Source organism: Crinia signifera, chromosome 8, assembly GCF_055691185.1.
Source record: "Crinia signifera chromosome 8, ASM5569118v1, whole genome shotgun sequence".
NCBI classification, from domain to species: Eukaryota; Metazoa; Chordata; class Amphibia; order Anura; family Myobatrachidae; genus Crinia; species Crinia signifera.
This window is the reverse complement of record NC_139224.1, coordinates 157,408,773-157,519,277: the sequence shown is the minus strand read 5'-3', so window position 1 is coordinate 157,519,277 and position 110,505 is coordinate 157,408,773. Positions and strand designations below refer to the sequence as shown.

Below are 110,505 nucleotides of genomic sequence, written 5' to 3'. Positions count from 1 at the left end.
TGTATGATCGGGCATATCATTATAGATCTGCGGGAACGTCCATCGTTAATGATACAGTGGGGTACACAACGATACCGTTACTGTGAATATGGCAGGCTTGCCTACCCTCTCGGAATGGCCGTGAGTCTCCCGAAAATCGGGTCCCCCTCCCGGCCCCCCGGGATGGTGGGCAAGTCTCCCGCAATTTCCTCGGAGACCTGGCACCCCCCTTCCCCGCAACTACAACTGCTGGAATTTGGGCTGTACAGGGGAGGGGAGGGGCTAAAATGTCGTAAATCGTGTCATTTCGCACCATTTAAGCCCCGCCCCTCTTCGCGGACCCGTGAATCACATCGTTTTGTGGAATGGGGCGGGGCTACATGACATCAGTCTCCCCATGCATCCCCCACCATGTGCTTCTCCTGGAAAGGAAAAGCAAAAGGTAGGCAACTATGGCATATGGTGCCTGCAGGTTGCATAGAGTGTGCCCAGCATTACGCACATATCAGGAACACGGTACATTCTTCAATCGTTACGTGTTTTGGTAAAACTCAGAGCAATATATCTAGAACAATATTCACATCCCACATACCTCGTACAGATGTCTAAATGTGATTACAATGTCCATTAGTAACCATGGGAACAAATCTAGCCAAGTAGTAATCATACGACCCGTGACTGATGATTACTACTCCGTTTGATTGATTGACTGACATTGGTACTTGACTTTGAAGTCTGCTTGAGATATTTCAGCCTTCATGCAGTTAATAAATGAATACATTTCCTAAGCAGACCCAGCTCTGTCCACCGCACATATTCTGCAATGTCTTATACATTCTAAAGGAGATTGGCCATAAATATAGAAATCCCAATTGAATTCCTCCCTTTTTGAATTTTGTTTGCGAATCAACCAGAATAAGGACCACTATGCGGATCTGGGCTGGGAAGAAGGGAAACAATTTCTAAGACATCCTGTTACTCTTGTAACAAGGTTGTGGAAGGTTTTTGTTCTCACAGATCCCCAGCCTATGCCCCATTTGTACATACGGTGAAGATGTGACATATAAAGGACATGGACATGCCTATCTACAAGTTATTATATTTCCAGAGTGGTAGAAAATATAATATTCAACGTGTGTCAAAAAAAAAAAGTTGCTAGAATGTAAAATCTCAGTATAAGAAATCACCAGCAGGAGGACACCTACTCCATCATTTACAGGAGTGAACACACAATAGAATGAATTTAAACTAGAGATGGGCAAAACAGGTCACTAACGAAAGCTGGGAACCAGCAGATCAGTCTGTGAAAAGTTCCAGATCTTTTTTGCACGGATCTTTGGTTCACTTTGAAAGAAGGGGTAATTTGATAATAATGAAGCATAATTTGTTTTACAATCATTTTTTGCCATTTGTTTTTATATATAAAATAAGAACATACATGACCAAGTAAAACACTGATCAATGGCTGGATGCAGATTCGCCATCGATAGCAACCATCGATTGCGTCTGCACCGATAGCCATCCCTAGCAGCAGCAGCCTTGTTATTCTTTCTTTTACTTGCAGTCGCAGCACTGAACTACTCAGTCTCCAGAGTTTTTACATCTCAGCTGCCACAGATGGCAGTGCTGAGCTCAGGCAAATGCATTGTAATTAAAATTAAACTGAAAGTAAAAGAACAACGGTTCACCTTTTTGGGATCGGCGGCTCCCTCAGTCTTTTATGGGATCCGTCCAAAAGACCCGCTTCGTTTGCGAACGACCCATCTCTTATTTAAACAGTGTATAGCATAGCAGGGTATTCTGGGACTTGTAGCTACATCGCATGCGATCCCATTCCCCCGCATCCGGGAGGGGGACCATTCTGGGGGTCAGACAGGCAGCAGGTCCGACCTCGGGACTGCGCATAAGATCTGATCAGATGTCATACACATGCGATTTGGACTGAATTTACTCGATTTCTCGGCATGATTCTAATCACTAGTGTCAGTAGCTCAGCACTTTGCAGTGCTGAGCTACTGACACTAGTGGGCGCTCTCTCCCACTAATCCCAAGCTTATTTCCCCTTCAATTTCCATTGATTTCCAGCAGTCATGGATTTTTTTTTTCATCCCAGAAGTTTCCTACCCCAAGGAAAGAGTAATGAAAAAAATAAACTGCCCCTCACCAGCACCACCTTGTTTTCTTTCCATGGATTCCCTAATGGGATCACTGGTCTGTTGTGTTAATGATGAATACACAAACAAAGCCTTTGGCTTATAGAGGGCAGCACACAAACAGCCATTTCAACACAGTACCCTACAAACACTCTGGGACAAAGGCTCACTCTGCAGCTATTTGCTTTGTAATGATCATCTTGTCATACGGAAACACTGATGACAAACCACAACTCGATAGTGTGCACAGAGGTGCATCTGCTGTCGCCTGATTTACTCCGGAACAAGGTTATTCTGGGTACGCATCAGAGTGATTTTGGCTCAGTTCCCCTCCATTTCGACGCGTCGTACGACCGATTGGATGTAGAAAGTGCAGAATCGTACCTGTTATCAGTACAATTCAGATCCGATGCGCACCCCCGCCGGTCGTTTGACGCATTGGAGATTTTACCTGCTGCACTAAAGATTCGTCATCTACATTGGCTTGGGTACTGATTGTGTGCAGATCGGGCGACCATCGTGCGATTTCAAAGGAAATCGTTTCACAATCGTCGCATAATCATGGTCGTTCTGGTGTGTACCTGCTGCCCGATCGTGGTCGTTCTGGTGTGTACAGATGTGTCTTTATGCAGATGTGTCCTTATTCAGACATTGGCCCTTATTCAGATCTGATCGCAGTACAAATTTGGCCCGGCGCCGACGGGGGAGGGGGGGAGGACGGCGTTGCATAGTGCAGCGCTATGCAAAGCCATCCTGAAAGCCGCTCATCTGCTGGTATTACCAGCAGATGAACGGCTTTCCCGGCGATGTTGCAAGCACGGAGCAGCGCTCACCGCTCATCGTCCGGGCATACACACCGGGCAGCTTTGCGCTGAAAGCCGCTCAAACCTACTGCTTTGAGCGACTTTCAGCTCAAAGACGCCCAGTGTGTATGGGCCTTTAGATTTGGGTGGGGTGTGTTGAAACTGAAATCTAAATTGCAGTGTAAAAATAATGCAGCCAGTATTTACCCTGCACAGAAACAAAATAACTCACCCAAATCGAACTCTCTCTATACATGTTACATCTGCCCCACCTGCAGTGCACATGGTTTTGCCCATTTTGAGGACAAATTTTTACTGCGATCAGATCGGAATAAGGGCCATTGTTTCTGTGCTACACAGTATGGCATAACCTGGATCCTCTGTAACTCTTATCTCTCTTACCTGTACCTGCTGTGCCGTCTGGGGAGCTGGCAGGGGGGTCCGTGCCGGCGTCGGACAGGAGCGCGCAGGGGTGTCTCTCTGTGCCGCGGGGGTACCTGCGGCACTGTGTATAAAGCTGGCGGCAGCGGCGGCGTCCCTGCAGTGATTAAAAAAATAACTAGCGCTATCCGCCGGGCTATGCGGCGGCCTGGGAAGCGCTTCTGATTTTGAAAACACTGGCCACACGCTGATTGGCTGAACCTCAGCCACTCAGCGTGAGGCAAGTGTTTTCAAACCCAGCAGTGCTTCCTGCGCCGCCGCATAGCGCTAGTTATTTCCTATTCACTGCAGGGACCCCGCCGCCGCCAGCTTTATACACAGCGCCGCAGGTACCGTCGTGGCACGGACACCCCTGCCCGATCCAGCACCTACACTCACCTCCATGCGGGGGGCGAGGGGCGAACTGTCGCCCTCCAGTGGCCGGCGCCCTAGGCAAATGCCTAGAGCTGCCTGGTGGTGGCGCCAGCCCTGCCTTTGCACAGAATTATCACAAACAATGAAGAATGTTGCTGGAATCCATTGCCCTTTACAACTGGGAACAGAACAGTTATAAAACAAGACTGGGTAATGCCACACAGACAAAGAGCTAAAAGTATACTTACCTACCCTCCCGGAAGCTGCAGGAGACTCACAATGTTTAATCTAGTCCCCCGCAGCCCCGGAAGGGTATGTGGCTTTCCCGTAAGGTAAGATGAGGATAAAATCATTGAAACGGCAGAGATGATGCAAAGAAGGTGGAGCTAAAAAAGATGCAAATTACATCATTTAGCCCCACCTCTACACACAGACCCACAAGCATTTTCTTGTCTTGGGGGCAGGGCTTGATGACATTACAGTTGAGGCCCCGCCTTGATCCCCACCCCCTACTTGTAAACTTACCATCTACAGGAAATACATGCAAATAGCGCCTTACGTGTTCATTTTGGACAACCAACCAGATCTGATCAACCACCAGCATCTTTAGTATAGAGATAGATATGGAGAAACACATATCTCACGTTCAGACCATTTTCACTCTTGCTAGATCTCACCAGTGTACATTTGGACCATTGCCTTGTGTTGCACAGGGCTTACAGAGTGTCCCAAAATGAAAGGGCTCTAAATCCACCGTACCCTAATGAAACTAAAGAAGGAAGACTGGTAATGCTGCTGCAAGGTCCTGACTTAATCTAGGCATATATACGTATGCATCATACTTGCTGACTTATTAATACTCCCCTCTGGAAGTGCTCTAGAAGTGGGTGTAGGTTTGGTACAAATCCAGTTATTAAGGCCCATCTTCATCTGCGTAATCCATTTGTGCTAGGATAATAGCCAAGTATGATATATATATCCCAACCACAGGTATATGACCTTAGAATAAGTCAGTTATGCAGATACCATTGACAGGAATGTATACGTAACATATGTCAGCATTAGTCGTGTGGTGTAAAAGTATGGATAATACAGGGCTCCTTCGGGACCTTGTGCAACGTTCACTATGATAAAGGTGCTGATATCACCAATACACACATATAAATAAACAGTACAAAATGCATTCTGGTATTTACATGGTACGTGTGTAACTACTTAAACCGCAAGTGGTAAACACACTTGTTGGCAGTAATGTGATATTCAAGGGACTTGTGACCTCACTGCACAAACAAGAGGCCGATGACATCATCACACACTCTTAGGCAGAATATCTTTATTCAGGCATCTATCCAGGCGCTGCCAAGAGACTGCAGGGTGCTGCCTGAGCTGTGCTACATGCATTCGTCAGAAGCAGCCTTGGTTTGGTTGTACACAATTGCCGTGCATGATGAGGTAGAGTAGTCTGGTATATGGTTTCGCTGCTGAAAAGTGTGTTAACAGTTGCATAACTATGGTGTGGCAGCCCCAGCTGTGGCTTGGGGGAGCCAGCGGTCTCGGGGCGCACTGAAAAATGCGTGCTGTCCTGTATGAATACACAGTTTGCTGTCACTCAGTAGTAGTGGGCGGCGGTGGCTGTGTACTGTAGCTGCGTACCGTAGGTGACAGTCTCCCCCCCCCCCCCCCCCATTTCCAGTCTCCTCACCTCCTCTGTGCCTATGGGAGGCCAGTGTCATTACTCGCACACACTCCCGCTAGTATCCCTGGTCGGTCCTTGGAAGCTGAGGTTGGTGACGGAAGGCTACAGTATGCCAGCGGACGGGATGTCCTCCCTGTTATGCGCAGGTCTCTTCGGGTGACACATGGCGGTGCACAGTAGCCCAGATAACCAGTTTACACCATTGTCATGTTTTACTAAATAAGTTTTTGGCAGGGGGGAGCTAAATTTATCGTTACGCCACTGTGTGTTAATCCAACCAAATTATACAGTAAACCAATATTCATCCTCTCAATTCCCAGCGATCACCAATGAGGCATAAATGTACTTGCTGGGGGGTGTTCTCCTGAATTCTGGTTCAGTCCACAATATGGCTCCCTCCACAGTTTGTAGGCCACCATGTCACTAAACATAAAGATAGGTGATTTAAAGTTCTGAGGAATCAGGCTTCAATGTCTGTATTTTGAGTTGCTTACATCATACTCGCTGACACACCCTGACGGTCAGAGAGACTCCCGTAAATAGTGCTGATCTCCTCATCTCTCCAGTTCACAATGGAGTGTACAGTGTGGAGAGGAAGGAGGATGTGTGTTTGAACATAATTACCACCCCTCTCCATCTCACTGATGGCTGTGTCCCAGCATGGCAGACTTACCTCCTTGGGATGCCCATCAATGGCTACCCATTGGTAGTGTGAACCCATCTGCAAGGGCACACTTGCTTTACAATACAGAAGGTTGTGGGCCCAATAAGACCTGGGGGCGGAGTTTCACAGCAGTGTCGGGATGGAGCGAAGCTCTACGTCCTATTACTTTCAAAATAACAAAAATGATTCGCTTCTGCAGCATTGATGGTGGAAAACGATTTGGTTCTCCACTATCGATGGCAAAAGTATTCAACATTGGTCATAGACCATCAATGATTTTTAATCATGGCAACAATGCATCCCCATGGCAACCTATGGGACAAGTGGCTGCGAGTGGGGCAGGAGGGATCTTAATATTTGTGGCAAACCCCCGAAAATGGGTGTTTTCAGGGAATTAGCCACAATTATTCAATAGTAAATGGGCCCCTTAAACTGTTAGTAAACGTTAGGCTCACATTCTCTCTCTTGTGCGTGGATTAAAGGGGGAACCAAGTGACTGGTCAAAGGTCACCTATCTACTGAATCAGTCTCTTCCCTTGCATTTGAGTATAATGCTTGTGGCTGAGGAGATTGAGCAGAGAGATATAAGGACTGGATAAGTCAGTATTTGGCTTCACTCATGGTGACAGTTGTAATAAAAGGTAATCACGCTGCTTTTGTGTATAAAGTGACACGCTGTGTGGAGCAGCTACGTTTGAATTGGAATGCATGACAGCGGCTCAGCAGCCCACCCTAGCCTGCGGCAAGGCTGCCACCATCTAGGAACAACAAATCCACCTGCAGACAGGTAAATGACACTTGACGGACAGGTGTCTGTTTGAGCGCATGGTGTGGCCAAGGGCTGAGAGGTGCAATCAGCAGGAGCACTGTAAAGGCCCCCATACACTAGGGCGACTTGTCCTTAGGACAAGTCGCCCCCGACTTCCCCCTGAGCTTCCCCGGCTGCTCCCCGGGGGAGCTTGATTAGATTGGCACTTTATGTGCCGTTTTTTACATGTGATAAATCGCCTCGATTTATCACATGTAAAAAACCCGGGGAGCAGGGGGGGGGGGGGGGGGGGGGGGGCTACAGAGCAGGGCTGCTGGTGGGAGCAGGGGGGGCTGGGGACGCTGCGGGGAACACAGGCGGCATAGAGCCGGGCAGAGGGAGCCGGGAGCTGTCAGTGCTAGAAAAAAAAAGATATACAATGAATGGGCAGCCTGTGATTGGCTGAGCGCTCTCTCAGCCAATTGCTGACTGGCTGAGAGAGCGCTCAGCCAATCACAGGCCGCCCATTCATTGTATTGGCTTTTTTTTTTTATTCAGTACTGACAGCTCCCGACTCCCCCTGCCCGGCTCTATGCCGCCTGTGTCCCCCACAGCGTCCCCAGCCCCCTCTGCTCCCTCCACCGCCGCGCCGCCCCACTAAGTCCCAAGTCGGGTGGTCGGACGTGCAGCAGGTCCGACCACCCGATGCAGATCCGATGCGCACGGGACCGCGCATCTGATCTGAGGGGACATCAAAACTAGCCGATTTTGGTCCGATTTCCGACTGATCTGGCCGAAATCTGACCAAAATCGGCTAGTGTATGGGGGCCTTAATGTATCAGTCCATGGTACATTTGGATCTCATCTGCTCCTGACAATGGACTTTTACGTAAAGCAGGGGTCGAAAAGCATTAGGTTGACACCGCTAGGTCGACATGCAGGAAGGTCGACATGGGGTTAGGTCGACAGGGACATTAGGTCGACATGGGGAAGGTCAACAGTCAAAAGGGCGACATGGGGTTTTTCACTTTTTTTTCGGTCCCTGATGTCTACACAGTCAACATGGACACTACAAAAGTGCACAGCTGCGCTTGCTACGCTCGGCACACTATTTTATTCTCCCATCATGCCCTAGTGGGTAGTGTACGGTAGGGCATGAAATACCGCCTGTCGGCACATGTCGGCTAAAAAAATATTAATGAAAAAGCCCATGTCGACTTTTTAACTGTCGACCTAATGACCCTGTCTACCTAACCCCATGTCGACCTTCAGTCATGTCGATCTAGTGGTGTTTACCTAATGCTTGTGGACCTTGTTGTTGTAGACCAAGTGACCGTATCCCGTAAAGCAGGAACTGGGTCTCCCACAACTGACAGTCTCTTTTCCAGTTTATCCTGTTTTCCCTTGCAGTGCTGGCACTACCCCTGGCTCGTGCACTTTAATCGTAACTCCAGCGCTATAAATCTACCGTGTGGAAAGTGGAAGTCATTAACCATGTACTGCAGCCCAGATCACATCATCCCCTATTGCAACATTGAGCATCGACTGGTATTTATAAATGATGCATACAGGTTTATCCATCTTCAGTGTGAGTCACTCAGCGATCCGTAACTGATCTGATGGTAGATTTTCCATAGCAAGCAAAGCTCATTCTAACATTTATCAAACCTTCTCAAGAGAGGAAAAAGTGTAGCGGATCTACAATCTGCCCCATGCTGGCCCCAACCAGCAACCACCAAACACTGTACTGTCATGTCATGTCAAGGGGTGGAGCTGTCCGGATCAGGAAGAAGTAGGGATTGGCCAATAGTGTGGCTGCATCAATGGCAGCATGGCAAGTGGTCATCAATGGCAGCTACTATGTAACGGATGACCATAATGCAGCCTGTATTTACCCTGCACAGAAACAAAATCACTCACCCAAATCTAACTCTCTCTGCACATGTTACATCTGCCCCACCTGAAGTGCAGCGTGGTTTTGTCCATTTTGAGAACAAATTTGTACTGCGGTCAGATCTGAATAAGGGCCATTGTGTAAGCAATTATTTGCCCCTCTATTGTCGATGACTTGGAAGATTATGCCAGACTGGGATGCAGACAGTTCTCATGCATGCAGCAGTCATAGAACCAAAGCAAACATGCACCAACTGATACGTGTGTCATGCATGTCTGGATTCACACGGCCGATCTGATAACCCGGCTATGACCTGACGTTTTATAAACAAAGCCGCATTCCAGTGGGAAGTATTGTATTATACATGTTCCTGTACCGGGCCCTATCTTGCAGACACACTGCTTAGACATAACTAAAACCATTTCTGAACATGATTGTACAAGACTTGTTAGCGATCTGTTACGGAGCCGCCGCGGACACAGATGAAAACAATTTTCCACTACATAAAGTGTCCAGACATCGCACCAGGTTGTGGGACACGTGTTCTGCATGTGTGACGTCCCAGCTGAAGTTCCCGCAAAGAGGCTGTAACACAGAACCTTTACACGGACAGCAGACACAGTCCCCGTCTTGTGAGTTAGATCATCCCAGTCCTAATGTCTGTTGTGCAACAGTGGTCGGGACCCGTAAAGTGTGGCCAGAATTACTCGCACTCGTGAGATCGACGCGTGGAATGGGATTGACCCCTTATGGGCCATACACACAGGGCGATTGTAAGCGATTTGTCTAGACGGCTTAGAAATGAAGCAGGGATCGCTCCGTGTGTATGGCCCCCAGTGACCGTGATGCGTGGTCCCATATGAGGCCATCACCTGATTGGATTTATACTGCATTCAGTATAAATCTAGTCATCGCCAGTGTTCTCTCAGTTGAGAACACTGACCATGACAGATCGCTCAGCAAACATCACTGGTGCATAACTGCGTGTTGGGCAATCTGTGATGAGCGATCTTTGATTAACTAGATCGCTCAGCCCCCTGCCCATGTGTACGGGGCATTAGTGTATATAGGGCAGTAATAGATGAGACAGGTGCTGTAGGAGGAGGTTGTTACTGATTGAATGATGTCAGAGAGTTCTATGGGGCAATCTCTGTGACACTGGTTTCAGTCAATATTGAGGACATGTACTAAGCCATGGAGAGTGATAGTGTGGAGAGCGATACAGTTCTAATCAGCTTCTATCTGGCAGGTTACAGCTATGTTTGAAAGGGTTTAGTATGATTTGTGGATGGTCAGGATTCAGGCGGTCGATATTCCAATGTCGGCATTCTGAATGCTGGCAATGTTAACAGGGTAACAGGAGGAGGAGGGAGGTAAACCCCCCCAGCCTAACCCTAACCTCCCTCCTCCCACGGCCTATCCCTTAAACCCCCCCCCCCCCCCAGTATGTCACTAACCAGGATTCTGGCATGGGGACTTTGGACAGTGTCGTAATCCTGACCGTCTGGACTTTAACGGCACCCCCTTTGAAAAATGACAGTTATGAACTGATTGGTTGTAGTTTACCTCTCTCCACTTTATCACTCTGCCCCAATAAATATGTTCTGCCCTTTCTCCTAGGTCATGCGTCACAGTCTATAGTTTCCTCGCACTTCCCCTTGCCCAGAGATAATACAGTTTTTGTCACAACAAAGAGTCTCTTAAATCCATTGCCCAAGATTGTTCTTCTGTTCTATGCATTTCTTTAGATAAAACCAGGTTGTTTCTTCCCGAAGCATCCAGCAGTCCGCCCCCTCCTCCCTGTATAATATTATTATAGATGATCCTGGCAGTAGTGAAGATCTGTAGAATGGGAACATGACAGACCTATGAATATTTGGTGAGGACGCAATGGGAAAATGGCTCTTTTGTGACGCACTTTGAGTCCTTTGGTCCCTGGGGAATGTAATTGGGACAACTTTGGTTGATGCAAGATTAAAGAGAATAAAAATAAAAATGAAACAAAAGCTCTTTTAACCGCGTATTATCCCTGAAATATGTCATTGGACTCATCTTGCCCGTGACATAGTTACAGCTAGTTCTGGATGACTGGAGGCCGGATCCTGCTCTGGAAGCCAAGAAATCTTCAACCTATTAAGATGTGCAACATATTTATAGCGGAGTCATGGAGTGTTCTCCACTGGCAGGCCCAGAGGTGCAAACGCCCAACAGCGGGGGAGAGATGCCTAAATAGATGTGCCTGCTGGCTAAGAAGCAGCTATCTGGATGTGTGCACTGATCTGTATATACCCATAGTGTGCACTGCTCTGTACATACCTATAGTGTGCACTGCTCTGTACATACCCATAGTGTGCACTGCTCTGTACATACCTAGAGTGTGCACTGCTCTGTACATACCAATATGGTGTGCACTGCTCTGTACATACCCATAGTGTGCACTGCTCTGTACATATCCATAGTGTGCACTGCTCTGTGCATACCCATAGTGTGCACTGCTCTGTGCATACCCATAGTGTGCACTGCTCTGTACATACCCATAGTGTGCACTGCTCTGTACATACCCACAGTGCGCACTGCTCTGTACATGCTACATACCCATAGTGTGCACTGCTCTGTACATACTCATAAGGTCCATACACACTGTGTATGGACAGCGATGATGTCAATCACCTCTGCGGGGAAAGCCGCTCAGTGCATACACACCGAGCGGGTTTTCCCCTGCCCGGCGCCGACGGAGGGGGGTGGCTTTGCATAGCGGAGCGCTATGCAAAGCCGTCCTCATCGCCGCTCATCTGCTGGTATAACCAGCAGATGAACAGCTTTCCCGGCGATGATGCGGGAGCGCACAGCAGCACTCACCGCTCATCGCTGGGCCATACACACTGGGCTGCTTTGAGCTGAAAGGCTTTCAGCTTAATGTCGCCCAGTGTGTATGGGCCTATAGTGTGCACTGACCTGTACATACCCATTGGCCCTTATTCAGATCTGATTGCAGCAGTGGCGTAGCCACCGTGAGGTAGACCCCGCGGCTGCTTGGAGGAGCAAGAGCCAGCGGGGTCTGCGGAGTCTGTGGGAAGGCCAGTTCCAGGAGCTGGAGGCAGTGTTCACCTCTCCCTCCTGCATGGATCGGAGTCAGAGGGCGCGACGGATGCGGCGCTTCACAGCCAGCAGCTGCTGACAGCGAGTGGCTAAAGAACTGTGAGTGAATGCCACAATTACTAAAAAATAAAGTTTTTTTTATTTTTAAGTGTTATGGTAAGCAACCACTGCTCTGTACATGCTACATACCCATAGTGTGCACTGCTCTGTACATACCCATAGTGTGCACTGCTCTGTACATCAGGCTTGCCTACCCTTCTGGAATTGCCGTGAGGCTCCCAAAAATTGGGTCCCCTCCCGGACCCCCGGGAAGGTCGGCAATCCTCCCGCTTTTTTTCTGGCAGCCCCCGCACCCCCCCTTCCTTATCGCACTAATTACCGGTTTTTCACGGGTCAGCGGCAAGGGGCGGGACCAAAATGGCGCAAATCGCGTCATTTCGCATCATTTTAGCCCCGCCCCCTACTCGCGGACCCGCAAATCACAGCATTTGCCTATATTGGGGGGCGGGGCTTTCAGTCATCAACCCCGACTCCATAGTGTGCACCGCTCTGTATATATACCTATAGCGTGCAATGATCTGTACATACCTATAGCGTGCACTGATCTGTACATACCTATAGCGTGCACTGATCTGTATATACCTATAGCGTGCACTGATCTGTACATACCTATAGCGTGCACTGATCTGTATATACCTATAGCGTGCACTGATCTGTATATACCTATAGTGTGCACTGATCTGTACATACCTATAGCGTGCACTGATCTGTATATAGTTATAGCGTGCACTGATCTGTATGTACCTATAGCGTGCACTGATCTGTATGTACCTATAGCGTGCACTGATCTGTATCTACTTATAGCATGCACTGATCTGTATATACCGATAGCATGCACTGATCTGTATATACCTATAGCGTGCACTGATCTATATATACCTATAGCGTGCACTGATCTGTATCTACCTATAGTGTGCACGCACTGATCTGTATCTACCTATAGCGTGCACTGATCTGTATATACCTATAGCGTGCACTGATCTGTATCTACCTATAGCGTGCACTGATCTGTACATACCTATAGCGTGCACTGATCTGTATATACCTATAGCGTGCACTGATCTGTATATACTTAATGGGTGCACTGATCTGTATCTACCTATAGCGTGCACTGATCTGTACATACCTATAGCGTGCACTGATCTGTATATACTTAATGGGTGCACTGATCTGTATCTACCTAAAGCGTTCACTGACCTGTATATACCTATAGCGTGCACTGATCTGTACATACCTATAGCGTGCACTGATCTGTATATACCTATAGTGTGCACTGATCTGTACATACCTATAGCATGCACTGATCTCTATATAGTTATAGCGTGCACTGATCTGTATATACCTATAGCGTGCACTGATCTGTATATACTTATAGCGTGCACTGATCTGTATATAGTTATAGCGTGCACTGATCTGTATATACCTATAGCGTGCACTGATCTGCACATACCTATAGCGTGCACTGATCTGTATATACCTATAGCGTGCACTGATCTGTACATACCTATAGCATGCACTGATCTGTATATACCTATAGCGTGCACTGATCTGTATATACCTATAGCATGCACTGATCTGTACATACCTATAGCGTGCACTGATCTGTATATAGTTATAGCGTGCACTGATCTGTATATACTTATAGCGTGCACCGATCTGTACATACCAAAAGGGTGCACTGATCTGTATATACCTATAGTGTGCACTGATCTGTATATACCTATAGCATGCACTGATCTGTATATACCTATAGTGTGCACTGATCTGTACATACCTATAGCGTGCACTGATCTGTATATACCTATAGTGTGCACTGATCTGTACATACCTATAGCGTGCACTGATCTGTATATAGTTATAGCGTGCACTGATCTGTATGTACCTATAGCGTGCACTGATCTGTATGTACCTATAGCGTGCACTGATCTGTATCTACCTATAGCATGCACTGATCTGTATATACCGATAGCGTGCACTGATCTATATATACCTATAGCGTGCACTGATCTGTATCTACCTATAGTGTGCACGCACTGATCTGTATCTACCTATAGCGTGCACTGATCTGTATATACCTATAGCGTGCACTGATCTGTATCTACCTATAGCGTGCACTGATCTGTACATACCTATAGCGTGCACTGATCTGTATATACCTATAGCGTGCACTGATCTGTATATACTTAATGGGTGCACTGATCTGTATCTACCTATAGCGTGCACTGATCTGTACATACCTATAGCGTGCACTGATCTGTATATACCTATAGCGTGCACTGATCTGTATATACTTAATGGGTGCACTGATCTGTATCTACCTATAGCAAGCACTGACCTGTATATACCTATAGTGTGCACTGATCTGTACATACCTATAGCATGCACTGATCTCTATATAGTTATAGCGTGCACTGATCTGTATATACCTATAGCGCGCACTGATCTGTATATACTTATAGCGTGCACTGATCTGTATATAGTTATAGCGTGCACTGATCTGTATATACCTATAGCGTGCACTGATCTGTACATACCTATAGCGTGAACTGATCTGTATATAGTTATAGCGTGCACTGATCTGTATATAGTTATAGCGTGCACTAATCTGTATATACCTATAGCGTGCACTGATCTGTACATACCTATAGCGTGCACTGATCTGTATATACCTATAGCGTGCACTGATCTGTATATACTTATAGCGTGCACTGATCTGTATATAGTTATAGCGTGCACTGATCTGTATATACCTATAGCGTGCACTGATCTGTATATACTTATAGCGTGCACTGATCTGTATATACTTATAGCGTGCACTGATCTGTATATACCTATAGCGTGCACTGATCTGTATATACCTATAGCGTGCACTGATCTGTATATAGTTATAGTGTGCACTGATCTGTATATACTTATAGCGTGCACTGATCTGTACATACCTAAAGGGTGCACTGATCTGTATATACCTATAGTGTGCACTGATCTGTATATACCTATAGTGTGCACTGATCTGTATATACCTATAGTGTGCACTGATCTGTATATACCGATAGCATGCACTGATCTGTATATACCTATAGCATGCACTGATCTGTATATACCTATAGCGTGCACTGATCTGTATATACCTATAGCATGCACTGATCTGTACATACCTATAGCGTGCACTGATCTGTATATAGTTATAGTGTGCACTGATCTGTATATACTTATAGCGTGCACTGATCTGTACATACCTAAAGGGTGCACTGATCTGTATATACCTATAGTGTGCACTGATCTGTATATACCTATAGTGTGCACTGATCTGTATATACCTATAGCGTGCACTGATCTGTACATACCTATAGCGTGCACTGATCTGTATGTACCTATAGCGTGCACTGATCTGTATCTACCTATAGCATGCACTGATCTGTATATACCGATAGCGTGCACTGATCTGTATATACCTATAGCGTGCACTGATCTGCATATACCTATAGCGTGCACTGATCTATATATTCCTATAGCGTGCACTGATCTGTATCTACCTATAGTGTGCACGCACTGATCTGTATCTACCTATAGCGTGCACTGATCTGTATATACCTATAGCGTGCACTGATCAGTACATACCTATAGCATGCACTGATCTGTATATAGTTATAGCGTGCACTGATCTGTATCTACCTATAGCGTGCACTGATCTGTATATACCTATAGCGTGCACTGATCTGTATCTACCTATAGCGTGCACTGATCTGTATCTACCTATAGCGTGCACTGATCTGTATATACCTATAGTGTGCACTGATCTGTATATACTTAATGGGTGCACTGATCTGTATCTACCTATAGCGTGCACTGCTCTGTACATACCCATAGAGTGCACTGATCTGTACATACCTATAGCGTGCACTGATCTGTATATACCTATAGCGTGCACTGATCAGTACATACCTATAGCATGCACTGATCTGTATATAGTTATAGCGTGCACTGATCTGTATATACCTATAGCGTGCACTGATCTGTATATACCTATAGTGTGCACTGATCTGTATATACCTATAGCGTGCACTGATCTGTATATACCTATAGTGTGCACTGATCTGTATATACTTATAGCGTGCAATGATCTGTATATAGTTATAGCGTGCACTGATCTGTATATACCTATAGTGTGCACGCACTGATCTGTATATACTTATAGCGTGCACTGATCTGTACATACCTATAGCGTGCACTGATCTGTACATACCTATAGCGTGCACTGATCTGTATATACCTATAGCGTGCACTGATCTGTACATACCTATAGCGTGCACTGATCTGTATATACCGATAGCATGCACTGATCTGTATATACCTATAGCGTGCACTGATCTATATATACCTATAGCGTGCACTGATCTATATATACCTATAGCGTGCACTGATCTGTATCTACCTATAGTGTGCACTGATCTGTACATACCTATAGCGTGCACTGATCTGTATATACCTATAGCGTGCACTGATCAGTACATACCTATAGCATGCACTGATCTGTATATAGTTATAGCGTGCACTGATCTGTATATACCTATAGCGTGCACTGATCTGTATATACCTATAGTGTGCACTGATCTGTATATACCTATAGCGTGCACTGATCTGTATATACCTATAGTGTGCACTGATCTGTATATACTTATAGCGTGCACTGATCTGTATATAGTTATAGCGTGCACTGATCTGTATATACCTATAGCATGCACTAATCTGTATATACCTATAGCGTGCACTGATCTGTATATAGTTATAGCGTGCACTGATCTGTATATACCTATAGCATGCACTAATCTGTATATACCTATAGTGTGCATGCACTGATCTGTATATACTTATAGCGTGCACTGATCTGTACATACCTATAGCGTGCACTGATCTGTATATACCTATAGTGTGCACGCACTGATCTGTATATACTTATAGCGTGCACTGATCTGTACATACCTATAGCGTGCACTGATCTGTACATACCTATAGCGTGCACTGATCTGTATATACCTATAGCGTGCACTGATCTGTACATACCTATAGCGTGCACTGATCTGTATATACCGATAGCATGCACTGATCTGTATATACCTATAGCGTGCACTGATCTATATATACCTATAGCGTGCACTGATCTATATATACCTATAGCGTGCACTGATCTGTATCTACCTATAGTGTGCACTGATCTGTACATACCTATAGCGTGCACTGATCTGTATATACCTATAGCGTGCACTGATCTGTACATACCTATAGTGTGCACTGATCTGTATATACCTATAGTGTGCACTGATCTGTATATACCTATAGTGTGCACTGATCTGTATATACCTATAGTGTGCATTGATCTGTATATACTTATAGCGTGCACTGATCTGTATCTACCTATAGCGTGCACTGATCTGTATCTACCTATAGCGTGCACTGATCTGTATATAGTTATAGCGTGCACTGATCTGTATATACCTAAAGGGTGCACTGATCTGTATATACCTATAGCGTGCACTGATCTATACATACCTATAGTGTGCACTGATCTGTATATACCTATAGTGTGCACTGATCTGTATCTACCATAACGTGTTCTGCTCGGGCACCGCGTATTCTTAGCCCAGCCTACCGTATAGATCGCTCACGCTGTCCGAATGCGGTAAGACGCCGAGCGAATGGACCGGGAGTGGATGTTTCATGTGAACACCTCCCCCATCTGTGGAAACCTCCCCATTCTCCGATGGTCGCCGACCATTGAATGATGGACCGAGCAATCAGACAGCTCAGAGTGCTCCAGACCACTCGGACATTTCTCCGTATGAAAGCAGGGATATGGGCGGCCAGCTGATATCTGGCTATGTCAGCTGTCCGCCCCCCCCACACGTGCGTCACGGCCGCATTACAATACGTTCGCCCAGGGGTTTCATGGGAATGCCCATGAAACGCGGGGCGTACGCATATGGTAATGAGCCCAAACAGCCCTTCACGCCCCTTGACACCCCCGCTCGGATGGTTCGAACCAATCGATTTCTGCATGGAATTCACGCCATGTTCGGACGTGCAAGGCGTTCGCACATGCGCAAAAACGCCTCTGCACATGCGCAAACACAAAACATCGGCTGGCCGTCAGCATACGCAGCCGTCCAACTCAATCAGAATAAGGGCCATAGTGTGGACTGATGTGTATTTACCCATAGGCCGGTTTCACACACTCCGGCTCCTGCCGGATGGTGAAATCCCGCACGGCCAGGGAGCCGCGCCGCACATAGTAGATTATCATGAAGGGGATGGCCACAGCCCGGAAGCCATCCCTTCCAGTGGCAGATCCGGCTGCAACCGTGCGGCCAGGCCGTGGCTGTCCCGTGTGAATGAACACAATAGTGTCCATTCACAACTAATGTGTGTGGCACGGCTCCCTGGCCGTGCGGGATTTCACCGTCCGGCAGGAGCCGGAGTGTGTGAAACCGGCCATAGTGCTCACTAATCCGTATATACTCATAGTTGTCTACTCTGTACACCGAGCCCTATATTATCCTTATAGCACAGAGAACAGAGCCCTGCATGACTAGCACTGAGTACACTGAGCAAGATATCACCAGCACAGAGAACACTGAGCCCTGTATAACTAGCACTGAGTACACTGAGCCTTGCATTTATTTATTAACAGTTTCTTATATAGCGCAGCATATTCCGTTGCGCTTTACAATAGCAGACAGTAATACAACAAAACAGGGTATTTACAGACAGTCAAAATGTAGGAGGGCCCTGCTCGACTAGCACTGAGTACACTGAGACATATATTACCAGCACAGAGAACACTGAGCCCTGCATGACTAGCACAGAGTACACTGAGCCCTACATGACTAGCACAGAGTACACTGAGCCCTGCATGACTAGCACAGAGTACACTGAGCTCTGTATCACCAGCAGTGAGTATACACTCACTGACTGACCTGTGGGGTTTGACAGCTGCTGAGTCTCACATTCCTCCCCGGCTTCCTGGCCTTTCTTGTCACCGTCCAATCAACAGCCTCCTCTCCTGCGCGCACCCGTGTTGCGGCCAATCAGAGGTCATTTCCCTTGCGCGATCCCGGTGAGGGGCCAATCAGGCGGCGGCAGTTTGGCCTGTGTCGGCGGCGCGCTGCGCGGTCTCGATGCCCAGTCAGTCTCAGTCAGAGAGTGCAGAGCGGAGGACATGGCGGAGGGTGAGAGATCTCCGCCGCCACCGCTCCCGCAACCCCCGGCCAAGCGGCTGTGCTCCCGGCCCCCTCCACCCGCACAGCAATGTCACCAGCAGCGGGGGCCCTCCGCCCGCCCCCAGTACCAGCCGGAGACCCTGCTGGACTGCGCCGCCAAGGCAGTGGCAGAGAAATGGGCCTTTGAACGGGTGGAAGAACGGTTCGAGCGGATCCCGGAGCCGGTACAGCGCCGCATAGTCTACTGGTCCTTCCCCCGCAACGAGCGAGAGATCTGCATGTACTCGTCCTTTCAGTACCGGAATGAGGATCCCGTGGTGCCAGCCGGGGTCACCATTGGGGGAGCCCTGGGGCCTGGACAGAGCTCTGCCATCACCGGCATCGGGGGGCCCGGGGCCCCGGTTACTGGAGGAGGCGAGGGGCTGCCGTTCCGCCGAGGGATACGGCTCCTTGAGAGCGGATGTGTAGAGAACGTTCTGCAAGTCGGTGAGTGACCCTGGGAGTGTGCGGGTCCCAATGCCTGGGGTCATCTGTGTCCGGGAGAGTGATGCATGATGTGAGCGGTGGTGGGGCCAGGAACTGTGATGAGTGGTGGGACCAGGCTAGGACCAGGGACTGGGGTAAGTGATGAGACCAGGCTAGGACCAGGGACCCGGGTGAGTGGTAGGACTGTGGTGAGTGGTGGAACCAGGGTAGTACCAGGGACTGGGTGAGTGGTGGAACCATGGTAGTACCAGGGACTGGGTGAGTGGAAGGACAAGGCTAGGACCTGAGCAGTGGGACCAGGAACTGGGGTAAGTGGTGAGACCAGTCGAGGACCAGGGAGCCAGATGAGTGGTAGGACCGGGGACTGCAGTGAACAGTGGGATCAGGCTAGTGCCAAGGACTGGTGTGAGTGGTGGGACCAGGCTAGGGCCAAGGACTGGGGTGAGTGGTGGGACCAGACTAGGGCCAAGGACTGGGGTGAGTGGTGGGACCAGACTAGGGGCAAGGACTGGGGTGAGTGGTGGGACCAGACTAGGGCCTAGGACTGGGGTGAGTGGTGGGATCAGACTAGGGCCAAGGAGTGGGGTGAGTGGTGGGACCAGACTAGGGCCAAGGACTGGGGTGAGTGGTGGGACCGGACTAGGGCCAAGGACTGGGGTGAGTGGTGGGACCGGACTAGGGCCAAGGACTGGGGTGAGTGGTGGGACCAGACTAGGGCCAAGGACTGGGGTGAGTGGTGGGACCAGACTAGGGCCAAGGACTGGGGTGAGTGGTGGGACCAGACTAGGGCCAAGGACTGGGGTGAGTGGTGGGACCAGACTAGGGCCAAGGACTGGGGTGAGTGGTGGGACCAGACTAGGGCCAAGGACTGGGGTGAGTGGTGGGACCAGACTAGGGCCAAGGACTGGGGTGAGTGTGGTGGGACCAGACTAGGGCCAAGGACTGGGGTGAGTGTGGTGGGACCAGACTAGGGCCAAGGACTGGGGTGAGTGGTGGGACCAGACTAGGGCCAAGGACTGGGGTGAGTGGTGGGACCAGACTTAGGGCCAAGGTCTGGGGTGAGTGGTGGGACCAGACTTAGGGCCAAGGACTGGGGTGAGTGGTGGGACCAGACTTAGGGCCAAGGACTGGGGTGAGTGGTGGGACCAGACTAGGGCCAAGGACTGGGGTGAGTGGTATGGCCAGGTCAGGAATAGGGATGATTGGTGGTGGGACCAGGAGTGAGTTTTGAGACAAGGTCTCGACCTGAGGTAAGTTACTAAACCATATTTGTACCAGAACTATGTGATTGGACTAGGTTTTAGACAATGGCTGAGTGATAGGATGAGACCAGTACCATGGATGAGAGATAGTACTGCAGTTGAATGTGATATAAGGAGGTCAAGACCATAGACTAGGGTCAAATTTGCACCAGAATTGAGTGATTGTGCCGGCCAGATTAATACCATGGGTGAGTGATGGGACTAATACAGATTATTGCTATCAGTGAGTGATGGGACATAGCTGAATGATTGTAACACACATCTTCCAGGGAAGAGTGATGGGACTAGCTTAGGGCCATGGATGGAGAGATGGCACCGGAGCAGGACCATTAATGATTTATGGGAATACGTAATTTCCAGGGATGTGTAATGGGATCAGATCAGGAACACGGATGACTTCTGGGACCAGTATTGGGTGATGGGAACAGATCAGGACCATATTTAGGACAATGAATGCAAGTTATGGTACCAAAACTAGATTACGATTGAGCAACGGAACTGATCAAGTGATCATTGGACCAGATCAACACTGTGAATGACTGGTGATGGGCCAGTTTTAACTATGAATGAGAGTGTTGATGTATGTAAATAAGAACTGCGCATGATTATTTGGTAATGACTGGTGCACCAGTTTAGGACAATGACCTTAGGAGAAGCTGGTGAGCATTCTACCATGGATAAGCAATAATAGTGCGAGGGCTGCCTACTGACTGATCGTTAAACCAGTTTGCAAGTCATTTTCATGAACGCACTGTGCCTGCAATAAGGCTGATGACTGAACAAATCATCTCCCGTCCTGTTAGCGCACCCTATTTCCTGTAAGAGCTGTATCTGATTCCGTACCACCAAAACCTCCCCTCACGTCTCCTCTGCTCACTTGCATGACATTGTTTTGTTTTTTTATATTGTTCCTGCTATATGATTTGGTGCAACTTTTGTAATGGTCATACTACAAGATATACTGACCGTGTAGCTTAATGTTTCCTCTGTAACCTTTTCTTTCTTCATTTGGACATTGAATATATTATTAATGCTAGAAAGCGACAGAACAATGACTTTACACTGATGGGTTCTGTCGCTGATCCAAAGGTTGCCGTTCCCTGAACCACTATTGGTGCTCAACACCTTATTCCTTCCAGTTGTGCTGTCTTGATTGTGTATGTGATTTTATAAATCTCTCCTACCCCTGAGAGGACCGTTATGGATCACTGGATATTCATTAGTCGTGGCTCAGTAGCCCCCAGTTCTGGCAGCTAGAATGTTTATTATCCTTTTATGTAGAGCATTTAGTATTATATGTGACTGTATACTCGTGGTTCATCAGCTAGAACCCTTTAACTGCAGAGTAAGCAGATATAAAGCCTGTGAGCATTCTGTAATTATGTTTGTTACAAAGGAAGCTTTGCTAATAAGTGACATTCTCCAGACAAGGGGGGGTGGCAGATTATACCTCTATACCCACCCAGCCGCCCATCCTCTTATCAGCAGTGGATTGAGTCTAACAGGCTTTGTAGGGTAAAATCCCTAGGCCAGACAATCACACGGCTGTCAGCCTGAAAGCAGGGGCTGCGCTTCCTGCAGTGTCAAGGGGCAAGGTATTTCTATCTGGCCCTTTTCGCTTTTCCTGGGGGTGGGGGGCAGAATTCTAATTTAAGTAGTGTTCTTTTTTTTTTTTTTTCACTGATGAATACCTGCTGTTCGTCTCCGCCCAGTGCAGCATTTCCAGGTTATCGGATGTTCGGCTGCAAATCAAAATGAAAACAACGCACAAGTATAGTACGATTGAAATCATCAAATTATTTATTACCAGTTTCTTATATAGCGCACACATATTCCGCAGCGCTGTACAGAGGATAGTTGAACATTCGCATCAGTCCCTGCCCCACTGGAGCTTACAATCTATATTCCCTACCACATGTACACGCACACACAGACAATCTAGGGTTAATCTTGTTAGGAGCCAATTAACCTACCAGTATGTTTTGTATTGTGGGAGGAAACTGGAGTACCCGGTGGAAACCCCACGCAAGCACAGGGAGAATGTACAAACTCTGCACAGTGACGTCAGTGCTGCGAGGCAGCCGCCCATGTTATGTAGGTTGGTCTATCAGCTCCTGTCCTATATGTAGGATAACGTACATTAGGTCGACCACTAAAGGTCAACACAGCTTAGATCGACGTGACTAAAGGTGCCGACACACGTCCCGATACTGCCGTACTTTTTGTGCTGATATAGCATAGCATTGCATGCGATGTGGATGCGATGCAATAAAAGTATGTGCAGCACAAACTTTTTGTACTTTGCGATGAGATGCCGCGAGAGCGCGCATCTCAAAGCACACATCGCATCGGCAGTATCGGGACGTGTATGGGCACCTTTAGGGCTGGAAGGTCGACACAAACTTTAGGTCAACAGTCAAAAGGTAGACATGAATTTTTCACCTTTATTTTTTTATCCCGAATTTCGATTGAAATCCACATGGACGCCGTATCAATGTACCGCGCTCAGCACACTATTATATTCTCCCTCCGGCCTTCCGTCCCTATCAACCGTAGCCATGTCGACTGTGATAGTTAGGCAGTACGGATGGTGTAATGGTTAGCATTACTGCCGCACAGCACTGAGGTCATGGGTTCGATTCCCGCCATGGCTCTAACTGTGCGGGGTTTGTATATTCTTCCCGTACTTGCGTGGGTTTACTCCGGGTACTCCGGTTTTCTCCCACAATCCAAAAATATACAGGGAGGCTAATTGGCTCCAAACAAATAAACTCTAGAATGTCTGTGTGCACGTGTACATGTGGTAGGGAATATAGATTGTAAACTCCACTGGGGCAGGGACTGATGTGAAGGTTTAAATGTTCTCTGTACAGCGCTGCGGAATACGTGTGCGCTATATAAGAAGCTGTTAATAAAGAAATATGGTGTGGACCTAGGTACCGTGTCCCGAATCACACTACTCAGCCTCCTGCCAGTCAGTGGGACACCTAGTGATACAATATCTCAGCCTGTAGATTGCAGCTTAGGCCACAGGACAATGCTTGGTGTCTTCAGGGACGGCCCCAGGTCCCAGCTTTGGCTCTTATCAGCAATATTTATCATTCGCGATACCTTTTATGTGCTTTTAGGCAGGGGGCAGAGCAGATAATTAAATACTTAATTTGACTAATAATAGATAAAAACACCCAGCAGCCACACTGCAATCCCGTCCAAAGCATCAGGACGTTCCAGCCAGTCCCTTTGTAGTAGTATGTGCGAGGCTTCCGTCATTGTGATGCACAGTGAGGTGCTGCTCTCAGCCAGCATTTGTGTTAATATCTGATAGACAATATATTCCACTTGTCATGGACAGGACACCCCCTCTCATGTGATTCCCAACACCCCAGCGCCGCAGCCATGAAAGGGCTGCTTGTTTGTAAGCAGACACCCTTTGTAAAACAGGATATTTTTTTTTTCCAGGGTGATGGAATTAAGTTAACTTCTTCCAAAAGCCCCTAAAACACAACATTTGGCATGCAAGTTTCCAGGGGGGGGGGGGGCATAGCGAAGCTCCAGAGCCTTCCTCCAGCTGCTGAAAACTTTTAAATGCAGTTTCTTTCATCCCTCAAAGAGGATTTTTTTTTAATTCCCAGTACTAAATTCAAAGGGATTTAATTAGGCATTTCGGGAAAAAAAAAGAAGAAAAAAAAAAAGAACAAAGACGCCCAGAAAGAGGCCATCAGTGTTTGTAGTGTGCGGGGCATGCGTTTCCATTCTGCTTGGGTATTTTCCTGTAAATGATAGCGGACACTGTAAAAGTATCAACCTTTCACCTCCTGGGGTGGATCTGTCTCACAAGTTGGCCACAGACACACACGCGCGCGCACACACACATGCAGATATGGTTGGCCACTATGTGGACGTTTTGGATTCACAGTGTTTTCTGTGACTTGAAAAGAGCAGAACCAGAAGACTGTTTATGCCTGCAGGGGTGAGAGGCCATCAGCCGGCATCAGAGTTGTATTTCTCCATCAGAGCCTGTGGGATTTTGCTTATCAGTTGTCTTTGTACATTACAGGTAATAGCTGTAGTACAGTGATTGCTAACCTTGACACTCCAGTTGTTGTTGAACTACACATCCCAGCATGCCCTGCTACAGTTTTACTATTTGGCCATGCTAAAACTGATGCAGGGCATGCTGGGATTTGTATTTCAACAGCTGGAGTGTCAAGGTTAGACACCAGCGCTATAGTATAACTTCCCCAGCCCCCCCCCCCCCCCCCGATAATCTCTGATCTTTCAGTTATCATTTAGCAGGCCAAGTATAGATTTGTGGTTCCCAAACACAGTCCTCGAATCACCCCCAACAGCCCAGGTTTAAGGATATCCTGCCTAGGCACAGGTGGCTTAATTATCATCTCGGTCAGTTGGATTATACCACGCCTGCACAGATAGGGATATCCCTGAATATGTGAGCGCTATATGTGTGCCTAGAGGTTGTGCGCTATATAAGAAACCGGTAATAAAGAAATAATTGTGCCAATGCTGGGTATACACCAGAACCCTATGGCCTCAATCCAGTCAATTTCGATGCAATTTCGACGGTTTGTATGTAAATTGGGCAATTCAATCCGGTGTGCGTCGTTTTAGAGCTCCTACCTGCTGTAGTCAGGCTTTGTAACTGGGTACAGATGGTGATCGGATTGTGTGCTCCAACAGGCTATCGTACGATGTGATCATGACCATTCTGGTGTGTACCTATAGTTAGACGATACAGCTATTCAGCTCCAAATAACAATGCAGATTTTATCCCCCCCCCCTTCATCTGATTCCGATGCATTGGCAGAGAAATCGGATAAAAATTGTCAATGTGTTTTAGCTCCAATTCCGATCCGATGCACACAGGACTGCCAGAGATTGCAAGGGCTGCCATCAACATTTACTGGCTTCCATGCTGAGATCGCAGTGATACATTGTATGCAAAAGAACGGCATACAATGTATCGTATGCGATCCGGACACTGATGCATGGGGTGAGACAAAACTCCACAGTCGGGTCCCTGGTGACAGGCAGACCCATGACTCCAGTCCTGTGACGTGCAATCATAGCTGTAAAGAGGCCTACACACGGGGAGATGGTGTAGTGCGCTGAGCACAGATCGCTCAGCACACAGTGATGCACCAGGGATGTGTGCTGAACGATCTGCCAGTACCCTTGTCATTAATAGAGAGAACACGGACTAGATTTATACTGTACGCATTATAAATCTAGTCCGGCGATGGCGTCATTGCCGGGGAACATACACACACAGCCAGATCGCTTAGAAAAGTCACCCCGTGTGTAGGCCCCATAACCCACTCTGTCATTGTAACTGTGACATGGCATTGTCACATTTCACCCGCACAGCAGGTAGCGCTACTCTGTCTCCATCACTCTGGAATCGACAGGTGATGTCTGCAGCTCTGCTCAGGAGAGCCAAGGAGTGAAGTGAGGACCCCTGTGCAGAGCCTACAGGACTCCTCATCCGCATAACCTAATGCAAGCGTGGCTTTACGTTCACCGTCCTTAGCAATGCAGTGGGGCTGCTGTCCCACAAACGGTTGCCTTGGGCCCCTATAGCTCCAGAGCACATTGTTAAGGATCTCGAGATTGAATTGGAGGAATTCAGGAGTATATGCTTTAACAAGATCCCTAATGGAACCCAGTAGTCAGAATATGAGCCAATCAAATACCTGGGCACCGTTGTAAACACAAATACCCTCTCCTCTTTTACCGCTACCCCTTTTGGTATATAGTAGCAATTCTCGGTGGGTGGAAGCTGTCTGTACCAATTGCATCCAGCTCTGTGTGAGATTAATAATATATCAGACATATTATCGTCAGGAATGTTTTTGGTGTGTTAAGTAAACATCATCTCTGCGGGTTTCTGTTTTGATACAGCCTGTGTTTGTTTATATTTTTAATATCCGTATTCAATTAAGAAAATCAAATCTAATTGTTGCCTCAAGCCCCTCATTGTAGCCGCCATGCACGGCGAACTGCAGAAAGACCAAGTCTGTTGCTGATTTGCGTTATGTGCCACATATCTGGCTGTTTTAGGAGCAGCCCCAACAAACGGATAGTGTGCCAGACGTTTCCCTCCCCTGCTTATTCTGTCATCTGCCAATAGGATGTCTCACCCTGACCAATTCCCTGGCAATACGCGCTGACCAGATTGGCAGATGAAATTGTCGCCTTTTTGGCAAGAGTTAACTGGTTTTTGGAACTGAATGTTAACTCGGCAAGTTACTGAGCGTTACACCATGTGCAAGGATGGCGGCCTGGTCAGAAAGCAGAGCAGGTGATCTTGTGGTGTTCTGCAGGAGATCTGATGGGCTATTACACATACAGTATACAATAGACATACAATGTGAAATGAGTTAACGTTATCTTACATGTTGAGGTATGTTTTGGACACAGTTGCTCTTCGATGAAAGGATTGCTTTTAAATGTGGCTGTTGCAAGCCCCTAGGGACTGTAGCTTCTCACCTCTCCTCCAAAGGAGGACACACTGTTTATTTAAGCTGCTAGAACACGCTTGGAGTGCATACTTTTCATAACTGAAACCCTGTGCTGCCCCAAGCTGAGTGGGGCAGTAACATTTCCTGTACTTAATGTTAATTGCACATGTTGGGGTTTAGGCCATAGATCTCTCTCAATCTCCTCTTTCTGTTCCTTTCTCTCACCTCTGTTCCTATCTGTCTACCCCCTCTCCCTCACCCCTTCTATACCCTCTCTCTCAACATTTATTTCTTTCAATTCTATCCCTATCTCCTTGTCTCCTCTCTTATACATCCCCTATGTCCCCCTCTCCCCCTTCTGTCCCCCCCCCCCTTTTGTGTCTCCCCTTCTCTCCTCTCCTCTCTCTTCTCCCCCCTTGCCTCTCTTCTCCCCCCTTGCCTCTCTTCTCCCCCCTTGCCTCTCTTCTCCCCCCTTGCCTCTCTTTTCCCCCCTTGCCTCTCTTTTCCCCCCTTGCCTCTCTTCTCCCCCCTTGCCTCTCTTCTTCCCCTTCCTCCCCCCTTGCCTCTCTTCTTCCCCTTGCCTCTCTTCTTCCCCTTCTCCCCCTTGCCTCTCTTCTTCCCCTTCTACCCCTTCTCTCTTCGACCCCTTCTCCCCCTTCTCTCTCTCTTCTACCTTCTCCCCCTTCTCTCTCTCTTCTACCTTCTCCCCCTTCTCTCTCTTCTACCCCTTCTTTCCCTTTTTTTCTCACCCTTTTCCTTCCCATTCTTCTCTCCCCTCTAGCTCCTTATCTTTTTCCCCCCTTAATTTGTCACTCTCTCTATTTCTCTCTCCCCCTTTCTCTCTGTCTCTGTGTGTCTCTGTCTCTGTGTGTCTCTGTCTCTGTGTCTCTCTCTGTCTCTGTGTGTCTCTCTCTCCATATGAATCTGCCGCCACAGAATAAACATAGATTTTCTTATTATTCTGTTCCTAAAATACACACCTTTTATCTCCTAACAAGCAGTTTCATTGCTGCATATGGCTAAGGATTAGGAGAGCTTCCTTCATATTTCTTTGTGGTCTAAAATAAGAAACATATTTTATATCCTGGTTGCCACATTTCTGGTTATTGACTGTAATGTGTAACATATGAGCCCCTCTCAGTACTGCGCAGATATACATTTTATTAATAGCCCACCACCGCTGCTGTTCCGTATGTCTGTCCTGCACCATGTTCTTAGCGTCTCTCCTGGTCACTGTATTCTTTCCTTTTCATATCTGCATGCACTAAATGCACCTTCCTCACACGGCCCCGCCTCTCGCCGGGTGACTTATGCCTCCTCAGTGATGTCACTGGCTCCTAGCGAATGAATGGCTACGGCCCAGTAGATGGCCACTTAGAATGCACAAGCAGTTTCTTATGCAGTGCTACTGCCCACAACCCTTATTTATGTGACCATGTTTTCTCGCAGAAGATGAGTGCATGGCGCAAGCCAGACTTTTACTCCTCCAGGCCAATATTTTACAGAACACACTTGCAGCCTTGTTACTGTGATGTATATAGAGTATTATAGTGTTCAGAATGAGCCGTGTTCTATAGACAGGCCTGTGTTTAGCTGAAAAGCCACAGAATTTGCAGCAGATTGGTCAAGGACAGCGAGCCACAGAGCACATTAATAAGCGCACGGACACGTTTACATAGTCAGCAACCTTGAATTAAAAATAAATGTGTGGTGCATCACCCCAGCACTTGAGAGTTCATTTTGTAGCACAATAAAATAGTCAATGACAAATAATGCATCATATCAACGTTCAAGGTTTTCCTGTCCCGGTTGGTAGTTTGTACTAAGCATAGCCGTATTGTCACAAACAGTGGCTGAGATGTCGCGGATGATCTGAAACTGGTATCGCCTCCTGTTATAAGTGGAAATTGTGACGCAGTGGCTACACGCGTGTGTGTGTGTGTGTGGGGGGGGGGGGATAACCGAAACCGGTCCTCGTCCCACACAAGTCAGCTTGAGAAGCTCAGTAAGTCCCCTCCTTCAGAGGAGACCCAGCGCTCCCACACAGGTATCGGTGTCCTATGCCAGCCGGATTTCGGTTTCTGGTAGAGCAGGCATGTCAGAACTATGGCCCTCCCGCTGTTGTGAAACTACAAGTCCCATCATGCCTTGCCATGGTATTGCTCTCAGGTTATGCTAAAAATGTGGCAAGGCATGCTGGGATGTGTAGTTTCACAACAGCTGGAGGGCCATAGCTTGGACAGGCCTTGTGGTAGAGGGCCGGGGTACTGCTTTTGGTTTGTTATGTTTGTATCTCTTCGCATGAATAGACCTCAGCAGGAAATGAGCATAAGAGCCCAATTAGGGCATTAAAAAGTCCGACTCCAAATGCACCCAACAATTATTTTTGTTAATTTAATGTATTTAGTAATTCCTTTTCAACTAATTAGTTTCTGAGCCGCGTCTATTAGGAGATTAACCCCTTTCATGCAGCATCAGTTTGGCAAGATGTCCCTTTTATCTGCATGGATGATTAGGTGGGGCAATGCCATACGGCAGATGTACGGCTTACCCTGACGCTGCATTCAAAAGGTCCGCCTGTGATTTTCACCTTTCCGCATGGAACAGACAATGCCGCCCTCATCTGCTGCAAATCATCTGTGGCACAGGGGTTGGCATCGCAGATTTATGCCAGTCAGGGTTCTGTCTGTGAGGAGTTTGTATCGTCTCTCTCTGATTCCTCCTAGAAACCAAAAAAAAACAACACACTGGTAGGATAATGTTTCTGCGTGGTTGAGAGTTTAGAATGTAAGCTCCACTGGACAGGGACTGATGTGACTGATTACATGTAATATATTGGCACCAGAGAGAATAGATAAAAGTTAATAATAGTAATGAGAAAGCGTGTCATTAGACGGTGCTCTGGCTGCCTGCTTGGCAGAAGATGGGTAATATATATTACGATATATAACCACACATAGGAAAGACAACCAAAAAAATCCCAAGCCAGCAAAGGAGAATTGATTTGTAATAGGGCTCACAAGTCCGGGTGGGTAAGCGAGCAATCTCCATCTACTACTATAGTTATAATCTGCAATCACGCAGGGTCTATAGAGATTGTATTGTCATTGTTCTGTATTATTGCTGTTTAAGGCAGTGTCATATTTTGCACACTGTACAGAGACTACTAATAATTAAACAATAGTCCCCACACCATTGTAGGGATGGCCCATCGTCATCGATGATTCAAAGTCATCAGTGGTTTATGACTGATGTTAAATACTTTTGCCATCGATGGGAAGAACCAGATGGTTTTCCCCCATCGATGGCACAGCAAAACCGATGTGTTGGGATTATTTTATTTTAAGGTGACAACCCTGAAGCCCCACCCACCCCACGAGCCTGTCAGTCAAAGAAAATGGATGACCATCAATAGGTAAAACTATCGCGGCTGGTTGCAGTATCACCATTGATGGCAACCATCGATGGTGGCTGCACGATGGTGATCCCTACACCATTGTTGCCCGCCATCTAAATTCCCCACCACACAAAAGAACATGGGGTCCATTTCCTGTAAAACCAGTTACCCCACCAGTGTGTTCTTAAACTCCGTGGTGCTCCAGCACCAGGAGAGACTTGTAAGCAAAAAAGAGAACATATAAACCCAACACAGATCCTGGACTGGGCCACAAGCTGCCTGTTACACAGTTTTTACAGTTAAATTGAGGCATAGTGAGTCTTTAACACCCCCTCCCCCCTCTAATGCCACTACCCAGTGAGTGCTATTCTCTTATTTTGCACTAAACCATAGAAACCAATCCGGCATTTGCTTGCTTCATTTGACTTGTTCCCGACAGATGGAAGCTAATTGCTGATTGGTTTGTATGGTTTAGCCCAGATTTGCAGATAAATGCCATGGTAACCCTCAGTGCCCACTCTGTGCATGTAATTGCTGTGTACACTCTCTACTGTGCACTTAGTTACAAGGCTATGGACAGAATAGACGCTCCCACCCAGAGCTAGACTAGCCGCTGCCATCTTTTTTCTTTACAGACTACTAGAATTCCAGATTAATCTGCTCATTTGTATCTAATAATGCTGCGATTTGTCCATCTCCCATCTGTCTTGTCTCATTCATTTTTTTTTTTCATCTGCTTTTTTTTTATACGTACATCCGCAGGATTTGCACACTAGCAATATACAATTTAATACCTAAAAGTAAGATTTTCCAATGGCCACGTCATAATGAAGTAACGGGACCTTCAGAGGGCGACACATAAATAAGTTCTCTTTAATTATCATAGACCATAACCGCATTGTTAGAAGGCCGACTTCCTGACGTACATCGTAGGAGATTGATGCACCAACACAGAACCAGATTATTACCGATAAAGGTGTTTTACAGGTAGTCCTTAAACATGGTTCCGAATAATGATGTAATATCTGCTATATTGAGGCCTTATATTGTCCGAAAAAAAAAAAAAAAAATATATATATATATATATATATATATATATATATATATATATATATATATATATATACACATACATACATACATACACATATATATATATATATATACATGCATACATACATACATACATACATACATGGGCCTACCCACGTAGAGATTTTGCTAGATCATCTGTCAGGGCCAGTGTTCTCCGGTGAGAACACTGGCCCAGACCAGCGATCTAGTTAGATTTAACCAGCACGCTGGATCTTAATCGCCGGATGATAGCGGCTTGTGTGACCACGCATCGCTATGGCCTCTATGCACGGAGCGATGTAGGGGCATTTTCTATGCGGTTTAGTCAAATTAAGTCAGATCACTTAGTAAATGCCCTGATATCGCCCCGTGTGTAGTTTAGTCAGTGATATAGATTACCTACGGTTTTCAAATTTTAGTAATATATGGGGTAAGGGGGAGGGGTTTACGACTCTTCTCTACGAATAAATCTTCATATTCCACAATGCTCTGATTGGTCACTTTTGAGGTGCGTTAGCCTGTTGCTGACAACTTGCCTAGAACTCTTTCCTTCCCACAGCCTGCTTACAACATAGCATTTGCTATTGAGGTGTATATCGCTGTTGGCTTGCTGAGAGCAGTACATGGGAACACTCTCTACGGAGCCCCGCCCACAGCCCCCTGACAACCAATCCTGATGACACTAAAACCTGCCTGGGTAAATGACATATACAGTGGTGAAAACTGCATTGCAATTGGTTCACTGGTTTTAGGGATTAAAGCAATCGGAGACGATATAGACATTCTCATTTATAAGCTGTATAGATTTGTCTCCTACGTATTTGATCATTTTCTCCCATATATGTGTCGCCATCTGTCAGGGACGTGACGTTATCAGCAGCAGGAATGTACAGTGCACGTTACTGCTGGGAACCACTAATACATGTGACTTCCATCTGTCCTGCAATGTCAGACTCTGCTGACTCAGAGCTGCCATGTTAATCTCTATCAAAGCGCTGTATGTACTAAGATTATGCCCATTGTGTATTGAGCAGAAAACGTACCAACCGTCTGCGTTATCACACATTCTGTATTTACTGTGATGTCTAGAAACAGAAACCAAAAAATGCGTTTTCGGCGTGCCGCGCAGTCAGACAGTGCATTACAGTCCTACAGGAAGGTTACATTACTCAGTTATAGAAGGACTTCTCTTGGTAGCAAAATTAATGTAATTATTTAGAACAAGCAAAACCTGCAACATCTGCATATTCCGGCACATGCACAGAGGCACGCACAGCTCCAGGTTCGTCGGCAGCACATGCTACTAGTTACATGTCATGCGTGTGCATTTAAGCATCCTAACAGGTGCATCTGCTCATAGCTGCTTTTCTGCATTAGGAACCTTTGTATGACTATGCCCTTACTGAAATGGGGCTATGTGAGAACGCCCCCATTCTGGCCCTGTTACAGCACTGGACTATTCGTGCACCTCTGTCTCCAGCAATAAGGCAGTATAGGCGTCAGATGCGGGCAAGTCTGCAATACATAAATACGTGTGTTTGCTTCCTGCACATGTGTGTGTAAAGTCTGCTGAATAAAATGTACATTTGTTTGCTCAACTGCTAGGTTGAAATGACATGTTATATTAGTGAGGGCAGGTGTGTGACAGGCACCTGGGATTATATTAGTGAGGGCAGGTGTGTGACAGGCACCTGGGATTATATTAGTGAGGGCAGGTGTGTGACATGGACCTGGGATTATATTAGTGAGGGCAGGTGTGTGACATGGACCTGGGATTATATTAGTGAGGGCAGGTGTGTGACAGGCACCTGGGATTATATTAGTGAGGGCAGGTGTGTGACAGGCACCTGGGATTATATTAGTGAGGGCAGGTGTGTGACAGGGACCTGGGATTATATTAGTGAGGGCAGGTGTGTGACAGGGACCTGGGATTATATTAGTGAGGGCAGGTTTGTGACAGGGACGTGATGTGAGGGGTAGTAATCTAGAATTATATTAGTGGGGCAGGTGTGTGACAGGGGCGTTATGTGAGGGGCAGTGACCTGGGATTATATTGGTGAGGGCAGGTGTGTGACAGGGACCTGGGATTATATTAGTGAGGGCAGGTGTGTGACAGTGACCTGGGATTATATTAGTGAGGGCAGGTTTGTGACAGGGATGTGATGTGAGGGGTAGTAATCTAGAATTATATTAGTGGGGCAGGTGTGTGACAGGGGCGTTATGTGAGGGGCAGTGACCTGGGATTATATTGGTGAGGGCAGGTGCGTGACAGGGACATGATGTGAGAGGCAGTTACCTGGGATTATATTAGTGGGGCAGGTGTGTGACAGGGATGTGATGTGAGGAGCAGTGACCTGGGATTATATTGCTGAGGGGAGGTGTGTGTGACAGGGATGTGATGTGAGGGGCAGTGACCTGGGATTATATTGGTGAGGGGAGGTGTGTGACAGGGATGTGATGTGAGGGGCAGTTACCTGGGATTATATTGGTGAGGGGAGGTGTGTGACAGGGATGTGATGTGAGGGGCAGTTACCTGGGATTATATTGGTGGGGCAGGTGTGTGACGGGGGCACAGTGTGACAGCGGTGATGTGGCAGTAAACTGTATAAAGAACTAATTTACTTTCCATGCATGTACCTGTCTAGCTGGCTGGCTGATGTTTATGCTCTAGGTGTGTCATGTACTTGAAATATTCACATCCTGCATTTCCCCAGAAAGTATTAGACTGGGGCTACGGAACAGTATACAGTGATAAAGTACACTTTATCACTGTATAATCAATATCAATATCATTTGTTACAAAGGTTTTCATTGTTGCTACAACAAAGAGGTATGTACTCTCATATTGGCCCAACAGCTGCCTCTATAGAAGGCTGCTGCATGTTCCTGTTTTACTCAGTGTGTTGGAATGGGTTCCGTGACAACCAGGATTGTCAAAAGTTACTTAATGCTGCATTAATACCCTCCCTCCCCCTTCCCGGAGACATGGGGGGGCTACTGCATTGAGCCTTTATTCCCGCTGCTTGTTATGTTATAAGCTGTTTAGTTGACATTTTTGACATTTAGAAGCATGTTGACCAATCAAAAGCTGCAACCAAGAGAGATCCTCCCCCTCCCCCGGTCTTCAACCCCTCACTTGATCTTCACCTTGGGTTGGAGGTTGCAATTGGCCTTTTAAATATGTCATCAGCATTTATTCTCTTTGGTCTGCGGAAAATATTTAGACTCTGTAGGACATATCCGATTGATACGCCCTTGTTACTATTCATATAAAGATACACATATAATGTACATTAGTAACACGCTCCATTGCTGCAAGACCTGAAACTGAAGTATTGATGTGTCAGTGTTTCCATGCCCACGGACAGGTTGTTCAGGGGTAGCTGGTAATTAATCGGTAAACCTAATCACAGAAAATTGCTGTTATCTTGAGCGTAAGGAATAATTTGTGGCTCTCCTTATCTATGAAAGATGGATTACCACTGTTTAGGGAATGTACTCGAGGGGACGCGAGGAAGAAAGTGTGATGTGGAATTTAATTAAACGCCCAGAGATTATGAATATGGATGAACTTTGGGATACTAAACAGTCGGAATAGAATGAAGTGGCTGGGACAGATCTTTAATCTGTAACATTATCTGCCGCGCATTGGAAGCTTGTCTGCCGGATTTGCTGTCTCGATTTTGTTATTTCGTCCTCGATTTGCAGTACATTTCTTTTGTGGCTCACTCCTTGCCGTGTTGGAACCGCGGTGTTACCCACAAACCACGTTCTTCCTCATGCGCCTTTCATTTCATTTATAAACACACATGTCTTTATCTGTTGCTTTAAGAAGGAGATCAAATGTTTACCTTTCTTTTTTAGCTTGTAGGAGGATGTAGGATGTACTATTTGTAATCGCAGTAACTTCCTGTTGTCTACTACAGCTGGGTCTCACCCTCTGGGCCTAATTCAGAGATGATCGCTGATCAGCGAAATTCCCGGATCCAGCAGTCATGAAATGACCGCATGCGTACAGATTTTAGCGCACATGTGTGAGTGCGAATTGCGGCAAAGGACGTATGGATCCTGAACGCAGTCTGGCTAGAGGATGACTGGCAGGAAGCCGGCACTGGGGGGATGGTAACTGGCTGTTTTCAGGGACTGCCCGATAAAACGCAGATGTGCCCAGGCGGTTTAAGGGAGGGTCTGTGACGTTGGCGCCGACCTCGATCAATCTGTCTGACGCAGATTTGCACAAAAAGTGGTCGATTTTTTTTTTTTTTTTATTATTATTTTTTTTTTTAATTATTATTATTTTTTTCGGGAATTGAGTATGGATAGGGATCTGCAATATTTTATTTATTTTCAGTCACGAATTTGCACGCGGTGGTTTGTCTTTTTTGTCTGGGCGGCTATCGACTCACTGTCCTTTGCAGATCAGCGGTCAGGTCTGAATCGGTGCCTATGTGTATGATCGTTGCGCTGTCCTGGTGTATATGTCTCATTAGAATACATCAGCAGCCTTATGCTATAGAGAGTGTATGTTGTTGTGCTGCAGAGCAAACACGGATCTCTCTCCTTTTTCCATGTTCCCCGTTCGAGGATTTGCCTGTCTGCCAAATCGGAGTGAAGAGAGTGGAACGTTGGAAGTCTGGCAGCGAATGTCTTCTCCTGGATGGAAGTGATTGTGAATGTACATTAAGTAGGGAGGATGGGTGCAAGCGCTGTCACAAATGATTGCTGGTTCCATACTGCCCCCTGGTAAAGTGTGCAGACCTTTACTCCCCCCATAGGACCTTTCTCCTGCTCTCTGCTCTTCTACCTATCCGAAAGTGTCATTGCAATAACCAGTGAAAGCCGTGGGGGGAGAGCGTGGTCCTTGTGACCCAATTCTATGACTATAACTGTAGCTCTCTCCTTCTGTAGAGGATGCCGGGCCGCACAGCCCAGTAACTTGGTATGTTAACCAGCAGCAAAGAGATCATGTATGAAATGTGCTAGGCCTACATACTAAGAACGAGATAGCCATGTACACTAATAAAGAGATTTGAGACTACTGCTCCCGATACTGGGCAGTTGTATGACGGAGGGATGACTGTTGGTGGCAGCCAAGAAGGTAAAGTAGATAGATTCCCACATCCGTATGTTCTCCGTTCTCCCAGCTGTAGGCCAACGGTGGGAGAGAATATTGATCTCTACACAACAGGAAGCGGCGTGCACTTTGTTTTTCCTTTATCCCGGCCATTGTACAGCAGCTGGAGGGGTTAATGCAACTGAAATGATCCTGTGCATAGAGTGAAATAATTGCATTTTGTTATGCTTGGACAGCCTTAATTACAGGCCTGTCCTTGTGGAGTGCGCGGTACAGGGATAGCCCAGGTGGGCCAGTATGATGTAGGTTCCGGCTTTTGTGTTAATACTGTATACATGGCTTATACAATGCGTGTCACACTGAACTGACAGCAGAGATGATTCTGAATTCCTATAGATAGAGTGCATTGTACTCCGAGCCTAGCATCAAGAAATACATTCTCCCATGGAAGGTAGGCGAGAGGCTGCGTTGGATGCAGTCCTAATTGTATTACCATATATTAGGAGTAGGAGAGGAAAGGCGGCTCTTGTGAGTAGCGTGAGATGTCGCCATTCTTACCACCTCTCCTTGCGCATAAACTACTCATCTACCAAGACTGAGACCTGCTAGGAAAAGAATGGAAACTGGTACTTTGCAAACACGCAGTGTGATTTATTAAGCTGCTTCCAGTGTGGTAAGACCCATTGTGCTTGTAGAAAGTTACACAAACCATTTCCTATTACATTTAGCATAAAGATATAAGCATGCAAAGATTATCAACCTTATAGCGTCAGAAAAATACTAAAACTGGAAATACTAAGGTCATCGCTGTACCCCGTAACTATACTATAAGGTCATCGCTGTACCCCATAACTACACTGAGGTCAGCGCTGTAAACCCATGACTAAACTATAAGGTCAGTACAGTACCCTATGACAGGAGTCCGCTTTACATGCAGTTACCTGCCCTTTCTGCCCCAGGTATGTAAAAATAACCATCATTAATTACACTGACACTTTACATTATTACAGAAATGGGGGTAGCCATTTTGGGTGTGCTCAGTTGTAGTAATCAGTCACATCAGTGCCTGCGCCCACTCCCTGGATTGTTCACTGAAACACAACACCCACATAAGCTAAATAACTTACCACTTGGTTTTTGGACTTTGTGAGAAAACACTCCCACACACATACAAACTCCACACAGATATGCCCTTGTAGCAAACAAACCCAAGACCCCAGTGCTGTGAGACAACACAAGTGCTAACCACTGTGACACTGAGCTGGCCAGATACATCGGCATCTGTCAAGCTGTCCGTTTCAGCTGTAATTAACCGAGAGGAAGTTATTACCAGTAATTATATTTAATATAAATGTTGTTTTTCTTTTACTATAGCTGACCTGAGCAAATGTATGGTGAATGAATATCCCTAGATCCCCACCCTGCACCTGACAGACCTTGCAGATGGTCCTGATTCTTACAGGAGATACTACGTTGGGGGTATTTAATCTTTCCCCTTAGTTCCGATTTTTGGTAATGAGGGGATTTCGCGGTTTCCTCCCGCCCGTTTTCAACAGTAAACCGCCTGGGATTCGTTTTTTTCAGATCCGACTCTTTGAGAAGCCATTTTTGCCTAAAAGGCCGCTAAAATTGCATATTAGTTGACATTTACGTGGAAAAAGACGTGGATTAATGTCAAAATATGAATGAATGCGAATTACATCTGTTCTCCGTGTAAATGGCAACTAATTTGCGTTTTTTTGCAGTGGGTTGAAGCATTGAATAATCCCCTGGGTATTCGATCTTTGCCCTTATTTTCCATTTTCCCACTATCAATCCGGACCATTTTTTTTGCCAGTTAAACGGCTAGGATTCGTGTATGCAGATCCGTCTCTTTGAGAAGCTTTCGCAGAAACGGCCGCTAAAATCTCGAATTAGCGCCCATTTCCGTGGAAAAAGACGTGGATTCGCGGATCCGATTTTCGGATTGCTTTCCAAAAATCGGGGAAAAAAACAGAAAACCTTCGAATAGACGTAATGTGAATTCCGCCTGTCCTACGCAAAAACGGAAATTTGCCATTATTTGCTGCGGATGGAAACATTGAATAACCCCCTATATCACTAGGAAAGCTGTTTTACACATCGGTCGCCTGCCCGCTAACCCTGCAGCCGCCTTACCCTGAAATGGCTGATACCAGTGGACAATAGCTTGCAGTGCGCTTGATAAAACTATTGCCGTTACATGTAACTTTTCTTTTTAACGAGCTCAAATAAGACCTTTTCATGTTCATTTATATTTTAGTGGCCCTTTGGCAGCATTTGTCAGGGAACCAACGAAGAGATGGCGGACTGTTGATAGAGATTTGCAATAAACTGTTTTTGCAATCAGTCAAGATGGTTGGGGGTTGTTTGAGGGAGATGAAGGAGGACTAGTACCCTGGGGAGCGAGCACTGAGGACAGGATAAGAATTCCTGTCTGTTTTCATTAGTTCTGGCAATTTCCCAGACAGTTTTATCTATAATGCGGGAAGATACAGACTCTGGGCCATATGTACTATCCCGAATGTGCTACACATTGTACACGTCACCGTATACAGTACATACATCTCGCCTGCTTTGTACGTGTTTGCAATAAAGCAGTAAGCATTGGTTTGGGCCCGACGAGACCTCCATACAGGGAGGGAGTATTAGAAGACTATGATCATAGACTAATTGTTCTTTTCTCTGATCTAATCACCTCTGAGCCTGTTCCAGTCGGGAGCCCGGCGCTGATCTCATCTGGGGTGTACATCCAGGGAGCTGATAGTCATCCCCGTGCCCCCTGTTCCAGTAGGAAGCTCAGCGCTGGAGCGTTTCCTGTTTGCTGAGCTCATCTGGGGCGTTCTACCTCCTATGAGATGTGAATGGGGAAGATGAGAGCTTTGGTGACCAGAATAAAAGCTCTCTGACACTCTCAGCATTACAGTGGGAACAATATCTGCCGGCCTTGGAAATAAGAGGTGGCCATTGTGAGGCAATGAGTGCAGGACAGATCCCGAGAGGATATCTCTCTCCAGTATCTGAGAAAAAAGCCTTTGTGAGCCCCAGCATATTAGGGTTAGGTTAACCCCAATCATCAGAATGATTCACAGGCATTGGCTTCATTAGCATTATACTGCGCTCCCATTCAGACTTGTTTACTGTCTGGTAGAACATGTTCCAGGCATGTGATATGCCCAGTGCCCCTGGCACCTCCGAGGCGAAGAAACCAGCAAAGATGATTTTTTTAAATAGATAGAACAGCAGGGGGGTTCTAAACCCTTTTTTCTTTCCAGATAATGTTCTCAGAGATCAAAGGCAATCCTGCATTGTTGTCACATGTATCTTCAGCTGTGGATGGGAAGCCATTGTGAACGCTGGAACGGAATTACCGAGCACCGTGTCTGTTTTATTACACACTTCATCTCTTAGCGCCATGACGAGATCGGTTTTTCAGGTTTTAGTTTACAGGGACCAAGCCCATCCGAGCAATGTTTACTGGTTCTTTTTCACTCCCACTGTGGACGTCGGTGACATTCTTGGTTCATCCGGCGTCCCTCTGCCTATGGCTTCAGCCATTTACTGTCTCCCAAAGCCTGCAGCCTGGGAACAAAGAGGACCAACCACAGCACAGCTCTGTAAAGCCTCTTTCTCCTGCTAATTAACGTAATTACAACTCAAGTGAATATTCATAAATTACTTTGGCTGTAATTTGTATGAAATGAAAGTCTGCTCTCCCCCCCTGAATGATTGAAGAGGTCCGGAATAATTCCATTTGATTACCATCTCTTTCACCTCCCCTTTCCGCTTCTCTTCATTACATTCAGTGTTTGTTTAAACTCTAGGCTGGATTTTGTCTCTGCACAGATCAGGCCCCCCCCTTCCCTTTCCTACCTCCACCTTTGGTCAGGGCCTGTTCCTCACCCCGATTAGTCTTTCTGGAACGATTGCTTCATTTTCTTACCATTAGACTTCGTATTTCTTACACATTTTCCTCACACTTCGCTCAGCTTTTCCTGCCCAATTCTCACACTTTCCGCAGCCTCCCAGTGCAAATACGTCTCACAGCAGCACCGTCATCTGTCACATTCCTCATGGCCCAGCCGCTTCCTGCTGTTTATCTCTGCTATTCCTGTGTACAGTATACTTTTAATTAACACATGCTGTACCTTTTGTTCTGGAGATGGCACAGATAGGTATTTCAGCACACGAGAGGGTTCCACACAGGTAGTGAAGAGATAAATGGTGCTGTGTGAGAGCATTAACCCATATCAATCCCTCAGATATTTGCTTTCATTGTCTTACAGTAGATCGATCCCAGATAACGGCTTGTCTGCTGTAGTACTTCTAGCACAGTGTGGTCTGTATATCAGCACTGATATGCAAATCAGACCTGTGCTAGAAACACCACAGCAGACAGCGACACCCCAGGCAGGGAACAGGAACTGCATGGGTTTTCAAAGATGGCGGGTGCTAGAATGAACACTACAAGTTATTGCACTAAAGCAGGCCATACACTGCATGAGCAGCTCTCGGAGACTGGAGGGTGGGCATGGGAGTTGGAGCAGTGTCTAGAGTAGGGATAAGGGAACCTTTGGCCCTCTAACGGCTGTAGAACTGCACATCCCAGCATGCCCTACTACATTTTTGCTATTTGGCCATGCTAAAACTATTGCAGGGTATGCTGGGATGCGTAGTTCAACAACAACTGGAGGGACAAAGGTTCCCCATCCCTGGTCGAGAGTTTGGGAGCGATTTAGTGAAGGTATTTGAGTGTGGTCGTGGGGAGCGTGTTGATGTGTGCACGACAGGCTTCCTGTTAGATCATTGACGGACAAGGCAGTCAGATTTAAATTACTGGAGGTGGGGACAGGACCCTGCTGGAAGACAGAGACTTAACCGTCCAATATTTTCACTACTTTAGTGTTCCCGATAGGCTGTTTTAGCAGCTCCCTGCCCGATTTTTAAAGGTCAAAATGCGCCTAGCAGCCCTCAGCTAAAAGAGCCTGCCGGTGTGACCTGGAAAGCCCAGCGCCGCCGTAGATGGCGATGCCCGGTGCTTCCCCGACATTGCAGAGCCTTCGGAGGGGCAGGGCCCACCCCTTCAGTGACGGCAGCCAGGCCCGTCCCTTTTTGTGATGGCGCTGCCCGGGCACGCCCCTTTTCGTGGCGTCGGTGGGCCTTTTCATCCCCCTTACAGTGGCGCCCTGCCCGCCCTGGTTCCTAGAAGGAACACTACTACTGTGAATGTAAGCTCTCACGAGCAGGACCCTCTCTCCTCTTGTGCTTTTCTTAGAATATACATATCTCTCTAGTAACTGCTTCAGTGTCCTGCCCCTGATGGAACGGTCTTTATTTACCATGTACTTGTCCTACATTGTATTGTACTGTAATTCAGTATTTTCTTGTTTTTCACTCATCTATGTATTGTGAGGCGCTGCAGAACCCTTGTGGCACCATATAAAAAAATATAATAATAATACTTTCATGGGTTTGAATGACAATTTTTCCACATCCGGGCCTAAAATCTCCCAACAGGTAACCTAGACCTTGTAAGAACCATTCAAACAGACTGCTCACCTCATAACAGGATCTGTCACTGAGGAGTAAATATATGGTGATATCTATCCCCATAAAGAAAGTTATGTGCAAGGTGATGATGCATCAGCCAATCAACTCCAATATGTAAATTGACAGCTAGGAGCTGATTGGTTGGAGCATTATCACCTTGCACATTAATTATTTATTTAGTTTCTTATACAGCGCAGCATATTCCGTTGCGCTTTAGAAAAGGAGACAGTGATACAACAAATATGGAATATACAGACAGTCAAAAGGTAGGAGGGCCCTGCTCTAAGGAGATTACAGTCTAGAGATAGATGTACCAACGTATTTCACTAGCCCGCAGGTTCTCAAATTCGGTCCTTAGGACCGCACACAGTTCATGTTCTCCAAGTCACCTGTGGATTTTAAAAATGTGACCTGTGTAGGATCCTGAGACCCAAGCTTGAGGTCCACTGGTCTAGGCAATTTGTTTCTTGGTGGCTCCTGTATAGGTGGCCGTGCTCTACAGTTATAGCCGCCATCTTTATATGGGGCTACTTTGCTCTATACTGATATAACTTGGTTTCTAGTGAATTGATTTGGCTGAATTTTTTTTTAGCCCTCCAAATGGGGCTGCCTCTATAAGTACACTTGAATGGGTTCTTATGTTGCTGAAAGCCTGGAACACATCAAGATGAAAAAAGAGCTCACAGAAGGGATGCATCAGTGCTTTGAAAGAAAGCTCAGTAATTGTATAGGGTGGCAGCTCCGGCAATACCCTGCAGTAAGTTAGCCTAAGCCTGGATAGAGGCTCGCTCTCTCTCTCTCTCTCTCTCGCTCTCTCTCTCTCCACCAATCATTTAGTTTCCATGTCCTCATTTTCCAGCCCTACTTGTCATATGAAAAGACTGCAGCCTCGCTCATCAGTGGCATTTACATGTACGAGAGCAGTCTAAGTGTTTGTTGTGGTTTTTACTTGTGTGCACTAGGTTGGGGGCCTCATTTTTCACACTGCCCCCCTCCATCCGCTCCCCCCCTCTGCATTATGCTTCTCTGATTTGTCCCCTTGTTTCTGCGTGCACAGACCACTTGAAGAACAATTGTGCAGATTGGAACCTTTCCACATGTGAGTGCCGATGAATGCCGAGGAAGAAGGCGTATTAGACTGCCTGCGCGGCCAGGTAACCCTTTAGCTGTCGAGAGCTCTGTGCATTCTGGGTAGAATGCACATGACTAAGATGCAGTGCAGGTAGGTGTGCGAGGGGCACTAGCCTGCCTAAAATGAGGCTAATGGGCGTGACCCTTATTGCTTTGCCGCTATGTCACTGATCTATTTAAAGCACACGTTTAGTTTGCAAACAAGAGTACATTTGTCTTTCTGGCACCCAGTTATTTCTGAGGCATCCAAATTCTACACCCACCGGGCATGATCTGGTCCCCATTTTTTCCCCCCATGGTGCGTATAAAATTAAGATGTGTGATTTGCACAGGTGTTTGTCATTGACAATTTGCAGACCGTTATAACGCCACCCAGGAGCTTGGAGAGAGATAAAGTACCAACCAATCCCCTTCTGTCATTATATGTAGGTGGGGTAGATTTATGAAGCTCGGTGAAGTGATGGTGTCTTTTTTTTATCACCGGCCAATCAGCTCCTACCTGTCATTTTTCAAACCAAATTCACAGGTTGGAGCTGATTGGCCAGTGATAAAAAAAACCAGACAGTTTATCACTTGACCGAGCTTTATAAGCCTGCCCCAGTATCTCTCAATGTATTTATAAACACCCACTATGCCTCCATATGAGATGCAATGGCATTTGTAGAGCATATACTTGCTGTAATGGAGAACCTAGGGAATGCTGGGGTGTGTGGTTCAACAACAGCTGGCGTGCCAAGGCTGACATAGGGGCCTGATTCAGATGTGGTTGGAGCAAGCATCAGCGATGCACAGATCTGGTGATGTAGCTGGGGGCATCTGGCATAAGTAGACACCTCCTGCATGTATTTGTGATCCAATGCCGTTTCCTAGGACGCAGCCTCTGATCACGTGAGACTCCATTGGCCGGCTGCGTGACCCCTGGGGTCGCCAAGCCAGCGCAGAGAGGCCAGGAAATTGATGTCCTCCTCGGGAGATCTTGGCCTCTGCTTTCCTCTAAAAACGGAGGCGTCATGCTAATAAAATGGAGGCCATAGGTGCCCCTTAATGGCCGCAGACTGTCAGTTCTGTTTTTTCTGCAGCCGTTCTGCTTCTGATGACACAGGACCAGGACTGCACCTGCAACTTCAGGACCTGCGTCAGACTCCGCATCAACAATATGAATGCGGTTTTGCATTAATTATAATAGTCTAACCCTAAGCGCACCCTACCCCTAACCCTTAAATCATCTTTCAAGAGTCACATTGTGATAGCGTTTATCTTCGCATTACATCTCTTTCAATTGCTAACAACATACTGAATAATTCTATGATCCCTGGTATTGTCCATACAGCTGATTTCAGCGTCTTTCCTGTACAATACATAAATAAATGCGGTTCAGGCAGGATTTCAGGTGTGACCAGTAAGAGGCCCCAGATATCGAATCTGTGTCTTTTTTTTTCCGGTCGCTGAAATGTGGTGATTTCAGGTTAGTTTCACAGTTAATTAGCGCAGTTCATAGCTGTAAAAAAAAAAAAAGACTGAAATTACCGCGAGTCTTCCGTCATTTATCAGGGGTGTATGATTTGTAGGACAGAGGTGGTGGAGAAATGAAGGTTTATCTCAGGAGATTTCTAATAATGACTCTTCCATCCTGCCTTGTGACGGCTATTTCCGGCGTCATACATTCGTATGGCTGCTGTCGCTGCTTTCTGCCGTTTCAATGTTTGTTAACGTATATGCTTAATGAAAGGGCATTAACCCAGTTCTAGAATCGCCCGCTTAGCCGTAGGTCTGTTCTTCTTACATTACTGTAACATCCTGTGATGGAAAAGCTGGTACAGTGACCTCAATACAGGAACCACTTGGCTGTGAGCTGGGTGATGGTAACGAGGCCAGGTCCCTGCCTGGTACCTGCTCTCCTTAGGGCTGGTGCAGAATGGTTTGCAAAATGGGTAGAAATTATTCATAATAAGTAAATAAAGGCCGGAAAAGTGGCGTATTTTACACACATGCAGAGTCTGTGCCCAGATACATTTGCAGCATTAATACGATCTGTGGGCAAATTCCCCCCCCCCCCCCCCCCCCCCCCCTTGCACCATGCCCCAAGTTGCAACTATCAACCCCTTGCACACATGGGTCCGCTAGTTTATTATACTACTATAATCACACATTATCAATGTGTCCCATAGTAGTATGGGTTTGGGTCAGCGTTCTGGGGTTATTTCCCCTGAATCCAGATGCTGGGTGCACGCTGCTTGGTCCTTTAGTGTTCTCCTAGGGTTAAATATACTAAAATGGGATGTAGCTATGGACAACCAATCAGAATAGACTTCTCATTAATCTAGCAGCTTTTAGAAGATAATAGATCGAATTTGATTGGTTGCCCATAGCAACATCCCATCTGAAACAGAAGTCCCATCTGAGTACATTTCCCCCTTAGATTTGCATGCTGGGTTGTTCGGCCCGGCTTTGTGCAAAGATCACACAGGTCGTGGCTCCAGAATAACCGAATTGAAGAGGTGCCAGGTTTTATTTCAGTGTATTTGCATCTGTGCCACTGATGGGGGTGAAGCAGCGCACGTCTCATGTTTGTCATCATGTTCCTCTCATTATTAGACCGCTGGCACACATGTATGGGTCTTATGTGAGTGTGCTGGGGTTCCTGTGACCTAGGCATCCAAATCTGCACCGATTGCTGCAGTGCGGTACAGCGAGTGTATGGCTCTCTTATCCGTCCTGGCCTCACTGGAGTTTAGGGTCTGAGGGACGAATTCATATGTGTTCACAAACCTGATGGAGGGCGCCCATACAAATAGGGGGTGCGGGACGTACAAACTCCACACCAAGTGGCCATGACTGGGAAGGAGTTAATGAAAAGGGCTTTGATGCACTAATGTTATACCAGTATGGTCATGTTAACCTGAGACAGATGTATAAAGGGGCTGTACACAGAGGGCCAGATTGCTTTGTGTGTATAGTCCCGAGCGCCCGCGATGCGAGGTCCCACACAACACGAACGCCCGCGGAGATAGACGGTGCTGGCACTATCTTTCCTGCTAGATCGCGGAGAATATGCACCGCGTGTACCCCCGATGTGTGCTGAGTGATTGTCCCTCAGCACGGTGACCAGCTTCGTCTCATGTGTGAGGGGGCATAAATCTAGCACTTCTATAGGAAATAATCTCCAGGACACATCGCCACAATGCTTCTTAATGTACTCCCTGGACTGGGTTCAAAGCAATTGTTTGTGTGTACAGCCAACTGTCGTGGGTACACACTGGCCAATATATCAGCCATTCAGTGTGTTCCACCGATATTTCTGTGAACGGCGCAGATCAGACATGTCAGCTGTACAACCCAGCCGATGCCCTTTATCTGTGATGTGTGTACGGGTGATCTGCCATCCGCCTGTACACCAGCACAGTAGCTGGCAGTGATGCACTGACTGGTTCTACTGGGCGTGCACAAGATCGCCCAATCAGTTGTGATGTCAGGCAGGACAGATCGAGAACCGATGGCGGATATATCTACCGATCAATTGATCTGCAGATATGTCTGCCAGTGTGTACCCAGCTTAGTTCATTCTATTTCTTGCTACATAAATTTAGATCTACAGGCTTCTCTTAACAATTACTACAGCACACACGTCTGTATTCTGACATCGGCCAATCAGAAGCGCCCAAACATCGACTCTACAGCACTTATGCAGGTGCACAATTTGCATTGCAATCTTTATTAAGATAATTGCTCGCACACAAACCTCCAGATGCTGAATGAGTGAAATCCAACTGGTCCCCCCCCCACTATCCGACCAGAAGCCACATATAAGATTTCATGGTGTTTTCTTTCTTTTCCTTTTATCCCTCTAGTCCTCCTGCCTCTTCGGGTGGCTCTTCTTGGGTTACAGCCTGTGACAGGCGGGCAGCCTTTTATTAATGCCTGCCAGTAGGTCTCGGAAGAGCAGTCATGGGAAGTGTGCAAAGTGCGGTCATGAGGAATCAAGTTGCAATTTTCCAGGGATTGCTAATGTAAAAAAGCTGTTCTGTGCTCTGAGCAGACTCCCATTAACTCCGTGTCCACCTGTGCTGCACATGAAGGGCTCCTACTGCACCCCCCCCTCATTGAGGCAGGATAATATACATACATTGGAAGTTCTCTGCCACGGTTTTAGCATGCCTAATAGCAAAACTGTGGCAGTGCATGCTGGGATATGTAGTTCCACAGCAGCTGGAGGGACGCGTGTTTAATACATCTATATAAAACCATTTTTTTTTTTTTTAATAAGTAAAAAGTGCGACGTTTGACCATCTATACTGCCCCCAGGCCGGCCACATGGCAGGCCTCGGTTTATAAAGCCTGAACGTTCTTTAATACAGCACAGGACATTGATAACTCTGCTGAGCCGTGTGCAGAGAGGCCTACAGAATGTGGAACCGTGCGAGGCATCACGTTATATGTACGGAGACCTGCTCAGCTGTGTGTGAGTGATAACAGGGATTTATTCTGCAGGGACACCCATATACTTTGTATTATATACATGATTTATTATTTTGCTACATATCTAGTCATGCAACATGGGCCTGCGTACAAATGGGTGATGTTTCCGACCCTTGGGGATAGTATTTTAGTGCAGTGATAAAATGGCACCCCTACCATGTATCTGGCTGTAAGTATCAGGGCGGTGGAGTCCTGAGATCCTGCAGATATGGCCTCTCCTGGCGCCCCATTGCATTAACGCCTCTCTCTCGGCTCGGGAAACACACTCTCAGTACGCGTAGATTTGTTGCATCAGATGGACTATTTATATTCTTACTGAAGACTCCTTAGGTTGCAATATTAATGAAGCCTCTTCCAATTAAGATGGATGAGCGTCCTCTTGTGGGTGTTTGTCAGGGTACGGTGTCTGGTTAGCGTGGCTGCCTGATAGACCGTCAGGCGTCTTATTCTGGATCTTCCACGTTTTATTTTACAGCGATTTGCTCTCGAATTGGAAAAGACAGACACAGTCTGGGGAAATGGGGGCATCTTCTAAAACCAAACACTTCATCGGACCTAATGATAGATCAGCGTGGCCTGGTAGTGAGATCATCTCGCACACGGATAATGGTTAGCTATGGACATCACTATCGTTCTGTGACCCGTTGCCTGGCCTGCTGTGATATGGGCCGTGTAGGACATCCTTATTGACTACATTAGACAACCCTCACATTTTTTTTTCTTTTTTGTTTTAGACTAAGTAGATTTTTTTTTTTTTTTTACATTACAATATAAAATAACCTAAAACCATCAAAAACGATTGGGACAGTGTAATGGTATGCATTGCTGCACTGAGCTCGTGGGTTCATATCCCGCCTTGACCGTAACTGTGTAGAGTTTGTACATTCTCCTCGCGCTTGCTTCCCTGTCTTTCCTCCCATGGGGCAGGGAATGATGAAATATTCTCTGGGAAGCGCTGTGGAATATGTGTGCGCTATATAAATAACTGGTAACGATAATACTTTTCTTGTAATAAAGGAAGAAAGAGGGACAACTAAGAATATACATAACCTGACATAGGAGCCACGCTGTAGGTCGTGGAGGCATATGTTCTGTGTGATCCCATCTGTACGTTCCGTGCACCCTGCTCTTGTTCCCGACTCGCCTGCAGCCGTATTGGGCGAATATTCCTGTTATGGGCATAATGCGTTATTTGCTTATTATAAGGCCCCAGTGTTATTTATTTACAGTGATACTGAACCTATTCCTCATTTATTATTGCAGCGTTCTGTGCACTGCTTACATGAACACGTAATAATGAGGCCATGAGATGTCATTGGTGTAATTTAATGAGGCCATTTGTGACCAGGATGGGTGTTTGTATTATCTTCCTTGTACATTATTTCTTTATTTATAACTTGTCTGCCATTAACCCCTCACAGATGGGTATGGTTCATTGGGTCGATCATTAAAGATTGAATAGTACATGTCGACACCTGAAATAGGGTGACGTGTCTACGGTCGACAGTCAACACGAGTTCTTCACGGTGTCCCGAATGTCGACACAGACACCATCTAAGCCTACCGCGTTCCCTGGCATGGCTCGCTGCAATTGCCATGCTTCAGACTATTTTATTCTCCCGCCGCGCTGTAGCCGATGGAATACCACCTGACGGCACATGTCGGCTCAAAAAACGGGAAAAACTTTTTTGTTGGACTTACCATTGTCAATTTAATGCTTGTGTCAACCTTTCAACCCTATTTCAGCTGTCGACCTACAGTGATCGACTTAAATAGGTTCCCTTGCAGCTGAAGAAGTAATCGTTCCAAGGCTGTGTTCATGAACGGAAAAATGATAAGCGCACATTGGCATTTTGGTTTTCTGTCCGTGTTGCGTTCATTTTTCTGCTGGTAAAATAGCGTCGTGACCCGACCTCGCACCTATATGAAGCTACTGGATTGCACAATGGAAGCCGTTCTCACCGAGACATAGGGATTAGGGCTCCCTACTGCAGCAGGGTCTCCCGTTCTCCACCAGAAGAATAAAATCGCTGCTCCCCATAAGGAATCCTCAGAGCACAAAACTTGAGGTTCTGGACTGAGATGAGATGCTCTGCAGGATATTTGAACCATTCTCATGGAGCAGGGTAATGTTCTGCAGATCTCCCGTCTGATTACTGTAAGGACGGCCGCTGGTTTGGTACAGTCGCTGTCTATAATATGTCCCGTTATCCAGTTCCTTCCCATCAGAAAGGGATTGAGGGCACAGCGCTGATCCGAGTTCTAGTTTAGGATCCTGATTAAGTCCTGTTACTATGTGACTGAGCGGAGGAGTCGGCGTGCTGGGCTGTTGCCATGTCACCACACCAGCGTGGCAGCAGGAGCGTAATCCGTCCTCCGCAGGACAATCTTCTCTCCATCTGCCTTATGGACAGGACAGACTTCTCCTCCAGGTTGAAAGCTTGTTTGCATGGCAACTGGACGGGACACTAATTCCTCCTTCCTTTCAAGGTCAGCAGAGCTGGGAGTACATTAAATATACATTAACGCATATTACATTCAATAAAACTGATCTTCCCGACACTATATATATATATGCGAGGGGCAATGCGTAGTGTGCAGGCCTTATTCTGCATTCAGGAGGATGGGAATTATAGGAGACCTGTACGTGTGAAGGGGTTTATACCATATATTTGGGGGTTTTCTTTTACACCTGACTTTTTAAAAACATTGTGTTAATTGCACCCGTGTAAATAATATTTTTTTAGCACATTACTTGTCTCCATTGCCAGGAGCAGAAGCTGCATGCACATTTTTGTTGGGGAATAAAATGCAAACTTAATATAAGGATGCCCCCTAGTGGTCAGATTATCAGTAAACTTCTGATTCCACTGTCACACATGGAAATCCTGTTGCTGTGACTCCGTGGGTCTGTCCTGTGTGCGGTGATGTAATTCCTGGGTCCGCCGTCTCCTCGTATTCCGCAGTATCGGTTTAGTAACCTGCCAGGCTACCAGCAAAGATTATGTAGTAGCGGCGGGATTTGGCAGGGAGCCTGTCATTCACTTCCTTGCCGGGAGCCCAGTTGTTGCCATGGGAATAGCTGTCCAGAGACGGAGGAATGCACATCTAGCATTCCTATGGGCCAGATAGCTGCAGAAGTCGTCCTGGGGGGGCCATTGTAGGAGACGCGTGTTTGCTGCAAATGGGGGGCATCTGAAGGACTTGTTTCAGTGTAAACACGACGCTCCTGAATCCTGGCTTCATTACACTGTGCTGAGAGATTGGGTTTCTGTACACAGAAGTGTCCTAGAATGAATGTCTCCTACTGCCCCCCCTTTCTCCATACATCTTCCCCACTTGGCTTCCCCTTCTCTGCGTTTTTTTCTCTTTCAGTGCCGCTATGTGAAGTATTTCTCTGGTTATGGGATTGGACTTGCCTGACATTGCCTGAAAGCACCAGCCGAGTACACAACTGATGTAGTGTCTGCACATTGTGTACAAATGACTATACGCTGAGTTCGGGCATTGTGCAGAGTGATGCCAAGGGTTTGTGCGTTTCATCCCTTAATTAATCAAAGTGAGGGTGCCAATCTGCTCTGAAACACACAACCAATCAGACACTCTTTCTTTGTGTAACTTGCAGCTCATTGGTTGCTGTGGTCTTAGTGCAGATTTGTTAGTGTATATACATTTCAGCAAGTGCTTATCTGTAACAAGCATATCACAGTACATTTGCTGCTGGCCCATACTCCTTTCCCCAGAAACAAGTTTTCCATTGTATGGGTTGCTTCTATTACTTGTACAGTCATGGAACCAAGCCCCATCCTCCAACTCTTATTACCCGACCTGTGACCCTCTGTGTTGACTTGAAATGTCATCCAGAGATCTTACTGTCACATTATCCAGTATTTACATATATAGAGATTTAATATAAGTCAGTGGGTCACATTGAGCTTTGCATCCTCTCCACTGACCTGCCTGCGACTTCTTGGTTCAAACCAGCTGGTGCGAAACTACAAGTCCCAGCATGCCTGCCCGACAGTGGCCAGGTCTAGGGCAGCTGGAGAACCGCAGTTCCCGGAAGCCTATGTTTTGGCATAGAGCAGGGATGGGGAACCTTTGGCCCTCCAGCTGTTGTTGAACTACACATCCCAGCATGCCCTGCAACAGTTTTAGCGTGGCCCAAGAGCAAAAATGTAGCACGGCATGCTGGGATGTGTAGTTAAACAACAGCTGGAGGGCCGTCCTGTTACTATGACTCCTGAAAAGTTGAACTTACTTTGTTTCCCGTTAATAATTAGTTTTGATGCTTTTCTTTATAGCCCGGAGGTAAATTGCCTTTTGTTTTAGGGCAATGGTGTCTAACTCACGGCCCTCCAGCTGTTGTGGAACTACACGTCCCAGCATGCCCTGCCGCAGTTTTAGCACAATATGGGATTCCCAGAGTAGGGGCCTCCACAGTTCGGATAAGAGGGTAGCAAGGGGACATGGGAGAAGTGTAACGTTTGGGCGGAATTGTCCTTTCCTGGTTGCACACCCTACAATGAGTTAAAGTCAAACAACCGGTGGTAAAGTGATTTCATTCCCCACTGATTTGTGTGTGTTTGTCCCCAGTGGTTCGGTTGGGAACTGCCAGTCTGCAGTGTATTCCTACTGTTTAATTAACATTATTTGAAGGAGGTTGTTCTAAGAGGCCATTCTAATTGCCTAACTTTCTGTTGTGGGCAGAGTGACAATGAGCATGGGGACTCAGCCCCAGCGGATTCAGGGCTCCATCGCTCAGAGCCTCTTCTTCTGATTGGATGCTGCTGAGCTGATGCAAGAAATGGAAATAGATAATGTCAGCCAAATGTCCTGTACATCGTGTGTGTCCATAACCTGCACCAGGCACAGCTATTTCTAGGTCACCAGATTACGTTGTATTCAATATTTGCTACTTTCAATGACCTTTTTAAAAGTATCCATTCTGTAAACTGTGATGCCTCAAACTGAAAGTGAGAATCTCAGAAGGCTCCATATCCAAAATACACAGCACAAATAGCCGCTCCTGTCATGCAGAACTTTATTTACCTACAGCAGACAGAACAGGATATGGAAATCTGCCCCCCCCCCCCCCTCCCCCCCAACTCTGTATCATGTTCACAGCAATAGGCTGCTACATGGCCTGTGTATCTGTATCCTAATCTAAGCATTTCCATAAATACAGAGATATTTTAAAGGTTTCTCTCTCTCTCTCGATCTCTCTCTCTGGATCTCTCGATCTCTCGATCTCTCTCTCTCTGGATCTCTCTCTCGATATCTATAGAATAGATGGACAGGTATGTGGGCAGAATAAAGCTTAAAGGTCGTTGGACCTCGGCTAGATTACTACATACTAAGGGGTGTATTCAATGCCGCGGCAAGGGGGTTAAACAGCGAGGATTGCAGAAAACCAGTGATCCTCGCTGTTTAACCCCCGCGCCGGCCGCTCGCTCTATTCAATGTTCTGGGGAAATCCTCGCCGTTACAGGATGGGGAGAACTCCCCAAAACAGCGAGACCCGCGGCTAATGCAGGAAACTCGCTGGTTCAGGAGCCGTATACGCCAATTCCCCCTCGCTCAGGAAATGGAGCGAGGGGGAATTGGCATATGAGGGGGCTGCGTTGAATACTGTCAGGGTGAGTGGTGACAGCGAGCAGGAAGCCCTGCTCGCTGTCACCACTCGCCCGCAGCATTGAATACCTGCCTTAATGGCTGCCTATGCGCCTGGGTTTGCAGAGCACAGTGCTGCCATTTCCACACCATGGGCCTTATTCTGGTTCACTCTCTCAGAGGCAAAATCCTTCTCAAATGGACAACACCATGTGCACTGCAGGTGGGGCAGATGTAACATGTGCAGAAATAATTAGATTTGGGTGGTGTTTTACTTCAAATTATATTGCAGTGTAAATATAAAGCAGTCAGTATTTTCCCTGCACACAAACAAAATAACTCACCTAAATCTAAGTCTCTCTGCACATGTTACATCTGCCCCACCTGCAGTGCACATGGTTTTGCCCATTTTCCAAACAAGTTTGTACTGCGATCAGATCTGAATAAAGGCCATAGTGATGAAAGCAGGAATTGCTCACGATCATGGGCATTTCCTCAAGCCATGCCCCCTTTGCCAAAGCCATGCCCGCTTCTTAGGAGCCCCGATTGCTTATTTCTACAAGTTGGGAGGTATGAATCTATGTCTCATATAGATGATCCCATACAATGAGGCCTTGCATCGTTACATCTGTCCCACCTGCAGTGCACATGGTTTTGTCCATTTGAGAAGGAATTAGCCTCTGAGAGTGAACCAGAATAAGGCACGTGCAACATTGCAGGAGTCAGGGATTCTGGAGCAAAATCCAGGACTAAAGGTGCCCATACACTGGTGCGATTTGGCATCTTTTCACCAGATTGTAATGGATTGGTCTGGTGAAAAGTGGCCAAATCGCACGTGTTTGACATCCCGTCCGATGCTTTGTCCTGTGCGCATCGGGTTGGAGTCAGACATGCTGCACATAAAATAAATCGCACTTAAGTCAGACCAGTGTATGGCCACCTTTTAGTTTAGTCCTGCATTTAACCATGCCTAGGTACACTCATGGTTTGCAGAGATGTTCTGTGTGCCCGGTACTGTGGTGTGAAACTCACCGATCCTGGCCAGTCCGTTTAGGCGCAGAGCGAAAAGGGACTACGCTTGGTCTTGTGAATGAGCTAGATTGTGCTCATTCTATTCACAGCTGTGGATAATTGTGGGTATACACAAAAACGTTCAGTTACCATTGCGGGAATATTTCTCCACCGCCATCGTTACCATGGACCCTGCATCTTTTTAATCATTCTTCGCTGCGCTAAATGCTGAGGAAGCGTCAATCTGAATGGTTTTCTTACAGGAATCTGACATTTACTTTCGTTCTGTTGGGTTTTCGATCCTGCTTTCTGTAGCCTAGACAAATGTCCGCTCCAGGTGAACCAAATTAGGTCTCTGCCTAGATCAGAGGATGGGGCGATGTGAGGGTACAATCCCCCCAGATCCCCATTAATCAGACAGCTGGTGAAGTCTCTCAGTCCTTTCAGTGTGTATCATGATCTGGAACGAGCTGTCTGATAAAAGCACAGAATGTACATAGGAGTCCCCATACCTATAGAGGGACAGTGAGTATGCACAGACTGTGGTGATTAGATCTGCCAGCACAGAGGGCAGCAGGAGGTATCTGCCTCATGGAAGGTGAGCTGGCAGCAGGAGTCTCCATAGAACATGCCACAGCATCTGCAGAAGTGGCCACATAGCGCAGGAGGGGGATAGACGGATGCATTGTTCCTTAACTCTACCTCTGCCGGAACAGATGGGAGACGCAGGGCCCGAGCTTCATGGGATTAAGAGCTAGGCAGGGGCCCTCATGGCTGATTAGAGGTTAACAGGACTGGAACGGAGCTCTTGGGCCGAGGAGCAGATGGTTACGAGAAGCGTCCCTCCAGCTTACTCAGCTGCTCAGGGAAGCTTAGAGGCCACCTCCGGCATAAACAATTCCACAAACATCTCGTGGGTTTAATGCAGAAGATCATGCATGCTTTCTGAATCATTTCCCAGCATCGGCTCATATGCTTCCTGCCCTATTTCCATTGTACATTGCACCGACTCCACAGTGACTCTGGCTTTCCTTTTACATCACATTTATGCCTAATAGGCTTCCTAGAGAAAAACACCATCAACTTTTTTGTGTTTTGTTCTAGGATCATCTCCAAAAACTCCTTCCGTATAATCCCCAATACCCCTTTAATCTTCGCCCAAGAAAAGGGGGCTCTGTTGAGGCTTGACCTCCCGCAGACCCCCATCCGTCACCTTTGACCCAGCCATTTCCCTACTCTGTCACCAGTCATTGCTCACAGAGTGAAATACATAGATCCACTGGTGTAAACGTAACGAGATCCCAGCGATGTAATGCGGAGCTGCTGAGAGAGGGCAAATGGGATAGATTTATCTGCAGCTACTCAAGCTAGGGCACAGGACAGTTCTGTCTGAGCTTGCCCGAAGGGAAGCAGGCAAATGACGGCCTTTCAAGGGCCCGGTGCCTTGTGGGATTGTAGCTTTATCAAGTTTCATTAATCATTCAGTCATTGCAAAATGGAAAAATGTGAAAGACTCGGCCTGTAAGAAGGACAGCCACGGACCGCTCCTACCTTTAAAGTGGAACCATTGCCTACAACCAATACACAGCCAATCGGTTCTCTAGGGATCGGCGATACAGTGATCGCTTGATGTGTGGTGTCTCTCTTCCCTAGAGAAGCAATGGCCTAAATTCTTACTCTGGCGGATTCTCAGGAATGGCGCATTGATTGAGCACACAAAACGGATGCGTCCCCTGTGTGCTGGGGGCAGATGCACAGTTGCTTGATAGATATTACATTTAAATGGCTTATTTCTGCTTTGTTAGCAAAAGCAAAAAAAAGCGCACAACTTTTTTTTTTGTGTGTGTGTGCAGGGTAAATACTGGCTGCCGTATTATTACACTGCACTCTAGATTTCAGTTTGAACACACCCCAACCAAATCTAAAGGCCCCCATACATCAGTGCGAGGCATTGCATGCGATACCCCGGCAGGTCCCTGGTGGCTGGATCACTTGTGACGCATCATGGGTCTGATTCAGGTTCACTCGCAAAGGCAAATTCACTCTAACGGACAAAACAATGTGCACTGCAGGTGGGGCAGATGTAACGTGTCACAGAGTTAGATTTGGGTGTTTTGTTTCTGTGCAGGGTAAATACTGGCTGCTTTATTTTTACACTGCAATATACATATCAGTTTGAAGTACAAACCCCACCAAAATGTAACTTTCTGCACATGTTACATCTGGCCCATCTGCAGTGCAGCATGGTTTTACCCATTAGCAAACCAAATGTGCTTTGTGAATAAACCTAAATCCCCCCCCCGCATCGGATCAGAATCTGAGGTAAATGACTATTTTACACTTTTCACACAATTTATCAGTCAATGCATCAAAATCGTGTAGATTATGGCCAAATCGTACGAATGTATTACCACCTCAACTCTCTCTGCACGTGTTACATCTGCCTTCCCTGCAGTGCAGCATGGTTTTGTACAGTTGAGTGTTTGTTTTGCTAATAAAGCTGAATGATGTCTATTGTGCAAAATGTGGGAAATATCCCTCCTCTCCCGCCAGAGATTAGATCTATTATTTCATTGTCCAATTGGCATTGAATCCACAGCACCCAGTTCTGTCATCTGGCGAGCACGGTTTATACAATGGAAGCATATTCATCCATCTGATTGGCCGTTAAGGTTTCGGTGTGGATGTGCACCTTTGAGAAGAGCTGATAAAGAGCCTCCATTGTTTTCTATGCATAATAACGTGGTCTGGCTGATTAAATAATTTCCTGCTTTATTTAGTACTCCAACCCCCCTTCCGTTGTGATCTGTGTTCCCACATCAATAGATTAATTTCCATCTACATTCCAGCCTGATTTCATCATTCTGGTTATTCTCCTCTAATTGTCCTGTTTTCTGAATTGTCTTAATTATTGACCGCTCTAAATGGTCAGAGTTCTAAGGGGGCCTCGCCTCGCCCACTCCTCGCTTAGTAGTGAGACCCCACATTGTGCCTGCAGCTTGATGGAACTGAAAGGGTGGATTCTTCACTCCGCAATGGGAGATTATTGGAAGGAACTGGCCCTATTGTTCACATGACTCTCCAAAAGTTCAGAAACTAATATGTTTTCCTAGTGCTTGTTTAAACACAGTTAATTAGGCGGTGACCGCAATGTGAACTGAGCGTGTATATCTAATCAGCATGGCAGGCTGTGTGTGAGTGTGCAGTCGGTGGGCCGGTGACACTGACACGCCCGACACATTTTTACACACTGATCTGGGATCGGTACATATATTAGTTACTACATATTGACCCAGGATCTGTGCATATATACAATACAGGTTGAGTATCCCTTTTCAAAGTCTGCGTTATCCAAATTATTCAGAAAACCATACATTCCAGAAAGTGAGAGAGAAAAAAGTTCATGCTAAAAACTTACTGGGGACATATGTAATTGGCACTACTGGGGATGTGATATGTAACTGGCACTACTGGGGACGTGATATGTAACTGGCACTACTGGGGACGTGATATGTAACTGGCACTACTGGGGACGTGATATGTAACTGGCACTACTGGGGACGTGATATGTAACTGGCACTACTGGGGACGTGATATGTAACTGGCACTACTGGGGACGTGATATGTAACTGGCACTACTGGGGACGTGATATGTAACTGGCACTAAATATGTGCAAGAAAACGATTGCTTGGCATTCAAATTCAGTACCTGAGATAGTACACAAACCTTGTTTTATGCACAAATAAATATAGCATTTTGGATAAGGGATACTCAACCTGTACTACATACTGATGTAGGAACTGTTACTGACCCAGGATCTGCATATGTCTATTTGTCTGTTAGTCAAAGTCTAGTCAAAGCATGAATGAAAGAGAAGAGGCATCTGGGTAATGTCACAGCAGTCTGAGTCCCTGATTAAAGCTTCTGATTGTTCCAGTTAAGGGGTGTACACACACTTCGATTTTCAAAGGTTTTCGATTCGATTTTGCTTATAGAATTGAAATCGAATAGTTTTTAAGATGCTTTCGATCTGCATACGATTTGATGCACACTCCCGTTTTCTCTATATCGGGGGAAAAAAAGACTGCACAGGCAAGGAAATATCGAATTCGATCCAGTAAATTAAATGTGTACAATGTGCCTTGAATGCAAATCGAAATCGATATCGAATGCTATAGTGCAGATCTAATGTGAAATCGAATGGAAAGCAAATGCTAAATCGAAAGGGGGTGGAATAGGGGAAATCAAAAGCAAATTGAATGGAAAGTAAAATGGATGCGTGTGTACACACCGTTAGACAGATACATGAGGAGCAGTTAGTGTATATGTTCTCGTGGCAGAATTCTTACTAAAAGTAAAATCACAGCAGACCTGAGGATGATTTAGGACTGTAAAACTGTGAGGCGGATGTTTAAATAATCCCAAGGGTCGTACTATCCTAAATCTTGTGAGTTCATTAATGTCTCACAGGATCTGCTGGTGCCGGGGCCTCAAACAAGTATTTGACTTTGTAATTATTGCATAACCGGGGCTGAAAACCCCAAATAGCTGCCGGGCAAAGACTCCTGACCTGTGACCGGCTGACAAAGTATCCTCTCTCTCCACTCACTGAGTATCACCACCATAGACCTAGCTGCTGCTGCTGCTGCTGCTGAATAGACTTTGCTTACTCCATCTTTCATGACCTAAAATAAAATGACTCCCACCGCTGTAAATGTTTTGTCCTGATGCTGCCGGATCGTCTGGTTTGTGTCGTTAAAGGATACAAGTTTCTTTTAACCAGATTTGTCATCCGTGGTCTTTAATTAGCTCTTGCTCCATGGAAACGAGGGGCCTTCTCTTCCACACGTGCTGTGCTAGAAAGCCGCCCCAAGAAGGGGGCTCCGCTGATGGCCAACATCAGCGTCCTGGAGGCCTATGTATACATTGAGGAGATGTGGATGGAAGATTGTGGCAATGTTAGGCCCCGAGGCAGCTTCTAAACATAACCCTTGTAAGCTCCTCATTCACCACTGCAGCTGGTTCACTCACCCCGTCACTCACAAACTCCAAATCGGCTGCAATGACTGGAGGCGCCATATAAACATTACTGTCCCCCGTTCCGGGGCTGCCCCACTGATTCGCCTGGGCCTGGAATGTTCTGTAGAATGACCCCCTCCTGTATATCAGCTGAATATTGTGTGCATTCTGCAACTTGCATTTCCTATATAAGGCTTCATCTAATGATGCAGCAGTCTGGCCGGATAGCATCTAACCTGGGACAGAAAGGAATCCGTCTCATGCTGCCAGCAACAGGGACGTCAATATTTATCCGATCCCTATTGCCTGTTCCAAATGATTGGATTGGCGCTTGGTTTGGCTACGCCCAAATTATATGGTTCAGTGCACTGAACAACAGTCCGCTAGGTCTCTTCCATGATTGTTACATCACCAGTAATGAGCTTGTGCACTGCCATTGGCTGATCAGGCAGTAGGCTGGTTTAGGGGCACAGCACTGTGATATTGGGCCTGACATTGCCACCAGTATGGTAGATTGGTTCCACCTCCATTCAGCTCAGCAAAGGCTTTCAGACAAACACTTCCAACCCCGCACAATTTCCTTTTGGATTCCCCAAGATATTTGTCCAGGTCCGCTGTTATATTATATAGCCCTGGATGCATTTACCCTGCTGTGTGGGCCGTTGGCCACGATCACCTTTTATTTATCTGAAACGTGACGTGACTTATTCCATTGTTTCTGTGGGTATGCAGCTGCCACCTGTATCAGGGATCTATCATGGTTGTGGCTAGAACCACTTTTGTTTTTTTGACTTTTCCCATCATACACTTGGTCCCTGTATACCTGGGAATATAAATCGGTGGAGAGCAAAGCTAGCCCGCGAGGGTTCAATCCAGCTACACCTACCTAAATTACAGATATAATAAAAAAACAAACGCTGTGAGGGCATCTAACAACTTCCGCCCTCACCTAATGTCACATCCTGGTCAAAAACAGAAGTGGGTCTAGACACAACCGATCTATCATGTAGCAACTTTCCCACTATGAATGGATTCTATACAATGTATTGTCAGATCCTCTTCCACTCTCTGGATATCATGTAGAAGTTGGGCAATATTACAGAGCATCACTAGTCGGCGTATACATCAGCTGAACGGTTAATCTGTATTCTAGCTGGTTTATGATGATCTAATATCTAGGCGTGACATGTGCATCCACTGAACACATCCTCGAGAGAGATTAAAAAAACTCCTATTGTCTCCCCTTGTCCAGGTTTCCATCTGAGCGGCACAGTGACCGAGCCGGCTACGCCGTCTGAACCAGAAGCCACCTACAAAGTAGCCATCAGTTTTGACCGTTGCAAGATCACCTCCGTGACCTGTGGTTGCGGCAACAGGGACATTTTCTACTGCGCTCACGTAGTGGCCCTCTCGCTCTACCGCATCCGCAAGCCAGACCAGGTCAAACTGCGTCTTCCCATCTCAGAGACACTCTTCCAAATGAACAGAGATCAGCTGCAAAAGTTCGTCCAGTACCTGATCACGGCCCACCACACAGAAGTGCTTCCCACCGCGCAAAAGCTGGCTGACGAGATCCTGTCCTCCAATTCGGAAATCAACCAAGTGCATGGTAAGGAGTTTACATTACGGTTCCTCGACGTGTCCTGTGAGCCCCCATTTCTTCAGTCTGAGCTTCTCTCTCTCCTTTCAGGTGCCCCCGACCCCACAGCCGGAGCGAGCATCAATGATGAGAACTGTTGGCATTTGGACGAGGAACAGGTCAGGGAGCAGGTGAAGCTCTTCCTGTCTCAGGGAGGATATTACAGCTCTGGGAAGCAGCTGAACTCCATGTTTGCCAAGGTATTACCTTTATTAGTGCAGCCCATATGGTGCAATTGTAGCAAAGGCCAGAGATCATGTACACTTCCTACAGAGTGCATTTCTGGGTTTTGTACAGGTCATTGTATGCAAGCTAAGGATGTTGTGGCATCAGCCACATGTGTGTGCAGGTCACTGATTGCTGGTGTCTAAAGGAAAAGAATACCATTCTATTCTAGTCCCAGGAAGTGAATAAGGGGAAGCAATTATACTGTGCACATCTCACTTCCTGAACTCCTTTATAGTACAGAATGGACTGATCTGCAGATATTTCAATATTCCCCATTATATTTGTGAGCGAAAAATGGAGTACCCGGAGGACACCCACTCAAATGCAGAGAAAACATACAAACCTAACACACCTATAGGGGCATTGGACAGAATTAAACATATGATGCAATGCCACAGTGTGCCACATCTTGACCTGGTCACTACCGTTTCCATGCCGATGCCAGCTGGCTTTGGAGAAGGCGGCTTTCTGGAATCACTTTAATAAATAATCATATCTGACATTAAATCTGCTTTTTTAAGAATTGATCCAAAGTTCTGTAATCTTCCCGTCCTGCATTGTGTCGGTACTGAAAGGTCCCGGTCATTAGTGGCTGTTACATTGTGTCTCCTGTCCCGTCCAGGTGAGAGAGATGCTGAGGATGAGAGACTCTAACGGCGCCCGAATGCTGACCCTGATTACAGAGCAGTTCATGGCAGACCCGAGGCTGGCTCTCTGGAGGCAACAGGGAACCGGCATGACGGATAAGTGCAGGCAGCTCTGGGACGAGCTCGGTACGTGTGTGGTTGCAGTGACGCTAGTCCGGGGTAGCCATTGTTAATGAGCTGTGATGGGTTTGGGAGTGTGGCAGTGGTTACAGTTACATGGCCACTGGGGCTGTACCTTTGTATGTATTCTAAATTTGTTGATCCAGAGGAAGACATCCCCTTGCCTCCCCTAGCAAGGCAGCTGGCAATCTAACCACATTGATGGGAATTCTTTGCTGATCCCTTATTGTCAATCAGATAAATATTTATTTAACAGTTTCTTATAAAGCACACACAGAGTATAGTTTAACATTCACATCAGTCCCTGCCCCAGTGGAGCTTACAATCTATATCCCCTACCACACGCACACACAGACATTCTAGGGTTATTTTTTGTTGGAAGCCAATTGACCTTCCAGTATATTTTTGGATTGTGGGAGGAAACCGGAGTACCCGGAGGAAACCCACGCAAGCACAGGGAGAATATACAAACTCCGCACAGTTAGAGCCATGGTGGGGATCAAACCCATGACCTCAGCGCTGTGAGGCAGTAATGCTAACCATTACGCCATCTGGGATGCCCCAAATAATTAGAAACATAAATAGAAACATAGATAAATTCTCTGGATCGATTACTGTATCGTTGTTTAATATAGTAATTATATGCACTAATACAGTGGTTCTCAACTTCGGTCCTCAGGACCCCCCCAACAGTTCACGTTTTACAGGTCACCCAGCAGGTGCACTGATTACTGACACATTTTAAAAGATCCACAGGGGGGGGGGGGGGGGGGGGCAAATGACTTCACTTGTGATTCTGCGTGGAGACCTTGAAAACGTGAACTGTTGGGGGGGGGGGGACCTGAGGACCAAGGTTGAGAACCACTGCACTAATACCATCGCCTGTGCTGAGTTAGTGCCATCAGGCCTCCCTACCACCCTTGGTTGAGAGTTGCATAACTCAATGTCTGTTATGCTCCAGATGAATCATTGTTAAATTGCCTTTTTATTTCATGATTTTGAAAACGATTATTTTGGAAATGCTGTAATTGGTGTGTTTGGCGATCTCTCTAGGGGCATTGTGGGTATGTATCGTGCTGAACCCTCACTGCAAACCCGAGGAAAAGGCCTGCTGGCTCCGACAGCTAAGAAAGTGGAACGATATGGATGTGTGCCCGCTGGAGGATGGAAACTACGGCAACGACCTCCCCAATATCACCAACGCCCTTCCACAAAGCAATGGTCATGGTAAGTACACAGCCATGCCAGTACATGTACGTCTTCTATATTATGACATCAGCTTTCTGGTTGGCTCCATCACCTGCCAATCACCATGTTCCTGACTGCACCAATAGTCTGGGCCCTAAAGAATCGATAGGCTGCATTCTCCTAAGTATTGGTCCACACAATGTCTGACCCCATAATTCATCTATACGTGAAGTACCTCCACTGACCACTAGAGGCCACTCGACTGACCAAATTACTCCTTAACAGAAAGTGAGAGCAAAATGATCTGTTCTAAGATTGCTGGATATGGAGAGAGGGAGCTGTGAAGACAGAGAGGTAGGAGCAGATAGGGACTCAGGCATCATTTTGATGGACTTTTAACTAGCCGCTGATAATTTTCCTACAAGCAGGGAAGTAAATATTGTGCAAGGCATCACCCAGGCAAGATAGTTGACCTGGATTAAGCCAACAGCATGCATCTGTTCCGTAATGACCACCCAATGCTTTCGGTCAATGTTCACCATCCCTCGCACCCGCTCAATAAACCTGCAGAGAATTTATCTGAGAGCGTCTCTGTGACCTGAGCAATCCATGCCTCCTCCAGATCATCAGCACAAATCAATGTCTGCGGCTCCTGTAGGTGCTCTTGTCCTGATTGCCCCGCATGCTATGCTATTACAAGGAGGACAGGAGGTTGATTAAAGCCTTGTATTTACCTCCCTGTAGAGTTTCTGTCTGTGTAGCTCTTCCACTCAGACAATACGTGTTCATGTTCTGTAAGAGAATGCCGAGGATGGGAGCATATTACAGGGATGGGCACCATACAGTCTTCCTCCTATTCATGATTACCACCTGATATACTTCCCTAGGATTGGTCATTGAGTAATATGGAAATGTAAGCTTGTCAGAAGGTGGTGGTCCTTGAATGGATTGAGACACAAGAAATAAGTCCCATCTCCGTAGCAGTGGGACCTGCGCATCTGCTTCCACTGCTCGAGCATTAAGAAAAAGGGACCTTAGATCTCAGAAAGTCACCCTTGAGGGTGTAATATTTCCGCGGTGAGCAGAAGTGTACAGTTAAGTAAATGTGTCTCCTTTTATCTATAGACTCCTTAGTACGTCCTCGGAGAACTGTTTTCACCCGCGCCATCGAAGGCTGTGATTTACACTGGCAGGACAGCCACTTGCAGAGAATAATCAGCAGCGACTTCTACCTGTCTCCCTCCTGCCAGAGAGATGGAGAGAGCCTGATCTTCAACTCGCAGGGTCAGCCCCTGTGGCTAGGTGAGTGCTTGGAACAGGCAACGAGAGGTTTAACTCCTAGTAAGCCGTTCCTGCTGGGAAACTAGAACCTGTGTTGTCGGATCTCGTCGGTAACCTGCATAATGTAGATGGACTGTAACATGTCAGATTTACATTTCATATAATTATATTGAGAACCCTCTAACAACAGGGATTTAGCAAGTATAGTAAGTGGGAGGGTGGCATGGTAAGAAGAGTGTAGGCCAGTGGTGTGCCTGCGGTTATGAAAGTTCCCAGCATGCATTTGGGAGTGATTATGAACCAGTGCGTCGGGTGCATTGGTGGCAGGTAGGTTTTGTTTAAAGGCTGTCCAGCAAGGAGGGGCAGAGAGCTGGGGCTTCATGGGAGTGCTAAACCTGAGGCCAGGAGGAAGAAAACCTGTTGTGAAGGGACACATGCAAGAGGTTAAGGCTTAGAACGGGTTACACAGATCAGGGCTTAGTCCGTACAAGGGGACAGAGAAACACGAGACTTTTCGAGTCATTGCTCTCTGTATAACCGGTTACCATTTTTTTTTTTATGCTTTAGAACATGTTCCCACGGCATGTGCAAGGGTGGATGCTCTACGATCTCATGGTTACCCCAAAGAAGCTTTACGCTTGGCCGTTGCCATTATAAGCACCCTCCGATTACAGCAACAAAGGCAGCTGGAAATCTACAAGCAGCAGAAAAAAGGTAATGTCTGCTCCTAAGTATGTGACAATGGGGCAGATGTATGAAGCCTTAACAAGAGATAAATGCAAGGGTGATAAAGAGAGATAAACGTCCAGCCAATCACCTGCTTACTGACGTTTTTCAAACACAGCCTGTAACATGGCAGGCTGTGGCCCTTGCATTTATCTCTTGTTAAGGCTTCATACATCTGCCCCAATGGGAGATGGGCCTGGAGCGGGCCTGCAGCACTGGGGGGAGATGGGCCTGGAGCTAGCCTGCAGCACTGGGGGAGATGGGCCTGGAGCTAGCCTGCAGCACTGGGGGAGATGGGCCTGGAGCTAGTCTGCAGCACTGGGTGGAGATGGGCGTGGAGCTAGCCTGCAGCACTGGGGGAGATGGGCCTGGAGCTAGCCTGCAGCACTGGGGGAGATGGGCCTGGAGCTAGCCTGCAGCACTGGGAGAGATGGGCCTGGAGCTAGCCTACAGCACTGAGAGAGATGGACCTGGATCTAGCCTACAGCACTGGGTGAGATGGGCCTGGAGCTAGCCTGCAGCACTGGGAGAGATGGGCCTGGAGCTAGCCTGCAGCACTGGGTGGAGATGGGCCTAGAGCTAGCTGGGGGAGATGGGATTGTCAAGTCTGCGGCATGTAGTGGGGTTGGTCAGGAGCTAACCTGCAGCACTGGGGGGAGATGGGCCTGGAGCTAGCCTGAAGCACTGGGGGGAGATGGGCCTGGAGCTAGCCTGCAGCACTGGGGGAGATGGACCTGGATCTAGCCTACAGCACTAGGGGAGATGGGCCTGGAGCTAGCCTGCAGCACTGGGAGAGATGGGCCTGGAGCTAGCCTGCAGCACTGGGGGAGATGGGCTTGGAGCTAGCCTGCAGCACTGGGGGAGATGGGCTTGGAGCTAGCCTGCAGCACTGGGAGAGATGGGCTTGGAGCTAGCCTGCAGCGCTGGGAGAGATGGGCCTGGAGCTAGCCTGCAGCACTGGGAGAGATTGGCTTGGAGCTAGCCTGCAGCAATGGGGGAGATGGGCTTGGAGCTAGACTGCAGCACTGGGGGAGATGGGATTGACAAGTCTGCGGCATGTAGTGGGGTTGGCGAGGAGCTAGCCTGCAGCGCTGGGAGAGATGGGCCTGGAGCTAGCCTGCAGCACTGGGAGAGATTGGCTTGGAGCTAGCCTGCAGCAATGGGGAGATGGGCTTGGAGCTAGCCTGCAGCACTGGGGGAGATGGGCTTGGAGCTAGCCGGCAGCACTGGGGGAGATGGGCTTGGAGCTAGCCTGCAGCAATGGGGGAGATGGGCTTGGAGCTAGCCTGCAGCACTGGGGAGATGGGCTTGGAGCTAGCCTGCAGCACTGGGGGAAGATGGGCTTGGAGCTAGCCTGCAGCACTGGGGGAGATGGGCTTGGAGCTAGCTGGGGGAGATGGGATTGACAGGTCTGTGGCATGTAGTGGGGTTGGCCAGGAGCTAGTATGCAGCACTGGGGTGAGATAGGCCTTGTGCAAGCATGTGACACAATGCAGCTGCATGTGGCAGGAGCAGGAATGTTAGGCTCAGGCTGTGATCTGCCTCCAGGGTTTGCCTTGTATGTATCACTGATTCCTTTACTGGTAGTGTAATTTTCTTAATTTTTTTACAGAGTTGATTCAAAGAAATACAACCACAATCACCAACCTGGAGGGATGGGTGGGCCACCCCCTGGACCCGATTGGCTGTTTATTTACCACTCTGACAGAGGCGTGCCGAGTGGATGAGGAGAATGCCATGGAAGGGACAGGTAGGTGGTCACAATACTGTCCCCTGCAGCAATAAGCCACCAGGTGGCGATTGCTCTTAGCAATCACACAGTTCTGATTGGCTGGAGGTAATCCCAGTGGTGGTACTCAGTCTATTAGCTACATATGTGTGGGGAGGGTGGGGGGGTTGGAGGTACAGTGTAGAAAAGTTTAGTTTGGTTACATTCTGTACATTGTACTACATGTGTTCCTTATCTCGCCCTTACAGAAACCAGCGAGCCTCAGCACCCAAACTACCAGCACGTGTGCGTGTTAAGTGGCTCCCTGGAAAGCGGGGAATCCTACCTTTCCCTGGCACTAGAGGTGGCGCTGATGGGAATGGGGCAGCAGCGGCTAATGCCAGAAGGGTTGTACGCACAGGACAAAGTGTGTCGCAACGAGGAGCAGATCATCGCCCGCCTCCAGGAGCTGGAGCTGGACGCTGTTCTTGTCCAGACTCTGCGCAAACAGTGCATCCTGCTGCTGGAAGGTGAGATAGCGCCATCTGCTGGGGCGACAGCATTGTGTTCTAACGCTACATGTCCCAGTTCACCACCTCTTATTGTTGCCTATTGCTGACAATGTAACCATACACAGCAGTATACTAACCATAGTAATAGACACCTAGGTCTACCCTGGTAGGGAATCAAATATTTATTGTGATGAGAATCTGTGAGCCGCAGCCTGTGCTGTATGGTGAGAACGTCCGGGTGCTTCATCTCATACCTGCCGTTCTCTTTAGAAATCCCTTCTACATTGTGGTTCTGATGAAGACGAGAATACTGTGCTGATGTCCGGCAGAGTGAACCACGTGATTAAAGGTCCCAATGCGCTAGTACGATCTGGCCCTTTTGCACACGATTTTACCTCGGATTCCAATACGACGTATCGTGCGTGATCCAGCTGCCCAGGAGCTGCCGGATGAGTTGGCGAGATATTGCTTGTATGCGATACCGCACTGTACTGTACGGCCACCTTACAGTAAGTCGCACTGCGCAGACTTCTGATGGTGTCCGTGCAGAGCTGCAGTTGTGGGTTCAGGTGCATGCAGGACGAGGTATAAAAGTAGATTATTGGGGCAGTACTGATGGTGTAATGGTTAGCATACTGCCTCACAGCACTGAGGTCATGGGTTCCATTCCCACCATGGCCCTAACTGTGCGTAGTATATTCTCCCAGTGCCTGTGTGGGCTTCCTCCAGGTGCTCGTGTTCCCTTCCACTATCTAAAAATATACCTGTGTGTGTACATGTGGTAGGGAAATAGATTGTAAGCTCCACCGGGGCAGAGACTGATGTGAATATTCAAATATTCTGTGTTTCTTTTGGGATGTAAAAGGCTTTAGAAATACATGCAAAACCAAATTTGTTTTTGAATATATTTCTAAAGCCTTTTACATCCAATTGTATTGCCTTACACTAATATGCCCCATTAGATGCCCACTAGTGGAATCCGTTCCACACACATGCTCCAGTTGGACAGGAGTGACCAGATCAAGTGTGTCCCTGCACTGTGGCAGATACTGCTCTTGTGACATTTATAGACCCAAATATGGTCTTGGTGGCATCCAGCAATATCTCTGTGTGGTGTCCATGGTGATGATCCCCGGGATTATATTGGTAGCTGAGGGGGTAGATGTATGAAGCAGTGCTAAGGGAGGAGAAATGGCCCATGGCAACCAATCAGCACTGAAGTAACATCTATCATTTGCATAATATAAAATTATACAGAGCAGCTGATTGGTTGCCATCACTGCTTCATACACCTACCCCATAATCTTATGTGTAGCAGATAGTCTAACTGCCAACTATTGATCGCTATGTCCTCATTGTGCTTCCATTAGAGCGAGATGCAGGCAGACGCTGTGATAGGTGCCCAGGGTATAACATACTGTACAGAGGGTAGCGCGCACTGGCACTGAGGATTTTGCTATAATAGATTATGGGAATGTTGCTCACACACAGTCTTATGTTTCAGGAGGTCCGTTCAGCGGGCTGGGCGAGATCATACACCGGGAGAGTGTACCCATGCACACCTTCGCCAAATACCTCTTCTCAGCACTGCTGCCACATGACGCAGACCTGGCCTATAAACTGTCTCTCCGAGCTATGAGGTGCGTATACATCTGTGTATTGGTGGCTATGTAGCCAGGTCTCTGTATAGGAGTTATGTGTACGTAGGTGGAACCAAATGAGTATTGATGTGGAAGTTCTGTGTGTGTGTTTGTGTGTGTGTGTGTGTGTGTGTGTGTGTGTGTGTGTGTGTGTGTGTGTGTGTGTGTGTAAATGTTTTAGGCATGTATGGATTATGTATGTGGAAGTCAGTGAGTATTGGTGTGTATGTGATGTAAGTGTATGTGTTGCATGTAGGTGAATGTATATTGGGGAGTGTGTGAATGTTGTAGGCATGTTTGCATTGTGTATATGTGTTGTATGGTAAGATGTATGTGTGTTATCTATGTGGGTGTGTAAGTGACTGTTTTAGACATGTATAGGTAATGTATAAATGTGTATTGTGTGTGGGACAGTGTTGTAGGTGTGCGTAATTATGTATGTGTATAAATGGTGGCGAGTGTGTATGTGTGTTTTATGTATGTAGTTGGTGAGTGTGTATGTGTCATTGAGTATGTATGTAGTTGGTGAGTGTATGTGTCATTGAGTATGTCATTGGTGAGTGTGTATAAGTGTACATGTGTATAAGTTGGTGTGTGTGTGTGTGTGTGTGTGTGTGTGTAGGTGAATCTATATATATGTGTGGATGACTGTGTAGTATATATGCGTGTTATATATTGATGCATGATGACTATTCATCACTTTACCATTTCCACGTTTTGCTATGTTACAGCCTTATTCCAAAATGGAATACATTAATTTTTTCCCTCAAAATTCTGCACAGATTTTTACAAATGTATTAAAAATGTAAAACTAAGAAATCACATGTACATAAGTCTTCACATCCTTTGCTTAATACTTTGTTGATCCACCTTTGACAGCAATCACAGCCACAAGTCTGTATGAATATGATGTCACCAGCTTGGCACACCCATCTTTGGGCAGTTTCGCCCATTCCTCTTTGCAGCACCACTCAAGCTCCGTCAGGTTGGATGGGAAGCGTCGGTGCACAGCCATATTCAGTCTAGAAATATAGTTGAATGATTTCCTTCCACGTGGACATTATAAACAGCTGCCGTTACCCTTATGCGATTTTAATTAGTGCAGGATCCTGCATTGCTGTATACTTCTTACAATGGCCACTGGATAAATTAATATAGTGGGTGAAATTTAATAGGAAGAGAGATTTGGGAGGAAATCTCCAGGTTTTTTTTAAAGCGGCAATCATTTACACTTCAACATCAAACTGGTTTTGCAGTGTAAATGATCGGCGCTTTAAGAAAAACTGGAGATTTCCTCCCAAATCTCTCTCTCTGAATCTCTCATCCTATTAAATTTCCCCCAATGTATGCGTATTAGGGATGTTAGGGACCCACTGATAGGGTTCACTTTGACCGCATATACGGGCAAGCATTCATGGCTAAACAAGTACTAAAGGTGCCCATACATGGGGCATTTCCCCCTGCGATGCACACATCACATCGCACAGCACAAAATGTATGAGCAGCCCGTACTGTTTGTACTAGATCGCACTGCACGCTGCTGCAGCACATCGCATGCTTTTAGTTATAGATGCGATCTAGTACAAGTCCCGAGCACATTGCAGCATGTATAATAAGAATTGCTCCATCAGTAATGTTAATGCTCAGAGTGCACCTGCACCTTCTTTCTATTCATTGTCCATCTCTCCCATCTGTAACTTCTCCCTGTCTCCTGTCTTAGACTTCCGGTGTTGGAGAGCAGCATCCCATCCGGCGATGTATCCCACCCTCATCACATCGTCTCTGTGGTACCCAGTCGCTATCCCCGTTGGTTCACGCTGGGGCACTTGGAGTCACAGCAGTGTGAGCTGGCATCTACGATGCTGACCGCTGCCAAAGGTGAGGACATAGTAACTGCCAGCTATATCCTGTGCATACCCGGGTTATACATAAAGGAGAGAATCTAGTAACCTTTGTCACCTGTCGCTTGTACCCACTTAATGAAGCAGCGCTAGAAGTGATTCCTGCTGGGGAAGAGCACAGCCACTGAATAAACACACATTGCATGCTTGAAGGATTCATTTGTGGGTATTGTACCCTAAAATATCTAAATGAACATAGATCAACCACTTCCCTTCGCCAGCCAGTGAAGGCAGAGCCCTGACCCTGTATTTTCTCCTGCTCCGCACAGGCGACATGCTGCGACTCCGCACCGTGCTGGAAGCCATACAGCGGAACATCCATTCCTCATCACTGATATTCAAGCTGGCGCAGGATGCTTTCAAGATCGCCACCCCAGCGGACAACAGTTCTGACACCACTCTGCTCAATGTAGCCCTGGAGCTCGGACTGCAGGTGAGAAGCGACTCGTATATAATACCGTCTGACTAGTCGCTCTCCGACACATGTATAACCCTTTCCTCCCCGACTCACACCTGACTCCTGTTACTTCTAGGTCATGCGAATGACGCTGAGCACCCTGAACTGGAGACGCAGGGAGATGGTTCGATGGCTGGTCACATGCGCTACAGAAGTTGGTAGGTGTTGGCATCTTCCTCATTGCGGTGATATTAGCAGTTGATAGGTTTTGAAGTTTAGGATATAACAGTGGTATAGGAGTCATCCCTATTTGTTCGGGTGACTCTGAGCTGACCACCTGGGAAATATGAGAAGCCTTACCTGCTGTAAGGGGGGGTCTCCTGTTTGTGGGCATTGTCCACTTCTCGTCTGCTCAATACAGGGGGATAAGAGAATTATTTCCTGTATATACACATACAGATGTAACCACGCTTGGTGTTGCCGCAATGCGTAGCTGGTGCCTCAATTGTGCCTGCAAATGGGTCGAGTGCGTAGGCACGCCATTTATCCCTATGGAGCCATCCCCGGGTGCAATGCTCCTACGCCTCTGCAAAGGAATCACAACAATGACAGTGGCTACATCTGGAGTTGTGACATCTCATGGGGAAAATAATACCTTTCATACAAAGAGAAAAACCTGGGATATCACCAGTGTGAACCAGGTCCTGTCTTAGTCAAATTGCCTGGGCAATGACCCTGGCTGTTACCAGGGTTATTTCTTGGACTGATCATGAAGCCTGCTGTTTTAATGGTGCGACCTAGGTTACCTGTCTATGTATCTGCAGTGATATGCAGGGCAAACATGGGTTCACCTGGCAAAACCTGGGACCTAGTTTCAGTGTTAAAGGACTATAGGATCTAAGATCCGGGTCCTACCCATGTTCAATAACCTAGAATAAAGCAGAGTCAGAGTTGTTACTTGGACTGTCCTAGCGATGCCTGTTAATTTCTCTGATCCATTAATTATAGATAGATGTATGTACACTGCATTGTAATGAACACTCCCATCTTTACCTTGCCAGGTGTCCGTGCCCTTGTAAGCATCCTGCAGAGCTGGTACACACTCTTCACCCCTACGGAAGCCACCAGCATCGTCGCCGCCGCAGCCACGTCTCACAGCACCGTACTGCGACTCAACCTGGATTACGCACAGCGGGAGGAGCTGGCCAGCTGTGCACGGACCTTGGCCTTGCAGTGTGCCATGAAAGACCCTCAGAACTGTGCCCTGTCTGCTCTTACCTTATGTGAAAAAGACCACACCGCTTTTGAGACTGCCTATCAAATCGCAGTGGATGCTGCTTCAGGGGGCATGACCTACTCCCAGCTCTTCACAATCGCCCGCTACATGGAGCACCGTGGTTACCCGCTTCGGGCTTTCAAACTCTGCTCTCTAGCAATGAGCCACCTCAACCTGGCGTACAACCAGGATACGCACCATGCCATTAATGATGTCCTATGGGCTTGTTCTCTCAGCCATTCGCTTGGTAAAAATGAATTGGCAGCGTTAGTGCCTCTGGTGGTGAAAAGTGTGCACTGTGCTACTGTATTGTCAGACATCCTTAGACGATGCACGCTCACGGCTCCGGGATTGGCTGGAATTCCTGGAAGGCGGAACTCCGGTAAACTGATGTCAACAGACAAACCGCCTCTGCGCCAACTGCTTGACGCAGCCGTCGGCGCCTACATTAACACCACCCATTCACGCCTCACACACATCAGCCCTCGACATTATGGCGAGTTCATAGAGTTCCTTAGCAAAGCCAGGGAAACCTTTCTTCTCGGCCAGGACGGTTTACTGCAGTTTGCCCAATTTATAGACAATTTAAAGCAAATCTATAAAGGCAAGAAAAAACTGATGATGTTGGTCAGGGAGCGATTCGGCTGACCGCAACACAGTGTCGGAACCCGCTGCCGTCTGCTTCCTTGTATATCCGGGCCCTAATACCTCAAAGCCCCAACCAAGACTGTGTCAGCAGGATCCTTTCATCACACCTGCCAAACATTTCATTGTTTCTCCGCGGGATACACCGTGTCAAAATATACCGCCTTCCTTTCATACGTGAAACCTGTTAGGGTGGAAAGGGAGGAGTGAAGTACCCCAAGTTTTGTTCAGTCTTATTGTTAGAAATATACATACACAACATCTGAATAGTTCATCGCTGACCTTGTATCAATTTGTCAGTAGGGAGAACAAGTTCTGTTAATAAGGTTTGCCATTGCCAGCATTATCTGGATGCGAGAAGTTCTCGATCTCTCCACTAGGTAGCGCTGCAGTGCACACAGAACATTCTGCAGGGGGTCTCTGCGTGCAAAATTCTTGTCATTCCCAGGTGCTTTGAAGCAATAATGCGGACAGATCCGCAGGGTTCTAAATGCTCACTATGCTTCTGATTCTGCATCACTAGTCCCTTTCCCAGCCAGAGAATGTGTAACGCTGCGTACACAAAAGCAACATTGTACTGCTGTAATGTTTCCTTTGTAGATTAGAAAAATGTTCCCTAAAGCATCCATATATCGAGATGCTGATTTCTGCATACAGGAAATAAAACCCCTTAAAATGGCTTATTTGCTGCCAATTGCCCACTTTTTGCAGTTTGAATCCTCTCGGTAATGGGTTATTGGCATTCCTTGTATTAAAGAGCCAATATCGTAGGCTTAAGCCACCCATTTATTGGCATAACTAAAAAAAAAACCAGCATGTTCTACCAGTCCGAGGCCATGCTAGTATACAGCATAGACTGTAACTTTTCCCACAATACATTGCAAGTTTCACAACCTTGATCTGCAAATTGCAGAAAACCTCTTCAAATGACCAAATTTTAGAATTAAGGAACAGGACGTAACTAAAGATAACATTGGATATCTTGATTAAATTCCGTTCAGTTCACAGGTTCGAATGTGCTTCAGGGACTGTAGGAGTTTCTTGTACACCTCCCACAGATAGTTTATTTTATTAATGAGATAATGCAGCATAATTGTGTATCCAGGCATTTGTATGCGGAATAAGGTGAAAAGAGGCACAGCACTTGCGTTTAGAAGTTGCCAGTATGGATGCAGTGCATTATAATGACCACTAGGGGCAGGCTTGCTCACTGGGCACTGAGACTTCACTGTAACTTGGCCCATCACACAAATACTTTACTCAGTTAACGCTTCGAGCCAGTGATATTTAAACCCAGGTTTACCATACGTTACAAGACTCCCCCCCCCCCACCCCCCCTCAAGCTGGCTCTCACAGTGACTGTTACATCTCACAGATCCATATACACTAGTCAAGAACACATGTTTGAGATCCATTCATCCAGCTCATTAACAGTCCAAAAATAAACATTTGGAAGCTGGCGCTACAATGTAAGGGGTGCAGACCTTTATACATTTGCTTGAACGTTTCCTTATCTGCCCATGATGAGAAGTGTCTCCCGCCTCATCGCTGAACAGACTGCAATCCAAACTCAGGGAACACTTTACACAAAGCATTTATCTACCTGTAAATATGATAATATATGTGGATTACGAGATGTAAAGTACTAATTATTTATAATGGTTCTGTCCTTCTGCGCAGGGCGACGGTATACTTGAATGCTTTGGCTCGGGTGGTGCTTTAAGTGCTTTCTCAGGTGGGAGGAGGGAGCTGGTTTTTGGGATCATATAGTGTGCAATGAGGTTTGGCTATAATAGGGGGGCCCCCCACCCCAGTAATACGAGAACGTATTGAGACTGTGCCAAGTATCTGGGCTCATTCATAACCTCACCTCCCCCAATTCATTCATATAAAGAGTGGCACAAGCCGTTGCAAAGTGGATATTGCAATAAAGTTCTGTGAAATTGCCCCTGATAATATTTTGCAAACCCTTTAACCTCATGGTTTCATTTAAAGTTTCAGATTTAGGAGGAATAGGGGGTCTACGGCGTTTGTGGGTTCTGCGTTATGGGCAGCGTTGAGGATTAGCAATAAACATGGTGTAGCAGGGTGATGAGCCCAATATGAACAACATCCTGTGAACTCTCCCTCGCACCAATTTCTGTCCCCTCCTTTATTTATTTTCACCCTCGTCATCAGCCTAATGCTACCTGTCAATCACTTTCCCTCTACATATATAGAGCTATATATATATATTTTTTGGGTTTGTGTCGGCTTTTGAACCGGCGAGACCTTGCGCGGCGATAGTGGATTGTCGCTGCTGACTGCTAACACACGTCTGTCTTTTTGTATCGCTTCTACACATCCCACAGTAAGCGCGCACTCCCCCCCCCAGTATTCCCTGCCACAAGACGTATCACTGCTCATTTCTACCAGTTTAATTTCTATGCTCTTTTGTTATATTTGTGCAACCTCTTAATGTTTGTTAATATTAATAAGAAAATTAACCCTATTTATGTATTGCTGAAACCATTTTATAAGAATTGTGTTGAAAATTTCAGTGCTTTTTTATGAATAAATTGTGGATCACAATCTAGCTTTTTATTTTTGATGTGTGTTGAAAAAGAAAACGTGTCTCTAATCTCTGAAACACTCAGTACTGCTTGCGTGGGCAGCGAAGATGAAGTGTGCAGTCATATAGCGCCCCTAGTGGACAGTGTGCAGTCATAGCGCCCCTAGTGGACAGTGCAGTCATAGCGCCCCTAGTGGACAGTGTGCAGCCATATAGCGCCCCTAGTGGACAGTGTGCAGCCATATAGCGCCCCTAGTGGACAGTGTGCAGCCATATAGCGCCCCTAGTGGACAGTGTGCAGTCATATAGCGCCCCTAGTGGACAGTGTGCAGTCATATAGCGCCCTTAGTGGACAGTGTGCAGTCATATAGCGCCCCTAGTGGACAGTGTGCAGTCATATAGCACCCCTATTGGACAGTGTGCAGTCATATAGCGCCCCTAGTGGACAGTGTGCAGTCATAGCGCCCCTAGTGGACAGTGTGCAGTCATAGCGCCCCTAGTGGTCAGTGTGCAGCCATATAGCGCCCCTAGGAAAAAAGTACCAGTAGGCGCCTTTTGCACACAAACTAAAACAATTTAATTAATCAACAAATAACATGAAAATAAATATATAAATTAATAGACAATATAAATACACAAAATGTTATGCATGCATATAAAATACTTTAAAACATGTGCATCAATATGGTGCTATATGTAAATGGCATATAATTACCAGGTCCCGGTTGATTGTTCAAATATGCGCATATAAGACCAGATGTTGGTGTCCTGTATTTGGGGGACAAAAATAGGGGAATCGGTGGATAATTTGTAAATTCTCCCAACAGAAATTTGTAATCCACAGGAAATAGTCCTTTAAAAGCTTTTTTAGCACAGAAGTCAGGTGCGGAGTAGGTGTACTTGTTGTTACCTTTGATCGGTACGGACAACAGCGATGTTGTGATTCCTTGCTATAGATAGGGGGGCTCTCGGCAGGTCCCAGTCTGGGTACGTTTGTGCACTGATCCATCACACGCCTAACAGTGTTGGATGGTGAGAAGCAGCTACACTGGCCAGCAAGCCAGGTGTGAGCCGCTGAACACTGCGGCGGGCTGAGACTTCCTTACTGTGCGTGTTACTGCCGTATGCCGCCGGAATGGCAGGTAAGCTGTGTCTCGTCCTAGGTGACACTCCGAAGCTGCGCTGGTGAGATCTTGTCAGGGACCATGGTGTACTTGCACACAGCATTTAAGCACTTGCCCCTAGCGCTCAAAGTATATTGTTCTTTTTATATAGCGCCCCTAGTGGACAGTGTGCAGCCATATAGCGCCCCTAGTGGACAGTGTGCAGCCATATAGCGCCCCTAGTGGACAGTGTGCAGCCATATAGCGCCCCTAGTGGACAGTGTGCAGCCATATAGCGCCCCTAGTGGACAGTGTGCAGTCATATAGCGCCCCTAGTGGACAGTGTGCAGCCATAGCGCCCCTAGTGGACAGTGTGCAGTCATATAGCGCCCCTAGTGGACAGTGTGCAGTCATATAGCGCCCCTAGTGGACAGTGTGCAGTCATATAGAGCCCCTAGTGGACAGTGTGCAGTCATATAGCGCCCCTAGTGGACAGTGTGAAGTCATATAGCGCCCCTAGTGGACAGTGTGAAGTCATATAGCGCCCCTAGTGGACAGTGTGCAGTCATATAGCGCCCCTAGTGGACAGTGTGCAGTCATATAGTGCCCCCTAGTGGACAGTAAGGTGGCAGCACAGTGGCCTGATGTTGTTAAACAATATTTCTTACGCCCCCAAATACACACTAGACAGGAAAATGAGATTTATGTCTTACCTGCTAAATCTCTCTCTTCGAGGACATCAGGGGCCACAGCGTTACAGTGGGTAATAGGAGTGGGAGAGAGCTCCAGCACCCTAGAGGTTAACTTTAACTGCCTCCCAGGCGGCCAGGCTCCTCCCCTCCTATAACTCGCCTCCAGGCCAAGGACCTCAGTTTTTTTAACAAGCCATGGCAGGAGACAAGAGAGAAGGAAGAGAAGCACCACACAGACACATTCTGAAACATGTTAGAACCCTCAACAGAGGAATAATATAACCAGTGAAACGTAACTTTAACGTAACTGAAGCAGGCGCGGCAAGGAGGGATCCCTGTGGCCCCTGATGTCCTCGAAGAGAGAGATTTACCAGGTAAGACATAAATCTCATTTTCTCCTTCGGGAGACATCAGGGGCCACAGTGTTACAGTGGGACATCCTAAAGCAGCCACCTATGGGTGGGGACACGCCTGTGCCGCAGCCAACACACTCTGCCCGAAGGCAGAGTCCTGGGAGGCAAACGTATCAAAAGCGCAAAAACGCAAGAAAGTAGCAGCTGACGACCAAGTCGCAGCTCTGCAAATTTGCTCAGCTGTTGCACCGCCCCTAACAGCCCAAGACGCTCCCACAGACCTAGTGGAATGTGCCCGGATACCAGCCGGAACCGGAATGGAGGCGCCCAGGTATGCCTGCCTGATGACAGAACGAATCCAGCGGGCAATAGTCTGTTTAGTGGCCGGCCATCCTCTCTTTTGAAAGCCATACAGCACAAAGAGAGAGTCCGACTTGCGAAAAGACCGAGAGCGGCGCACATAGATGCGCAACGCCCGGACAACATCCAAGGAGGACTGATCCGGAGACGCATCTGACCCCTGAAAGGCCGGAACCACGATTTCCTGGTTAAAGTGGAAACTGGACACCACCTTTGGTAAGTGAGAAGGGACGGTGCGAAGAACCGCCCGGTCATCATGTAAGACCAGGAAAGGGGACTTACAAGACAGGGCAGACAGATCGGACACCCTCCAGGCTGATGCTATTGCCAATAAGAAAAACGTTTTCCAGGTGAGCCAACACAGGTCCATGGACCGCAAAGGCTCAAATGGTGGTTTCTGAAGCGCAGATAGCACAAGTGAAAGGTCCCAAGGAGCAACCAGGGGAACAAAGGGAGGCTGGATATGCAAAACACCCTGCAGGAATGTGCGGACATCCTGCAAAAGTGCTAATCTTCATCGAAACAAGATGGACAAAGCCGAGACTTGAACTTTCAAGGTAGATAAGCGCAATCCAGCCTCCAGGCCCATCTGTAAGAAAGATAGAATCCGAGTCAGGCGGTAAGTCTTAAGGCCCCCATACATTACTCCGACTTGATGTGCCAAGGTTTTACATATGATAAATCGCATGGATTTATCATATGCAGTCCCCGGGGAGCTGCAGGAGGAGGGAGTCGTGCGGGGGACGGCAGCGGGATGCCGGCTAATTGAGAGCCGAGCAGGGAGAGGCTACATATGGCGCTGGGCAGGAGGAAGCTGTGTTGCGGTGGGGTGACAGTGGGAGGCGAGCAGGGAGAACTTGATGACATGATGCTGGCTGCAGGGCAGCGGCGGGAGCCGGGAGAAACAGATATCTTTAAAAAAAAAAACACCCATAGAGATGACTAGCAAGCCATTGATTGGCTGAGAGCTCTCTCAGCCAATCACTGATTGGCTGAGAGAGCTCTCAGCCAATCAATGGCTTGCTAGTCATCTCTATGGGCGTTTTTTTTTTAAAGTTATCTGTTTCTCCCGGCGCTACCCGGCAGCCAGCGTCATGTCATCTGCTTGCCTCCCGCGGTCACCACACCGCAACACAGCTTCCTCCAGCCCGGCGCCATATGCAGCCTCCCCCTGCTTGGCTCTCTATAGCCGGCATCCCCCGCCCGCTGCTGTCCCCCGCATGGCTCCGGGGCTGGGCTGCACATAAGATTTGGCAAATCTTATGTGCAGCCCGTCCGACCTCTCGACCCCGATGCGCAAGGGACCGCGCATCGGATCGGAGGGGATGTCTACAAGTGCGATTTGAGCCGATTTCACTGCCCAATTCATCCGAATCGGGTGAAATCGTTCCCATATCGCATAGTGTATGGGGGCCTTTAGGATTGAAGTGGCGAGTTCTACACCAAATAAAGTAGGCCCCCCAAACACGATAAGCCCTCGCCGAGGAAGCCTTTCTCGCTCTAAGCATGGTGGAGATTACTCGCGCATTAAACCCCCTAGCCCTCAAGAGGGAGGTCTCAATAGCCACCCCGTCAAAGCCAGGCGCCTCAGATCTGGATGCAGACACGGACCCTGAGAGAGAAGGTCCGGGCGCAATGGAAGACAAATCGGGGGGGCCACCGACAGAGCCTGAAGATCTGAGAACCAGACAAAGGGGGACCTTGTGGTTGTGTTGAGAGGCCATCAAGTCCACCTCGGGTAAACCCCACCGTCGTACCAGTATCTGGAACACCTCCTGATGGAGGGACCATTCGCCGGCATTCAGTGTTTGAGGGCTTAGGAAATCCGCTTCCCAATTCTGGACTCCTAGGATAAAGACCGCTGAAAGAGCCGGAATCATCTTCTCCGCCCACTGAAAGATGCGGGATGCTTCCACCATTGCTGCCCGGCTGCGAGTGCCACCCTGGTGGTTGATATAAGCCACCGTGGTCGCATTGTCCGACTGGACCTGCACTGGACGACCCCTCAGCCAGGGTTCTGCCAGGCAAAGAGCTCGGAAGTCCGCCCTCAGTTTGAGGACATTGATTTGAAGCTTGGCTTCCGATGTAGACCAAAGGCCTTGGAATGACCTCTGGCAAGTGACCGCTCCCCAACCACGGAGACTGGCATCCATGGTGAGGAGGGTCCATTGGTGGAACCAGAATGGCCGTCCCATCGTGAGGTTCTGGTCTAGGAGCCACCACGAGAGAGAGAGAGAGACGGACTGTCGGCGATAAGGTTATCATCTGAGATCGGAGAAAAAGATAGGATCCTGACCACTTGGAGAGGATCTCCCTCTGAAGGGGCGGGAGTGGAACTGGGCATATTCCGCCATGTCGACGGCCGACACCATGGAACCCAGTACCTTCATGCAAGCATGCATGGACACCCGTCGGGGAAAGAGGAGCCAACGAATTCGGGACTGCAGAGTCTGACGACGGTCCTCCGGCCGGTAGATCCTCTGATGGATGGTGTCCAACCTGGCCCCCAGGTGAACCATCGACTGGGCCGGAATCAGTGAAGACTTGTCCCAATTGATGATCCAGCCGTGTCGTTCCAGGAGCTGTATCACCACAGTCAGGTGGTCCCGGAGAAGGTCTGCAGAATCAACAGGTTGTCCATATATGGGAGTATCCGGATACCCTGGGTGCGCAGACTGCTGCCCATTACTGCCATCACCTTTGTGAATACACGGGGGGCAGTGGATAGACCAAATGGTAGGGCCTTGAACTGGAAATGCCGGTCCAGGATGGCAAAGTGCAGGAACCGTTGATGTTCCGGACGGATGGTGATGTGTAAGTACGCATCCTGTATGTCCAAGGATGCCATGAAGTCCCCTGGCTGAAGGGCCAGGATAATGGAGCGTAGGGTCTCCATCCTGAACTTGGGAACACGTACAAACTTGTTTAGCTTCTTTAAGTCGAGGATGGGCCTGTAGGAACCGTTTGGTTTCCTGTCCAGGAAGAGGTTGGCGTAAAACCCCAAACCCCTTTGGGCCAAAGGAAGGGGTATGATGACTCCTGTTTGAAGCAAACGTTGTATTGCTTGTTCTAACGCTTTGCGCTTTTTCAGGTCTGATGGTAGACTCGTGGAAAAGAACGATCTCGGTGGGCGATGCCAAAAAGTTGAGTAGCCCCGAGAGACCACCTCCTGAACCCAAGCGTCTGTGGTGGATTCCAGCCAGATGGGTGAAAACCCCAACAGACGACCGCCCACCTTGGGATCTCCCAGGTGGGGGCCCACCCAGTCATGCGGCGGGCTTGTCCGCCGGCTTGGGGTCAGGGCCTCTGGTGGCCCAGGGACGCTTGCCTCTAGGACGGGAGGATCTGCCCCCCTGGGAAGATCTGGAGGAGAAGGCCTGTCCCCTACCACGACCCTGGAACCGAAAGGACTGACAAGCCGCCCGGGGCCGTGTAGTCGGGGTGGATGGTAGGAAGGCAGTTTTTGAAGCTGTCACCGTAGCGACCATCCTATCCAGCTCGGGACCGAATAAGAGGGAACCGTCGAATGGAAGAGCTTCCAAAGCCTTCTTAGAGTCAGTGTCAGCCTTCCAGGAACGCAGCCAAAGTGATCTGCGGGCGGCCACTGCTGAAGCTGACACCCTGGAGGAGAGAGTAGCGGAATCAAGAGCTGCCTCGCCTAAGTAGAGGGCAGCCTGATGTATCAACTCTATAGTCGGCAGTAGAGTTTCTGCTGGGGCCCCCTCAGACACCCCTGCTGTGAGGACAGCAGTCCATTTAGTTAGGGCCATAGCCACCCAGGCTGACGCCAGGGCAGGTCTGCCTGCTGCCCCTGCTGTGATGTAAATAAGCTTCAGGAAGTTTTCCAACTTCCTATCCGCCTGGTCCTTAAGAGACGCTGTAGGGATTGGCAACAGAGAGGCTTTTACCAGTTTTGCCACATGAGCGTCTACCCTGGGGGCTGTCTCCCAGGGGGTCCTGTCCTCCTGGGGGAGAGGATAGAGGGAGGAGAAATGTTTGTGAATGACAAACCTCCTATTGGGGACCTCCCAAGCCTCCCTAATGACCATGTCAAGATTATCCGACTTGGGAAACAAACTTAAGGAGCGTTTAGGGCGCTTAAATATAGGGCCCGACTCCGCAGGCGGATCAGCGTAGTCGTCTATTAGAAGGACCTTCTTAACCGCTGTAATCAGGCCTGTCACATCAAGGCGAGACGGGGGATCCTCTCTATGAGACGGGGGGTCCTCTAACACAGGCGTCCCCTACGTCAACGGCGTCATCGACGGCCTCTTCCAAATAGTCGTCATCCTGATAGTCTTGCTCCTCCTCCTCATCTGAATCATGCATGAGGAGGGGCCGGAGTGCCGCAGGTCTTTTAACTAACGACCTGCGTCTATCTGCGGGCAATGAACCCTCCCCCTGGGCATCCAATGCTGGGGGGGGCTGCACCCGCCGCCGGGGCAGTGCAGCTGAGACTTTATCCACTAGCTGCGCCATCCTCTGCACAAGGGAGGAGGCCGTAGGCGTGGGCAGTGCCTGCGCATTGTAGCAGCTTGCGCATAGGCCGTCCTGTACGTAGTCCAGGAGAGATAGGCCCGCATTACAGGCTGTGCATTAACCGCAATGCTGGGGCCTCCCCCTTCTTGGACCTGCCCTTGTTGGGAATAATTACTGTAAGTACAGGAGGGCTAAGTACAAAATGACACCAAATATACTGCAGCAGCTATTGGGTTAATAAGTACACATATACAACAAGCATACATAGGCATACAATGCAAATAGTAGGCAAATAGCACTAGGCTCTTGCAGCAGCTATGGCTGACTGGAGCACTCAGTAACTGTGACCAGTGTCCCGCAGGAGAGGTACAGGGGGGACTTGCCCAAGCCTCCTGGCAGTGAAAGAGTGGAACCCCGGGTGGCAATGGAGCTTCTCCGTGTCCCTCCTCACGTGCAGCCAGGCAGACAAGAAGGGATGTCAGTGGCGGGAACTCTCTGTGCGCCAAGCACAGTTCCCTGCCTACTGTCCCCGGGGGAGGGGCTGATGTGGGGGGAGCCCCTTCCCCCTGCTAGCAAATGGCCCCAGGGAAGATGTCCTCCTGCAGCGCCGGTAAAATGGCGGGGATCCGGCGCGCGCCGGGCGGCCCCGCATACCAGCGCTGCTGCCCACAAACTAGGATACCTGGCGGTCCAGTGGGACGGGACGGGAGGCGAGCCGGCCGACCGCTAGCAAGTTGTTGGACAGTCATTAGGTCCACATGTGTCTAGGTCGACATGCAGGAAGGTCAACAGTGAAAAAGTCAACTTAAAAAAAAAAAAAAAAACATTGTCGACACAGTCAACATAAACACTAAAACTATTTTATTCTCCTACCACGCCCTAGTGGATGGTAGGGCATGAAATACCGCCTGTCGGCTCAAAAGACAGACAAACGTCGACCTAATCACCCTGTCGACCTAATGACCATGGCAACCTAAAGTCACATCGACCTACTTGGTGGTAACCCAATGACGGTATCCCTTGAGGACCGAGGCTGGGAATGCCTGGTCTGGTGTGTACGAGGCTTAAGTTGTACATCTGTAGCCTGCTTGGTAACCTGGCCATGTAATCTGACAGTGTGGACTGTTGATGGTGAATGGTGGATCTTCCATGGAAAGGTATTATAAAAGTCTGGAGACTTGCAGCATAAGGCTATGGAAATAATAACCTGGAATGTTAGTGTCCATGTTTGGGACATATTCCTCATCAATAAAGTCACATTCCCATGGGTGTCTTATCTGTATTTAATACATAATGATCATGGACAGGGTTTAATGTAACATTTCCTACTGATTCCTGAAAGCAGAGACAGTTTGGTTGCTATAAGTCCTGGGCTTCTGAACAAACTGCTCAGGAGTTAGCGGCTCCACGTCACTTTTGGTCCTCTGAGTATTTGTGCACTGCAGCGATAAAGGCTCCAACATGCTCTGGGTCCATGTCTGGATACAAACCATGGCCCAGGTTAGCAATGTACGCCCGGGTTCCAAAGGCTTCCAGCATGTTCTTCACCACCTCCTCTATGTTTTCCTGCAGCGGAGAATTGAAACAAGGAAGACTCAGTAACTCCTGATACCTTATATTGCTCACCCCCCAGAACGGATTCGGTATGGAATTCCGGCGGTCGGAATCCAGACGCTGGAATCCCGACCGCCGAAATCCCGACAAGGGGGGGGGGGGACGTGGATTGGAGGGAGAAAGTTTCGGGATTTCGGCGGTCAGGATTCCAGCGTCGGGATTTTGAACGCCGGGAACTGAACTAGATAATTATTCAGATAAATATTGACATCTACTATTGAAAAATGATTTCAGTTTTTTGTATGTCATGTATAACCAGCCTTTACATAAGGATCAAGTGGCCCTCCAGCTGCTGTGGAACTACATGTCCCAGCATGCCCTGCAACAGTTTTGCTTCAGTGCATGCAAGTACTTGTAGAACCACTGCAGCTGGAGGGCCACATTTTGAATAACCTTAGTCTGTATAAATCACATTATAGCTGGCCACAGTGGTTCCCTGACTATGGGGGTGATTCTGGTTGACCCGCACAGAAGTGAAATTCATCGCACGAATGCCCGCCCCTTGCACACTGATTTCCCTGCACAGATGTTTAGCATAAACATCCATTCACAGCCTTGAGTACGGAGATAAAATCATTCATAGTCGCCGACCATGAAATGATTTTAGAAGGTGTCTCGGTGTCTTAGACCTGCGGGTGCCTGTATAGGAAGTGGGCAGGCAGCTGACATCTGCTATCCGCCCCCGCGGCACTGGCGCATTCCCATGGGAACACCCATAAATAAACAGTGGCCATTCCCATGGGCACGGCCCCACGCCCACACTGCTTGGTGCGAATGACCCGGCGAATTGCATCCGCTCGCACCAAGCAGCTGCACATGTGCCTACACAGTCAGGAAACATCGCTCCCCTGTTTGAACGTGCAGGGGAGCGCTTACATCAGAATCACCCTATATATTCACCCAAGTGCTATTCTTCCTCCAAAATGCTGAAGGATCTCAACATGTAACCACTTCATTCCAAGCTATGGACTGAGGTCAATTCCCGCCATGGCCCTAACTGTGTGGAGTTTGTATATTCTTCCCGTACTTGCGTGGGTTTCCTCCGGGTACTCCGGTTTCCTCCCACATTACAAAGATATACTGGTAGGTTAATTGGCTTCCAACAAAAATTAACCCTAGAATGTCTGTGTGCGTGTACATGTGGTTGGGAATATAGATTGTAAGCTCCACTGGGGCAGGGACTGATGTGAAGGTTGAAATATTCTCTGTACAGCGCTGCGGAATATGTGTGCGCTATATAAATAACACTCACCTTACTGGCATACAGAGCACAGGGATCCATATTGCCCTGCAGGGTCACCTTCCTCCCCGTTCTCTCTCTGAAACAAAGATTAAAATGACTTAGGAAATCTTTCAATGTTCTGAAGGTCTTTGGGAGCGGGGTCTGTTCTCACTGCAGCAGGAGACAAGCTCTTTAAAAGTTGATATAGGGTTTTAGTACATGGTATAAAGGTCATGTGCTATACTTTGTAGTTTATGCTAGCGCCCTCCAGCTGGGGACCGTTGGAAGTCTGCCCGCGGTGCCGCCTTCTCACCTGGCTTCCTGCGGTCGAATCGTCCAATCCAGGCCCACAACCTCATAACCGGACTGTGATAGGTCCTCCAGGGCGTAATGAGCATCCTTGGCGAAAACGATCTGCGAGAAAGAGTCCGTTAATTATCTCCAGCTAATGGTGGTTGTAAAATAAGGATGACCACTAGAGAATTATTCATGCGATCATCAACATAGTAGAACGCGAAGGAGCCACAAAGCTTTACAATGAAAGACTACGGCATCTATTGTCAGTGACCTTATATAGGGTTGAAACCAGCGGCATGGAGCGAGAGCTCACATTGGTGCTTTCTTTCACAAGCCTATATTCGTGAACCCACCATCGGCACTTGTTCCAACCCTTCATCCTTTAGTTTCTGTTTGACTCTGCGGGAGATCTCCCGGAGATGAGGCAGAGAGAACTCTGCAAACTGTTGGGGCCCGAGGCATCCAGCATGAGACTCAAACACCTGCAGAGCCTGGAACACAAATACGCAATGGTTTAACGGACAACGAGACCTGGTATCGTGGTCTAAGTGGCCAACCGTCTCAACGCCTTACCTGAGCTCCTGCTGCCACCTGTCCCACCAGATAATCCACAATGACATCTGTGAGCTGCTGTAGGAGCTGGTGACTGGCAGATGGGTTCTGATACAGCCAGCGTTTTGCTTTGGACATTGTGTTCGAGCCTCCGCCTTCTATCATATAGGTCATTAAAGTCCACTGCAAGGAGGGGGAACCAGAAGACAAGGAGGTCATGGAACACGTCACACTAACGCTGTAACCCAGCCACTAATATCGCCCAATAACACTGACCGGAGCACCAGTGAATCCAATTAGGGGCACTTGGCCGGCTATTTTATGTCGCGTTAGGGTGATGGCTCGGAACACGTATCCCAGCTCCTGCGAAACGTCCACTGTAGGCTTCAACTTTTTAAGGTCCTCTGGGCTCTGGAGGGGGTTGGGGAATACAGGCCCTCTGCCTGGTTCCATATGGATATCCATCCCCAATGCCTGGGAACAAGAACAGAACTGGTCAATTGAGCAACACAAAAGTTAATCTTCTTTGCCGCTTGACCTACAATGACATCACTGGCTATGCCGTGTGTGTGTGTGTGTGTGTATCAGCCACACAACATAGTACATTACCACAAAGCAAGTCTTCTAAGCTACCAATCACTGTGACTGCTGTTAGAAGCCCCTCCCCCTAACATGGCTGCCTGCCGTAGGAGCGAAAGAGACCATGTTGGAAATATTTGGGAGCCCAGTGACAATTCAGGTCACTTCACAATCTATAAAGTTCTGTCATTTGTGTTCCTAAACGGAATTGGTTATACATTTGATACTTGTCCTTATTACCATTAAAAAAATGGTGATCAGATGATTTCATATATAGGGGTCAATTAAATTACACGTGAATCTCCTCAGGTACATAAATCCAGGAGTGCGGAGTAAGACTAGCCCGTATCAGTGCTGCTAGTAGCATTTCCAAGACATTACAAGGGCCGCTCACCACCGTTGCAGCTAATTGAATTCACTCCATATGTTCTGAGCAAGGTGAATGTGATCAGGTCAGCACTATTCTCAGATGTTGTTCTACCTACAAGGTCCATCCATTCCCGGCAGCATGTGCAGGTGTCACTGTAAAAGGGCTGGCCTTAGTGGGTTATACAACGGTTTATTGTGTTTCCTTAGAACCTTCTCCATAGAAACAGATGCAGATGAATTAGGTATCGCAGTACACAACTTCTGTGTGCCAGGAGAGGAGCAATGAATTCCGGCTATAGAAGAAACTATGGGGTATATTTATTAAGGTGCGGGTTTATAGAAGTGGAGATGGTATCCATAGCAACCAGATTAGAGTGATCATTTATCTAGCAACTCCTAGAACATAGTACCTGGAATCTGCTTGATTGCTATTGAAAAACATCTCTGTCTGTATAAATCCACACTTTAGTAAATATACCCTCTATGACTCTAGGTGCTTATACTGTATGACACCGTGGGGGGAATTTAATAGGATGAGATATTCAGAAAGTGAGAGATTTTGTAAAATATCTGCAGTTTTTTTAAAGCGGCAATCTTTTACACTGCTAAACAAGTTTGATTTTGCAGTGTAAATGATTGCCGCTTTAAAAAAAACCTGGAGATTTCTTACCAAATCTCTCACTTCCTGAATCTCTCGTCCTATTAAATTTCACCCAATGTATGCACCTTACTTCTGTTTAGCTGTCCAGAACAGTTGGGACCTAGCGTCATCTAGTGGATAACAGGAGTCATAACCAGGACAAACAAAATGTGGACACTTTCTTTTCAAAAATGGATTTTACATTTATAGCCAGACTTACCCGGTCATTTTAGTGCCTACTAATTTTCATTTGTTAATTGTATTTATATGATAATCCATACTAGTGGGAGGAACCACAAACTGAAATATTAATGTTGGCTCCGTCCAATCAGCACCTGCATTACAAAGACACAGGCTTCAAACCTCCTGGGTGCAGGTACCGCCCTGATGAGGGTGATACCACATCATGGGATATACAGGGCAGGGGGGTACCCAAAATTACGGTTTGGCTGGAATTACGCTTATGTGCAATATCACACATCAGCTAAGACAATAACTGTTATACAGTAAAATGCTGGCCTCCGGGTAGAATGACTGACATGCCCCATTCTTACAGACACCTGATCTGTAGTGGATAGTTAAGTACCTACATGTTCCTGTGCATAGGAAGCTACAGAAATGATATTAACCCTTTCAGTGCCAGCACCTCTGTGAGAGATGTTCAAAATATCGGGTAAATATGCCAGCGTCGCTCACATTTGTTATATAAATAAAAAAAGATATACACCACAGTGCGCACAGAAGCTGCCGGGATGGTTCTATCTCACGGGTATTTCTTCTTTACCCAGAAAAGATCATAATATGCAAAAGGGATAGAGATAGATCCTCAACCAGCGCTAATATACAATTAATAGAAACTTCCCTTGTGTAGGGTTTTTCCTTTATGCAGTTTTTCCCTTGAACTTCACAGGGACGTTTTCACATCAACAAGCCTCAGATGAAGATATATGTGAAAATATAAACATGGAAGATATCATCGCATAAAACTGTATTTAATTTTCACAAAGATTTAAAACATGGGGGTACAATGTTAAAAAGGGGGTTTCCACAGCATCTGGATAAGCATACAAAGTGCACTGGGCTGCAAGCTTAGGCCTGGAAAGGTAATTACCAGATGGATAGGAACCGTTAGCGAAAACAGTTCAAATAGACATATGGCAAGTCACATACGGATCCCGGGTCACGCAGGTGCTCTCACACCTTGACAAAGGATCCAGAGGGATCCGAAACGCGTTGGTGGACACAGGGCCAGGCAGACGCCCAGGAGAGGAGGTTACCAATCGACTGTGAGAGCACCTGCGTGACCCGGGATCCGTATGTGACTTGCCATATGTCTGTTTGAACTGTTTTTGCCAACAGTTCCAATCCATCTGGTAATTACCTTTCCAGGCCTAAGCTTGCAGCCCAGTGCACTTTGTATGCTTACCCAGATGCTGTGGAAACCCCCTTTTTAACATTGTACCCCCATGTTTTAAATCTTTGTGAAAATTAAATACAGTTTTATGCGATGATATCTCCCATGTTTATATTTTCACATATATCTTCATCTGAGGCTTGTTGATGTGAAAACGTCCCTGTGAAGTTCAAGGGAAAAACTGCATAAAGGAAAAACCCTACACAAGGGAAGTTTGTATTAATTATATATTAGCGCTGGTTGAGGATCTATCTCTATCCCTTTTGCATATTTCCTATATAAGGTAACATTACAGGTCATTCTGATGAATACAAATGTTTGGCTTGACAATTTTCACACCTATTTTGCCAAAATCACTCGACACTCAAGAAGGTTAAGGAACAGAGACCAGGGGGAGGTTTTAGGATCTTGTTGATTGCACATATCCTTCTGACGCTTGCCTCCAATTCATTACAGGGTCATCACTGCACGCACAGCGCAGGAAGCATTGCGCTCTGCGTTCTTGCTGCTTCCTCCTGTGCTCCGTCTCTCAGGGCTGGAATAGAACAGTATCACTAAGGTCTATATGAAATCACCACCAACCTGCGGTATAACGAGGATATCAGAGAAGATGATAGCGGCATCCAAAGGGAACCTACGGAGCGGCTGTGAAAGCAGAAACACGTGTCGTCAGTTCCGCAGCAATGGAAGGAACCCTCCCTCCATATCATATCAGTATCCCATGTTCCCCGATCGATCTACTGTATATATACATTGATATCCTCCTCTATTCCCCTGCTGGGAAATAAACTCCATTCTATGAATTCAGGCATTATCCCACCTAGAAGTCCCATCTGATAGTATTGTGATGTCCCAATCACCCTTCCCTCGCCCCATCTCATCACCTGTAATGTGAGCTCACAGCATATTTCAGGACTGCGGCACGAAGCGAAGAAATCTTGTCCAGCGCGGGTCTCCCGAAACTCTGCAAGAGATGCACATCAAACACCAGCCACAGGAGGGCAGCACTGTACATACTGCAACCTTGGGATCAGAATGCTCAATCTGCCTCTTAATGGTTTCATACTGGAGGCACCAGCAGGAAAGAGGAGAAATACTCGCAAGTGCCTCACGCCTCAGAGATGTGGTTAGTACCTAGTAAAGTGGTGGGTGGTGCGGATATAAATATTATTACATCCCACAAAACAGCGGCATCTGCACCCCAGAGATCAGCCAAGCTCACTTGCACATAAGGAGCGAGTTGCTGGTTTCCTGTATTACATCATGGCCCAACAGACCACTTACCTGGCAGATATCTGCCGGCCTGTCTCATACACCACACGGGCACATGGCGGCACTCCTCCCCGCGAGCCGCACGCAGGAATGTGTCATTCTTCAGGGCCGGAAACCCCTCAGGGCTGGGGAGAAAGAAACAAGAGCGGAATTATAACCTTCCGCTGATTACGGACTAACGGCACTGAGTTCATGGGTTCAATTCCCATCATAACCCTAACTGTGTGGAGTTTGTATATCCTCCCTGGGGGAGTGCTGTTAAATGGAGGAAACGCTACCATCACAGGACCTCTGAGGGTCCCAATATTTTTTTTATCACACCAGCACTTACATACCAGTTTTCTTTGCACTGCTTTGAGACTACCCACCAGGCAGCTGTGACACACACACCCCCAATGCTTCATACATTGTACTGTCGTACAGAATAAAAACTTTTAAAAAGAGACAGGTGAGATTTCCGAAGAAACCTTTATAAGAACGTTACTGCATAGAACAGCGTGATTACCGGTATGGATTCAATATCAAAGATACCTTGATGTGAGTATTACATATCTTTTATGTAAGTAAGGTATAAATTATTGTCCACTGCTCATGTACGTTTAAAGGAACCGTGCTATGCTTACCCTCACTTTGCTAAGTGATGTATGCCAATAAGAAGACATCACCGATAAATTATCTATTTTGTTGTTCAAATTCAGTCTTCTTCCACACAAAAGTTATAAATAACCATCCCCACCATTAAGGATAAGTATTCACAACCACATTCCCACCATATTCTCACAGGCTCATTTATTAGCAACACTTTCCTGCACTCTATTAAGACTTATGGTAGACTCCTAAATTGCTTATTTTTATATGTACCATTATGGGGTTTCCAAAATTCCAGAGTGACAGAGGACCCAGCCCCCCTTTCTCCTGTACCGCATACGCTATACCCAACCTCACAGTGTCCCAGGTCTCAAACCACAACGTGTGCAAGATTTGGGCCAGATCCCATATCTAGAGCCTGCAGACAGAACTGTAACATGGATGTAAGGAGGGCGGGGTACAAGCAGCAAGAAGCCCCCACCCTGGCAAGTTGCTGACAGAGTGGACTTTTAATGATAACACAGCGGTGTTTCCAGTATGCATGTATGGATGTCAGTGTCTATGCGCCATTGCCAATATTCTGGTGTCAACATGGTGAACGTCGACATTAGGGAGGAAATTTCGGTACTTGTGAGTTATCCGGGCTGCCGATTTTGTCCTTAAGTTTAGTTAACTTAAGGACACCCGACCGACGCGATGCCCGCGATTTAGCCCCAAATCGGGGGCATCGCGTCGGTCGTGGCCGTTATAAGGGACCGCGACGCGATGCCCGCGATTTCCCATAGACAGTAATGTTAAAAGACGCGATGGACCCGATTTCCCATAGACAGTAATGTTAAAAGACACGATGGACACGATTTCCCATAGACAGCAATGTTAAAATAAAATGACAATGTGAAATTGGCCAATATGGGCATTTCACATTGGATATGTTTTAAAAAAAAAGGTTTCATGGCCCCCCACCACCGTTAACGCCACCCCGCTATTGAGACCAACCCGAAGCGTGGCGAGCGCAGCGAGCCCGCGTGGGGCGGCGGTACGCTTCCTCCGACCTTTTCATACCCCTACTATCCACTAGGGCGTGGAGTGAGAATAGAATAGTGTGGCGAGCGCAGCGGATACCTTCACAGGTATCCGCATCCCCTTGCGGGCTTCACAGGTGTCCGCGTCCGCTCGCCACGCTTCGGGCTCGGTGGCTCGCTGCGCTCGCCACACTATTCTATTCTCACTCCACGCCCTAGTGGATAGTAGGGGTATGAAAAGGTCGGAGGACGCGTACCGCCCCCCCTCGCGGGCTCGCTGCGCTCGCCACGCTTCGGGTTGGTCTCAATAGCGGGGTGGCGTTAACGGTGGTGGGGGGCCATGAAACCTTTTTTTTTAAAACATATCCAATTTGAAATGGCCATATTGCCCAATTTCACATTGTCATTTTATTTTAACATTGCTGTCTATGGGAAATCGGGTCCATCGCGTCTTTTAACATTACTGTCTATGGTAAATCGCGGGCATCGCGTCGCGGCCCCTTATAACGGCCACGACCGACGCGATGCCCACGATTTCGGACGCGATGAAAAAAAACGGCAGCCCGGATAACTCACAAGTACCGAAATTTCTTACAAAGGAATTTATGGAATTCAATTAATTTCTGCAATCTGTCTGTTATTGCATGTATCACAGATTTCTGCGAGCACACTCCTGAGGTGCGCACACATAGGGAGATATGCACTATTTGATTTCAAATGTACATCGAATACTTTTTGCAGCTTACAATGCAGATTTGATCCCGATGCGCGCTTCCATGTAGTGTAAATCGAATAGAAAAATAGTCCAAATCGAATGCCTTTTTCTTGCCATTCGATTTGATCCCAATCGAATCCGGATTCAATTGCAAGCACAATTGCATTAGGTGTACCCACTATAAGGCTCTGGAGATGCTCAGACGCCACAGCACAACTGCATCGCACCCAGCACTTATTACGGTTGGGAAGTTGCTTAAAGCGTGGCTAACCACACATTCTTGTAGGAATTACATTACAATCAAATAGTTTCCTATGAACATGTTGATATTTACGATTATGGACATTTTTCCTGACAACCTAACGTCCATGTTGACATTCAGAACCTACCAACATTCTGAATTATGACTTTTCATAGCACAGCTGTGTGTGGGTGTCATTAAAGGATGGATATCGCATAACGATGTTTCACTACTATCAATATTTTTATTCAATGGTAGTGTTTTTACCATTTGATGTTGTCATTACGATGTATCCCACCATCAAATGGTAAACATTCAATGGTGTTCCGATGGTCTCGCCCCCAGCCAGCCACGCTGCAATGCTTCTGCACATGCATGGCTGGGCTGTAGATGGTTGTGCATGTGCAAAGAAAATGGATTTTTATTTGCTCATGCGCCAATCATAAACTTTTTCTATCTAATTCTTTTGATGCGATGCTCAGTGACCATCACATCGAAATATTTGATGGTGGAAGCCCAGCCATCATTTGATGGTGGGCTTCCAATGTCCATCCCTAGACAGATGTACTAACGGCCCCCATACATTACAGTCGGACCTAATCTACTGACAACTCCCCTGGGGGGGTCACATACGATTTGGCACTTGATGTGCCAGGTTTTGCATGTGATAAATCGCATGCGATTTATCACATGCAGTCCCCCCCGGGGAGCTGCTGTCAGCGGGAGCTGAGCAGGGCATGGGGGCTGCAAGCAGGCAGCGGACGCAGCCTGTAGTACCTGCGGTGGAGGGAGCCAGATGCCGAGCGGGGGACTGCAAGTAGGGAGCCAGGCAGGGGAGGCAGTGGGCGCACTGGTCCAGGCGGTGAACTCCACGAGGGGACCAGAGAGCAGAGACCGGGTAGCACGGCGCCATGAAACTACACATGTACCACCACAACTTTACTGAAGGTAATACCCACGCCACCCTTCTGTGTCCACACAGCATGTATTACCTGTAGTGGAGTTGTGGCAAGTGGAGCGGTTGAATAGTGGCTAACGTAACTGGCGTAGAGGTGACCGCATATATTTTGGATTGTGGGCGAAAACAGGAGTATGTGGGCAAGCACAGGGAGAACATACAAACTCCACACATTTAGAGCCATGGTGGGAAACGAACCCATGACCACAGTGATGTGAGGCAGTAATGCTAACCATCAGCAACATATACCTCACACCGATCTGCATGCTGCAATATGACCCCCTGCACCCAACACGTGCCCAGGCTGCTGTGTATACTCACAGTGGCTGCTCTGTATGCTTCATGCTGCTGTGTGTCAGTAAATGTCAGAAAGCAGCAGTCCTTACACAAACTTACTGCATGACTCCTCCCCTTACACTTTAGCCCTCCATGTGATCCAGGAGAGGGCGGGGCTCACATTGCTCCATGCATTAGTCAGGAGTATCTCACCAGCCAATCAAAATGGAGACATAGAGCCGGCGTTGCTGAGTAACGTGAAGTCGAGCAGGAAGCACTTCTGCGGCTGCCAGTGTGACCTTACCGTATTACTTGTAGTGCGCGATTAGGCGATACCGTATGTACTTGTACTGCACGCAGCTCAGTACATCTGTGCTGCTTCTGGGCAGTGTCAGTGTATTATAATATATTACTGTATATTCTTGCATCTTTATTATGTCGGAAACTTTAAAAAATGAGATATTATGTTTATTATATTTTTACAGCCATATATTTTCTGTTAATTGATGCCTGGGATTACGAGGTTCCTAGCCAGGCAAAACTAGGGTGATACTTATCAACCATCGATGTTAATCATGTAAATATCGGCTGGGGGGGACCAAATGATGCAGATTGCGTCATTGTAGCCCCGCCCACAGCTGTGCAATGCCTGTAGTACTGACATTGCATGGAGGGGGCGTGGCTACGATGATGCAATTCTGCAGTGGCCATGCCCCCAAACCATACTTGCCTACTTTTGAAAATTAGTTTCAGGGAGATTATAGTTGGTAGCAGAATTTTACACAGCGCCTCATTGTGGGGGGGTGTCATGCTCCACTTAAAGGGCGTGGCTAGTTCCATATATGGAAAAGAGATTGTGAACGTGGCACCTAGAAGCGTTAGTGTGCACTGCTACATCATTTTAAAATGACTTATATCCAAATGTAGATGAGCCCCAAAGCAGTTATTAAGAGCTACTACACTAGGTAAAGTGCTGGGATATGGTGCTGATGAATCAATGTAAATGTATCTGTCTCTCATTCCTTTTTTTCCGCAAAAATGTAACAGTGTAATGTGGGCTAGGTGAAATGAGGGAGATTGGTAGACCAATGAGGGAGAGAGGGAGATTGCTGCTATTTCAGGGAGTCTCCTGCAGAATGCAGGAGGGTAGGAAACTATGCCCCAAACACTCATGCCAAATCTCCCCCCCCCCCCTTTCTTTGTGCTTCAGTTCACGGACGGAGGTGGCTGCCCAAAGTAGGCAACCCTGGTGTATGCCCCTTTAAGGCAGAAATAAGTATGGACCTTTGATCTTGCTCTTTTGTGACCCACTCCTGACATGGGCCCTTATTCTGAATCGTGCGGTACGGGCCGCGTGCGGCCGTACCGCCGATGTTTTCAGTCTGCACATGCGCAGAGGTCAATCTGCGCATGTGCAGCCGAATTCGCCGCAGACGTATTTCGTCCGCCGCAAAGGGGGCGTATAGGGGCGTGAGGGGCTTCATACCCTCATTTCCCTATGCATACGCCCCGCGTTTCATGGGCGTTCCCATGCAAACGCGGGGCGTATGCATGGTAATGAGGGTATGACGCCAGTGATGGGGGCGGAAAGCTGACGTCGCCGGATGTCAGTTCTCCGGCCCCATACAAGCTATCACACGGACGATTGTCCGTGTGGTCTCAGCTTGCGGGAGCTGCTGGGGCGTGCGGCCCTGCCTTCGATGGTCGACGACCATCGAATGCAGGGGGCAGCTCCCACCATGGTGGAGGCGTACGCCCCACCATTTTCATGCGGATCGCCAGCCGTCCGTGTACGGACGGCCGTGGCGATCCGTAGTGTGGGCGGGGATTGGTTTGTGCGGCCGGAGCACCGTGTGCGGCTCCGGCCGCACGATTCAGAATAAGGGCCTTGATCGGATGTACTTAAGAAGAATAACCACCATTCTCAGAAGGTTGGAGCTTAAATTATAAAGTGGCGCTAACATGCCTGGGATAGGCATATGAAATGCCTTACAAAGAAATAAGGATTAAAAAGGGTTGAGATTACCTGAAGGATAAAAAAAGGGGCAGACTAGATGGGCCAAATGGTTCTTATCTGCTGTCAAATTCTATGTTTCTATACCGTGTGTAAGAGCTGACAATAGGATGTCCTGTCTCCTAAACCGGGTCAGCTGTGTAAGAAGTGTAATTTGGCACGCATGCACAAAAACAACAATGGCAAAACCATTGATGGCAATCCACAGAATAGTTATCTGCCAGCAATGGTTTGTGTTCCCATTGGTGGAAACCATCGATGGCATCCACACAGATCGCCATCGCTAGGCACCCCTGATGTAAAGTGATACAAGGGCAGGGGGCCTAATTATTGAGTAACACAGGTCATGCTTGGCTTGCCTGCTTTTGAAAAAGACTCTCAATGGCTGTGTAACAGTAAATCTGGCCACACACTGCCCAATAATCAGCCTAGTTGGCTGGTTGGAACAATTATCGTGTAATGTATGTAAGCAAACAGTAATCAGCCGTTTTCTCCCAAAAGCTGAGAATCAGGCATTTAAACAAGTTGGTTTTATAAAACAAACTCATTGGAACAATAATTGTGTAGCGTAGGGGGGAAACTTTCATCTCGAGTGAACGATTGTAGCGGGCATAGGGGGTTATTCTGGTTCATTCGCAAAGACAAATTCTTTCTCAAATGGACAAAACCATGTGCACTGCAGGTGGGGCCGATGTAACATGTGCAGAGAGAGTAATGGGGCCCATAAATCTATGATAAATTGTGACAATCCTCCATTCTGGAGATGATTGTCACAAATAATCTTTCATGTGTGGGCTCCCCCTTCTGGTGATCCTGATCAAAAACTGTTCGGGATCGTTGAATCAGATTTTTAAGTATGTTTAAAAATCTGGTTTTATCGGCGGTTCTTTTTTTGTATGTGTGGGCGTCCTTAGATTTGGGTGAGTTATTTTGTTTCTGTGCAGGGAAAATACTGACTGCTTTATTTCTACACTGCAGTATAGATCTCACTTTGAAGTAAAACCCCACCCAATGGTTTTGTCCATTTGAGAAGGAATTTGTGGGTGAACCAGAATAAGGGCCATAGAACAGAGGGCCTGATTCTCTAGTTAGTATGCTATTTGCACAGCAGTGATGCCCGCTGTCAGCATTGCAGATTTTAGTGCTGCCACCTAAGACGCGGCATCGGATAACAATAATCAACCATCTGAGCAAGCCTCAACTTCGCAGCTGTGCGTCCGACAATGCAGACAATGGCACACCCAGAAAACATGACCTGATGCTCCCACATTCTGAAAAGTACATGCTCCTCACCCCCAAATGACGCAGCCTATCAGTCAGGCTTCACCGACACTGTAACCGGAGCCGCAGCTGCATTACAGTGCATACAACTCTGAAGAAGGCACAGGCACTGTCTGTTTCTGTCCAGCGGGCTAGTTACAGCACAGCACCCCTTTAACCCCTTCCCGCCGCAGCCTGTTTTTGCCTTCCTGACAGAGCCCTTTTTTTCAAATCTGACAGGTATCACTTAAGTGGGGATAACTTTTTTTTGCTTTTACTTATCCCAGTGATTTTGAGATTGTTTTCTCGTGACACATTGTACTTCAAGTTAGTGGTAAATTTTGGTCGATACAGTCTGTGTTTTTTTGTGAAAAATACCAAAATGTCGTAAAAAAATAGAAAATTTAGCAATTTGCAAAATGTTAAATTTTCTGCTTGTGAGACAAATAATCATACCACTCAAAATAGTTAATAACTAACAAAGACCATATGTCTACTTTATGTTGCCATCATTATTTCAACCTCCTTTTAATTTTTTTGGACACTAGGAGGCTTAAAATATGAATAGCAAATTCTCAAATTTTCAAGAAAATTTCAAACACTGATTTTTTTAGGGACCAGTTCAGTTCTGATGTGACTTTGAGGGACTTGTATGTGAGACACCCCCATAAATGATGCCATTTCAAAAACTGCACCCCTCACAGTATTCAAAACAGCATTTTGGAAGTTTGTTAACCCTTTAGGTGTTTCACAGGAATTAAAACAAAGTGTAGGTGAAATTTCAAAATTTCATTTTTTTTGCAGATTTTCAATTTTAATACATTTTTCTAAGGAACACAGTAGATTTTACTAGAGAAATGTGACTAAAAATTGATTCCCCCAATTCTTTTGTTTTCATAAATATCCTATATGTGGCCTTAGTGTGCACGTTGACCAAACCACAGGCTTCATAATAGAAGGAGCACCTACTTGATTTTGGAGCCTCCTTTTTATGAGATTATTTTTTAGGCACCATGTAGGTTTCTAGGCACCATAAGATGCTAAAAGTTAGGAACCCCCCCACAAGTGACCCCATTTTGCAAACTACACCCCTCAGGGAATTCATCTAGGGGTATAGTGTACATTTCAAACCCCCAGGGGTTTCACCAATTTTGGTACAACTGGGCTGTGAAAATGAAAAATTACATTTTTTTACACAAAAATGCAGTTCTGGCTCAAAATTTTTCATTTTCACAAGGAATGAAGGAGACAAAGCACCCCAAAATCTGTGCCCCAATTTCTCCCGAGTACGGCAATGCCTCATATGTGACCAAAAAATACCATTTGGGTGCATGGCAGGACTCAGAAGGGAAGGAGTGATTTTTGGATTTTGCAGCACAGATTCTGGTGGAATGAATGGTGGGTGCTATGTTGCATTAGCAAGACCCCCGAAGCACCAATACAGTGGAACCCCCCCACAAGTGACCCCATTTTGCAAACTACTCCCCTCAGGGAATTCATCTAGGTGTATAGTGTACATTTCAAACCCCCAGGGGTTTCACCAATTGTGGTACAACTGGGCTGTGAAAATGAACAATTACATTTTTTTACACAAAAATGCAGTTCTGGCTCAAAATTTTTCATTTTCACAAGGAATGAAGGAGACAAAGCACCCCAAAATCTGTGCCCCAATTTCTCCCGAGTACGGCAATGCCTCATATGTGACCAAAAAATACCATTTGGGTGCATGGCAGGACTCAGAAGGGAAGGAGTGATTTTTGGATTTTGCAGCACAGATTCTGGTGGAATGAATGGTGGGTGCTATGTCGCATTAGCAAGACCCCCGAAGCACCAATACAGTGGAACCCCCCACAAGTGACCCCATTTTGCAAACTACACCCCTCAGGGAATTCATCTAGGGGTATAGTGTACATTTCAAACCCCCAGGGGTTTCACCAATTGTGGTACAACTGGGCTGTGAAAATGAAAAATTACATTTTTTACACAAAAATGCAGTTCTGGCTCAAAATTTTTCATTTTCACAAGGAATGAAGGAGACAAAGCACCCCAAAATCTGTGCCCCAATTTCTCCCGAGTACGGCAATGCCTCATATGTGACCAAAAAATACCATTTGGGTGCATGGCAGGACTCAGAAGGGAAGGAGTGATTTTTGGATTTTGCAGCTCAGATTCTGGTGGAATGAATGGTGGGTGCTATGTGGCATTAGCAAGACCCCCGAAGCACGGTGAAATGATGAACCTAATAATCCATAGATGTGTGGTATATTTTAAAACACTACTTTATACATAGGCCGGGTTTGTCGGGGCAAGTTTCACAGTGGAAAATAGTATCCTTTCTTATTCCCTTTTTATAGCAAACTTTGCACCTTTTTTGTGTCCTGACCTTTTTTGCAGTGGAGGGGATTTCGTTAGGAAAATGCTGCCCTGGTACAATACGGGGGCCAGTACTAGAAGTACTAGGGCCCTCTGCCTGCTGGTTCCCAAATATTAGGCCCTTTATGACTTCCTCTTGAAAGTGCATAAATGTCCCCCTCTGGCTGGTAGAACGGAATAGCACGTAAGCGTTATACAGTGCCATCTGGATGATATACACGGCCAGCTTCTTGTACCAGATTTTTGTTTTCCGCAGGGCACTGTACGGCTTCAGTACCTGATCTGAAAGATCCACTCCGCCCATGTACTTATTGTAATCTAGGATACAATTAGGTTTTGAGGTGTGGGTACTGGTACCTCGTACAGGGACGGAGGTGGTACTGTCTCCATGAATTGTTGTCAGTATAAGGACATCCCTCTTGTCCTTATATTTGACCAACAACATATTTTCGGTGGATTGTGCCCTGCTTTCACCCCTTCTCAGTACTTGGGCAATGTGCGTTTTTGGGAGGCCTCTTTGGTTCTTGCGCACAGTACCGCAAGCTGCTGTACCTCTTGAACCAAGGGCCTTAAACAGGGGGATGCTAGTGTAAAAGTTATCCACATAGAGGTGATAACCTTTATCCAGGAAGGGGTGCACTAAATCCCAGACAATTTTTCCACTAACACCTACGAGGGAGGGGGGGCATTCTGGCGGTTCAATTCTTGAATCCTTCCCTTCATATACCCTAAACCTGTGGGTGTACCCTGAGGTGCTTTCACACAGTTGATACATTTTTATGCCATACCTTGCCCTCTTACTGGGAAGGTACTGGCGGAATTTAACCCTTCCTTTAAAATGTATAAGGGACTCGTCGATACAAATAAATTTTTCAGGGATGTACATCTCTGCAAATTTGGCACTGAAATGATCAATGACCGGCCTGACTTTGAATAGCCGGTCAAAGGTGGGATCATCTCTGGGTGGGCACTGTGCATTATCGGTGTAATGTAAAAATTGAAGGATTGTCTCAAAACGAGTCCGAGCCATGGCCATACGGTAAAGTGGGGTGCTGTAAAGAACATCTGTACTCCAATATTGCCTAATTTCTGGCTTTTTTACTATGCCCATATGTAACACCAGACCCCAAAACGTCATCATCTCTACTGCATCTACAGGGGTCCACCTAGCAAATGATGACGTGGGGTTTTGAGCAATAAACTGCTGGGCATATAAATTACTTTGGTCCACCATTAAATTTATAAAATCATCAGAGAAAAATAATTTGAAAAAGTCAATTTCTCTGAGACCTGTTGAATCAAATTGGATTCCTGGGATGGCCAAAAACTCAGGAACCTGGGGCTCAAAATTGTCTGGTGGTGGGGTCCATACGGAATCAATCATTTGGGGGGGGTCTCAGCTGCTCTACGGGGGCGTCTTTGAGGGGGTCCCTCATCACTAGAGGAGGAAGATGAGGTTAAGACGAATCCTTCAAATTCCCCGCTTGCATCACTGGCTGTGTCAGAGTCAGAGGCAAGCATGGCATATGCCTCCTCCGCTGAATACATTCTTCTGGATGACTGGGATGACATTTGGGATGACATTTGGGATGCCATTTTTATTTTTGTGTTTCTGTAAGTGTAATGTTTCAACACGTGTATAGTGTAGGGGGGGTACAAACTTTATTTCAACACGGGGGGTATGTAGTGTGTAGTGTGTATGTAGTGCAGAAAAAAAATACTTTATACAGGAATTTGATCCCAATAAAAAAAAAAAAAATTAGATCAACCCTGTGGCAAAAATGCTGATCTGTGATGTACGTCACTCAGCAACTTCAAGGCAGCTTTTGGTACAACCTTGAAGGGGTTAAAAAAAAAAAAAGGTCCTGCGCCAAAAATTGAGCACAGATGTTGGTCAGTAACGTCCGTCACTGAACAGCGCTCAAAGGCAACAGGAATTTGATCCCAAAAAAAAAAAAAATAGATTAACCCTGTGCCAAAAATGCTGATCAGTGATGTACGTCACTGATCAGCGCTCAGCGGCCACAGGACACCCACAAAAGCAACGTGGGTGTAAAAACAATTTAAAAAAAATAAACCACAGCACTCTCCAAAAAAAAAACAATTTAAAAAAACTGCAGAAAAAAAAATTATATCAACCCTGTGCCAAAAATGCTGTTCAGTGATGTACATCACTGATCAGCGCTCAGCGGCCACAGGACACCCACAAAAGCAACGTGGGTGTAAAAACAAAACCCCACTGCACTCTCCCAAAAAAAAAACTGCAGATCAGCGATGCAGTGATGCAACACTGATTAGCAGTGAGGGGCAGCAGGCACACAACTGTGGGTGCAACCTGACAGGGTATATATATAAAAAAAAAAACCTGCACCCCCAAAAAGTTGCTGATCAGTTAATTTATACTGATCAGCACAAAAGGGGGGGGCAGCAGTCAGTTGCACAGGCAGCACAACCTTTGGTGCAACTGACAGGTATATATATAAAAAAAAAAAAACCCTGCACCCCCAAAAAGTTGCTGATCAGCACAGATATACTGATCAGCACAAAAGGGGGGGCAGCAGACACAAAATATAGCACTCTCTATCACTCTCTGTCACTATCTCTCACTATCTCTCACTATCTCTCACTATCTGTCACTCTATGACACTGCAGCAGCAGCACACAGAAAGTCACAAGATCCAGGAAGCATCCAGCTGCTGGCAGCACGCTACCAGCGGTGATCAGGTAAGTATCAGGCAAGGATCAGGTCAGTATATCACGACAGATTGGCACGGTGACCGCTCTGCACGCAATTCCAGACCGGAATGGCGTCTGCAGCGCAGTCACCGTTAGTTTAAATCACGCGCCATGGCTGTGATTGGTCCGTCGGTCCGACGGACCAATCACAGCCTTGGGAGCAGGTGGGGTGAGGTGGGGTGAGGTGTGGTCATCACCGGTGACCCCCTCACGCCCCCTCACACCCGGTGGTGATTGATCCCTGTGTTACCGAGCGTCTGATTCGCCGGTAACACAGGAAAACCCTGCGATTGGCTGTTCACATTGAACAGCCAATCGCAGCGATCGCCGACGGGGGGGAGGCATCGCCGCCCCCCCCCGGGCATGCTGGGACATGTCTGCTGTCAGGGACAGCAGACATCGTCCCTCTGTCACCGCGTCCCTAGACGCGGTGACAGTTTAAAGTCATGACGTATATATACGTCATGTGTCGGGAAGTACATCCCGGCCATGACGTATATATACGTCAAATGTCGGGAAGGGGTTAAGGACCAGACAGATCTTTAACTATGTTTTGCCACAACCTATATTTACCCCAGACTCAGAATAGAGGACCTTTAACAGCTTTTAGATCTGGCTCTGGACTGCCTGCTACATGCTTGCCTCTGACTGGCTAGATATGAGAAGGTCCTGCTGCTAGGGTACGTAGGCAAATGCAGGGGGGGGGGGATTGTTCTGGGTTCAAGTTCCTTAAATTAGGACAACAATAGCCCTGGTATGTAATATGAACAAATCCTGCGTTTGCCACGGAGTGTATCCACCATGAGACAGCAGAACTCAGCAGCAGGCATGAAATAATAAATAAATAAAAAAAACCCTCAAAACAGGGCAAAACCATGTTGCGCTGCGGATGGGGCAGATGTAATATGCAGAGATATTAGATTTGGGTGGGTTATATTTTTTGCTGTGCAGTATAAATACTGGCTGCTTTATTTTTTACACTGCAATTTAAGTCTTAGTTTGAATGTGCCCACCACCTCTCTCTGCACACATGTTACATCTGCCTCACCTGCAGCACAGCATGCATTTGCCCAGTTGTATGTTGTTGTTTTTTTGCTTTGCTAACAAAGCTGAATCAGGTGCCTGTGTAAAAAAAGGTAAATACATTCCAATAGTTGCAGAGAGGGCCTGCACAGATTGCCAATAAATCTGTTTAGCCCATGAACCTACTAACAGGAGATGTTTCACCAAAGAGTTAAAAATCGGCATTATAGTCACTATCATTATGTATGCCAAATGTCATATAACGATTCTCTCCATGATGCATAGTTGCCGATGTTTTTGGCTGCCCTCTGTGAAGCAGGGGGACGGGGTCATCGCCGGGAGGAAAAAAGGGCTGGTTTGGGGGCGGAGCCACAGACGGGTTGCCTTATTGGGGGCTTGTCTAGAGTGGTCGCGTCATTTGAGCCCTGATCTCCGATGTGCAATGTCAGTATTTCAGCGATCGCGTCATTTGACCTGCGGACCACCCTGCCGAGGGGGGAGGTTGTTGTCGTGGGAGATGGAGGACAATGCAGGAAGGTTGCCCCCCTTTCCGGGGAGCTGGGAGGGGGACTCGACCATTCTGAGGGTAGGCAACCCTGCCATAATGTACCAATCATTAGGTGACTGCACTGTGTATACTTAAGCTGGGACACCAGCTAATATCAATACTCAAGTTTGGACGTGATTTTTATTATTTATTTTTTATTTGTGAGTTATTTTTTGTTATTTGTGTGCTATATTTGTAATTGTGTCTTATATATTGTAATTATTTTGAATGTATTTGATTTTCATATGAATTACTTTTATTATTAATCAGTGTGTCCAGCGTCCATTTGTGCAGTGAGGGTCACTCAGAACCCTTACATTAACCTAGCAGCACATTGTGTTACAATCTTTCTTGTGAGTAGTGGCTGACTCACAAACACATGGGTTGTTTAATTTCACATGTAAGCAGTATTAACATCTACACCTTTTTATTGTATAAGCGCCAGGATTTGTAGTTTGGTTAGTGCCCCAGGGGACCCCTCCAATCTATACCCTTTTTCCATGATCCCTGATTTCCTAATCTGAAAGTAGGTACCTTAAATGTCGGGGGATTCCATATACCGATCTGCTATATTTAGCATGGTTGGAAATGGATATTGTGTATCTGCAGGAAACCCACTTATCACCTCTTGGAATTCTTACGGCAAATTGGTTAGGACGGTCGGTGTATAATATCAAATCTGGATGAGTGGTAATCCTCACTAAGGGGGTTATTTTGGTTCACTCTTTCTGACAAGTTCCTTCTTAGATGGACAAAACCATGTGCACTGCAGGTGGGGCAGGTGTTACTTGTGCAGAGAGAATTAGATTTGGGTGGGTTTTACTTCAAAGTGAGATCTATATTGCAGTGTAAAAATAAAGCAGTCAGTATTTTCCCTGCACAGAAACAAAATTACTCACCCAAATCTAATTCTCTCTGCACATGTTACATCTGCCCCCCTGCAGTGCACATGGTTTTGTCCATCTAAGAAGGATTTTGTTAGAAAGAATGAACCAAAATAAGGCCCCATGTGCACTGCAGGGGGTAGATGTAACTTGTGCAGAGAGAATAAGATTTTTCTATTTTTTTCTTTCAGCATTGCATATATATATATATATCATCAGGGAGATTGGTTTCCCGTTGAGATACACCCTTCTATCCGATTAATTGAATTGGCTCCAGGTAATGGCTTTGTGCTGTGCCCCAGAAATGACACGTGTATATTTATTTATTAACAGTTTCTTATATAGCGCATACATATTCCGCAGCACTTTACAGAGAATATTTTAACATTCACATCAGTCCCTGCCCCGGAGGAGTTTACAATCTATATTCCCTACCACATATACACGCAGGCACACACATTCTAGGGTTAATTTTGTTGGGAGACAATTAGCCTACCAGTATATTTTTGAATTGTGGGAGGAAACCGGAGTACCCGGAGGAAACCCACGCAAGTACGGGGAGAATGTACAAACTCTGCACAGTTAGAGCCACGGTGGGGATTGAGAAAAGGGAAGTGGTTGATTGCGTTAAAGTTTTGATATATTTCGTTAAAATAAATCAATTTAAAAAAAGAGGGTGGTCAGGTGTGTACAGAAGAAAGGGTTTTAATCATACAGCATTGTATATTACAAAAAAGGACATAAATCACAGAATAAAAAAAAATAATTATGAATATAAAATATAAAAGTAATTTTCAGATCAATAGTCACCCATGTACTTTCCAGAGAGCCAGTATGTGGAATTTTCCAAGGTAGATTAAGTGGAGCCACACTTTAAAGGGACAATTGTAATCCAGGTATTGATGGAGAGCTGGTACTCAGGTAACGCTGAATCCTCAACCCCAAATTTGTAGCCGGGCCTTTAGGAGGTGGCGTAACCCCAAGTATATCTTTGTTGCCACGGAATATGGTGGATGGACCAGTTAGTGAATCCTGAGAGCTTAGCAGTCCCGAATGTAGGTGGATGGAAGTCCCTCTGTGGACCTCTATTTGTTCCACTTTGTTGGAGAGTGGTGAATGTAGCTGGCTAAGGGTGTAGACAAGATCTGAGGTCACTGGAAATGCACCTATGCGTTTCGCTGTCCTCAGCAGCTTTTTCAAGGTGTGACACCTTTTATAGATACATTTTTACTATGTATTCTTCTTGTATATTTATGATACTTTATTATAAGTTTATATATGGCAGATATTATTTCTAAAGGCCCCCATACATTAGGCCGACTTGTCCGAAGGACAAGTCGGACCTAATCTACTGACAACTCCCCTGGGGGGGTCACATACGATTTGGCACTTGATGTGCCAGGTTTTGCATGTGATAAATCGCATGCGATTTATCACATGCAGTCCCCCCAGGGAGCTGCTGTCAGCGGGAGCCGGGAGCTGAGCAGGGCATGGGGGCTGCAAGCAGGCAGCGGACGCAGCCTGTAGTACCTGCGGTGGAGGGAGCCAGATGCCGAGCAGGGGACTGCAAGCAGGAAGCCAGGCAGGGGAGACAGTGGGCGCACTGGTCCAGGCGGTGAACTCCACGAGGGGACCAGAGAGCAGAGACCGGGTAGCGTAGGGGAAGCTGGGCAGCAGCGGGCGGACATAGAAATGAATTAACAGTCAGTGATTGGCTGAGAGCTCTCTCAGTCAGAGAGCTCTCGGCCAATTACTGGCTGTCCATTCATTTCTATGTGCCCGGCTTCCCCTACGCTACCCAGTCTCTGTCTCGGATCCCCTTGCGGCGTTCACCGCCTGGAAGTATCTATTTGCGGCATTCCCCCCCCCCGCCCAGGATAGTGCGCCCACTGCCTCTCTAGCCCGGCTCCCTGCTTACAGTCCCCCGCTCGGCTCCCTCCACCGCACATACTATACGCTGCGTCCCCTGCCCGCCTTGGGCTGCACATAGGATTTAACAAATCTTATGTGCAGCCCGTCCGACCTCCCGAATCCGACCCGATGCGCACGCGACCGTGCATCGGGTCGAATGGGATGTCTGCACATGCGATTTGGCCCGATTTCACGGCCCGATTCCTCCGAATCGGGTCAAATCGGGCCCAAATCGCATAGTGTATGGCGGCCTTAAGCCATACATATATTTGTTTTTTTTTTATAAACCCAGCCACAATCAGATATTCATTTGTTTTGTGAGATAATATTGCCACTGACATCATCGGCTTACATGAGATTCTGATTGGTGGAATGTCTTGTTAAATTAGCCTCGGGTAGTCACTAGACCATGCCCTCTGACAAAGTCTTTGACGAAATGCGTTAGGGCGTGGCTAGTGATACCCGTGCTTTCTATTACCCGGCACTGTCTCCCACTGGCGTCTTCCCCGGCTTCTGGTATCAAAGATCTGCTAGTGCAATACAGCGTGTGTGGTTCCTGTGGTCCCGATCATTGTGGAGGAGCACATTGTAGCAGCTTGCCCCGAGTATTTCATTGTGTCATGTGGTAACCAGTCCACAGTGCATATTTTATTGGTACGAGCAACTGCTTTTATGTGTTATATTGGAGTGTATACCTCCTTATTAAATGTCATTTACATGCACCATGGAGCGCCCCTTTTCTCTTTATATTTCCCAGATGTGTACTTCCTGACCCTAGATGTTGGTTGCTTACAGTAATGCTGGGTACACACCAGGACGACTAGGGCCCGATCCCCTCAATCTAGATCCAATTCCGACCAATTGGATGTAGATTGTGTGCTGATTGGGCCCTTTTCTGTCCTGGTGTGGAACGATACCGATCCGATGCGCGGTCCCGCGGGTCGGTCGGTCGTTATTGAGATCCTACCTGCTGCAGGTAGGATCTCAATGACGACCATACAGCCGGGTGCGGGTCGCCATCGGATCGGACCCACTCACGGTGCACATCGTGAGTGGGTCATGCCCCCCCCCGCGTCACCGTGAGCGGGTCGGACGAGACACTGACGACCCGCTCACGATGTGCATCGTGAGCGGGTCGCCCTGGTGTGTACCCTACATAAGGGAGCTGCAGTCATTCAATTTGGACGATGGTTACTTTTATATATCCTTGTGAAAAGGTTATCTGAGGACTTGTTTCTTATATTTAATGAAGCGCCGCTCACACACGTTTTTTTTTTCATTGTATATCTCTTATATATTTGGCTACATCTGTCACTCAAAGTGTGTCTGGAGCTGTAACGCTGGGTGGAGCCTCTGACTCACATGACTGACTCACATGACAGAGAACCAGCCCAGTGAGCCCACAGACAGTGCCCACAGACACCCTCTGCCTCTCCATGTTACACAGCAAAGACACAGCTACTCACCAGACACACCAGGTGAGCGCCCCATACCTCCATACCTCCCAACATGACCCTCTCCAGGAGGGACAGAATGCTCTGTTTGTGGACTTCCATCTTAATTTATGATTGTCATCACCTGTCATTTTAAACAGGGTAATTGATAAGAAAGGTGTTTAAGCACAGGTGATGGTAATCCAGAAATTAAGAAGAAAGTCCAGAAACAGAGCAATGTGTCCCTCCTGGAGAGGGTCATGTTGGGTATGCACCTCCCTCCCTCCCTCCCCCCCCCTTCCCCCCCATTCACGGCATCCCCACGATTAAAAGGCACATGCAAAACACTGACATGGCTATGGTCGACAATGAAAAAGGTTGACAAGATTTATTTTTCACTTTTTCAATGTTTTCATATTCATTCTCATGTGTCGACATGGACACCAATGAAGTGCCACACTTATGTCAACATTTACATGTGTTGACCTTTCTGTGTTGATTTTTTCTTGTGGCGAGTCGCGGCATCCCCCGCGACCCCCCTCCCGCGATTTGCAGCACACCCCCCCTGCAATTCGCGGCACCCCCGGTGACTCCCGCTATTCGCGGCCCCACCCCATGACACCCCCCCTCCTGCGATTTGCGGCACTCCGCGCCCCCACCTCCCATGATTCGCGCCAACCCCCCGGGCCCCCCCTCCCGCGGTTCACGGTGCCTCCCACGACCCCCCCCCCCTACCACGATTCCCCACCCCTGACCCCCCCTCCTGTCATTGCGGCAACCCCCCGCCCCCGCGACCCACCCTCCCGCGATTCACTGCAACCCCCCGCGCCCCCCCATCCCACGATTCGCGGCACCCACACCCCCCGCGACCCCCCCTCCCCACGATTCGCGGACACCCCTCACCTCCTCCCCCCCTCCCGCGATTCGCAACCCCCCCTCGCGCAATTCACGCCCCCTCCCACGCTTTGCGGACCCCCGCCCTCTCCCGCGATTCGCCGACACCTGCGCCCCCTCCCTCCCTTGATTCACGGCACCCCCCGCGCCCCTCCCGCAATTCACGGCACCCCTAAGCCCCTCTTTAGTCCCCCGTATACTCACACACCCCTATCACTACCCAGCTTCCTGCTGTCCTGAACCGTAACTTCCACCACTGGGGAGTCGCTGACGCTGTTTTGCCCACATGCCCCTATCATGCCTCATAGCCCTGCCTCCTGCTCTCATGCACCCGAACTCCCACCCAGTAGGAGGAGACACTGACTAAGGGCCACCATCCTGTACTGCCACGCTGGACCCTCACCCACTGGCAGAAGCTGCACAGTATCTCCCACCCTCCTCTTTAGTCCCCCTTATGCCCACACACCCCTATCACTACCCAGCCTCCTGTTTTCCTGTGTCGTGACCTCCGCCAGTGGGGAACCGCTGA

General features: G+C 47.3%; 2 protein-coding genes across 3 annotated transcripts; one reads left to right on the top strand and one right to left on the bottom strand.

Annotated features, from left to right (window-relative positions):
- Positions 1–19,058: 19,058 nt before the first annotated feature.
- On the top strand, positions 19,059–76,175 carry ZSWIM5 (zinc finger SWIM-type containing 5). Its single transcript, XM_083157495.1, has 14 exons — positions 19,059–19,591; positions 60,949–61,305; positions 61,387–61,535; positions 62,186–62,336; positions 63,384–63,557; positions 64,644–64,820; positions 65,367–65,513; positions 67,138–67,275; positions 67,503–67,763; positions 69,250–69,385; positions 71,106–71,263; positions 71,556–71,719; positions 71,820–71,901; positions 72,745–76,175. Exons 1-14 carry the CDS (start codon positions 19,105–19,107, stop codon positions 73,605–73,607), a joined length of 3,444 nt encoding a protein of 1,147 aa, XP_083013621.1. The 5' UTR covers positions 19,059–19,104; the 3' UTR covers positions 73,608–76,175.
- An 8,236-nt stretch (positions 76,176–84,411) lies between these two features.
- On the bottom strand, positions 84,412–95,129 carry UROD (uroporphyrinogen decarboxylase). Of its 2 annotated transcripts, none has more exons than XM_083157493.1 (10): positions 94,947–95,129; positions 91,114–91,226; positions 90,714–90,793; positions 90,412–90,474; positions 87,104–87,301; positions 86,849–87,010; positions 86,629–86,766; positions 86,292–86,392; positions 86,009–86,075; positions 84,412–84,708 (listed from the first exon to the last, which is right to left on the bottom strand). In XM_083157493.1, the coding sequence occupies exons 1-10, from the start codon at positions 94,967–94,969 to the stop codon at positions 84,553–84,555; spliced, it is 1,101 nt and encodes a 366-aa protein (XP_083013619.1). In that variant the 5' UTR covers positions 94,970–95,129; the 3' UTR covers positions 84,412–84,552. The 2 variants fall into 2 exon arrangements, with proteins under 2 accessions (XP_083013619.1, XP_083013620.1); XM_083157494.1 differs by having other exon boundaries at positions 95,022–95,041.
- Positions 95,130–110,505: the final 15,376 nt, after the last annotated feature.

Excerpts from the sequence above, each read along its gene's own strand:
- ZSWIM5 (XM_083157495.1), top strand. The coding sequence starts at position 19,105 with ATGGCGGAGGGTGAGAGATCTCCGCCGCCACCGCTCCCGCAACCCCCG. Across the intron at positions 19,592-60,948 it reads AGAGAACGTTCTGCAAGTCG|GTTTCCATCTGAGCGGCACA; the intron begins GTGAGTGACCCT and ends CCCCTTGTCCAG. Across the intron at positions 65,514-67,137 it reads CTACAAGCAGCAGAAAAAAG|AGTTGATTCAAAGAAATACA; the intron begins GTAATGTCTGCT and ends ATTTTTTTACAG.
- UROD (XM_083157493.1), bottom strand. The coding sequence starts at position 94,969 with ATGAAGCATACAGAGCAGCCACT. Across the intron at positions 90,475-90,713 it reads GCTGTGAGCTCACATTACAG|CCGCTCCGTAGGTTCCCTTT; the intron begins GTGATGAGATGG and ends CTGCTTTCACAG. Across the intron at positions 84,709-86,008 it reads GTGCTCTGTATGCCAGTAAG|GAAAACATAGAGGAGGTGGT; the intron begins GTGAGTGTTATT and ends TCTCCGCTGCAG.